The following is a 144,179-nucleotide window of genomic DNA, read 5'->3' as shown; positions in this document are numbered from 1 at the left end:
AGAGTTACAGAAATTCCTTCCCTTACTGTTAGCCCCCAGACCCCCTAAGCTAGTTCTGTTTTGTGAAACGCTGGGCCTGCTTTGCTGCAGTTGACTTTTGGAGTTCTCCTGATTACATTTCTTTGACATGTACCCCTGTACCGTATGTCCCGGTTTGCCTGAGACAGTTCAAGCTTATATCCATTGCCTCAGCATAATTATTAATAGTGCCCACTTTCACTTTCAAAAGATTCATTATTTGGATGATTAAATGTGTCTCTGTTTCTAAGTTAGATTCATTTGAATTTGAAGGCAGGGGCTAGCACCCAGCAGCCCTCCGAGGACTGGCACAGGTATCATCCACAGTCTAGAAAACCAGAGTTCCTCCAGGTCAATGTTAGCTCCTACCTTTTCTTTTGGATGGGAAGCTTCAAGCGTTTTTGCCCCCAGAAGGCAGGGGTTCCATTCCCCTGTGGCCCTGGCACAGAAATGAGTCCAAGCTGGTCCTGAGAGCTACCGTATGTCTAGTAAAATTCATCCCCAGAGGTGTTGTGGGGCTTTACAATCAGAGCCCCCGAATTTATAGCCATGACCCAGAGCAAGATGTCCAGAGCTGAAGCCCAGCTTCTTGACGTGGCTCCTGGCTCCTGGAAGTCCAGCTGCTGTGGCATTGTGACCCAAGTTAGGCCTGAGGGGCCCTGGGACAGCCTCCACCCTGGGTACACACAGGCCAGTCAGCATGGCTAAAGTGTATTGAAGGCAGCATCTCAGCACTTCTAACTATTCTAGGATTAGGCTGAGGTAGGGCACTGGTTTTCAACTAGGATGACCCACTGTCCTAGTTTGCCTTGTACTAGGAGTTAGCTGGAACACAAGACTTTCAGTTTTAAAATAAGGAAAGTCCCAGGAAGACTGGGATGAGTTAGCCACCCTATTTTTTATCCTGGCTGCCCATTAGCCTCACATAAGGAGCCTCTCATTTAAAGATTCTACTTTAATTTACCCAGATAGGGTCCAAGGTAGAAATATATTTTTTAAAGCTCCCAAGTTGACTCTAACAAACTTCCAGAGTTGTGAACCACTAGGTTATAGGCCACATAGCTATATAACCATTGAAGTTGGTGATTTTTCAGCAGAAGTAGCACAAACTTCTCTCTAAAGGATGTATGACCAAGTGTGGTGGTCTTCTCCTTATCCAAAGGGTTATCAAAATGGCAATTATTCTCATTGCTATTATCTGCCTCCACCCAAGGCCTTCCTCACCAGTGAGGACCAAGCTCTCTTTCCAAGCATGCTCTGGTTCCCCTCTTCCAAGATAATAAGTCAGTGGATTGCCTCATTTTAACTGGATGGTTCTTGATTTGCTTAGTCCCAGGTGAAGTGGGCATGAGACTTGAGGCAGAACTCCAATATTCTGTTCTGGGACACTTACCCCAATGAGTGGTGATCCAAGAGCTGGCTGAGGGAATTGTGTACACTTCAGGTTTTCCCATGGGTTGCTGGAGAAAGAGACCAGGTGCCTCTGCACTGTCTATTCTGCAGGCTGTAGGATCATGTGGTATGTCAGCACCAGGGGGATGGCCCCACGTGTCGACTTTGAGGGGGCCCTCTTCTCTGGCTATGCACCCGATGGGGGCCTCTTCATGCCTGAGAAACTTCCCCAGCTGGACAGGGAGACCCTGTGTCGGTGGAGTGTGCTTTCTTACCCCAGCCTGGTGATGGAGCTGTGCGCACTCTTCATTGGTCCTGAGCTCATTTCCAAGGATGACTTAAATGGTGAGCACCCATTCCAATGCCACCTTCCCACCCTTGCCAGCCCAGCCCCCAAGGGTTGAAAATTTATCACTTCCTCCCTAGAAGATCTTTAGCAGCATTTCCTAAATAAAATTTAGTGGGTTTTTTTTTTTTCAGATGCTAGAATTCCAGAATTGGAAATAGCCCAGAGGAGTTCATCTATTCCAGCTCCTCCCACCAGCCAAATGATCTGTGGAAAATTTTTTTTACATTTATGTATTTATGTATTTATTTTAACCCTCACCAAAGGGCATGTTTATTGATTTTAGAGAAAGAGGAAGGGAGATAGGAAGAGAGAGAGAGACATCAATGTGTGAGAGGAACATCAGTTGCCTCCCATACACGCCCCGATCCGGGATTGAACCTGCAACCTAGGTACATGCTCTGACCAGGAATCGAACCTGCAACCTTTTGGTGTACAGGATGCTGCTTCAACCAACTGAGCCACCCGGCCAGGGCTACTTCAGTTTATTTTTAAAACACCCTTTCAAGACTAGTCACTTGACGTTGGGATTTTTCTTTCCTGCATCCAAGGCACACAGCCCCTCAGATTGCTGTTTTACTTTCTTGAGTGGTGATTCCAGAAAGGATTTTGCATGTCCTGAACCTGCTAGTCTCAAACTATAATGTGCCTATAGATTCCCCTCAGGGATCTCATTAAAATTCAGACTCTGATTGGGCAGGTCTGGAGTGAGCAGGAGAATCCTGCATTCCTAGCAAGTGTCCAGTTGAGCTAGCGCTCTGTTCCAGGGACCAGATATGTGATATCCATAACATAATGGTGAGAGTTTGGGGTTGGAAAGAGAAAGGAACCACTCAAAATGTTGTCTGATGACCAGCACTGGTGGTGTTACCTGGACACTTAATAGCATTCTCAGATTCCCTCAGACCTACTGAACCAGAGTCTGCATTTTAAGATCCCAGGTGATTGGTTTGCCAATTAAAGTCTGAGCAGTATTGTTCCAGACTGTCCTGCCTTGGGTAGGGTTGTATGCAAACCAAAGGTTCTGGCATCACAGGTGTGAGATTAGTAATATGACAAACAAACAAACAGTATCCTGTCTTTAGGAAGAAAAATTAGAAGAAATGAGACATTGATTTGTTTGTCACATAACTTTAATTGAATCCTCTTTTGGAATACATGCTCACAAGAAATCCAAATGATGAAAATGGTTATAAAATAAAAAAAATGAAAGTTTTACAGTACCATTTCTGCTCTCTGAGGGATCACTGTGAGCACTCTATTAACAGTTTGGTGCATATCTTTCCAGACGTTCTTTAAGGTTATGCAATTATATTCATGTATGGTATCATTTAGGATAAAACTTTCTGCTTTTTATCTTGTAGCAGAGATAAAGTCTTCAAATTCAAAAGTGTAAAGAGACTGAGAGAGAACTGGAGGGAAGACATAATAATGCCTTTCACCTGCTGTGCCCACAGATCTGGTCCACCGAGCCTTCAGCAGATTCCGCCACAGAGAAGTGGTGCATTTATCCAGGCTGAGGAATGGGCTGAATGTGTTGGAGCTGTGGCATGGGGTCACATATGCATTTAAGGACCTGTCCCTGTGCTGCACAGCACAGCTCCTGCAATACTTCCTGGAGAAGAGAGAGAAGCACGTCACTGTGGTTGTAGGTGAGCATCATGGGAGGGAGCACAGGAGCCCCTTGGTGCCCCAACTTGCTGGTGTCCACCCACAGCATGTCCTCTGCTGAGGTATCTCAGGGAGTATGTTCCTGGCTCTTCTAGAGCAGGGTTCTTAACCTTCTCTCATGCTATGGCCCCTTTGACAGTCTGGTGGAGGCTACAGAACCTTCTCAGACTATTTTTAAATATATAAAATAAATAAGACTATGTGATTCCAAGTTCACAGATGTCCTGAATTCTATCCGTGGGCCTCTTGGTGGTTCAGGGACTCAGATTAAGCACTAGGTTCCTACCTTCCAAGTATTTGATAGTACATATTGCCTCATTTGGCAACAGTACTCCAGAGACCATATTTTTTTTCTTTTTATATCTCCCTTGTTCTAAACAGGTGGTTCTTTTTTCTTCTCATCCAGGAACTTCTGGGGACACAGGAAGTGCTGCCATTGAGAGTGTTCAAGGGGCAAAGAACGTGGATATCATCGTTCTCCTTCCCAAGGGGCACTGCACAAAGATCCAGGAGCTCCAGATGACCACAGTGCTAAAGGAGAACGTTCGTGTATTTGCCGGTGAGTGCTGGGACAGAGGCTCCAGGGATAACATGGCATGTTAGAGAAGATGGGCTGGGACAAAACTGGTTATTGGCCAGCTGACCATTCCTCCTTTTATCCCTCCCTCCCTCCCTTCCTTGAACAGTTATATTTTCAGGGTAGTAATATGCCTTGGCTTAGCTTTGGGCAGGTTCTTGGCTATACAGTCTAATAAACTATTAGAGATGACAGATGCATAAACCAATATTGACAGTACAAACTAGGAAGTGCAAGTTTAGAAACATACCCCCCAAAACACCACCTCCATGCAACTCAACCTGCCAGTGCCATGTATATTATATGCAGCAACCCAAAGCCATACCCTGAGCAAGATGACTTCGGTTTCCACCCCCACCCCCACCTAGGGCATTCAAATTTAGAGGGCAAGAATGTGTTACATAATTATTTTAAAAGAATGTGTCATTACAGGTTGACAGCTCATGTCCTCCCTTATAGTATGGAAATAACTAAGCCATGAACTTGGTTAGCAGATCTAAGTATTGAAAGCAGGAAGCTCCTCAGCAGAGTCATCACTGGTGACACCCTTCTTGGGCTACATCACAAATTGTAGCATATTGGGAAAAGCAAAAAATCATCTCTTTTAATGTTAGGCCATCTATTCCAAATGAATTAATCTTTATGGAGATTAAGAGTGGAGAAAGTTGGGGTGAATTTTTATTTTTATCTCTCATACCCTGCAAGACTCCAGGTAGCCCCAAGGTAAGGGTCTAGGTGAGGTTTTTGGTCAAGCTGTCCAGGCTATCCTGGCTTGGTTTGGTCACATATCTGTCAGGACAGCAAGTGTGGCAGAAGACTCCTTCTATAGCTGGCCTGGCCTCCTGCTGTAATCTCATAAAGGCTGTCTTTATATAACACCAAGTTGTGAAGGAGCAAAAATGCAGTGAAAACAAACTTTACCCATGGGAATAGCATGGGTATCCTTTGTCTATCCGTTCAAGACCAAGAAAAAAGCCCCCTGTGCTTTTTTTTCAGCAAGCGCATATACATTTATGGTTTAACTAATGTAGGTGTTGCAAAATCTCACATATTAGTCTTGCTATATGCCTGTATTTGGCTACATTTTCCTACAGTCATTGCAAGGTTTTAATGCACAAGATTCAGGTTCCTGAGGGTCCCTGTTTTACCCCAAGCCCCAAAATTGCTAGCTGTAGAACTAGGACCATCTTTTCCTAAAATCAAAGCAATAAGTAGTAGCTTTTTGTACCTCTGTCCTGCTACCTACTCCCCCTTACTTTGTACAGATATTGGAAGGTTTTTACCTGAGGATGTGCGTGGAAGCTTCATTCCTGACCATGAGTTGGAGAATGGTACCCACTTGCAAAAGAATGGTAGAAGAGTGGATAGTGATGAGTGCAGTTTGTCAGAAATGTATTACTTCTGGAGTCAAAGGGGCATTTCTCTTTTGTACATGTTCTGAGCTTTAAGAAAATAAACCAACAGAGTTTAAATTAGGTTTTGTTTCTAGATATCACTGTTTAAGTTCTTCCTTTTCTTTCTAGAATTTTCTTATTTGGTTTCCAGAAGGGTGTGTGTTAGTTTAGGAACAGTGAATATGTATTTTCTCTTAGACTGGTGAGCTCAGGGAGTAGGGGAGGGTCACCTGGATTGTTATGCGTTGAACACTGTTTTATAAGTCATTAATTTCCATATACATTATATGTGTGTTGTATTCTTAAGCAGAGAATAATCTGCATGTGCTAGTTATATATTATTTGAGATGGTTTTGGCTGGAAGTAACAGAAAATGCAACTCAAACCAACTTCAGAAAGAGTATTTTCAGGCTTATATAACTGGAAGTCCAGACGTGAGGTGGCCTGCTGATTGGTTCATTCAGTAAGTCAGCAGTACCTTCAAGGACCCAGGTTCTTTGCATTTTCTGTTCTGCTTTCCCCAATCCTAAAGCCTATTTCTTCTTGTGGCCTTTGATGGTTACTTGAGATAACCAAGTCTCTCTCCTCCTTTGGCTTTCTCTTAAAAGCGGTGAATCTTTTCCCTGAAACCACAGCAAACATTCCTTCTGTCGTGGTTCTAGAGTCATCCCCCAGATCTCATTGCTCTTGCACAGTGGTGGAGGTAGAATGCATAATAACCCCAATGTGGCACTTCTTCCAATAAATCTTACCCTGCTGTCCTTCAAGTTAAGATCTAGAGGAGAAATAAAGCCAGATTTCAGATACAGGGTCAATATTGGCTTGATGGCTGATTGAACTTGGTTGAAGGATGCAGCTTGCGTTAGTAGACCATTCACTCATAAATTTACCTAATTCATCCGTACATTAAACTGTCTGCATACTTACCTCTGCAAGGAGATGTCCTGCCCATGCTAGCTTACCTACTATGTAGGAGCAGAGAGCGGAACCTCCACCTTTGTGATCTAAATGAGGGAAGAAGGGCAGAGCACATGGGACAGGGACTCGTCCCCACTAACTCCCGATAGGCGACCGTGGAGTAAAGGGTAAGTCTCTCACTATCTCACCGCCTGATAAACCATTCCTTCTTCTTCCCAGAGAGTGGGGGAGGTGGGCATGGAGTAGCAATAGGAATTCTTTTCCCAATATCTCAGGAGGCTGGCATTTTATACCTTATTTTATATCTTATTTTATATAATGATAAAAACATCAGAAATATGACTGCAAGAATATGAGACATGGTTTCTATTCTTGAAGAGAATGATTTTGAGTGTAGAAAGCCAGGCCAAGGCACACCAGAGTAAAGAAACCAAGGCTGAACTTAAGTTCCATGTGGATAGGCTCAGTCTGGAGGGCCTTGTTGTGGCAAGTGCTGACTGCCTGGGATTCTTTGTGCTCCTAACAGCTGCCCTCTTCTCTCTCCCCTGACAGTGGAGGGAAACAGCGATGAACTTGACAAGCCAATCAAGGCTGTATTTGCAGATGTGGCTTTTGTTGAGAAGCACAATCTGATGAGTTTGAATTCAATCAACTGGTCCCGGGTCCTTGTGCAAATGGCTCACCACTTCTTTGCTTACTTCCGGTGTGTGTCATCCCTAGATATGCACCCGCTGCCCCCTGTGGAGGTGGTTGTGCCAACAGGGGCTGCTGGTAACCTTGCAGGTAAGGAGACCCCTGGGCAGAAATGGGCTTTCCAGAAAAACATCTGTGGCTCCAGCTCTTTCAGCTGCCCCTTGCCTACAACTGTGAGTAGAAATATTGAGTTGTAGCTCTGAAGGTGATGGGAAACTGTGCAGAAGAAACTCCCCAAAAAACTTCCCCCTAATTCCCTGGGGGGACACCTGGCCTCTTGCTGCAGGGGGAGACATCCTCTGGCCAGCTAAGCTGATGTCTTAGCTTGGCAGAGTGTAGAAAGATGAAGTCAAGGTTCAGCCACCGTGCTCGGCTGTCAGTGCTCTTTTCCAGAAATATGGACTTCACTCCCAGCATCAACCAGCTGCCTGCGATTAGGGCAGCAGCACAGTGGGCAGTGTGTTAGCACTCCTAGAAATATGACTGAGTGAGGCCTATGCAGTGGAAGAAGCTCTAGATGTCAGGTCCTGTCCGTTCCAGTCTCCACTAGTGGAACAGTGTGGGTGGCCCCTGGGACTCTGGCCCTCAGGTGTAAAAGCAGCAGGGGGTCACTTATCATAGCTCTCAGAACAGCTGTGAGGTGCAGATAAGATTATTTTGTTTGTGTATGACCTTTGTACAGCTGCATGACATTACAATCATTTTCTATAATAATAATGAACATTTATTAAGCACTAACTATACAGCAGGCATTGCTCTAAGTGCTTTTCTGTATTAACTCATTTAATTCTCACATGTCCTATGAGGACAGAACTGTTATTTCCATTTTAGAGTGAGGAAGCTGAGGCGCAGAGAAGTGAGTTGGCCTGCCCCTGTGTCCACACTAGTCAGTGGCAGAGCCTGGATTCCAGCTGGTGGGCTGCTCTAGAGCCTGTATCCTCGCCTGCTTGCTGGGCTGCCTCCTAAATGGCATTACTGTCCCTGGTGGTCTGTCAGTGGGTGCCAATTGGGTGGCTTAGGTGAGACCATGCCGGCATCTCAGTGGTCAGGAGTCTACCTGAGTCCTTCCACAGTTAAGCAAGGATGACGCTGCCTTCCTCATCACCCACGGGGTATAGCCCACCATGCTCCCCATTTGCCTCACCCTCCAGCGAATGATGCCATCTGGACTCATGCAGGCTGCACATGTCCCAGTGTCTACCACAGTGCCTGGCACAGAATAAACATTAGCAGAGCGCGTTTCTAACTCTTCCCTGAGCCATCAGGAACTAGCTGTTTGTCCTTAAGCATCTTGACCCTCCTGAGCCTCCATTTCCTCCCTTTTGTAGAAAGGTATCATGGCATTTTCATGAGGACCAAATGAAATAAGAAGGCGAAAGTGCTTTGCAAATTTAAGAGTGATATTGGGGTCATGTGGTTATCCTAACATCTTTTAACCACTCACCAGAGATAAACCATTCATGGAAGTATACAGGGTGGGCAAAAGTAAGTTTACAGGTGTAATACAAATAAATAATACAATAATTAATAAATATTAATGCAAGAATAAACTTTCACAGACTCACAACTGTAAACCTACTTTTTCTAACCCTGTTTAAAGCCTTCCTAAACGCTATTACTATTCCAGGCTCTCCACCTCTCAGGTGAGGAGCTCCTTGTTTGTCCAGTCTGAAGGTGATGTTCTAGGAGGCTGAGTCAGAGGACCAGTGCATGTTTCTGGACTTAGACCTCATTCAGAACTGCATTCTGCTACTTAGCATGCTTTGGATGGATCATTTAAACTTCCCAGAACCACTATTTTCTGTTCTGTAAATGGTAGCAGGCATGTGTGTCCGTATCTGGTGGGACGAGGACAGTATCAGGGTATGGTAACTTTCTCCTCCTCTTCCCTTCTCTGTTTTTAGTAATAGCTTATTGCTATTTGATTCACATACCATATAACTCACCAATTTAGAGTATGTAATACAATAGTTTTTAGTATATTCAAAGATTTGTATGATCATTACAACAGTCAATTTTAGAGCATTTTTATCACCCTAAGAGGAAACCCTGTTCCCATTAGCAGTCACCCCCCCATCCCCTCATTCCCCCGGCTCTAGATTTAATCTATTCTGCCTTTATAGATTTGCCTATTCTGAAAATTTTGTATAAATGGAATAATACAGTTTGTGGCCTTGTGTGTCTGGCTTCTTCCACTCAGTATAATGTTGCCAAGGTTCATCTGTGTTGTTACATCAATCAGTATTTCATTCCTTTTTATGTCTAGGTAATATTCCACTGTATGGATAGACCACAATTTATTTATCCATTTATCAGTCAATAGACATTTGGATTGTTTCCATTTTTAGCTATTATGAATAGTGCTGCTATGAACATTTGTGTATAAGTTTTTGTGTGAACCTGTTTTTAGGTATCTTGAGTCTCTATATCCAGGGGTAAATTTCTGGATCATGTGGTAACTCATGCTTAACTTTTTGAGAAACTGCCAGACTGTTTTCCAAAGTGGCTGCACCATTTTACATTCCCACCAACAGTGTATGAGGGTTCCAATTAATTCACATCTTGACTAAGATGTGGTATTATCTCTTTTTTATTCTAGCCATCCTAGTGGGTATGAAGTTGTGTCATTTGGCTGGTTTGTATTTTCCTGATGACTAATGATGTTAAGTAACTTTTCAGATGTTCATTTGCCATTTGTTTATCTTTGGAAAAATGCCTACTTCAGTCCTTTGCCTATTTTTAAATTGGGTTATTTGGATTTTTATTGTTGGATTGTAAGAACTCTTTATATATTCTGGATAAGAATCTCTTATCAGATGTATGATTGGCAAATAGTTTTTCCCATTCTGTGGATTGCTTTTCTATTTTCTTGATGGTGTCCTTTGAAGCACAAAAGCTTCAAAAACAAAGAAGTTTTTAAATTTTCATGAAGTCCTATTTATCTGTCTTTTTTTTTCTTTTTTCTGTGCTTTTGGTGTCATGCCTAAGAAACTGTTGTTCATCTTGTCTCTCATCTTAAGCTGGGTGCATTGCTCAGAAGATGGGCCTGCCCATCCACCTGGTTGCGGCAGTGAATTGCAATGATATCATCCACAGGACTGTCCAGCAAGGAGACTTCTCTCTGTCTGAGACTATCAAACCAACCTTGGCATCAGCTATGGACATTCAGGTGGGACCTGTGGGGAGGCGTACAGTGCTGGCCAGCTGTTGGTTGGGTGGGGATGGACAAAGGCTGAGATCAGAGTTCCCCCTACACTGGCTCCTGCCTTTCTGTGCAGGTGCCCTACAACATGGAGAGGATATTCTGGCTGCTCTCTGACTGTGACAGTCAGTTGACAAGAGCCCTCATGGAGCAGTTTGAAAGGACCCAAAGTGCAAGTCTACCTAAGGAACTGCAAAGCAAGGTCAGTCACCACCCACACACCACAGAGAAAGAAAGAGTGCAACTCCATGACACAACCAGACTTTGGGTTTGAAAAATCTGTTCAAGGGATGGAGACACTTGTTTCTTGAACTCCTGCCCTGAACCTGGAACTTTTGTAGTCACTTTGTTGAATGAGGAGAGGAAGTAGGGAGTACTGGCTTAGAGCCAGATGGGGCTCAATTCCAAACTAGCTGTGAGACTTTTGACCAGTTTCTTAAACTTGGTGCCTCAGTTTCCTCATCTGTAAAATGAGGATAATAAGAATGTCTGTCTCATAGCGTTGTTGAAGATTTAAGTCAAATAATACCTATTAAGTACTTTGAATACTATCAGGCAATCTGGGGCTTGATATCTTAACTATTGATAATATTATTTTAATTTTTATTGTTGTTGATTTCCAGTAGTAGCAACAACTGGAAGTCACTTTGTCCATCCAGTATGAGCAGAGACCATTGTTCTGTTAGTTTTTTTTTTCTTTTCTTTTTTCTTTTTTTTGATGGAGATGAAATTTTATCTCCTTAGAACGGTAGGAATCTAGTTGGGAGGGATTTCTTTCATTTTAATGCCACCTGGTGATGGTCACTTATGCAAAAGAAAAATAGAATTGTATATGTTGAAGTTGCATTTAATTTTTCTCTACCACAGTCCCACCAAGCGGTTATCCAGACTGTGTATATCTCCAGGGAGTAGGACCTCACTCCCTCACATCAACTCTAATCATTACACAGTTCTTTATGTTGAGTTAGAATCTGCTCCTCCAAGCTTGCGTACTAGTTCAGTTTGATTCTTACATTTGAAGAGGATCTTTGTTTACCCACTAATCCTTCCTGGTTCCTTTAACTCTGTCTTACATGACATAATTTTGAGTGGTTAGTGTCCATCTTAAAGGGTTGTTTCCAGGACTAGACACAGTTCTCTGGGCTTAGTTACCCACATAGAGCAGAGCAGACTTTCTGTCCTCTGAGATCTGTGTTGCTTTGAGGTAGCCTGTTTTAACCAGTCTAGTCTGCTATACCAAAGTACCATAGACTGTTCAGCTTATAAACAAGACAAATTCATTTCTCACAATTATGGATAGAGGCTGGAAGTCCGAGATCCAGGGTATCAGTATGGATGGGTTCTAGTGAGAGAGTTCTGCAAGGTTGCAGATGGTGGCTTCTCGTATCCCCACATAGGAGAAAAGAGATTTAGCTAGTTCTCTTTTCATAAAAATACTAATCCCATTCATGAGGGCTCCACTCTTGTGACCTTAATACCTCCCAAATGCCCCACGTGCCTCACATTGGGATAATAGTTTCAACATGGGATATTTGGGGCAACATACACATTCAGACTATAACACAAGCAAAGATCAACTAAATTGGTTAATGGTTTGTTTTGACCTCCACTTTCTTTCTCCTCATGTAAATAAAGATCTCCATGAACACAGACACAGAATCCCCCAGTTCTTTGTTCTCTCCCTGGCTGTGCTTATAAAAGGTACTTCATCTAGAACAGCCTTCATTCAATCATTCATTCATTCATTGTACAGATACTATGAGCCAGAAACTGTGCTAGGCACTGGAAGTAACAATATAAATAAAACAAATTCATTGTCCTCCTTGAGCCCTAATGGCGCAGGTAGCTATATAAACAATTTATATCACCGTCTGGTCTCTGTTGCTATTGAGTATACATAAAGGCCTGTCCAGAAGGTATCCAGCCATGTAATATGAAAGACACTTATTGAAGGTACAAGATACAAGAAACATTGTACTTAGGACAATGACACCTCAGTTCCCTTCAAAATAGGTACCTTGGTATCTCACATAGTCCTCCCAATCACCATCAACTGCCTCATCATATTTTCCTGAATCTCATCAATGGTCTGAAATTTCTTCCCTTTCAAAGGTGATTTTAGTTTTGGGAAAAGCCAAAAGTCACAGGGCACCAAATCTGCGCTGTAGTCCCCGGAGCTGAGTCACCTGGGTGATTTGATGTTTTGCCAAGAAACTCTGCACAAGACATGATGGGTGAGCATTGTCATGATAAAGCTGCCAATCACCAGTTGCCCATAGCTGTAGCCTCCTGAATCATCTGAATAGTTTCTGTGGAGGAATGTTCAAGCTCAATGCAAAACCTGATGCAGACTCAGGGAAAATCAAGATGGAGGAAGAGTGAGTGAAAGTCACACTGACCACCTCTCAGGACTAACCTGGAATTACAACTAAATTATGGAGAAATCACCTGGAACAAACAATGAACAATAGTGAGAGAGGAGCCTTATAACATCGGAGAGACAGAAGAATCAGCTTTAGCATAACCTAACTGGATGTGGTAGAGACTTGAGAAGGCAGGTGGGGTGCCCATGGGCAGCAGCATGAGAAGGGTATTGAAATGGCCAGTTGGATCCCCCTGAGAAAAGCAGGGTCTAAACTATAAGCAGGGATCTCCAGCCCACAGCACCAGAGCCCCAAAAATAAACAGATAAGAGCCAGCTGTGAAAAGCAGCAGGGTTGCTCTGTGTCAGGAATGGGAGGCTGGAGATGCAAAGAGCCATTGAAAGGGCCAAGGCATACATTTTTATTTGCAGCCACTTATCCTGGACTCTGGCAAAGGCAGGAGCAGAGTGGGCTAGAGATGCCTGAGGAGAAACTGGGGAAGGAGGATTTGGGGAGAGAGCCGAGAGAGTAGTCGGTGGGATCACAGTGCTGACTCATTCCCCATGTGGCAGCAGCCATCTTGCTCAGCAGAGACCACTCCCCTGAGTGGCAATGGCATGAGAGGACCCAAAACCCTACCCCTAGGAGGGACTCCGCCCCACCCTGTGCTGTCTAAGCTGGCCTCCTGCATGCAGAGTGACTAGTCTACAGCTGAAGGAAACGACCACAGACAGTAGATCCCTGGAAGTCTTGAACAGACTGCCTAAGGTCAGACAAGGTCAACAACTGACATCAACAGAGGCAGATCCAGAAAGTAAAAGCAGTGGTCTCCTACCATAGAGGTTCACACTACAAAGTCAGGAAATCAAGACAGGTCAATTTAAAAAGCAGAAGCATAAAAGAAGAGTCTCACAAATAACGGGAAGACAAAGAAACGCCACTCAGTAGAAGGGAAAGGAGGAATCCCCAGAAAGAGAACTAAATGAAATAGAGGCAAGTAAACTATCAGATACTGAGTTTCAAACGACAGTTATAAGGAATCTCAATGAGCTCAGTGAGCTCAGAGAGAATTACAAAAAACTACAGGGAAACTACAAAGAACTTAACTGCAAACTATATCAGCATGAAAAAGGACATAGAAACTATCCATAAGAGACAAGAGGAAATGACAAATACAATTTCTGAGTTGAAGAACACAGTAGAAGGAATCCAAAGCAGGCTAGGTGAAGCAGAGGATTGAATCAGCGAGCTAGAGGACAAGGTAGAAAAAAGCTCCCAGAAAGAAGAAGAAAATGAAAAAGACCCAAAAAGTATGAAGAGGCATCTAGGGAAATGCAGGATACCCTGAAACATAATAATATCCTTATAATAGGGATACCAGAGGAGAAGAAGAAGAGGAAGGGATAGAGAACCTGTTTGAAAAAGTAATGATGAAAACTTCCCTAATTTGAGGAGAGAAAATGTCACCCAAGTCCAGGAAACACAGAGGATCCCATTCAAGAGGATCCCAATGAGGCCTACCCCCAAGACACATCATCATTAAAATGGCAAATATCAAAGACAAACAGAGAATCCTAAAGGCAGCAAGAGAGAAACAGGTAGTAACATATAAGGGAGCCCCAATACAGCTAGCATCTGATTTCTCAACAGAAACACTCCAAGCCAGAAGGGAATGGCAAGAACTATTCCAAGTCATGAAAAACAAAGGCCTGCAACCAAAACTGCTCTACCCAGCAAAGCTCTCAATTAAAATGGAAGTTGAAAGAAGGAGTTTTCCAGACAAAAGAAGGCTAAAGGAATCCACCTCCAGCAAACCAGCACAGCAAGATATGCAAAGGAACTACTGTAAGAAGATGAAGAAAAAAAGAGTCTATGAATACCCAGTTCCTTTCACAGTCACCAATACTTGATATTACCAACATTTTTAATACTTATTAATCTGATTGTGACAATGATGTGTGATTTTAATTGTTCCTTTATTGTTGAAACTAAACCTGTTTTTGTATATTTCTTGCCTATTTCTATTATTTTAAAAAGCTTTAAATGACTTTTTATAGTCTTTATCCATTTTTGATTAAATATTTATAGAATTATGTCCCTTAAAAACAATTATTAACCCTTTTTTAGATGAGTGACAAATACTTTCCTATTCTATTGTCCTTTTACTTTTCTTCATATGTATATTACAGTATAGTCTTAAATGTTCAATATAGTCATATTGTCAATATTTTACTTTATAGCTTCTGGGCTTGAATATTTTACTTCAGGGTAAGAAAAATATTAGTTTGTGTTTTCTCCTAAAACTCCTTAGGTTTTACATATTGATCTTTAACTCACCTGAATATTTTTTGTATAATGTGTGAAATAGTGCTCTACATTTGTTTTATTTCAAGTAATAGTAGTCCATGCACCTTATTTGTTGAATAATCCTTACTTTCCCAATTGATTTGAAATATCAATTTAATCTTATATTACATTGTTAGACATATACGTTTTTTCTAGAATCCTCATTTTATTTCTCTGATCTATTTGATTATTTCTGTGCTGGTGTCATGTTGTTTTAATTGCTGAGACTTTATAATGGATTTAAATTTTTTAATATTTTATAATGGAGTTTGACATTTAAAAAATAAATAAATAAAATCTACATTGAAAAAGAAAAGAAAGAAGGAGCTCCTACCTTTTGCGACAACAGGTATGGAAGTGGTGAATATTATGCTAAGTGAAATAAGCCAGTCAGTGTAAGACAAATACCATATAATCTCAACTATAAGTGGAATCTGTTCAACAAAATCAACTAACGAACAAAATAAACCATAGGCATGGAAACATGGAGCAGACTGAAAGTGACCAGAGGGGACAGGGAAGTAGGACAATGGTGGAAAGAAGGAGAAAGGACTAAACAAAGAACATGTAGGAGTGACCCATGGACATGGACAACAGAGTGGGAATTGACTGTGGGTGAGGAAGACAGGGTGGAATGGGTGGAGGAGGGCAAAAGGTGAAAAATTGAGACAACTTTAATGGAATGAACATGATTTAAAAATTAAAAAAATAAAATGTAATACAAGGATATTGATTTGGTGGTCAAAATTTAAAAATATTACGTACTTTTAAGTACTATTTCTGCCCTGAAATGTCCATTTCAATTTAAATATTAAAGAATTTTCCTATTTAAAAAAAAAAAAACCAACTTCATACAGATCCATTGCTCTACTCAGTCATTTTGAATGAGACGGCCACACAGTACACATGCTCACTCAACTGCCCCCACTTACAAGTCTACTGCCCCTACTTACTGGTATAGTGAAATTGTCACTGTTCACACATGTGCATTCCTCTCCTTAGCTGCCAGATTACATCAATGTTGCACAAACCATTTTCATTATATTAACAATGCGTGGACTTTTCCAGGACAGACCTCATATGCAGGGTGTTTGGCATATTGTGGGCATGCAACAAATTTTCAGAGAATGATCAAAGCATTCATCTATATTGAGGGGACACAGAGAAGTGAGTTTTTCTGTCCTAGAGCAGTGAGGGAGTTTCCTAGAGGAGCTGCTGCATGAACTCAGTGTGAACTGACAGGAAGGGGTCTCACACCCACAGAAAGGGTGCACCGATGACAAAGCACTGGGAATGTTTGAATGCTCTTAACCTGTGGTTTTGAGGTTGTTGAACCAGATTCTATATTTGCTGATTCAAGAGCCAAATCCTAAACTAGGTTTATAGACCCAAGAGTCACATGCATTCTTCCCTCAAGTTGAGAGAATCAGCTTAACAACTGGGAAATACGAGTCTTGGCTGAATCTAAGCCATTCAATCTGAACAGTTTCCTTGGGTGTTATGTTGGTCTGGCTATGTTATTAATGGGTTTTGGTCACCTTTCTCCCTGCTTTCCCCCAACTTTGATTCCCACCCCTTTGGCCCTGGAACCTGTCAGCTTTCAGCAGCAGTGAAATCTCAGTCAGTGTCAGATGAGACCATCACCCAGACCATGGTCCGCTGCTGGGAAGAGAACCAGTACTTGCTGTGCCCTCACTCTGCTGTGGCCGTGAGCTACCATTACCGGAAGTTGCACAGGCAGCCACACAGGTATGGCTGTGGGCACCTGGGTCACTGGGTTGGGGGGGACTTTTTGGCTTTCAGGGGCCCTCTTCTTCTTCAAGCAGGGGAGACAGGAATGTGAACAGATGGCTTTAATGAGCTTAATAGATGCTCTGTGTAACTGTGCCACAAGAACTATGGTCCTAGAAGAAGGTGTGTGATAAATATCCCAGAGAAAGCCCCCGTGAGAGGCAGCAGCTAAGCTGGGCCACCAGCAAGAAGCAGTTTGCTCAGCAGTCAATTGTAAAGATAAGTTTAAGGTACCAAACACCTGTCTCTTTATTTCTCCTCTGTGTTCCACACTATGGCTAACCTTCCCTGTTTCTTCTCCCTCCTCCCCTTCCCATTTCTGTGCCTGTCCCTCCCATCTGTTATCTCCCACCCACTTGTTTCCACCTGCTCCACCCGACAGCCCTCCCAGGTGTTTTTTGGCCCCGGCCTCTGCAGCCAAGTTCCCAGAAGCTGTCCTGGCTGCTGGGATGACCCCAGAAATTCCCTCAGAGATCTTAGCCCTGGAGAGAAAGGAGACACGCTGTACCCCAATGAAGAAGACTGATGACTGGATGCTGATGCTTCGGGACACAATAGAAGACATAGGCCGGCAGTGGAGGGATCGCTTCCTGAATGCTCCCAAATAGCAAGACTGAAGTTGGCTTCCTTTAGACTTTAGACCCTGGGATGGGGTGGAGGTGCCCTTTATGCTACCTTGAGCACCTTCTCCCGGTTCTGTGTTGATGTAGGAGGTTCCCAGGAGGCTGCGCAGTGGGGTCTGGAGCCAGTGGCTTTGCTCAGTTCCATGGCTGCTTGCTCTGTATTCTCTCTTGATGCTGCAGTACCTAGTCACCAGGAAGGCTGGACAGGGGTGTGCATAGTCACTGAGGGACACCCCAACCACTGGACAGTGCAGGGGCATCATTGCTGCATGGGAAAGTTTCAGGACCTGCACATGAAGATCCTTGGGTACAGATTCAACCTTGGTTCCAGGGTTTAGGACCCCAGTCCCTAAAACCTTTACAGGTGGGGGCTGCACACTCCATTAGCACAGGCCTGGGGTTCACAATGTCTGAGCCTATTCATCCAGAGGCTGCCACCCTGCTGAAATTTCAGAATCCCTAGAATACAAGTGCATGTCCAGTATGATGGTGACTGCATGGCATGTGGGCCAGGGCCAGGGGCTGCTGAGGGGTGACGGTGATGATGATGTGTGTGCTACATCCACCAGTTGCTTCAGATTGGCCTGGCATTGAGAGAGGCAACAGAGAAAGCAGTGGGGAACAGGTGGGTTGACAGTTGAGATACGGGATCACCAGGTCTAGCCATGTGGGAAAGTATACTCCTCAAGGTGCAAACTGAGTCAGGTTGCCCTATTGCTCACATATCGGTTCACCTGCTCATGTATCACTTCACCAGGGCGTGTGTCAGCAAGAAGCAGTGATCCCTCTTAACTGCTTAATAAAGCCCAGATGCCTACATTTCCATAGGTACCATCAGAATCAGAATGCCCCAGAGCAATCAAATCATTCTTTTCTCTTAAAACATGACTCATGCTCTCCCTTCTCCATGCCTCCAATCTTTCATTTGCTTAGGCCAAAGACCCATTCCATAGACTACTTGAGTTTTGGTTCCTGTGTCTTGTTTGCTGTGGGCCCTCATCAGCCCAGGTGGAAATAATGATTGTTGTACTTGATTACAAGGTCTTTATTTACAAATATTTTACTTCCACAGTGCAACATTCTTTATTTTCACAAAGGCATGCTTTATTGCTCCCACTATTTTTATGCTCTAGCCCTGCATTGTCCAATTTGGTAGCCACTAGCCACATGTGACCATCGAGTACTTGTAATATGAATAGGATAACTAAGGAATTGAATTTTAAATTTTATTTAACTTTAATTACATTTAAATTTAAAAACTATTACTTGATTCAGTTATTGGATAATTTTCAAGTATGGTTGGGAAAATGCTGGTATGTAAATCTGCTTTTTCAGCTGTAAATTTTATGAAATACATAAAATATATGTATTTCCAATGAAATTATAGCACAAAATTTGATCACTGAGATATGACACAACAGTAAAATACATATTGAACTTCAAAGACTTCGAATGAGAACTGATGCATCTCAATAATTTTGTATTTATTAGTGGTAAAGATAATATTTTGATGTTTTGGGTTAAATAAAATACTAAATCAGTTTCATCAGTTTTCATTTAAAAGGACATTTAAAGATATATATGTGGCTCACCTTTGTGGCTCACATTGTATTTCTATTAACAGCAGTGATCTAGAGCTTATCCGTGGCTTCATGTAAAAAGAAATACACGGCACATTTTTGTGGGTTTGGTTATATGACTAGATTTAAATCCTATGTGAATTGAGGGGAGTTTTACACAAACACAAATATGTGAATGTCAACACAAGCCTCATTCCTGCCCTGGATTCTGGGGGCCCTTCTGGAAGGCAGGTGAGGTGGGCACTGTGTAGATGGAGATTTGGGGCCACTAGAGGCCACTGTTGCTACCACTCTGAGGGCTACTGTGGAAGCACCCAGTGGGTATTTGGCCTCCAGAGCCCCTTTCCCATGCCCTGGGGTCTGAAGGAGTTGGTCATCCAAGCTGAACTCTGTATGCCATCCTGACGGCAAACATGCCAGTCCCACATCTCTGTGGTACCCAGGGACTGAAGGGAGAGGGCAGAGGCCACCCTCTTACTGGAAAACTTGACCTTGCAGTATGAATTCAGTACAAATATGCTGGACACACAGCAGGATGGAAAGAGCATTTCTAAAGGAAAGATGATGATCCTTTCAGGCCACAGCACTTGACAGTTCCTGAGATACTTTAACAGCCACAACAAAATACATGGTAAACCCACGAGGCATAATAGGCCTGATGCTTTGGGGTCGTGATACATTTAGATACCTATAAAAGTGTTCTATTTTCTTTTAAAAGAAACATAGAAGTGCCCAGAGCCCACAGAAGTCAAAAAGTGGCAGTGATAGCACCTACTGTATTAGTTGAAAAATTAATTCTGCCAGCAAATGTAAAGCAGGTGTTAACTATTGTCTGCATTTTAGACAAGAGGAAACTGAGGAGCTGAGGTGAGGTAACTCACCAGGATGGCAAGAGTAGGGAGCAGAGAGGCTGCTACTTAACCTAGGCGTGTGACTTCAAACCCAGTGTGTAGCTGTCATCACACCATGTCGAATGCAGCTGGTCACGTTCTGCTGTGGTCTGCCACTCTCCGTCCTTCCCTAGGCTGTGGCCCTGTGTCTGGGTCTCCATCTCCCTCTCCTTCTAGGGTGGATGTGGGACCATGGCTGTGCTTCTGGAGGAAGCCCACCAGGGGCTGCTGCAGCCTGCTTTCTGGGTTTCTGCAACCAGCGCTGGCCCTGCACCCCAAGCCCTCCCTCTGTGGGCAGGCAGGACCCGAGGTTCCTTCTCTTTTGCTGCATATTTCGGAGGGCCTCAGAGGGTGGTGTTGGGGCCACAGGTCACAAAATCCCCTGTCCTCTGTATGGTTCAGAGACCAAGTAGCTCTAAGTGGCCATGACACCTGTGAAATGAGGCCCAGAATAAAACCACTGGACACAGCACAGATGTAAAACATGAACTACAGGGTATTCTGGACATAGGGGTCTCAGAGCTGAGTGCTCTGAGGACAAGAGTAAGAGGAAGTCTGAAGAGGCACCATCCCTGAAATGTACACAAGGGTGTGCATGCACACACACACACACACACTCTCTCTCTCTCTCTCTCTCTCTCTCTCTCTCTCTCAATGGAAAAAGCAAAGAGCCTCATACCCAGAGAAGTCAGAATCAGGCTGAAGTTGTCCTTTCTGAGTCACTCACTGGCGCTGTGATTACAGGCAAGCCATTTCACCTCTGTCAGACTCAGTTCCCTCATTTACTAATTACAACTCTTACTTTGCTGGTTTGTTTGGGGGGTTATATGAGATAATGTATTTCCAAGTGTTGGGTAAGTGCTAAAATGCCGTAACAAATAGTTCTTATGATTAACAGAATTATAGCCTGCACTAAGCAATTTAGTACTTTTAAACTATCTTGTATTTTTTTACTAACTGCTTTGACAATTCATTCTATCTTGCCAGCAAGATTGCCACTTCCCGGAGGACACAGTTCTGCTGTGGTCTCACAGAACTGGCACAGCTCTTGTGCAGGATTGCAGTTGCCATCACCTAGCTAGTGTGCCTAGCAGGAGGCTCTTGTGATGGTCATTTGGGGGCTGTATATCCTGGGTTAGTCAGTGGTGGCTATGCTAGCCGGTTAACAGCCTTGTTAATTTGCAGTGACGATGATGGAACAATTCCCTCTCTTGACCACTAATGATATGCTGAGCCCTTTGTAAAGCAATCTCCAGACATTGACTCCTTCAATCCTCATGAAGATTGTATGAAAAATACTACTAGGATCTCTATTTAGAGATGAGGAAATGAAGCTCTGAAAGATTAAGTAACTTGCCCAAGGCCACTCAGCCAGTAAATGGCAGAGGAGATATGTTGAGGTTGGGTGTAGGGTCTTTGAACTTAACCACTGTACTAGACCAGGAGAGGTGCTTTGGGTCAGAAGGCCTCCAAATCAGAGTCTGCAGGCTAGACAGGGAGATGGCCATGTCTGAATGTAGAGGGGAAGAGAAGAGGTCTCATCATTAGGAGAGGGACCAGATGCTCTGGGGAGGGGGAACAGAGCTGGTACACTTGTGGGGAGCTTTTCTCTGGCTCAGACTCTTAATTGGAGCTGAGTTCCTTACTGGGGATGTCTGGGAGCAGGTGTGTGCTGAGTGGAGGGGGTCTTACAGTACAGACTGGAGTTGGAGTAGTTCTTTGGGATTTCCAGCTTCTGGCAAGGAGGCTGAGTCTGATCAGCCACACTGGGAAGACTCGAGCTGCAGCTGGATGAGGCCAGGGAGACTTTACTGCATTTTCTGTGTCCCCAAATAAACAAAGGGCAAACAACACAGAGAGACTGGGCCATTAGCCTCCTGGAAAGAGAAGAGGACTGATTTATCACTGTTCTTCCTGCTGACTTTGCCCCCAAAAAGACATCTTCCCAGATCTCCTCTTTCCAGGCCATCAATTCCACAACCTGGGTGCCTCCAGGGTGCCAGGGCCTGGGCAAAAGTTGAGGACAGTGTGGTGACTTCGTACCAAGTTCTGGACACTATGTTGTGTACTAAGAGATAGATAAGAAGTAGGAAAAGACGTTGGCTGGAATTTACTTATATAGAAGGATAAAAGTCTGTAACAACACTCTGAGGCTGCCCCAAGACTTTAAGCAAATAGTTCTCGAATGTAAGTGCCCAGTAAGCCCTCATTCAGGCCCTCTTCCCCGTCCCACTTCAGGAATGACCCAATGTGTCCTAGTGATTGGTTTAGGGGTCTGCTTTCCCACTACAGAAACATTCCTTAAAGTCTGCTGATGAATACTCCTGAACCCAGGACCTAGCCAGAAAACCTAGCCTTCACTGAGTGTGGACTCTGTGGATGGTGGATTGGGACAGACGTGGCAGGAGGAGCTGCAGTGTCCAGAGGACGAAAGCTGACTGTCCCCGCCACCTGTGGGCAAATGTATCTCTTCCAAATTCTCCAAGCCCAGGATGAGCCCTGCCAATGATTTGCATGGCCAGCAGAGGGCAGCAGAGCACACTCACAGTTTCTACCCATTCCCATACCTTCCCAACTGGCTTGCTGGTCTGACTTTATTCTCTGGGAATCCGAGCCCCTGAAGGTCAGAGGCAGGGAGAGGCACCAAATATTTTTTTAGTTCACTGTTTCTCAAATTTAATATTGGAAATTCTCTTTTTTAAAAGTAGAAAATCATGGACATTTACTTCCAATGTTGTTTTAAATGGCTTTTCTGTTTTGTAGTGATACTACTCAGATATAAACAAAACTATAAGCTTCTTACACTGATAACTGCCATACAAGGATACACAGAAATTATTTTTTCTTATTTTTGTTGTTGACTCTATTGCAGATGTTCCCATTACCTCCCCCTCTACCCATTCCACCCAGCTCAGCCCCTCGACCCCTCTGGCCATCACCACACTGATGTCTGTGTCTATGAGTTATACTTGTATATTCTTTTGCTAATCCTTTCACCTCCTTTCATCCAGTTCCTCCTCTACTCTGACAGCTGTCAGTCTATTCAATGTGTCCATACCTCCGTTAATTAAAAAAAAAAAAAATCAAATGTGAACAAATAAACAAAATCAATAAAATTCAATGTTATCTCATAATATATGTGATATATTGTGTGTGGCATTCAAATCTCCTGTGCATATAACAATTCCTAAGGTATGAGTTTTGTTGTCATTGCTTATTTAGATTATTTATTTTTCATTTGTTGAATAACTATGCTCTTCCATCATTTTTTGTATTCTAACCATAAGGAAGCATCCTAAGCACAGCACACTGTGATGTCATATGGCCTTACTTGGCACCAGTTTGTCATATATGTGTCACACTGTCTGCCTCTCCTTACTGGTTTGTGGCAATTGAGATAGTATTGTTGCTTGCAATTGTAAATACCAATGCAAATGCAGACACTGAAATATATAAGACTTAATTGTAAGGTGTCCAGACAGATGATCCAGAAAACGTCTTTAAAAAAAAAAATTATCAAGATGAAACACACAGAGAGAGAAGCACACAATTCATTGAAAATTCTTAAACACCAAGAAAGCATGTCAGGAGTCCCAGCTGAAAAGTATCTCCCCCAACTCTTGATTTTTATAGATGAGCAAACACGCTCAAAGAGGAACATTGGCCTAGTCAAGGTCACACAGGTAATCTGGTCAAACAGCTTGAGAACTCTGGACTCTCACTTTGCAAGGCATTACTCCTGTCAACACAGATCTGGTGCAAGGTCTGGTGCAAGGTCTGGCACAAGGAAAGGAGTCCTGAAGATTCTCTTAGGATTTAGCCCTTGCAATTTGGGTAGACCTTTCTGCAGGTTCCAAGTAGCCATCTTAGCTTGGAATATGAAAGAGACTAGATACACACAGATACTGTCACAGATGGGAAGAACTTGTCTAAAGCCCTTCCAGACTCCAGGGTCTGAAAAGAAGGACCAGTCTGCACCATACTGTGTGTTCTCATTTTCTGATAGGTACACACACATACTTAATTAGTTCTTTCAGGTATGCAGACCTTATTGGATACTATTTTTAGGGCCTAGGGAAAATAAACCATCTCTGCCCCAAATCCAGGGGCAGGTTTTTAATTTGAGGTCTGTTAACTCTCAAAGGGCCCATGGATAGAACTGGGGTAGGGAGTGGGGTGGGGTTGAAGACTTGACTAGGAAAAACTGTGTCTTTACTTTTCCTAGCCTGTGTCTGAATATTAGCACTTCCTTAAAATATAAATGTTGGCAACAAACCAATTAATACTAGCAGCACCTGGGACTTTATCAGTAATACAAATCACAGAAATTTTCACAAGGTGTTTTGCAGTTATAGGTATACTTAAATATCATGAACGATCATCAGTATTTTGAAATAATATTAGATCTAACACTATATTGTTTACAATAAGGAACATATCTTTCTATATTACAAATATTTTTAAATATTTTGGTGACTGTCTTTTTATGTAATTGTCTTTCTTTCTTATCCTATGTATTTCATTTTATGCATTTTAAAACATTATTCCAGACTGTCAAAGTAGTTCACAGTACAAAAAAATCACCCTCCATCTGGGGACAACAAATCTTTAAAGAGTTAACATTATTTGGGCTTCAACTAGAAACTGGGCACATCCAAAATTTAGATAATGTACATTATCTAAACAATAAAGTAGACATTATTACCCCCCTTTTATATATAAAGAAACTGAGGCTCAAAAAGGTGATTAATGACATATACTCCACAAAATATAATAACCACAGAGAGGTAACATGTCACATACTCCACAAAATATAGTAAGTATAAAGAAGTACTTAATATCATATACTCCACAAAATATAATAAGTATAGAGTGGTACCTAATGTCATATACTTCACAAAATGTAGTATGTGAAGTACTACCATAGAAATGGAACAATATAAAGGGTAGCACTTTGCCTGTTTTTGTTCATGACTGTATCCACCACGTGTAGCATCTCCTAGATGCTCAGTGAGTGGTGGTTGAATGACTAGATAAGCAGCTATCAAAAAACCATGCCAATTTCCAAACTGGCTTGTCACCTGTTCCTGACCCATGAAATGCAAGGGGAAGCTCACCCAAGACTGGCTTTGCCTCTTGATATTGGTGTGGGAGGTGGAGACATGTATAGCCACTGCAGCCATCTGTTCCCATGAGGATGGTAGAGCAGACAGGGAGCAAGGCTCTTGGTCCTCAGTAATGCTGTGAACCTCAGAACTGAGCAGTCCTAGAACTTCTCATCTCTGGGCTTCTAGTTAGGGAAAAAAACAAGGTTAGTTATATTTAAATACATTTTAATTGAGTTTTCTGTACCTTGCAGGTAAAGGTGTCTTAGTGAGAGAGTATGTGCAAAAAGAAAAGCAGGGTCATATCAGGAAAGATTTCCATATGCTACTATTCTAGGGAGCTTGTGGTTTATCCCTAGAGGTAATGATATGGGTGGTGGGGTGGGAGATTATATGATTAGGAAAAGGAACTAAAATGGTGTGATTAATGCTTTAGAAAGAATACTTTGGTGGCAATGTGGAGCATGGGATAGTGCAAAATGGTTAATAAATGAAATGGTAAAATAATGCAAATACTGTATATAAGTAAATTGGGGTAGAGCCTGATTCTGTTTCCAGCTTGGTGAAAAGAGAAATGGAATGTGTAAGCATATTAAAATTGCAAATTTATTGTACAACTTTTTGGATATTAACCCCTAACATAACAGATATGTTCTCCCATTCTGTGGGTTGCCTTTTTATTTTTGTTGATAATTTCCTTTGCCGTGCAAAAACTTTTTAGTTTGATGTAGTCCCATTTGATTATTTTTTTCTTTCCTTTCCCTTGCCTGGGAAGATAAATCTAATAAAAATTTCTACAAGCAATATTCAAGATTTTGCTGCCTATGTTTTCTTTTGGATTTTTATGGTTTCAAGCCTAACATTTAAGTCTTTAATCCATTTTGAGTTTATTCTTGTGTGTGGTGTAAGAAGGTGGTCTAGTTTTTTTCCTGCACGTATCTGTCCAATATTCCCAACACCATTCATTGAATAAACTCTCTTTAGCCCATTGTATGTGCTTGCTTCCTCTGTCTAATAGTAATTGATTATAAAGGTGTGAGTTTATTTCTGGGCTCTCTATTCTGTTCCACTGATTTATGGGTCTCTTTTTATGCCAGTACTATGCTGTTTTGATTACTATGGTCTTATAATATAGTTAGACATTAAGTAGTATGGTTCCTAGAACTTTGTTCTTCTCTCAGGATTGCTGTTGCTACGTGGGGCCTTTTGTGGTTCCATATAAATTTTTGAAATATTTGTGCTAGTTCCATGAAATATGTTATTGGAATCTTGATAGGAATTGTATTGAATCTATAGATTTATTTGAGTAGTGTGGACATTTTAATGTTAGTTCTTCCTACTGATGAACACAATACGTGCTTCCACTTATTTATATATTCTTCAATGTCTTTCTTCAGTGTCTTATAATTTTCCAAGTACCCATCTTTTACACTCTTGGTTTTATTTATTCCCAGGTACTTTACTCTTTTTGAAGCAATTGTGAATAGGATTGTTTTATTACTTTCTCTTTCTCTTAGTTCATTATTGGCATATAAAAATGCAACTGATTTCTGGATATTAATTTTGTATCTTATTATATTGCTGAATTCATTGATCAGTTCTAGTAGTTTCTTGGTGGAATCCTTGGGGTTCTCTATGCACAATATCATGTTATCTGCAAATAAGTACAGTTTTACTTCTTCCTTTCCAATTTGGATGCCTTTTGTTTCTTCTTCTTGTTTGATTGCTATGGCTAGGACTTCCAGTACTACGTTGAATAAGAGAGGTGAAAGAGGACATCCCTGTCTTGTTCCCGATCTTAAGGGGAATGCTTGTAGGTTTTGCCCATTGAGTATGACGCTGGCATTGGTTTTGTCACATATGGCCTTTATTATGTTTAGGCATATTCCTTCTAATCCCGCTTTGCTACAGTTTTGATCATAGATGGGCCCTGGATTTTATCAAAAGCTTTTTCTGCATCTATTGATATGATCATGTGGTTTTTAATCATTCATTTTTTATGTGGTGAATCACATTTATTGATTTGTGAATGTTGTACTAACCTTGGATTCCTGGAATAAATCCCACTTGATCATGGTGTATGATCTTTTTTTACGCATTGCTATATTCAGTTTGCTAATATTTTGTTGAGGATTTTAGCATCTATGTTCATCAGGGATATTGGACTATAATTTTCTTTCTTTCAGGTGTTTTTATCTGGTTTTGGAATTAGGATGATGCTGGCCTCATAAAATGAGTTTGTGAGTCCTCCCTCCTCTTGAATTTTATGAAATCTTTGGAAAGGAGAGGTGTTACTTCTTCTCAGAATGTTTGGTAAAATTCACCTGAGAAGCCATCTGGTCCAGGGCATTTATTTTGGGGGAGTTTTTTTATTACTGCTTCAAATTCATTAGGTATAATCTGTCTATTCAGATTCTCTGATTCTTCCAGATTTATTTTTGGAGGATTGTATGTTTCTAGGAATTTATCCATTTCATCCAGGTTGTCTAGTTTGTTGGCATATAATTGTTCATAAAATTTTCTTATAACCCTTTGTATTTCTTTGGTGTCAGTTGTTATTTCTCCTCTCTCATTTCTGATTTTATTTATTTGGGTACTTTTTCTTTTTTTCTTGATGAATCTGGTTAATTGATGAATCTTTGTCAATTTTGTTTATCTTTTCAAAGAACCAGCTCTTGGATTCATTGATCTTTTGTATCATTTTTTAAAACTCTATTTCATTTATTTCTACTCTGATGTTTATTAATCTTTCTCTTTTTCTAAAGAGAGGGGAAGGGAGGGAGAGAAACATCAATGTGTGAGAAATACATTGATTGCCGCCCCCTGCACACTCCCAGCTAGCCAACCTGGCTCACAACCCAGGCAATGTTCTCTGTCTAGGAATCAAACCAGCCGCTTTTTGGTTAGCAGGCTGGCACTCAATCCACTGAGCCACACCACACACTGAGCCAGAGCTTTTTTCTTTTTATTGATTTTTTAAATCTTTATTATTTCCTTCCTTCTACTTATTTGGGGCTTTGTTTGTTGTTCTTTTTCAAGGTTGTTTAAATGTGAAGTTAGATTATTTATTTGAGCTTTTCCTTGTTTCTTGAGATAGGCCTGTAATGCTATGATTTTCCCTCTTAGGATTGCTTTCTCAGTGCCCCACAGGTTTTGGACTGTTGTGTCCTCATTTTCATTTGTTTCTAGATATCTTTTGATTTCTTCCTGGATCTTGTTGTTGACGCCTTCATTGTTTAATAACATGTTATTTAGCTTCCATGTTTTTGTGTGTTTTTTAGTGTTCTTCTTGTGATTGATTCCTAGTTTCATAGCATTGTGGTCAGAGAAGATGCTTAATAGGATTTCAATCTTCTTAAATTTATTGAGATTTGTTTTGTGTCCTAATATGTGGTCTATCCTAGAAAATGTTCTATGTGCACTTGAAAAATGTATATATTCTGCTACTTTTGAGGTGAAATGCTCTGAAGATCTTAATTAAATCCATTTGACCTATTGTTTCATTTAAGGCTGTTGTCTCCTTGTTGATTTTCTGCCTGGAATATCTATCTATTGAAGTTGGGGGTGTTAATATCCCCAACTATGACTGTATTTCTGACAATCTCTCCTTTCATGTCCATCAAGATTTGCTTTACATATTTAGGTGTTCCTATGTTGAGTGTTTGAAGTACTTAAAAACAGACAACTCAATTAAACAATGGGCAAAGAACTCAAATAGACACTTCTCCAAAGAGGACATACAGATGGCCAATAGACATATGAAAAGATGCTCAATGTCACTAATCATCAGAGAAATGCACATTAAAACCACCAATGCAAATTGGATACTGTCAGAATGGCTATCATCAATAATCAACAAACAAGTGATACTGAGGATGTAGAGAGAGGGGAACCCTTTTGCACTGTTGGAGGGAATGCAGACTGGTGCAGTATGGAGGTACTTCAAAAACTTTAAAATGGATCTGCCTTTTGACAGTGGTCCCACTTCTGGGAATATATCCAAAGTACCCAAAAGACTAATTTGAAAGAACATAAGCCCCTATGTTTATTGCAGTGCTATTTTTTTATAAATCCTATAATCTTTTTTTTTTTCGAGTTTTATTTATTTATTTTTAGACAAAGGGGAAGGGAGAGACCAAAAGAGGGAGAGAAACATCAATGCGTGGTTGCCTCTTACATGCCCCTTACTATGGACCTGGCCTGCAACCCAGGCATGTGCCCTGACTGGGCATCAAACTAGGGACCCTTTGGTTCATAGGGCAGCACTCAATCCATTGAGCCACACCAGCTGGGGCTATTGCAGTATTATTCACAGTCGCCAAGGTATGGAAGCAGCCCAAGTGTCCATCAATAGAAGAGTGGGTAAAACAATTATGGGACACTTACACAATGGAATTCTACTCAGCTATAAAAAAGAATAAAACTTTACCTTTTGCAGCAGTATAGCTGGACCTGGAAAATATCATGCTAAGTTAAATAAGCCAGTCAGAGAAAGACAAATACCATATGATATCACTCACATGTGGAATCCAATGAACAAACTAAACAAGCAAAACAGAGACAGACTCATAGATGGAGAGCAGATGACAACTACTGGGTAGGAGGGGTGGGTATGGGAGTGGAGCCAAAAGGAAAAAGAACTCATGGACACGGACAACAGTGTGGTGATTGCTAGGTGGAGAAAGATATAAGAGGAGTAAATAGTAATTGAAAAAATACGATAAAGATTAAAAAAAATAAGTTTATTGTATAACTCAACTTGTAGAGTCCAACCTCACCAACTTCACAGAAGACAAGCTGCTGGAGACAATGCTCAAAATGGTGACAATGAGCCCTGCCAGCACTAGCAGACCCATTGGCACCATCCCAGAAAGGATTAGTCTGCTCAATGCCATTTTATTACCAGGAATCTTTTCTTCCAATGGATAAAATTCTTTGAAAAGTGATCATCTTTCTATGGCTTAAGTGGTTACTCTTAGTGAGTCAGAATGCCCATTTTTTTCTAGATAAAAGGAAGCTCGGGTGTGTGGGTGCATGGGTCTGTGCTTTAATCAGCTGCAGGGGTTGGAGCAGATGGTTCTAGGCATCGAGGCCATTCCTGGGAACAGAGGCATGGCCTTGGGTGTCAGGAGGCTCCACTCCTGCTCCTGCTCCTGCTGCATCTAGCTGGGCACCCTCAGACATATTTCATACCTCCTCTGCTGCAGAGCCCTAGTTTGTGACTAGTAGGGTTGACCCATGTTCTTTGTGTTCTTTCCTGGTCCTCACACCCCTGGACCTGACCACTTTCTGTTGGGCTGAATTTTGTTCTTCAGAAGGAGGGGATAAGTTTCCTCAGGGTAAAGCATTTTGTTTTCAGTCTTATTTTTGGTGCCAGTACCCAGTTGAACATTTAGTATTTATATAAAGCCCTACCATGTGCTCGGTACCCTGATGATAAAGCTAGTACCCCTGCTCTCCAGTAGTTGCCAGAAGACCTGTATACACATACATGCACATATGTATGCACACACATGAATACACACATGTGTGCACCTACACAGGCATGATGTGGGAGCACTAAGTAACTTTCTGTGGTGGTTCTGAGAGGGGGGAATCCCTGGTATAGTGTTGGGCAGTTAATGAAATCTTCCTAGAGGCAGTGACTCAAGTGTATCAACTATTATGGACCAAATAGTATGCCCCTCCCTCAAAATATTCTTATGTTGAAGTCCAAAGCACTAATACCTGAGGTTGTAACTGTATTTGCATATAGGGTATTTTAAAAAGTAATTAAAATAACATGGGTTAATTAGAGTAGACCCTAACTCAATATGACTGGTGTTGTTATGAGAAGAGAAGATTAGGATACTGCCAACATACAGCCGGAAGACAATGTGATGACATGGTAAGAAGACAGTCATCTACAAGTCAAAGGGAGAAGCCTCAGAGGAAATTCCCCTGCTGACACCTTGATCTCAGACCTCTAGCTTTGAGAACTGTGAGATAATACATCTCTGTCATTTAGGCCATCCAGTATGGCAGCCCCAGGAAACTAATATATTCCTTAAAATGCCATTTTTGTCTTAGTAAATATAAATATAACATTTTTCCTTCAAGTCTTCAAATAAAAGTTGTGTCCCTAGAAGATATCCATGCTTAGTCTGTGATCCAAAACTACCTCTGTAGCCCACTCCACATACATAGAAAGACATGAATTTGGATTCATTCATTCAACAAATTTTTAAGGCGCATAGGTTATATGTCAGGTATGGCTTTAGGCCCAGAGATATAACAGATAAAGTATCTGCTTCTCTGGAACTTTCATTTCAGGAAGACAAGGAGCAGGCACCACTAAAGGTGGCCACCCCAAAAGTAGCCAAGCTCAAGAGCATTCCAGGGGTGGAAGTCACAAGCAAGAGCAGGAGCAGCGGTGGGATGTACTTGGCTGTTTTAGAACCCCAGAGAGGTAAATTTTGTTGTGGTAGGGTATACAAAGGGACAGTGAGATGAGATGAACAACCATCAAGCAGACCTTTGAGGGCCCCAAGAAAGACTTGGAACAAAATGGTTTAGCTTGCATGTTTATAAGATCAGCCTGTACCATATGATCCAGCAATTCCACTTCTAAATTTATACCCCAAACAATTAAAAACAGGGACTTAAACAGATATTTGCATACTCATGTTCATAACAGCATTATTCACAATAGCCAGAAGGTGGAAGTTACCCAAGTCTCTCTGGACAGATGAATGGATAAACAAGATGCGGTCTATACATACAGTGGAATATTAACCAGCTTTAAATGGAAGGAAAATTTGATACATGCTACAATATGAATGAGACTTGAAGATATTATGCTCAGTGAAAGAGCCAAATATTGTAAGATTCCACTTTCATGAGGTGCCTAGAATAGGCAAATTCATAGACCTAAAATGAGAGTGATGGTTGCTTGTAGGTTCAAGGGAAGGAAGAATGGGGAGTTGGTGTCTAATGGGTCAGAGTCTCAGTTTGAGATGATGGGAAATCCTGGAAATGGATAGTGGTAAGGTTGCATAATATTGTGAATGTATTTAGTGCCACTGAATCTGTATACCTGAAAGTGGTTAAATGGTAAGTTTTATGCTATGTATACCTTTCTACAATTAAAAAAAAAAAAAGACCAGTCTCATTGTATCTCAAAAACAAAGGCAAGAGCAGACTGGAAACCAGTGGGTAGTTCAGGCCACTTCCATTCTTCTATGCCCTTCCAGTCAGGCTCCAGAGTTGCCATCCAGAGAACTTTGCCAAGCCCCACTGCCATGGATATTGAACTTTCAGCAGAGACCATGACTTTGTATCCCATAAGGGAATTACATTATGGCCTGGCATAGGGCTGTCATTATGTTTCTGTGGAAAGGAAGGCTGTGGGGTGGGGGCTTGGGGCTGCCAGCTTCCCAGGCCCCTGGCAGCCTTCCCAGATGGAGCACCCTGAGGCAGCAGACAACTCTTGCAGGCTCCATTCTGCACCAGGCCCCTGGTGCTGCCTGGGCAGGCCTGTGTGGGGGAATCACCTTGCCCTGGGGTTTGGGGGGGGGGGGCGGTGGTGGTGAGAGAGGGAGAAAAGCAGCACAATTAAAATCTTAGTGTATGAATAATTACATTTTAAAAATCCCCACATTTTTTTACATCAAAAGGAAATCTGTAATCAGAGGTTTAATTTGCAGATTTAGTGGCATTTGGCAGGTTAAAAGTAGGTGCTGTGAAGTAAGTAAGCGTGGGATTTGGGGCTGGAAGGAAAGAATAGGAGAATCTGCTCTGCCAGAAATCCTGGCTTTGAGCTGCCTCTGAGTTGTTCGGTCTCACTTCCTTTGCCCACAGCCACCCTTGGACTGTGCCTTGTTTGCTCAGGGGAGAGAAGGAGGGAGAAGTAGAAGAATCAAGCCCACCAGCCCTGAGTCTTCACTTCCTCCTCCTGTTTCAAAATAACTTCATTGTTTTTTTTTTCTTCCCCTGATGATTTGCTTATTGCAGGAAAAAAAAATCCTGAAAATACATAAAAGCAAGAAAAGAAAACAAAGATAACCTATAGTGTCACTGCCAGAAGGTAGGAGTACATTTTCTCCTCTCTGAGATAATGTGGATAGAACCCCTTTGCCAACTGGACTGGACTTTCAAATGTACAGGTTGATTATTCTCATCCTCCCTACCTTTCTCTTTCCCTTTTCTTTTGGGAGTCTCTCTCTCTCTTTTCTTCCTCATGAAAAATAAAATAAACAAGACAGGAGCTTTGACATATAAAGATCAGGAAGGGAGATTTGGGCCCAAGAACCTTTCTAAAAGTGGTGCTGGCAGAGCAGCGTCATGAAATGGGCTCAGAGTAGGGAAATACTATTAGGGAGGGGTAACGAGGTGAGGAAAGTAACAAAGAAGAGTAATTCCAGGATGGCCTTTCCAGTGGAAAGGAAGGGAAAGAAGCAGGAGTGGGTAGTGTTTATCTCCGTATCAACCAGTCATTGGATGCAGTCTATCCCAGGAAGGGAACAACTTGTGTGAAGTAACTCCTCAGCTTTTCCACATAGGGTTCTGGCTCAGAGCTTCCTGCAGCAGAACTTCCAACAGTGGGTAGGAAATGTTGGGGTGGTGCGTGCCCTTCAGTCCTGAAGAGAGAGAGAGACAGAGAAACAAATGGATAAAGAGAGACTGAGTGGGGGTGGGGGGGGTGGAGATTGATTGATTGCTGGGAATCACAAAGGCAAAAACGTAAAATCAGTACAAGGCAGCTGCTTCGGGAGAAGCTTGACCAGTTGCCAGGCAGTGTGAAGGTGCATCTTTGAAGACAAATGGAGAAAAGAGACAATAGCTGGGTTGTCCTACAGCTCATGGAGATAAAACCATGGCTTTGGGACAACATGGCAGTTTGGGAAAGAGGAGAAATTAGATGAATCCAGGAAAGACTTAACAGAGGAGCTGAGGCTGCTGGCCCCATAGCATCTCCATGATCACTCCTGGACAGAATCTTTCCTCTCACAGTCTCTGCAGATAACTGGAAAATATTAATGGTTACTGTTACTTTAGCATGACCATCTATCTGCCAAGAAACTGGGGTTCTGCCCTTGTACTAATGATAGACAATGGTACTAACTAAGATGGACGCAAGGAGAGGGTGAGGAACTTGCCCCAGATGCACAGGGAGAAAAGGTTAAAGAAGATTCAAACCCAGGTGTCCTACACATCTTCACCAGCTCTTATAACCCTGTTTCTCAACTGACATCATCATGAAATACTTTTTAAAAGTATAATGGATTGAAGGGACACCAAGATAAGTAAAAGGCTTTAAGCTGCTTGAATCATACCAGAAAGCACAACATATTAAATAATTGTAGCAAGAAATTATCAAGAGAGAATCAAGGTGGCTGAGGAATGAGTGGAAGTCACACTGACCTCCTACCAGGACCAATCTGGAATTACAACTCAATTGTGAGGAAATCACCTAGAACAAACAACTGAACAATAGCGAGAGAGGAGCCTTATAACCTCAGACAGAGAGAAGAATCAGCTTTAGCACAACCTAACTGGTAAGGAGTGCAGTACAAACTAGAGAATAAGGGTGGGACGCCCAAGGGTGGCAGCACCAGAAGGATATTGAAATGGCCAGTTGAATCCCCCTGAGAAAAGCGGGGTCTAAACTATAAGCAGGGATCTCCAGCCTACAGAACCAGAGCCCCAAAAATAAACAGATGAGAGCCAGCTGCGAGAAGCAGCAGGGTTGCTCTGTGTCAGAAACGGGAAGCTGGAGATGCAAAGAGCTGTTTAAAGGGCCAAGGCATACATTTTATTTGCAGCTACTTATCCTGGTCTCTAGCAAAGGAGGGGGCAGAGTGGGCTGGAGACGCCTGAGGAGAGACTGGGGAAGGAAGCTTTCGGGAGAGGACTGAGAGATTAGCCAGCGGTATATGGACGCTGACTCATCCCCCATGTGCCAGCAGCCATCTTGCTCAGCAGAGACCACTCCCTTGAGTGGCAACAGTCTGAGAAGACCCAAAAGCCCATCCCCAAGAGGGACTCTTCCCTGCCCTGTGCTGTCTAAGCTGGCCTGCTGAGTTCAGAGTGACTAGATTAACTGCTGAAGGAGACAGCCACAGACAATAGATCCTTGGAAGTCTCTAACAGACTGCCTGAGGTCAGACAGGGTCAACAGCTGGCATAATCAGAGGCATATCCAGAAAAAAAAAAAAGCGGTCTCCTGCCATAGAAGTTCACACCACAAAGTCAAGAACTCAAGACAGATCAATTTAAGAAGCAGAAGCAAAAAAGAAGAGTCTCACAAAGAATGGGAAGACAAAGAAACACCCCTCAGTCAGAGGGAAGGGAGGAATCCCACAAAAGAGAAATAAATGAAATAGAGGCAAGTAAACTATCAGATATCACGTTCCACACAATGGTTCTAAGGGAGCTCAATGAGCTCAGTGGACTCAGAGAGAATTATAAAAACCTACAGGGAAACTATGAGGAACTTAGTGCCAACTATATCAGCATGAAAAAGGACATAGAAGCTATCAATAAGAGACAAGAGGAAATGAAGAATACAATTTCTGAATTGAAGAACACAGTAGAAGGAATCCAAAGCAGGCTAGATGAAGCAGAGGATCGAATCAGTGAGCTGGAGGATAAGGGGGAAAAACGCTCCCAGAAAGAGCAAAAAAAAAAGAAAAAAAGAAAAAAGAAAAAGACTCAAAAAGAAAGAAGAGGAATTTAGAGAAATTCAGGACAACCTGAAACATAATAATATCCATATAATAGGGATACCAGAAGGAGAAGAAAAGGGGGAAAGGTCAGAGAACCTGTTTGAAAAAGTCATGATGGAAAACTTCCCTAATATGAGGAGAGAAAATGTCACCCAAGTCCAGAAGCACAGAGGGTCCCATTCAAGAGGAACCCAATGAGGTTCACTCCAAGACACATCCTAATTAAAATGACAAATATCAAAGACAAACAGAGAATCCTAAAGGCAGCAAGGGAGAAACAGGTAGCAACATATAAGGGAGCTCCTGTACGGCTAGCAGCTGACTTCTCAACAGAAACACTCCAAGCCAGAAGGGAATGGCAAGAACTATTCCAAGTCATGAAAAACAAAGGCCTGCAACCAAGACTGCTCTACCCAGCAAGGCTCTCGATTCACATGGAAGGCGAAATAAGGAGTTTCCCAGACAGAAGAAGGCTAAAAGAATACACCTCCACCAAACCAGCACTGCAAGATATGCTAAAGGGACTGCTTTAAGAAGATGAAGAAAAAAAGTCTATGAAAGCCAGTTCCTTACACAGTCACCAATGCTTGAGATTACCAACATTTTTAATACTTATTAATCTGATTGTGACAATGATGTGTGATTTCAATTGTTCCTTTATTATTTGTTGAAACTAAACCTGTTTTTGTATATTCCTTGCCTATTTCTATTATTTTTAAAAAGCTCTAAATGACTTTTTGGTATTCTTTATCCATTTTTTGATTAAATATTTGTAGAATTTTTTCCCTATAAAACCCCAAAACTACTAACCCTTTATTAGATGAGTGACAAATATTTTCCAATTCTATTACTTGTCCTTTCACTTTTCTTTATATGTATATTACTACATAGTCTTAAATATTCAATATAGTCATATTGTCAATATTTTACTTTATAGCTTCTGGGTTTGAATATTTTACTTCAGGGTAAGAAAAATATTAGTTTATATTTTCTCCTAAAACTCCTTAGGTTTTACACATTGATCTTTAACTCACCTGAATATTTTTTGTATAATGTGTGAAATAGTGCTCTATATTTGTTTTATTTCAAGTAATAGTAGTCCATGCATCTTATTTGTTGAATAATTCTTATTTTCCCCATTGATTTGAAATATCAATTTAATCATAATACATTGGTAGATATATACATTTGTTTCTAGAATGCTCATTATATTTCATTGATCTACTTGATTATTTCTGTGCTGGTGTCATGTTGTTTTAATTGCTGAGACTTTATAATGGATTAAATTTTTAATAATTTTTAATGGATTTTGACATTTTAAAAAAATAAAATCCATCTGCATTTAAAAAAAGAAAAGGAAGAAAGGAGGAACTCCTACCTTTTGCAACATCATGGATGGAAGTGGAGAATGTTATGCTAAGTGAAATAAGCCAGTTGGTGAAAGACAAATACCATATGACCTCACCTAGAAGTGGAATTTATTCAACAAGGTAAACTAACAAACAAAATAAACCGCAGGCATGGAAACATGGAGCAGACTGAAAGTGACCAGAGGGGATGGGGAAGGAGGACAATGTTAGAAAGCAGAAGGGAGTAAAGAAAGAACATGTGTGAATTGACTGTGGGAGAGAATGGCAGGGTGGGATGGTTGGAGAAGGGCATAAGGAGAAAAAAAATGAGACAATTGTAATAGAATAAACATTATTTAAAATTAAAAGATTAAAATAATAATTTTGCAACGTGTTTTGCCTCTAACAACAATAAAGAATTCTTTTGCCTTATTTTAAGATTAATATTTCTCCCTGTATAATATTCAGCATGGAGACTGATTCACATGATCACATAGAGGTTTCACAGGCATCATTTCATTGGAGATTATTATACTGAGATATTGCTTTGGTATTTCCATTTTGAGTGAAAAAACTGAGATTTGGATATAAAAATTATATACATAAACTAACAGGTATAACATGAGTGATTTAAGATGCTGGTCTCTAACTCCAGTTTTTCCTTTTCCCTCTTTCCACCAATGACAGTTGTTTAATTTTTTAGAAATCCCAACTTGTATCTAAATTTATGCTAATATTTAGAGTCTGAAGCTTTTACCTATTCTCTCCTCTTGAGGGGCTTTGGCTTCTCAGCCCCAACCAACTCTGAGAGGCTAATTAACACTGCTTTTAATAAACGAGGTAGACTAAAAGAGAAAAAGATGACTGTTGATTGTTGCTCATTTAGAGATGTTTTTCTTGTAAAACCACATCAAAGCAGGAAAGCCCAGTGAGGACTTGGCCAGAAACCAAAGCTCACTGGCCAATCTGAGAGGCAGCAAGTCCTATCAGGCACAAAAGCATTTATCTTCTGGGCCCAGGTTCCTCACCTATAGTTGATGAAGGTAGAGTGGCCGCCTAAGGAGCAAAGCTCTCCCTGAGCCCCCAGCTGGGTTAGGGGGTCCTCATGTGAGGAGACCCACGTTGCACTGGCCTAACTGGGATGGGAGCTGAGCCTCCAAACAAACCCCACAAAAGGTCCTCATAGTGCCTACTGAGTGCCTACCAGGTGCAGGCACATGATAAATGTGAGGCTGGAGAGCAATCCCATCACATTCAGGTACTGAAGAATGGAAACATATTTTCATATTCCTGAAAGGCATTACCAAACATATGCTGATTTTTTGGGAGAGAAGTCAGAGGGGCCATTCTGTTAGACTCTGAGAGTATGTTCTGCAGGGCATTGCAATGAACACACAGTAAAAATTCCATGGACCCCACTTTCTTCTCCCTGTACAGCTCTCCAGGAGATTCAAGAATTCAGAACACAGTGAAATATCTAAGATCTTCCAGAAGGTGTCTAGGTTAGATTTGAAGGAAGCACAGGAGTTACAGGACACAGGTATAGGACAGGTGAGGGGCTGTTGTGCTGGGGAGGACATTCCAGCAAAATGTATCAAAGACACAGAGCTGCATTGCTACCATGTCTCCAGATGTAAACATGATCATAACCTTCTCCTTGGCTACAACCTGAGCTCCTTGGAAGCTGTGTCCATGACTTCTATTTGTATAGGCACCAATACACTTAGGGTGAATGAATGAATCAATGAATGAATGAATGGATTAGTCTCTGACTAATGGAGATTAGTCAATGATTTCTGAGCTGTGGAGGCAACACAATTTTATATATGTTTTAGGGATATCACCTTGACAGCGCTGTGTCAACCCTGATGGTAGGATGAGAATTTGGGCCTTAAAGCTGGACATTCTAAATCTGAGAGGCTAAGGTAAGTTACTTTAATCATTCCTCACTCCCAAGTTTGACCTCTGCTCTTGTAAATAAAGAGCTCAGTTAAGGCTTGGTGCATGAAGGAACTGAAAGACCTTGATCTCTTTGGAGATCGGATAATTTAACAAAGTGTGACAGCCACCTTCAATTCACTGTGCCTTACAGTGACCTTGGCCTTGATAAACATGTGTTGATTTATTAAATGAAAAAACTTGAAGAATTTCTTAACTATGGAAGCATGGACACTTTACAATGCATTGTGTTTAATCTCTCTTTCTGACGGGAAGAATTCCTCACTTCTAGATGAGAAGAATAGCCCATATCACACTAAAAAGGTAGTAACCCACGAAATTTCTCACTCAGGCTTTTTTACAGTCAGAACACTGACACACAGCAGAGATAGCCATCCAGAAGCCCCTACCTCCTTTGGCTTTAATGAGGTGCCAATGACACCATCCCATACCTTGTCATAAGCTTCCTGTCGAGCAAATATCACCCAGGTGGATAGGAGATCCATGAAGATATCAGTAGTGACCCCCTAGGACATTCAGCAGAATCAAGGACTCTACCCTGATGCTACAAGGCCATAGTACAAGGCAACTGTCATGCCCTGCCCCTGCACCTAAGAAATACCTTTTTAAAGGAGAAGAGAGCATATTCACTAGTCTAGCCAACTCAGGATCAGGGCCTTTGATTGACAACTCTAGACCCCTTGACTCAATACTTCATATTCTAGACAATGCTTCATTGTCAAAATCTGAGGGGTACTTAAAAGTTCTTTCCTATACTAGTTTTCCTGACCATTCTCAAGAGATAGCAATTTGAGGTTGTTTCATGCTAGCTGGGAAGTCAAAATCATAATGTAGAGGCTAAATACCTAAATACCCAGAATCAGAAAAACTAACTTTTGGCTCTAAAATCCTCCAGCTCTGTGACTGGCATGAGGCACATGGTGAGTTCATCAACATGGCTGTGATTATTACTACTATCTGGGAAGACTACATGAGGAGTCAAGATAGGAGAGGAGGAAAAGGAAGGTGACTTCATGAATTCCATCCAAGGCCCTGGCTGAGTGGAGGCAGGCAGTCGAAGGGGGCTCAACTTGTTCAGTGTGGCAATGAGAACAGCGAAAGAACCATGGTGGAAGTTAGAAGGCAACATGATTGGTCTCAATGTAAGATTTTCTAATAATAATCTGAAGATGTGTTGCAGTCACTCAGTAGATAGTAAATCTCTGGTGTGGGAGGTATTTAAGCCAAAGTTGGAGAAATGCTTGCTGAGCTATTGGAGAGAGGATTTAATTAGGCATTAGATTTGATCAAAGTTTAAACAATGAAACTTCCTTTTCAAATGAAATGTTCTGTGAACTTCAGTCAATGCTGTGATTACTCAAAAGGCATACTAAGCATATGCTCTGAACACCAGTAAAGTAGAAAGAAGGAGAGAGAAAAGTTTCATTTAATTAACATGTCTACTATTTTTCTATCTGCAAAACTAAAAATGAGCTACTTGAATGTCAGTAATTACAAGCAAGGTGTATGTAAGGATGGAAGCATCACAATCTTCTCAGTATTTAAGGCTTTTAAAGTCTTCATCTGGTCCTGAACCCATTATAACATAGTGAGGCAGAGCTGCCTTAGACACAGGAGCTTCTCCCCACAGGTCCCTCCCTGAGGCCTCTGCAGGGATGCAATGACCCTAGAGAGTTGTGAGGCCAGGCTGAAAGACCTAGAGTCCTTCTAGTCCTGGGATTACTGGAAATTCTTCCAATCAATTTGTACACACTGGCTCAAGTGAAGCTGTATTTAGAGTTTCATCTGTGATATTATTTAATTTTAAATTTTTAGCAGTTTTAACTGTTTAATGTTTTTTTTTCCCCACATCTATTATTTTAGTTTATTCTCTCAACCTTCCCTGAGGTAAGTTGAAGGACTTTTCTTTTATCCTATTTTATAGTTATGGAAGCAGGTCTAAATCACATAACTTTATTCTTTTTAAGTGAAGAATTTCTAATACATAAAAGTAGACAATAGCATATGATAACTCCTCAAGTTCCATTATCCAGTCCCAATAACCATCAGCCTATGGCCAGTTCTATCTTATCTGTACCTCATTCATGTCCTCCTCTGATTTTATTTGAAATAAATACCAGCCATCATATCATTTCATACATAAATACTTCAGAATATATTTTTAAGATGTTGGGATTCTTTTCTATCTCTCTTTTAAAAATATAAACACAATATATACAATGATCATATCCAAAAAAATTAAATATCATTATTTAATATCATCAAATATCTATTTGGCATTCACATTTCCAATTGTTCGGTGAATGTCTGAATTTTTTCCATTAAAAAATTACAATCCAAGTAAGGACCACACTTTGCAATTTTTTAAGTATTAGAATAATCTTTTAATCTATATTTGCTCTGATTTTACAGCTTACTTCTTGAGGGAATTCAGGCATTTGTAGCATGGAGTTCCCCACAGTTTGGATTTTGCTGATTGCAACCTTCTGGTGTGACTTAACATTTTCTTCTCACATGCCTCTTTGTGTTTCCTGTAAATTAGTATTTTGATCTAGAGGCTTTATCAGACGTAGGTCACATAGCTGTTTATGGAAAGTAGGAAACAGCGCTGGTGTGATTGAGTCCATGGGTCCTGTAGGAACCATGAATGACCTCCATCTCATCTCTGCCACCAGAGTTCCTTTGTTCATGATTCATGGTGAAAACTGGCTGGCTGAGGACTGAAGTGGGCTGAGTCAACTGGCTGAGTCATCCTCATCACTCAGCTGTTTGTTTCTGCTTCTGCAGCAGATGCTTCCTGATGGGCATTAATGGATCAATATAGAGTCTCATCCAAGGTGCTCACTCCCATAGATCTATCCACAGTCCTCTTCTCCAAGCCTTTTTGTCTTTGATCTTTCTATTTTGCTCCTCCCAGGCCTCTGACACATCTGCGAAGACATTCACCAAAGCCCACGATTACATGTCTCTTTCTTAGGCAACTTCTCTGCCTCTACAAAGAGGATGTCAAATATTCATTGGTAGGTCTCCTTACTGCTGCCTTTTAAAGCCACCCCTGAGAGAGGCTGTGAGGTATCAGCAGTCCACTTTGGGCTCACACTTACCAGTGAGCCAACCCATCTAGAACCATACTCTTTGCCTGCTTTGTCAGCTGGTCATAGGGAGCACACTCTTCCCTGCATAAGAGCTGAGGGCGATGTGTTAGAGCAATAATGATAAAGACTATGGGTGTCTAGACCATCCTTTTGTGTAGCTCACTTGTCCCTCAGACCTGCATGAGCCCAATTCCCAATGTATCTTCATTTTATTGTAGATTTCTATAGGTCCCCTCCCCAGACTTATAACTTGGTGACTCTAACTGTATCCAGCTCATGGCCTCATGGCCACCTTCCCTTTCATAGTCAGAGGTTAATTTTCTGTAAGGACCCAATAACATATCGGGAGCTGTTTTTGCAACAGCAGTATGTAGTTCTCTGCTGCTAATGCTTCCCTTGTTTCAGAACCCTAATGGTCATGTTCTTTCTTCCTTATTGGGGTGTGCAGAGGATTTACCTGGCAGCTTTCTCTACCACAGACAAGTGCAATGCCAGTGAGCTCCCAGGCTGTAAAGCCAAGAAGCAGGGTGCTTGTACTATAGCCTGGACCTGCCACAGAGCTTGTTTTCACTCTGGACCCCACTCAAAGCTAGAAGCTTTCTGCATCACCCAATGAATGGGTCACAGTGGGATTGTTAAGAGTGGAATATGTAAGCTTCCAAACTCAACTAAGCTTACTGAGTGTTGTTTCTTTCTCAGTAGTAGGAGTTTTAAGAAACAATAAGTTGTCCTTTACTTTTATCCTGGCCATGCTTCAGATCACTGTACCCAAACTTTATCAAGATAACAAATCCCTGAATATGGTTTTTCTCTAGAATGCATGTCTTGAGCACATGTCTTTTATTAAGGTATCCAGAATACTTACTACTTTGTTGAGCATTGGGTCAAAATAGCATGAATTTACCAACTTATTGTGGAGGCAAAGATGAAGTCTGTGTAATGTAATAGATGTTTCACACACAAAAATAATTCAAAGCTCTATTAACAATATTTTTGTTCTAAAATATTTAAACTATCTACTTAAGATAAAAATATATTGTATATTTAAGCTCTTGATTCATTTAATTATTAACAAAATAAAGACGGTTTAAGTTCTAGAATTTGTCAATTCTATTTTAAATTAAAAATATAAATATTCTTTTGGTAATTTTTTATGCTAATTTTTAAATTGGATTGTTTGGTTTTTGTTATTGAGTTGTAAGAATTATTTATTGTATTAGTTTACTTTTTACTTCTTAAAAGGCTTGTGGATTGTGACCTTGGAGCTCCCAAGCTGTGTAACCACCATCTCTGGCATCATCAACATCACTTCTGAAACCTAGAGACCAAAATGCTAAGATTTGGAAAATGTAAATATAAATTTCTTATTTTTTTCAGTGACAAAAAAAAAACACACAAGATTTTGCTTTATTCCAAAGTGTCTTTCTAATTTCTATTCTTAGAAATCTTAAAGGAAATCACTCTTGTGTTTCTATACAGTTTTAATGTGGTAAATATTTTGTTTTCATAGTTAGAATGCCTGGGGGTGGGAGGTGCTATAGGAATTATTTTTTTTGCACTTGCCCAGACACTGTCATCTTTACTTTCTTTTCTTATTCTTCCATTATTATTTATTGTTATATTATAATTTTTTTAATATTTGAATCATGTTTATTCTATTACAATTGTCTCAATTTTTCCCCTTTTTCTCTCCTCTGCGCATCCCACCTCCACCCCTTGCTGCCACAGTCAATTCCCAATCTGTTGTACATGTCCATGGGTCATTCATACATATTCTTTGTATAGTCCCTTCTCCTTCTTCCACCATTGTCCTCCTTCCCCATCCCCTCTGGTCACTTTCAGTCTGCTCCATGTTTCCATGCCTGCGGTTTATTTTGTTTGTTAGTTTACCTTGTTGAATAAATTCCACTTCTAGGTGAGGTCATATGGTATTTGTCTTTCACCAACTGGCTTATTTCACTTAGCATAACATTCTCCACTTCCATCCATGATGTTGCAAAAGGTAGGAGTTCCTCCTTTCTTCCTTTTCTTTTTTTAAATGCAGATGGATTTTATTTTTTTAAAATGTCAAAATCCATTAAAAATTATTAAAAATTTAATCCATTATAAAGTCTCAGCAATTAAAACAACATGACACCAGCACAGAAATAATCAAGTAGATCAATGAAATATAATGAGCATTCTAGAAACAAATGTATATATCTACCAATGTATTATGATTAAATTGATATTTCAAATCAATGGGGAAAATAAGAATTATTCAACAAATAAGATGCATGGACTACTATTACTTGAAATAAAACAAATATAGAGCACTATTTCACACATTATACAAAAAATATTCAGGTGAGTTAAAGATCAATGTGTAAAACCTAAGGAGTTTTAGGAGAAAATATAAACTAATATTTTTCTTACCCTGAAGTAAAATATTCAAACCCAGAAGCTATAAAGTAAAATATTGACAATATGACTATATTGAATATTTAAGACTATGTAGTAATATACATATAAAGAAAAGTGAAAGGACAAGTAATAGAATTGGAAAATATTTGTCACTCATCTAATAAAGGGTTAGTAGTTTTGGGGTTTTATAGGGAAAAAATTCTACAAATATTTAATCAAAAAATGGATAAAGAATACCAAAAAGTCATTTAGAGCTTTTTAAAAATAATAGAAATAGGCAAGGAATATACAAAAACAGGTTTAGTTTCAACAAATAATAAAGGAACAATTGAAATCACACATCATTGTCACAATCAGATTAATAAGTATTAAAAATGTTGGTAATCTCAAGCATTGGTGACTGTGTAAGGAACTGGCTTTCATAGACTTTTTTTCTTCATCTTCTTAAAGCAGTCCCTTTAGCATATCTTGCAGTGCTGGTTTGGTGGAGGTGTATTCTTTTAGCCTTCTTCTGTCTGGGAAACTCCTTATTTCGCCTTCCATGTGAATCGAGAGCCTTGCTGGGTAGAGCAGTCTTGGTTGCAGGCCTTTGTTTTTCATGACTTGGAATAGTTCTTGCCATTCCCTTCTGGCTTGGAGTGTTTCTGTTGAGAAGTCAGCTGCTAGCCGTACAGGAGCTCCCTTATATGTTGCTACCTGTTTCTCCCTTGCTGCCTTTAGGATTCTCTGTTTGTCTTTGATATTTGTCATTTTAATTAGGATGTGTCTTGGAGTGAACCTCATTGGGTTCCTCTTGAATGGGACCCTCTGTGCTTCTGGACTTGGGTGACATTTTCTCTCCTCATATTAGGGAAGTTTTCCATCATGACTTTTTCAAACAGGTTCTCTGACCTTTCCCCCTTTTCTTCTCCTTCTGGTATCCCTATTATATGGATATTATTATGTTTCAGGTTGTCCTGAATTTCTCTAAATTCCTCTTCTTTCTTTTTGAGTCTTTTTCTTTTTTCTTTTTTTCTTTTTTTTTTTGCTCTTTCTGGGAGCGTTTTTCCCCCTTATCCTCCAGCTCACTGATTCGATCCTCTGCTTCATCTAGCCTGCTTTGGATTCCTTCTACTGTGTTCTTCAATTCAGAAATTGTATTCTTCATTTCCTCTTGTCTCTTATTGATAGCTTCTATGTCCTTTTTCATGCTGATATAGTTGGCACTAAGTTCCTCATAGTTTCCCTGTAGGTTTTTATAATTCTCTCTGAGTCCACTGAGCTCATTGAGCTCCCTTAGAACCATTGTGTGGAACGTGATATCTGATAGTTTACTTGCCTCTATTTCATTTATTTCTCTTTTGTGGGATTCCTCCCTTCCCTCTGACTGAGGGGTGTTTCTTTGTCTTCCCATTCTTTGTGAGACTCTTCTTTTTTGCTTCTGCTTCTTAAATTGATCTGTCTTGAGTTCTTGACTTTGTGGTGTGAACTTCTATGGCAGGAGACCGCTTTTTTTTTTCTGGATATGCCTCTGATTATGCCAGCTGTTGACCCTGTCTGACCTCAGGCAGTCTGTTAGAGACTTCCAAGGATCTATTGTCTGTGGCTGTCTCCTTCAGCAGTTAATCTAGTCACTCTGAACTCAGCAGGCCAGCTTAGACAGCACAGGGCAGGGAAGAGTCCCTCTTGGGGATGGGCTTTTGGGTCTTCTCAGACTGTTGCCACTCAAGGGAGTGGTCTCTGCTGAGCAAGATGGCTGCTGGCACATGGGGGATGAGTCAGCGTCCATATACCGCTGGCTAATCTCTCAGTCCTCTCCCGAAAGCTTCCTTCCCCAGTCTCTCCTCAGGCGTCTCCAGCCCACTCTGCCCCCTCCTTTGCTAGAGACCAGGATAAGTAGCTGCAAATAAAAATGTATGCCTTGGCCCTTTAAACAGCTCTTTGCATCTCCAGCTTCCCGTTTCTGACACAGAGCAACCCTGCTGCTTCTCGCAGCTGGCTCTCATCTGTTTATTTTTGGGGCTCTGGTTCTGTAGGCTGGAGATCCCTGCTTATAGTTTAGACCCCGCTTTTCTCAGGGGGATTCAACTGGCCATTTCAATATCCTTCTGGTGCTGCCACCCTTGGGCGTCCCACCCTTATTCTCTAGTTTGTACTGCACTCCTTACCAGTTAGGTTGTGCTAAAGCTGATTCTTCTCTCTGTCTGAGGTTATAAGGCTCCTCTCTCGCTATTGTTCAGTTGTTTGTTCTAGGTGATTTCCTCACAATTGAGTTGTAATTCCAGATTGGTCCTGGTAGGAGGTCAGTGTGACTTCCACTCATTCCTCTGCCATATTGATTCCCCCTCAGTTTTAGAATTGTTTTTGCAAAATTATTTTTGATAAAGGCTTTAGTTGAGTTCAATATGCTTTAATATCACATGTTAATACAATATAGCCAATAGAAATAGATTTAATATTAAAATATTTTACTTCCCAATTTTTTCTAATGGTGTAGAATGGTTTTTTAACGTTTTATTTTTAAACAACTGTATATTCAGAGGAAGGTAAAAAAACAAGATGTGAGGGACATCTGTGCCTTTTCATTCAGCCTCCCTCAGTGTGAACGTCTTACAGTATACCATCAAAGCCAGGACACTGACCTTGGTATAGATTCATACCAAGGAAGAATCTTCAAATACTTTCTTTAGAGATATTTCATTGGACTCACATGGACTCCAGGAGAACTGGCTGCCCTCTTACCCAAACTACCATGCACCTGGCCCTCTCCCCTCTCTCCCAATCAGTGGCAGGAGTGGGAGGAAGAGAAGGGTCAGAGTAGAGAGGAGAGGGGAGATACTTTACCAGGCCTCAGGAAGCTCTGGGTCTGCTAGCAGAGAAAGAGACTGGAATGGGATGATGTGGGAGAAGGAAGGTGGTAGACTGAGGGGGTAAGTTCCAAACCCAGCCTTGTTGGTGGAGAGTAGTCATTTTGTCACTCTGAACTTGGATGTCCTTATCAGTGGCTTGTATGTTCTGGTCAGAAGGTGCTTTCTAGTCCCAGAACAAGTGAGTTGAGAACAAATATACATTCTTCCTGCCCAACCTATCAGAGTGGGAATGAGAAAAGAATTGAGGTTCAGAGTTTGGGATAGAGTGTCTAAACTGAACAATCTCTAAAACTCTGTAGGTGAAATAGACTTGCTTAGAGAGGGTTCCCTTTAGGCCTCTAACTCTGGAAGAATGCACACTAAGAAAATTTTATATGCAAAAATTTAATTTTTCTAACCAAAAAGTTAGAGGAGGGTTTGGAAAACTATGGCCCACAGGCTAAATCTGGTGCACTGCCTATTTTTTATGGTCTGCAAGCTAAAAATGCATTTTTACATTTTAAATAGCTGGAAAAAGCCAAAAGATGAATAGTACTTTGTGACATGTAAAAATTATATGAAACTCAAATGTTAGTGTTCATAAATAAAGTTCTCTTGGAACATGATCATTTATCTATGTACTGTCCATGGCTGATGTTGCACTACAGTGTCACAGAAGAGTGGTTGTGACAAAAACTGTTTGATCTGCAAGCCTAAAAAATGTATACTCTCCAGCCTTTTAAAGAAACTTGCTGCCCACTGTGGTAGACAGACTCTAAATGGCCCCATGATTTATGCTGGTATTATGCCTTTGTGGAAACCCTTCCCTTGAATGATGGTGGAACCTGTGACTTATTTTCTCTGTGTGCCACTGTTATAAAAGGTAGCTTTGAATAAAGCCTTGACCCAAATGCCAACAACATCAGATAAGAATTTGGACTGGAGAAAGAAGAAAGAGATAAACATTTCATTTAGGAAGAACAGCCACTATCTTTTTCCTAATTTTCAACACATACAATTTCAATGTACACAGCTGCTGTAACACTTTGCACAATTGCTATATATGGGAGCAATAACAAGATGTAAATATAATTGTATATATTTTAAATATATTTTATTAATTATGCTATTACAGTTGTCCCAATTTTTCTCCCTTTGCCCCCATCCACCTGGTACCCACCATTCCCTCTGGCAATCCCCCGCCCCTTAGTTAATGTCCATGGCTACTCCATTCCCTGTACTGTTCTTAACATCCCCCTATTGTGTACCTACCACTTTGTACTTCTTAATCCCCGCACCTTTTCCTCCATTATCCTCCTTCCCCTCTCAATGGATAACCCTCCAAATGATCTCCATATCTATGATTCTGTTGCTGTTCTGTTTGTTTACTTAGTTTGATTTTTAGATTCAACTCTTGACAGTTATGAATTTATTGCCATTTTAATGTTCATAGCTTTTTAAAAAAATTATTCAAATACATTAGTCTCCACCTTCCTGCCACCACTTTCCCCTACCTACTCTCCCCGACCTCTTTCCCTCAATCCTTTCCCACTTTGGCTTTGTCCATGAGTCTTTTATACATGTTCCTTGACTAGACCCTTCCCTTCCCTTCTCCCACCCCTCCTTCCCGCTTGATTTGGTTGGTTTCTTTTTTCTTCCAATGTTGCTAGTTATATTTTCTTTGCTTGTTTGTTTTGTTGGTTAGGTTCCACATATAGGTGAGATCATACTGTATTTGTCTTTCACCTCCTGGCTTATTTCACTTAACATAATGCTCTCCAGTTCCATCTATGCTGTTGTGAAGAGAAGTAGCTCTCTCTTTCTGCTGTGTAGTATTCCATTGTATAAATGTACCACAGTTTTTTGATCCACTCATTTGCTGATGGGCACTTAGGTTGCTTCCAGCACTTGGCTATTGTAAATTGTGTTGCTATGAACATTGGGTTGCATAGGCTCTTTTGAGTTGGTGTTTTGGGATTCTTACGGTATAGTCCCAGCAGGGGAATCACTGGATCAAAAGGCAGTTCCATTTTCAGCTTTTTGAGGAAATTCCACACTGCTTTCCACAGTGGCTGCACCAGTCTGTGTTCCCACCAACAGTGGACTAGGGTTCCCTTTTCTCCACAGCCTCACCAGCACCTGTTGTTTGTTGATCTGTTTATGATGGCCATTCTGACTGGTGTGAAGTGGTACCTCATGGTGGTTTTGATCTGCATTTCTCTGATGGCTAGTGATGTTGAGCATCCTTTCAAATGCTTCTGGGCCCTCTGTATCTCCTCCTTGGAAAAGTGTCTGCCCAGGTCCTTTGCCCATTTTTTGATTGGATTGTTTGTCTTCTTGGAGTAGAGTCAAGTGAGTTCTTTATATATCTTGGAGATCAAACCTCTATCTGATGTATCATTAGCAAATATATATTCCCACAGGGTTGATTCCCTTTTCATTTTGCTGATGTTTTATTTAGCCGTGCAGAAGCTTCTTAATTTGATGAGGTCCCACTTGTTTATTCTTTCCTTTATGTCCCTTGCTTTAGGAGACATATCAGTGAAAAAATTGCTGCGTGGGATATCTGAGAGTTTCCTGCCAATGTTCTCCTCTACGACTTTTATGGTGTTGTGACTTATATTTAAGTATTTCATCCATCTTGAGTTTATTTTTGTGTATGGTGTCAGCTGATGATCCAATTTCAATTTTTTGCATGGAGCCGTCCAGCTCTCCCAACACTAATTGTTGAGGAGGCTATTATTGCTCCATTTTATGCTTCTGCCCTCTTTGTCAAATATTAGATGCCCATAGAGACATGGGCTTATTTCTGGGCTTTCTATTCTGTTCTACTGGTCTATGGGTCTGTTCTTGTGCCAGTACCAGTTTGTTTGGAGTATAGTGGCTTAGTAGTAGAGTTTGATGCCTGGTATTGTGATCCCTCTAACTTTATTTTTCTTTCTCAAAATTGCTCAGGCTATTCAGGGTCATTTATGGTTCCATATAAATTTTTGAAATATCTGTTCTATTTCTGTGAAATATGTCATTGGTATCTTAATAAGGATTGCGTTGAATCTATATATTGCTTTGGGTAGTATGGACATTTTGATGATATTAATTCTTCCAATCCATGAGCACAGTATAAGCTTCCATTTATTTGTTTCTTCCTTAATTTCTTTTTTCAATGTTGTATAGTTTTCTGCATACAGGTCTTTTACGTCTTCAGTTAAATTTATGCCTGGGTACTTTATTTTTCTTCTTGCTATATTGAATGGTATTTTTTTTTCTGATTTCTTCTTCTATTGCATTGCTGGTGTAGAAAAATGCCTTTCATTTCTGAATATTGACTTTGTATCCTGCTGTTTTGCCAAATTCACTTATTAGGTTGAGGAGTTTTCTGGTAGAGTCTACAGGGGTCTCTATGTACACTATCATGTCATCTGCAAACAATGATAGCTTTACTTCCTCCTTTCCTATTTGGATGCCTCTTATCTCTTTCTCTTGTCTGACCGCTGTGGCTAGGACTTCCAATACGATGTTGAAAAGAAGCGGTGAAAGCGGACATCCTGGTCGTGTTCCCGATCTTACTGGGAAAGCTTTCAGTTTTTGCCCGTTGAGTAGGATATTGGCTGTAGGTTTTTCATATATGGCCTTTATTATGTGAGGAATGCCCCATTTATTCCTAGTTTGCTCAGTGTTTTGATCATAAATGGGTGCTGTACCTTATCGAATGCTTTTTCTGCATCTAACGAGATGATCATGTGGTTTTTGTCTTTCCTTTTATTTATGTGATGTATCATATTTACTGATTTGCGTATATTGAGCCATCCCGGCAAGCCTGAGATGAATCCCACTTGATCGTGGTGGATAATCTTTTGAATGTATTGCTGGATGCGGTTTGTCAATATTTTGTGGAGGATTTTAGCATCTACATTCATCAGTGAAATTGGCCTGCAATTTTCTTTCTTTGTAGGGTCTTTATCTGGTTTTGGGATCAGGGTGATGCCGGCCTCATAAAAAGAGTCTGGGAGTCTTCCCTCCTCTTGGATTTTTTGGAATAGTCTGAGAAGGACAGGGGTTAGCTCTTCCTTAAATGTTTTGTAAAATTCTCCTGTGAAACCGTCCGGCCCTGGGCTTTTGTGTGCTTGGAGTTTCTTGATTACTGCTTCAATTTCCCCAGCTGTTATCGGTCTGTTCAAGCTTTCTGTTTCTTCCTCCTTCAGTGTTGGAAGATTATACTTTTCTAAAAATTTGTCCCTTTCATCAAGGTCTTCAAATTTCTTGGAATATAATTGTTCATAGTAGTTTCTGACGATCCTTTGTATTTCTGTGGTTTCAGTTGTTATTTCTCCTCTTTCATTTCTGATATTATTAATTTGGGTCCTGTCCCTTTTTTTCTTCATGAGTCTGCTTAAAGGCTTGTCAATTTTATTTATCTTTTCAAAGAACCAGCTTCTGGTATGGTTGATTCCCCAAAAATTGTTCTTTTTTGTCTCTATGTTATTCAGTTCTGCTCTAATCTTGACTATTTCCTTCCTTCTACTTGCTCTGGGATTTATTTCTGGTTGTTTCTCCAGTTCTTGAAGTTGTAGTGTTAGGTCTTTTATTTGAAATGTTTCTATCATTTTTAGGTAAGCCTGTATTGCTATGAACTTCTCTCTCAGGACCGCCTTTGCTGTGTCCCATAGGTTTTGGACAGTTGTCTGTTCATTTTCATTTGTTTCCAGAAATTTTTTGATTTCTTCTCTTATCTCAATATTGACTCATTCATTGTTTAATAGTCTACTGTTCAGTCTCCATGAGTTTGCAAGTTTTTGAACTTCTCTTTGAGGTTGATTTCGATTTTCAAGGCCTTGTGGTCCAAGAAAAAGTTTGGTATTATTTCAATTTTCCTGAATTTGCTGAGGCTTGCTTTGTGTCCTATCATGTGGTCTATCTTTGAAAAACTGCCATGAGCGTTTGAAAAGAATGTGTATTTTTCTTCTTTGGGATGTAAGGTTCTATATATGTCAGTTAAGTCTCTTTGATTCAGTGTGTCATTCAGCGCCACAATATGTTTATTAATGTGTTATTTGGAAGATCTGTCCATTTTTCACAGTGGGGTGTTGATATCCCCTACTATCAGTGTATTGCTGTCTATATCTTTTTTCAAGTCATCCAACAATTTCCTTATCAACTTGGGGGCTCTTATTGGGAGCATATAAGTTTACAATGTTGATGTCTTCTTGATAGATTCTTCCTTTTAGTATTATAAAGTGCCCCTCTGGGTCTCTTTTTATGGCCTTTGTTTTGAAATCTACTTCGTCTGATACAAGTATGGCAACCCCGGCCTTTTTCTCTTACCCATTTGCTTCGAATATTTTTTTCCATCCCTTTACTTTCAATCTGTGTAGGTCTCTTGCTCTGATGTGGGTCTCTTGTAGGCAGCATATGTGTGGGTCATGTTTTCTTTTCCATTCTGCTACCCTGTGTCTCTTGATTGGGGCATTTAGTCCATTTACATTGAGAATTATTACTGATAGAAAGTGATTCATTTTTTCTCTTTGTACCTTTGTTTTTCTCTTTCTCACTCTTTTCCTTCATCTTCTTAAACCAGTCCCTTTAGCATATCTTGGAATGCTGGTGTGGTAGAGATGTATTCTTTTAGCCTTCTCTTGTCTGGGAAACTCCCTATTTCCCCTTGTATTTTAATTGAGAGCCTTGCTGGGTAGAGCAGCTTTGGCTGTAGGCCCTTGCTTTTCATGGCTTGGAATATTTGTTGCCATTCTCTTCTGGCTTGTAGTGTTTCTGTTGAGAAGTCAGCTCCTAGGCATATTGGGGCCCCCTTGTATGTTACTTTCTCCTTCTCCCTTGCTGCCTTGAGGATTCTCTCTTTGTCTTTATAGTTGCCATTTTAATGATGATGTGTCTTGGCATGGACCTCTTTGAGTCCCTCTTGAGTGGGGTCCTCTGTGCCTCCTGGATCCATGAGAGCCTTTCTCTCCTCAAATTAGGGATATTTTCCATTACTTTTTCGAGGATGTTCTCTATCCCTTGCTCCTCTTCTTCTCCTGGTATCCCTATTATACAGATATTATTGCGTTTCAAGTTGTCCTGCATTTCCCTAAATGCCTCTTCATTCTTTTTGAGTCTTTTTCCATTTCTTGTTCTTTCTGGGATCTTTTTTCTACCTTATCCTCCATCTTACTGATTCGATCCTTGGCTTCATCCAGCCTGCTTTGGATTCCTTCTACTGTGTTCTTCAATTCAGAAATGGTATTCTTCATATCCTCTTGTGTCTTCTTGAGAGTTTCTATGACCTTCTCCAGGCTGATATGGGTTGCTTTAAGATCCTGATAGTTTCTCTGCAGTTTCTCATAGTTAAGTTTGAGCTGGCTGAGCTCATTGAGCTTCCTTAGAACCAATGTTTTGATTTAAATATCTGATAGTTCCCTTGCCTCTCTTCCATTTAGCTCTCTCTGTGGGGAGTCCCCTTTTCCACTCATTTGGGGGGAACTTCTTTTTCTTCCCATTTTTGTGAGAGTCTGTTAAGTATTTTTGTCCTTTACTTTTCTTTCTGGGCCTGCCTCTGATGATGTCAGTTGTTGACCCTATATGACTTTGGGTTGTTTGTTTGAGCCTTCCAGGAGCCTAATGTCTGTGTCTGACTCCTGCTTGGAGCAGCTCTGTGACCCCTTCGGTCAGGGCTGGGCTATTTTTTGGGATCTCTCTGCACGCTCATGCGGGCTCCTTGAGTGTGCTCCTGGCGCGGCGGGATCCCCCGCCTGCCTGGCCTCGCATGTGCTTGCCCCAGACCAGGGGGCTTATTCGAAACCTCACATACTCATTTAGCCCCCCTGGCCGGTGAGCCCCCCGGCACTGGTCAGTTTAGGGTCTTCTATTGTGTGTTTTCCCCGCTTTTGGCTCTTTGGGTGCGTTGCTTGCCCTCGCTAAATGGGAACTACGGAAATGGGAGGAAGTCAGCTCCAGGACTCTCCGGTTAATCCTGTCTCCGGTCTCTCCTCCAGGGACTCTGGACAGCTCTGTGACCCCTTCAGCCGGGGATCTACTAATTTTGTGGGCCGCTCAGCGATTGCAGGCGGGCGGGTCAATTTACGCCTGCCCTTGCCACTCTGTGCGCTCCCTCTCAGGCCCCATAGGTTCCAATCTGTGGGAGGCCTTGCTGGCGGGTGCAAGCTTTCGCCAACCCTCGCCGGTCACTCGCCGCAAGTGTGCACGCCTGCACTGGGTGGTTTTGGGGTGTCTATATGTGCTTTTCAGCTTTTGAATCTTTGAGGTTGTGGCCTCTTCCCATGCAATGGAGACTATGGCAAGGAGAAGGAGTCGGGACTCCCCGGTTCCTCCTCCCATGCTTTCCCCAACAGCTCCGTTTCTAGTCTCTCCTCATGGGTCTCTGGGCAGTTCTGTGACCCCTTTGGCCAAGGCTCCACCACCTGTGTGGACTGTGTTTCAATCGCAGGCAGTCTGGTTCCTGTGCACCCCTCTTCTGCCTCTTTGGGGGCGCATGTTTCCAGCCCACAATGGAGACTACGGAAAGGGGAGGGTGTCAGGGCTCCCTGGTTCCTCCTCCTGTTCTTTCCCCAATGCCTCCATCTTCAGTCTCTCCTCTAGGCTCTCCCAGCCAGTCTGCACTCAGTCCCCCAGCTCACATGCACAAGCTGTGCGCAGAGTGCACAAAAGGCTGGTTAGTTGATTCCCTTATGCCTGAGTGAGATGGTAGCTGCAGAGTGGGAGGCGTGCCATCACTGGGGCTCCTCCAGCCGCCGTGTCAGTTCTCTTCACAAGGTTTTCCTCACCAGTCTTTTCCCAGGCACCAGCCTACCCTGCTGCCGCCTCTACCCATAGATCAAGGAGGGTGGCTGCCACTGCAACTTTTGCGTTGGCCCTTTAAATGTCTCTTTGCATCCCCAGCCACCTGTCTCTGGCAGAGAGCGCCCCTAAGCTTTTCGGGGTTGCGTTTTGTCTGTATTTTCTTGGTTTTAGCTGCTGTAGTGTAGGGGTCCCTGTTTATGATTCAGACCCCGTTCTTCTCGGGGGGAGCTAACTGGCCATTTCAATGTCCCTCTGGTGCTAGTGCCTGTGGGCACCCAGCCCACCCTCTCGAGCCTCCACCGCACTTCTCACCCATTGGGATGTGTGAGAGTCGAATCCACTGTCCGCGGCTCCAAGGCTCCTCTCCCACTATCGTTTCATTGTTTTCCAGGTGATTACTCCACTATTTAGTTGCCATTCCAGTTTGGTCTTGGGAGGAGGTCAGCGTGACTGCTATTCTCTCCTCCGCCATCTTCTCTCCTCTGATGTTTTCTTTAGCCATTCAGAAGCTTCTTATTTTGATGAGGTCCCACTTGTTTATTACTTCCTTTAGAGCCCTTGCTTTAGGGGGCATATCGGTGAAAATATTGTTTCATGGGATATCTGAGAGTTTCCTGCCTCTCTTCTCCTCTAGGACTTTTATGGTGTTTCAACTTATATTTAAGTCTTTTATCCGTCTTGAGTTTATTTTTGTGTATGGTGTCAGTTGGTGGTCGAATTTCAATTTTTGGCATGTAGGTGTCCAGCTCTCACAACACCATTTGTTTAAGAGGCTATTTTTACTCCAATTTATGCTTCTGCCCCTGTTGTCAAATATTAATTGAACATAGAGGCATGGGTTTATTTCTGGGCTCTCTACTCTGTTCCACTTATCTATGTGTCAATTCTTGTGCCAGTACCAGGCTGTTTGGATTACAGTGACATTGCAATATAGCTTTATTTCCAGTATTATGATCCCTCCTACTTTGTTATTCTTTCTCAAAATTGCTGTGTCTATTCAGGGTCATTTATGGTTCCATATAAATTTTTGAAATGTCTGTTCTATGTCTGTGAAATATGTCATTGGTATTTTAACAGGGATTGTGTTGAATCTATAAATTACTTTGGGTAGCATGGGCATTTTGATGATGTTAATTCTTCCAATCCATGAACACAGTATATACTTCCATTTATTTGTGTCTTCCTTAATTTCTTTCTTCAATGTTGTATACATTTCTCTGTAAAGGTCTTTTACCTCCTTGGTTAAAGTTATTCCTAACTACTTTATTTTTCTTGTTGATATAACAAGTGTGATTTTTTCCCCTGATTTCTGCTTCTGATATTTCATTGTTGGTGTACAAAAATGCCTTTGATTTCTGAATGTTGACTTTGTATCCTGCTGTTTTGCCAAATACACTTATTAGGTTTAGGAGTTTTTTTGCTGGAGTCTATAGTGTTTTCTAGGTACACTATCATGTCATCTGCAAACAATGATATTTTTACTTCCTCCTTTCCTATTTTGATGTCTTTTATTTCTTTTTATTGTCTGATTTTTGTGGCTAGGACTTCCAATACTATCTTGAATAGAAGTGGTGAAAACAGATATCCTTGTCTTATTCCCAATCTTAGTGGGAAAGCTTTTAGTTTTTGCCCATTGAATATGATGTTGGCTGTGGGTTTTTCATATATGGCTCTTATTATGTTGAGGTATGCCCCTTTCATTCCCATTTTGCTGAGTGTTTTTATTATAAATGGGTACTGTACCTTATCAAATGCTTTTTCCATATCTATTGAGATGATCGTGCAGTTTTTGTCTTTCCTTTTGTTTATGTGATGTATTATGTTTATTGACTTGAGAATATTGAACCATCCTTGCATCCCTGGGATGAATCCCACTTGATCATGATGGATGATCCTTTTAAGGTATTGCTGGATGCGGTTTACCAATATTTTGTTGAGGATTTTAACATCTATGTTCATCAGATATTAGCCTGTAGGTTTCGTTCCTTCTTGAATCTTTCTCTTCTTTTGGGATTAGGATGATGAAAAGAGTTTAGGAGTCTTCCCTCTTCTTGGATTGTTTGGATAATCTGAAAAGGACAGGGGTTAGCTCTTCCTTAAAAATTTTGGAAAATTCTCCTCTGAAATTGTCTGGTCCATGGATTTTGTGTGCCGGGGAGTTTTATCATTACTGCTTCAATTTCACCAGTTGTTCTCAGTCTGTTCAGGCTTTCTGCTTCTTCTTCATTCAGTGTTGGAAGGCTATACTTTCTAGCAATTTGTCCATTTCATCGAGGTTTTCAAATTTCTTGGCATATAATTGCTCATAGTAATTTCTTACAATCCTTTGTATTTCTGTGATATCAGTTGTTATTTCTCCTCTTTCATTTCCGATATTATTTATTTGGGTCTCTCCCTTTTTTTCTTGATGAGTCTGATATTTTTTCTGATATAAGTATTGATACCCCTGCTTTCTTTTTCTTGTCCATTTCCTTGGAAAATATTTTTCCATCCCTTTGCTTTCAGTCTGTGTAGGTCCTTTGTTCTTAGGTGGGTCTCTTGTAGGTAGCATATGTGTGGGTCATGTTTTCTTATCCATTCAGCTATCCTGTGTCTTTTGATTGAGGCATTTAGTCCATTTATATTTAAAGTTATTATCGATAGATACTTATTCATTTTTTCCCTTTGTATCTGTGTTCTTCTCTTTCTCTCTCTTTTTCTTCATCTTCTTAAACCAGTCCCTTTAGCATATTTTGTAGTGCTGGTTTGGTGGAGATGTATTCTTTTTGCTCTCTTTTGTCTGGGAAACTCCTTTTTTGGCCTTCCATTTGAATTGAGAGCCTTACTGTGTAGAGCAGTCTTGGTTTCTGGCCTTTGTTTTTCATGACTTGGAATATCTCTTGCCATTCCCTTCTGTCTTGGAGTGTTTCTGTTGAGAAGGCAGAGGCTAGCAACATCTGGGTTCCCTTGTATGTTACAACCTGTTTCTCTCTTGCTGCCTTTAGGATTCTTTCTTTGTCCTTGGTATTTGCTACTTTAATGATGATGTGTCTTTGAGTGGGCCTCATTGGGTTCCACTTGAATGGGGCTCTCTGTGTTTCCTGACCTTGCGTGACTTTTTATTTCCTCCAATTAGGGAAGTTTTCCATCATTACTTTTTCAAACAGCTTCTCTATCCCCTGCTCCTCTTCTTTTCCTTCTGGCATCCCTATTATATGGATATTATCACTTTTCATGTTGTCCTGCATTTCCCTAAATGCCTCTTCATTCTTTTTGAGTCTTGTTTGATTTTCTTGCTCTTTCTGGGAGCTTTTTTCTACCTTGTCCTTCAGCTCACCAATTCCATCCTCTGCTTCATCCAGCTGGCTTTTGATTCCTTCTCCTGTGTTCTTCAATTCAGAAATTGTATTCTTCATTTCCTCTTGTCTCTTATTGATAGCTTCTATGTCCTTTTTCATGCTGATATAATTTGTAGTAAGTTCCTCATAGTTTCCCTCTAGTTTTTCATAATTCTCTTTGATCTCACTGAGTTCGTTGAGCTTCCTTAGAACCATTGTTTTGAATTCAATATCTGAGTTTACTTGCCTCTATTTCATCTAATTCTCTCTGTGGGGATACCTTCTTTCCCCTCAATTAGGGGGTGTTTCCTTGTCTTCCTATTATTTGTGAGACTCTTCTTTTTTGCTTCTGCTTCTTAAATTGATCTGTCTTGAGTTCTTGGCTTTGTGGTGTGAACTTCTATGATTGTAGATAGCTCTTTTTTTTTTTCTTTCTTTCTGGATCTGCCTCTCATGATGTCAGATGTTGACCCTGTGTGATCTTCGGTGGTCTGTTTGAGACTTCCAGGAATCTACTGTCTGTGTCTATCTCCTGCAATTATTAATCTAGTCACTCTGCCCTCAACCATCAGGCTTAGGCTCCGCAGAGTGGGGCAGTTCCCCCTGAGGGTGGGGCTATTTTGTCCTTACAGGATGCTGCCACTCAGGAAAGTGGTCTGTCTGAGCAACATGGAAGATGAGGAGTTGGGGAGAGGTCAATACCAGGATCCCCCTGGCTACTCCCTGAGTTCTTTTCCCAATGCTTCCATCTCCAGTCTCCCCTCAAGCATCTCTAGACCACTCTGTGTCCACTCTAGCCAGGGATCTTCTATCTGCAACTGCTGCTTGGTACGGAATACCCAGGCCTAATGTTCATAATTTTGATCTTGTTCTTTTTCTTAAATAATTCCTTTTAACATTTCATATATTAATGGCTTGATGATAATGTACTCCTTCAGTCTTACCTTGTCTGGAAAGCACTTTATCTGCCCTTCCATCCTAAAGGATAGCTTTGCTGGACAGAGTAGTCTAGGTTGTAGGTCCTTGCTTTTCACCACTTTGAATACTTCTTGCCAGTCCCTTCTAGCCTGCAAAGCTTGTTTTGAGAAATCAGCCCACAGTCTTATGGGAATGCCCTTTTAGGTAACTAACTGCTTTTCTCTTGCTGCTTTTAAGATCCTCTCTTTATTTTTAACCTTTGGCATTTTAATTATGATGTCTTCTGACTGGTGTTGTCTTCTTTGTGTCAATCTTGTTTGGGACTCTCTGTGCTTCCTGAACTTGTATGTCTATTTCCTTCACCAAATTAGGGAAGTTTTCTTTCATTATTTTTTCTGATAAGTTTTCAATTTCTTGTTCTTCCTCTTCTCCTTCCAGCACCCCTATAATTCAAGTGTTGGTACATTTGAAGGTCTCCCAGAGGCCCCTTAGCCTGTCCTTGTTTGTTTTTTTTTCAATTCTTTTTCTCTCTTGCTGTTCTGATTGAATGGTTTTTTCTTCCTTATGCTCCAAATCATTGATTTGATTCTCAGCTTCATCCACTCCAGCTTGGTTCCCTGTAAATTATTCTTTATTTCATTTAAAGTAAACTTCATTTCTGCCTGTTTTTTTTTTTTTTTTTTTTCAGTGCTGTTCAAGTAACAAATGAGTTCCTTGGGCATCCCGATAACCATTGTTTTGGACTCTGCATCTGATAGATTGCTTATCTTCATTTTGTTTAGTTCTTTTTTTTGGAGTTTTGTTCTGTTATTTCATAGACCATATTTCTTTACCTCCTCATGTTGGCAGCCTCCCTATGTTTGTTTCTATGTGTTAGTTAGTGCTGTTTTGACTCCCTGTATTAGTAACTTGGCCTATTGTAGAAAAGTGCACACATAAGATGAATGGGACAGAGCCTTAGGTAATTGCCAGGACAGGACAGACCATGTGAACCAGGATGATGAAATCTCTGATACAGTGTCACCACTCTGTGGCTCTGTGTCAAGGAGGGCTCAGAAAAGGGATAATGTCACTGCTTGGCCTCTGGAGTTTTGTCTGAAAGGAAGCTCTCCCCCAGCACTCAGGATCAAATGTGTCCAGATGCCAGACACTTCAGTTTCTCCTCATATGCCTCTGGTGCCCATCCAGCTGCTGCCCCAGTGCTGAAGCCCAGAAGGAAAGAGTCTGCAAAAGTCCTAAGTCTGTTGTAAGTGCTTTAAGAGGAGACTCTTGAGAATTCCACAGATTCTTCTGCTGCCCCAACCCCCACTGGTTTTTACAACCAGATGTTATGAGTTTATCTTCCAAGCACTAGAACCCTGGGCTGGGTGGTCTGGTGTGGGCCTGGGATCCCTCTCTCCCTATCCCTCTTGATTTTTATCTACCACACATGGGTGTGGAACCATGTGACTTCTTCAATTTATTGGTTATCAGTTTTCCACACAGCTCAATTTTCTGATGATCCTGGGTGATATTTATTTTGTAGTCTAGTTGTAATTTTTGCTGTGATTGTGCAAGGAGGCAAGCTGTGTTTACCTACACCTCCATCTTGATAAAACTATAAATACAATTATATTTTTAAACACTGGGTTAAAGTTTTACATAAGAACACCATCCTACTTTTTGTCCTAAGTTTTTAAACTATCAGGGCTGCAGCCATTCAGGAATTCTTAGAAAACTTTTATGCATGATCTTAATTCCTCATCCCTGACTCTTTGGGCTCAGTGACAAAAGGTCAAAACCGTCAAAAAGGATGTTTCACTTTAAGTCAGATTAGAGACCCTGGCTCAGTCTGGTAGGAAGAAAGCAATGCTACATCAGCTGGCTCCATGCAGGAGGGGCCTGGCAAGGATCTCATCAACCACTCACCTAGACAGCCCAGGTGACAGACTGCATGCACATGCATGCCAAGATCAAAACGTGTCCCCATAGACAGAGTTCTCCATGCAGAGCACACACCCTGGATCTTTTCTTCTGATCCGTCTCTTCTAGGTTCACAAACTCCTCTAGGTAGATGTTGTACAGGGCCATTCTGTGAGGTATCCTCATTTGATCCTCTTTAATCAGCTGAGTTGTTAGGTGGTTCTGGCTAGGTACTGAATCATAGACAAAAACTGGAACTTGCTCTGGATATGGTGGCAGCAGCTCCTCATTAGGCACCATTCCCTTGCCAAAACTAGCCCAGCAGTGGGACTGGGACTTGTGAAGCAGGAAGGTGTCATCCAAAGTGGGGCTCTGAGGACGTTCCCCACCTTCTCTGGCTGGGGTATGTCATTTGTGCACTATCTCAGTTTTCTTCCTGTGGCTTACTTTGAGCCAATAGAAACAGCAAAGACTGCCACTCCCATGATTATTTTTTCATAGGATTTTCACTTTCATCTTGCTAGCAGATTCCCTTTGCAACTTTAACAAAACTAGTTGTTGTGTTATGAGCTGTCCTACAGAGAGGTCCATGTGACAAGAAACTGGGAGTGGTCTCTTGACAATGGCCAGAAAGAAACCGAGGCCCTCAGTCAGGCAACCTGCCAGGAAATGAACCCTGTGAACCACCATCTAAGCTTAAAAATGGACCTTCCCTCACTGGAGCCTCAGAGCCTCAGCTTTCGCTGACATTTTACTTGTAGCCCAGTGAAAGACCCCCAAGGAGATAGCCCAGCTAAGCCATGCTTAAGCTCCTCACTGTCAGAAACTGAGGTAATAATTTTGTGTTCTATTAATTGCTAAGTTTGTGGTACTATTTATTGTTTTTCAGCAATAGATAATGTTGACCTTAAGCAAACAGTAAGAGTTTCTGAAGCAAAATAGGTTGAATCAGAAACAATGAAGAACTGTAATTTGGGATGTGGTTTAATGGAGAACTACACACAAGTCCAGAGAACAAAGGAGAGGATGTCCTTTTATTGAGGAAAAAAAAGGAGTTCAGAGAGGCTGTTATAAACAGAGTTCACTGGAGGAAACAGATAATTGGAAGTGTAGTAGCTTCTCATAGGCTGTTTTAACAGTTTTTCATTGTTTGAGTCTTTGCCAGGCAAGGAGAACATGCTCCTCCTTCCTGCTGGGGTAATAGAGTAGAAAAATTGCCTTTTGTTGGAGATGAAAGCATGTCTTCCTATTTGGGCTAATTGACAATGAGGGGTAGAGAATGAGAGCTCTCCTTACAGACCCTCCCAACACCAGTTTAAATATGGGTTCTGTTTATTAATCTTCACAAGAATTAGGAAATGGGTATTCAGGTTTCCTCAAATGTGGAGAATTCAGTGGGATTCTTTTCACACAGACAGGATTCCTACACAGCTCCTCATGAGCAAAGCAGAGAAGTGAGGCAAGGTTATGGCAGCACTGGGTATTGTTGGAGGACCAAGTAAATGAAGATTCTTCACTGAAGATTGTGTTCATCAGATCCTAAGATAGTTAGAGGAGATTCCTGAAGGCCGCCACACTGAAATGGATTATTAAAAAGCTCAGTTCTAAGAATGTTACTACGTGGGCAGGACTGAACCAATGTGAATTCCCTAGATGTGCTTGGGGTCCTGGGGGTCTGTGGCCCAGAGGCACACTGGCTGCTTGGATCTGAACTGTTCAATGTCAAAGCCCTGGTGATTTGGGTGGGATTCTCCCGACATCTGAAGACTCCTGTGATCTGTTACTTACGTCTTAGGCTGGAGTAAGGATTATGCAGTCTATACTATGGCTCCTCTCACCTATTCCCCAGTGGTCATCCCCTAACCTGAAAGAAACCCCTCCCCATACTACCCTGGGTCAGATAATACCACTACCTCAGAAAACAGAGCCTAGAGAAATTAAGAGAACAAGAAATGGAGAACTCTGGCCTCTACCTAAAAGTTAAAGAACATCTAGATACAAACATCTAGATACAAAGAATGATTTGATTATGAAATTTAAGACAATGAAATTAAAAATTCAGTAGATATATTTAAAGAAAAAGTTCAAAACCTTTCTCAGTATTCAAATTCGTAAATGTCACCATGAGATTTTGGGAAAGAGTTGTCATGGGGCCAAGCTGTACAGGATGTTGGGTGGGTTGCTAGGTTCACCACTCAGCAGTGACTGCCAATGGGCTTCCCCTTCGAGACTGTCCTCAAGGCTCTGCCATTCACCCTCCACCTGCAGAGGAGAAGGAGGCTCTGACCCATGTAAGCAGAATCAGGACTGGTTTGCCAGGATTTTTTGATAACTAAAGAAAATCATGAAAGTTAATTTTTAGAAAATTGTGTCCTTTTGTTCTAAAACTCCTAAAGTAGGATCACTTGGGCAAACCATCTTTATGCTAAATGTCAGTCAGAATCTAAATAGCTTTCACTCATTCTTTCAACAGATATTTACCAAAAACATTCATTGAGCATCTACTATGTTCCAGGCACTGCTTTAAATTCTGGGGATATAGAAGTAGACAAGATGGACTTGCTTCCTGCACTAGCTGAGGCAGCCTCAGGGAGTTTCAAATTACACAATGCCAATAATAATAGTTTTGTTATATTATATCATTATATTATAACTGATAGTGTTGATCCTTAATAACTATTTTTTGTCTTGTCCTTAAAATTCAAACAACTGTTAGAGTTTTCCATGAGCCCCTTTAACCATCAAGCCTAATGAGTTTCCACTTGCCCTGTAATAAGATTATTTATGGATATAAGAAAGTCTTCTCTATAGACTATAAAGTGCTATACCTGAGGATCAGATAGATACCTCAATGAAGACCAAGTTATCATACACTCAACTGGAACTCTAAAATTTTCTTACTTCAAAATTAAATAAAACAATTTTCTGGCAATGCTATGGAGAATATATTTTATTTTCAAATAAAAATGTATTTGTTGCAAAACAAAAATCTGTAATGTAAAGAATAAAAGACTTCTGTGGTCTTTTTAAGCTTTCTGCATTCATTGTTAGAAAATTAAAAACATTAGAGAGATAGAAAGAGTAAACCTCCCCTTTCCTCAATAAGCACTCACCTTCTCCCTCCCCACCCACAAAACATAGCCATTTGATATCTGTGTGGATCCTTTCAACTTCTAAGCATTTTTTATTTCTGAAATAAAAGTGGAACATTTTATCCACTTAAACAATGCATTTCTCCCCCACTCAATGCTACATGGCTCCGCCGAATGCATTCACATCACTCTCATAAGTACACGTGGATTCACCTACTGTATTTTGAAAGCTATGTAGAATTCCATTACTGGCTGCTCACAGTTTTTAACCAATTCTCCACTGATGGACAATCAGATTACAGACAATCATTTTCCAACAATGTTATAGTGGTCACTCTTATACACAAATGTGTGCATTCTTTTATGAATATTCCTGTGAGATAAATTCTTAGAAGTAGATTGTTTTGTAAACCAGCATTAGTTCTGATAATGAGTTGTAGTAGAAGGGGCACTAATCATGGACTTAGGGGTCCCCAGTGTAATGGCACTGCCAACACTTGCTCTTGGACAAGTCAATTGACCTCTCTGAGCCTGAGTTTCCTCATCCATGAAATGAAGATACTGGTCCCTGTTGGTCTATTGCTGTGGAGATAATTGAAATAACAAATATAAGAGTGCTTTGAAGGAAATGAAGAGCTACCCAGATAGGGGGATAGGTGGTGGTATTTTCATTAGTCCTCAGATGTATAAGCTTGGGAGAGGTTATGAAATTACCTATATGAATTTAATTAACTTTAATTTTTAAACTATACCAGAATATCCTGGGAGTAAAGTGGTAGATTATAGGGACCAGAGTGGTGGACTCCAAAAAAGTGTGAGATTTTGATGACAAAGACTCCAGAGCTTACCTACAAATATCCAGAGAACTCTTGGTCCAGACTTACACTCAGAGGCCAGAGGCTGGTTCTGATGTGCCCTACAGAAAAGTTTAATAATAATCAGTCATTCAACCTGCAAGAATTTATCCAAAGAGGGGAGCTTTCATCACTGGAAGCCTTTAAGGACAGGCAAATGAACCTCTGTAGGTTTCACATAGAAGTTTTTTGTAGGAAAACTTGCCACTGGAAGTACTTCGGTGGACCCACTTCTTATCTGAGAGGCCATCAGTCTTCATCCAAAGGTGGCTGAGGGTTCTGGCTCGCACCTGTGCACTTGAAGTTCTTTTGTTATTTATCCCACATTCTGTGGCTCTATTCCTCAAAGATTTTCCCTACTACCAAATAAACCATTTTTATTATGAAACAGTGGCCCTGGCTGGTGTGGCTCAGTGGATTGAGCGCCAGACTGTGAATCAAAGGGCCGCTGGTTTGATTCCCAGTCAAGGCACATGCCTGGGTTGCAGGCCGGGTCCTCAGTAGGGGGCATGTGAGAGGCAACCACACAATGATGTTTATCTCCCTCTCTTTCTCCCTCCCGTCCCCTTTCTCTAAAAATAAATAAAATCTTTAAAAAAAGAAAAAGAAACAGTGAAGCTCCATTCATTTTTATTTATCAAATCAGAGCCAATGAGAGCTTCTTGTTCTTCTTATAAAAAAGCTAGGTTTCCATTTTCAACCTATGTGGTTACAGCCTCAAACAACAACCCCTAATTGGAGAAGTTGGCTGATTTCTCGAAGGATGCGCAGCTGGAAAGTTGCACAGACAAGACTGGAACCTAGGCCCTCTGCAAATGCAGCCTCCTTCCTGAGACAGAGTGCTGGTCCCTCTAGGAGGCCCCTTGTGAGGGCCCAGTGACCTCATGCCCTGCCTTTTAGAACTCTGGCTCTAAAGTAAAACACACTGGACTTGTAGTTAGAAGATGGGGTTGGAGTGGGAGGTTCAAATCCCAGTCTTGCTGCTTTCTAGCTGTACCAACTTCTGGAAGATGGAAACAATGACACTGTGCCCTCAGAACAGCTTTCAGGAGCAAATAAGACCAGAAGGACTCCATTAGTACATAAAGGGGAGGTGTTCATTCTGTGATTGAATATGTCAGGAAATAACAATATGAGGCCTAGAAACACTCTCACACTTTCACTGTTAGTATTGCTGTCTTCCCCAGTGCTCAGAACTGCTAAGTGTGAGGCAGAGGTCCAGCTCCTCACCCCGAAATGGATTTCTCCAAGAGGACATGATCAAGAGCTTTCTGCTTTCTGCTGCCTCCTTGAGGAGCCTCAGGAGCAAAACTGCTGGGCAAGGAGAGCCAACTGATCCAGGGCCAAGAACACCTCCTCAGTTGGGAAACACATTTTAATCAACCTCTGTATCCGAAATGTTCTAGTAGGTAAGGACACTTGGTGGTGTCTTTCTATGATGTCATCCAGCCCCTGGAATTATATGTTTGCATCAGCATGCAAGACAGCCCATGCTGAATCTCCCTGCACAGAGCCCAGGAGTCCTCAAACCAAGAGGGTAGATGCTGAACACATCTCTGGCCCATTCTCTTTCTTTCTAGGCCACTGAGGCCCAAAGAAGGCAAATAATAAGTCCAGTGTCACAGAGCTAGACTAGGCACGAGCAGAGCCTTGAGCAGAGCCTTGAGCAGAGCCCGCTGCAGGACATTATTCCTTCCATAGTTATGACTTCAGGCCTCAGACAACTGGAGAGGTTCAGCCTCTTCATTCTCCTTTCAGAGCACCAGCTACACAGTAACATTCACCAGCTGTTGTAGGCACAGGACTGAGCTCATGGCACTCAAACCTAGGAGGTGGAGGCATAGTCATCTCATTTTACAGGTAAAGATCATAAAGCTCTCACCAGGGGTGTACTTGGCTGATGTCACACAGGTAGGAAATGGTGGAGTGAGGATTTGAACCTAGTGCTTGTCAGAAAATGTCAGGAAAAAAAGAGGGCAATGATGTGTATCATCCTTGTGAATAACTGATGGTAGAGAGGTATTTGGTGAATGAAAGGGGTAATGGCATGCTGGTCAGTACCCTGTTATAGGGCCTACACTCAGACCTGTCAAGCTGGAAGCCTCCACATGCATAGCCAAGAAACCCAAGGTCAGATAAGAGAGCCACAGCCCTTTGGACCGCTGGTTCTCAAACCTGAGCATGCCTCAGAACCACCAGCAGGACTCTAATGCGGGAATGCCTGGGTCTCATTTCCAGATTGTTTGATTTAGGAATTCTGAAGCAGGCCTGAAAATCTGAATTTCTAGCAAAGTCCCATGTGATGCTGAAGCTGCCAATTGGACTACTGCACTATGTCATATTTTTGCCCCTACTCACAGTGCAGCCCCATCTGGGCTAAGAGAGGTGGATTTAAACAAGCAGCAGCCTCAAGGAGTGAGATGAGAAAGGACTTTGAAGTCAGACAAACTGGTTTGATTTTTCCTGTTAAAAAATCATATGACCTTCCTTAATTCATCTACCTTCTGCAAGCCTCTAAGAATTCTCTAGAAAATGCAGATGCTAAAACCTACTTCATAGAGTGGCTGATATTATAACCATAAATCCCCCTCGTGCATAGTAGGAACTTGATTAATAGCAATCAGACTATGTCTGGCACATAGTAGTTTCTCTTTGATTTCTGCTTCTCCGCCAGGCCTCTGGACTGCTGGGCCTGGATGCTCAAAACCCTGGGGCTGACTGTGTTCTTTAAAAAATAATCCTAAAAGCAGCATTAGCCTGATTAAGAGGGTTGCCTCCAGCAACTGCCCCAATCCCAGAGAGGCAGCAGAGAAAAAAGCTAGAGGAGGAGGAAAATTGCCTGTAGTTTAACCCCTAAGTAACCTCTTAGGGTGCAGAGGAGCACCCTAATCCCTGACAGCTGGGGGCTCCTGACTTTGTCACATGGGAGGAAGCAGCTGGCTCCCAGGGCCTCTCCCCACCTAGCAGGGACAGGCCACCTGGTGCACAGGTGCTGGAGCCGCAGGATTGATGGTGCACAGGCCTGGCAGCTGGCCGGAGTGGGATGGGAACCAGCATCTGCTTTACAGACTGCATGTTTGCCTGCTTCCATTACTTACTTCACCTCTGCCACATGCCCTCTGTCCTGGGGGCTCCTGGAGGGTCCCCCATGCAGACTTGCTGCCTTCTGCCCTGGTTCTGAGAGAGATGCATCAGGCACATTGTCAACATGCCACATACTTGGCCAGTGCATGTCCTCTAACACAGTTCAGAGTTTCAGTCCTACTGGGGCCGCTCCATAGACTTATGCAAGAACCTGCCTTCCTGGATCAGTCAGGCCTCAGTCAGAGATGTAGAACCCTGGGATTTGTTACAGGGGTTGACTGTATGCAATTGTGAGAGCTGCTTCAGCAGTCTCTTGAAGGCTTGTCTTCTCCAATGCTGGAGCCTGAAGTCCACAGGGCAGGCAGTTTGAAAAAGAGGATGGATGCAAAGTGGGGCACACCTAGGACAGACTGAACACCATGTGCAAAGCTGAAAGACAGGTCAGGCCCTGTATAGTTTGCTAGGGCTGACCTAATAGGATACCACAAACCAGATGACTTAACAACAGAAATTTATCTTCTCACAGCTCTGGATGCTAAAAATCTAAGATTAAGGTATTGGTAGTTCTGGTTTCTCATGAGGCCTTTTCTTAGCTTGCAGATTACTACCCTCCCCTGGCTGTGTCCTCACATAACCTTACTTCTGTGCACATGTGTCTGTGCTGTCTCTTCTTCATCTTTTAAGGACATCAGTAATAGAGGATTAGGGCCCCAGTCTTCTTACCTCATCTAATCTTAATTTAAAGGCCCTATCTCCAAACACAGTCATATATGAATTTGTGATTATGGGGGGAGGACACATTTTAGTCCACAAGAAGCCCTTCTTCCCTTCCACAACCACAATGTGCATGTCCTGCTGGAGAAGCCTTTGTCATGAAACTGAGCATGATCTACTCTAGAGCTAGAGAAGCCAGAGAAGGAGGGAGGGAAGCCAGAGAGGAGCCAGAGCTCGAGCAGCTGCAGGTCAGGCTGAGGGCCCACACCAAGTGAGCCAGCAGAGAGGTGACCACATGTGTCAGTTATAACAATGTCTGGTGCCCTTGCCACTCATGCACATCATGACTGCTGCTTCATTCCAGCCCTTCAAAACTCATGCAAAATCTTTCCTGTGATCTACCCTAATCAAATACTTAGGAAAGGGAATTTTGGGAACATACTCATCCTAGCCAAGTTGACACATTACAAAGCCACTGTAGTCCATCTCTTGTTGATTTAGCACTTACACACATCTCTTTAAACTGCACTTAACAAGCAGCAATAGCAGAGTCACACTTTCTTCTATCACAACACAGCTATTCCACACAGAACTGGTCACATGCTAAGTTGTTTCTCCAGAGGAGGACACAGGGTCCCTTCTCCTTCTTTAGATGATATTCATTCTTCTAGCTCATCTATATGCCCTCTTTGATATCCTGGAAATTAAATACTGAGATATGAGGTTTATTACTATTAACGCATCTTATGATAGATAGTAGGAGAGTAGGAGAGGGGTACAAAAATTAGTTAATATATGGACAAGCATATTCATATCAAAAAAGGAAGAAAAAGAAGCATTACATTTCTTGTTTCTGAAACAGGTCTTATGATAGCTGATAATTATAATTCTCTCTTGCAACTGCCCATCCCATATTCTATGTGCCCTCAACACACACCTTGGCTGGCCCACGTTCCTTGCCTGGTGGGTGACCTGAACCTTTCTTACTGAAGGGCCTTGGCCATTAGCAAACCTGGTTGGGCCATTGTAGCTTTCCACTGAATTTTATCATAGCATATGGGAGTCCTGAGATACTCCCAGGAAGGCCTTGCATTCCAGACATATTCGTCCTGACCCCTGCTGTGTGCTTGCAGCTCGATTTTTCTCCTGAGAGGCAGACTCAGTCACCTCAAACAGTACAGTGACAGTTTTGCCTGGTGATTCACTGGAGAGAGGAGCCAATGGTGCCAGGTGGCAGTTCCAACTTCTACTTCAGTGGAGCCCTGCTCTGCTCCATGTGGAAGTGTTCCTGCTTGGGGACTAAGACCTCTTGACCAACAGGGCCCAAAGCTGTGGGGGTGGGAAGCAAAATGCTGACCAGTGATCCAGGGACAACAGTGAGAGGAACTACCCTCACGTCCTTTCCTTTGTCCACGGCCTGTGAAATCCTGGCCAAGGGAGACACAGCAGAATATGGGTCACTGATTAGGGCACACACCACACCCTGGAGGACACTGCCATTGCCACAGAATTTGAAACCAGCCCCTTCTCTGCCTTTCATCTCAGGGAGATCTCTCCCTCTGTTGGTCTGTCTGTCTCCCCCTCTCTCTCTGGGAAGACATGCTCTTCAATCAGACACTGGGTAAGTCTCCAGGTGCACAGTAGTACCCCCTCACTCTTGAACACTATCTTCCAGCCTCAGTCCATCCTCACTGGTCACCCTGTGTTGGACAGAGGGAAGGAAATTCATTCCCATTTTTCTTTTAGTTTTGTTTTAATTTGTTTGTTGTTTTGTTTTATAAATAAAAGAATAATCAAAACAACAGTTTTCCTGATGTGCCTGAGCCACCTAAACAGCTTTGGAGGAATTTTGCCCTCAGGGTTTCTGATTCTGATTGGTGGTAACTTTCTAGTCAGCAATAAATTGTTCTGCTTCTAGAACTTTCACCAACAATAATGGCAATGTTTGCTGGGGACCAACTGAGTGTTGGACCCCAACTGCCTCTGGTCACTAACAACTTTGCACTAACAGACACCTCCTGTTCCTCCCTCAGCCTGGTGAAGTCAGCCTGTGGTACAGCAGGAGGAATTGGACTTGGAACAGGAACCCGCCACTTAACTGTGGGGGAACATTTGGAAATCTTTCAACTCTATGATATTGGAATTTTTTTATATAAAAATGGCAGTGATTGTGCTGTCTGAATTAAAGGGATCTGGAAAAAATTAATGGATATAGTATATGATGGAGTTTTTTAAAATTCTAAATTTTGTTGTCAACATGACCATTTATCAGCAACATTAAGTGCTTGCATTGTCAGGTACTGAAGTCTTTGCCATGCACTGTGTGTGTGAGTTGCAAAAGGGAGTCATGTTGGTTGGTAGCCTCCTGGAAAGGGGCCTCCTTGGTGAGGTGATAAACAAGTTGTATGGGGCCAATGGGTTCCTAGTTCAGCTGTGCTGCCAATGATGGGAGATAAGGAGCAGGGGAAGTATTCATGGAACACCAGCATTGTACCAGGCTCTTTTTTCTGTGGTTTCTAACATTTTTCTTGTAACACCTCCTATTCAGACACTTCTTCAACAAAACATGGTTTTGTCTGGCACCTGTTCAATGTGGCAGTCAGTGACAGTTCACACATATGACAGATGCTGGAAATAAAGTGACAGTATTTCAAATCCAAGCAGTGAATATTTTCATGAGAAAGATAGACATTACACACTGGAGCATGGCTGACTCTGTCTTTCATTCAGGGCTCAGCCATTCTTGCTGCCTTCCAGAGGCCTTGGGTGGCCACCCATTGTAAGGGCACCTAAGTCTTCTCCCATTCCTCTCCACTCTCCAGGACTGGTTCTTCTGTTGACCATTATTTTCTTCCATTGATTTATCATCATCAGAAATGTTTTTATTTATTTGCTTAATGTGTTTAGAGACTCTAGTTTGTTTCCCTGAACCTCCTGGAATGCAAGATCCCTGAAGGTGAAAATGTTGTTTGTCTTGTTTGATGATGCATTCTTTGGGCCTAGAACAATGCTTGCCCAGTAACAGGTGTTCAAAAACTAGTTTTTGAGTGAATGAATAAATGAATGAATGAATGAATCAGTGAATGGCAGAAGAGAGGAAGGTGTGTCCCTGTTTCAGTGAAACTCTGCTCTGTGCTCTATGAAAGTACCCCTTTGGCCAGTGGAGGAGAGAGGTAGGTGAGTGTTGGAGGAGGCAGGCACTGATGGCCTGGGCACACTGGGCAGGGTGGTGCAAGGGAGAGCACCCATTGTGAAGGAGGTGTTTTAGTTTTCTAGGGCTGTTGTAGCAAAATACCACAAACTTGAGTGGCTTAAAACAAGAAAACTGCATTCTCTCCCAGTTAGGGAGGCTAGAAGCCTGAAATCAAGATGTCAGCTGGGCCATGCTCCTTCTGAGACTCTGGATAAAGTCCCTCTTGGCTTCTTCCAGTTTCTGGTGGCTACCAGCAATCCTCGTTGGCCCATGATTGGCAGCTGCTGTCACATGGCCTTCTCCCTGTGTCTCTATAGTCACATGGCATTTTCTTCTTCTTATAAATACACTGGTGAATTAGGGCCCACCCTAATGATCTCATTTTAACTTGATTACTTCTGCAAAGACCCTGTTTTCAAATAAGGTCACATTCACAGGTACTGTGGGTTAGAACTTCAACATATCTTTTCAGAAGACATCATTCAACCGCTAAGAGGAGGTACGCTTAGATAGAGGATGCAGTAGAGCAGCCATGCCATCCAAGAGACAGGGAGACCTGTTACGAAGCCACTGCAGAAACCAGGGTAAGAAGCAAAGCACTGAGTGTGGGGAGTGGGAAGCAGGTGAAGTGGGTAGAATTATGTTTATTTACAGGGGAGGAAACTGAATCAGTGCAGTTATGTTACCTTGTCCGAGGTTCTACTAGGCACAGATGTGAGCCTGGATCTGTGATTCTCTGTTTGCCCATATCACACGTTACTTTTCCTAAGCTAGCTGGGGATCCCTGTCCTCAGAAATGGTGAATGACCACTTGACTGAGGTCTTACCACTGGAGAAGAGGTACAGGGTAGTTGCTGGGAAGTATCTTTCCCACTTCCACCCCCTGTGCTTCTATTTTGAACAACCTAGTTCTCCAGGCCCAGCACAGCCCTTACTTGGCCAGCCACATGTCCATGTATTCAGTTAGTCAAGAGGCCTGCTGAGAGATGTGACAACTTCTCACAAACCCTTTCTCCCACTGGCCCTGGTGTTCACTGTCACAGTCAATGCATTGGGCCTAGCAGGAGGCTGATTTTAGAAAGAAACCCTTCTGAATGCTGACTGTTTGGAAGGTAGGAGGTTCATTCTGCCAGAGCAAGGCCTATCCCCTTGCTTGTGTGAGCTTGAGAATGCAACTGAGGAGCAGTAGAGCAAACTGCAGCAGGAAGACGAAAGACTCAGCATCTGAGTGTCTGCAGTACATGGTCTTTTTTGGGGTTTTCAGAATCTCAGTAGCTTTATCTGAAAATGTGGATCCTATTGCCTACTTCCCATGGTTAGAGATTAAACAGTTATGCAACAATAATACTCGGTCTAGAACCTGAGCTGGAGTAGAAAGTTGCTCAGTGTGCCCCAATTTCTACCTCTTTGAAGCACTCAAGCCTGTGCTTCAGTATCAAACCTGTGTTTTAATTTGAGCCCTGTGGGCAGTTGAGCTTTGTATTTCTATGGGTGAACCCCTTACTCCCAGTGCCTTCATTTCCTCTTATAGTAAGCAACTGTGGACAGGTGGTTAACAGCTGTTATTCCATAGAATGTTGCTAGTTGTACAGGATGAATAATACTACTATTTCATAGGATTGTTGTGGGATTAAATCAGAAATGCAGGCAACGCATTTAGAATACTTCTTGGCATATGCTCAGGGAGCATCTATTCTCTACCCTAGACTACCCCCTAGTGAACCCTTTTGTCTTTTTTTTCTACCTCTCTGTCAGTTTGAATGAGGACACATGGCAGAGATGGTGACTTTGAGAGCAGCAATGTGCACATTGGCCTCTGTCACAGCTGACAGGATCAGAAGCCTCTTTCTTTGCCTTTCATGAAGAAAGTGGATTGTCCTTCCCCCAGAGAGATAGCCCAGGAATTAGCCTGAAGTCACTTCCTAACTCTGAGTTACTCTCCTCCAACTCTGTCTCTGACCAAGAGACAAAATGAGAAATGGAAGAATGGAAAGGAAACAGAAGTCATAAGAACAGTGCTGGGAGAGGGCTGGACTACCCCAGAGACTGTTGGCCTGGGTAATTTAAATAACCATCTTACATAATTATAGATAGAAAGTACACTGGGCTCTACCAGTGTCAACTCTTTCCTCCCTACTCTTTATTCCCAGGAAAAACAAGAACAAGAGAACTGAAACCACCCAAGTTCAAAGAGACCTCTCCCATACACATTTCTGTTAAAATGGTCACTAGCCTGAAAAGTTTATCTCCCTGACTTGATGACTCCAGAGCCTGATGGTGAAACCTCAGCATCAGAAAGAATCTTAATTATAATAACACAAGGAATACTTCTAAGATGGGACATACACCCACATGAGATGCTGCAGCTACTGAGGTGGGGCATATGAAGATGCAAAAATGAATGAGCATTCAGTTTAGTACAAGATTTGTGGAAAATGTCGAGGTTCCTTTCTCATGCATTGTTTTTTTCTTTTATGCTTCAGTTTTGGCAATTTATATTGACCTGCTTTTGAATTTCTGATTCTATAGCTGTAGTTTACTGATTTCATAACTGTTTTAGGGAAAAAAAGAGACTGTGAAGCTAAAATAATGCACTTATGAGGTGACAACAATGAAGGGCTTGGAAGACAAATTTAAATATGAAGTTAAGTCATTCTTTGCCTGAAAAAATAGACATCAGCATCTTGGAAATTTCACTGGCCACTCCAAAATTTATAGTAAGTGGTCTGGGAAAGTGTAGATTTACAAAATGATCACTGTTATAACTGGTGAGAAAATTACAACACTCCTCTCATTCCACACATCTGGAAAATAGTAAAAATAACATTTTCTGCTATATTACTAGGATTTTTGAGAGCAGATTATAACCAATAATTATTATGTGTATGCCAGGCATTGGGTTAGGCACTAAGTGCTCTCATCTTTTTAAAAAAATGGGTTCAAGTCACTGTGGTGGAGATTCAATGACATTAAAAATGATATCATCTGTGTGAAAGCGCTTTATAATGTGAAACACTGTTAGAGATTGTAAAAGCTAAAAGACTGGGGAGAGATGTTTGGATCCTAGTTCTTACTCCATTTACACATAAGAAAGCTCAGAAAGGTGACAACACAATAAATAGTTAAGCTGAAATCATTCATTCATTTTTTTCCTACAAATGTTTATTGAGTACATACTATGTGCTAGAACTGAGTTTGGTGCTAGTATCAATGTTCTCAGATTCTCCCTCTGGTCACTTACATTGCTGGTGTAACACTGTGAACTTGGCAGTTGGTTCTATTAAGGGCTTAGCCTCAGGTTTAGTTTAGTACACCTTTAATACACTTGGCATTAGTTATGGACAGCCTGACTGACTTCTGAGCTCTATGCTTTTTAAAAATAATTTGTGCATTCTCCCAGAGTTTCAGTACCAAGGCTCAGTACCGAGGTTCTCAACCAATTGATTGGAGTATCACCTTCTTGTTTTCTTATAGCTGTAGAAATAATCATTTAAAAGCAAAATAATCATTAAAAGTTAACAGTTACAAAATGTTTGAATTCTTGTATATTCTTTATTTATGGACTTCTATTATGCAGGGAGCCAAGCTCCAAAAGATTGATGTTCACTAATATCTAGGATCATAGAATTCATCTTGATGAATTAGTCTATAAATGTCAACTAAATCTCATGGATTGCTGTTTTTGGTTCAGGAGTTCTATCACCTGTTGGGAAAGGAGTGCTAGTGTCTCAACTATAATTATGGGTTTGTCTATTTCTCTTTTTGGCTCTACCAGTTTTTGCCTTATATGTGTGAAAGCACTGTTGCTCAATGCATACACATTTAGGATTGCTATGTCTTCTTGGTGGATTGACCCTTTAATTAGTATGTTATATTCCCATTGTCTCTGTAATTTTATTTATTCCAAAGCTTACTTTACCTGTATGAATATAGCCACCCTTGTTTCCCTCATTTTCTTTAGACTGTTTGCTTGGTATTTTTTGTATCTTCTTACATGCAACCTATTTATATTGTATTTGAATTGAGTTCTTGTAAACAGCATATAGTTGTGTCCTACTATTTTATGCATTGGACTAATCTCTGTCTTTTAACTAGTGTTTCAGACCATTTATATTTAATGTAATTATTGATACATTAGGGTTTATATATGCCATTTTAATTTGATTTTTTGTCTAGTTATTTTGTTTTCCATTCTTCTGTTTCCTTTATCTTGCCTCCCCATGGATTACAGACCATTTTTTAGAATTTCATTTTGATATATCAAGAGTGTTATGGGGTGTATCTTTTGTACTGTTTTTAAAATCATTGCTCTAAGTATTACATATATATATATATATATATATATATATATAACATCACATAATGCTACTGTAAACAATTTATGACTTTGTGTGAGATGTAGAAGTCTTATCTTCATTTAGGTCTCTTTATTTTCCTACATTTATAATTATCTTAAATATTTACTGTACATACTTTGTACAAACAATTTAGAGAACTCAAGAGGATAAGGAAAGCCTATTGTATTTACCTACATTTTACTTTTTCCATAATTTTTATTCTTTCTTGATGTTGTAAGATTCCTTCTTTTATAATTTTCTCTTTTGTTTAGAGAACTTACTTCAGCCATTCTCATAGGGCAGGTCAGCGGATGACAAATTCTGGATTGACAGTCCTTTCAGAACTTGAAAACTATTGTGCTATATCCTTCTGGTTTCCATGGTTTTGGGTGAGTAATCTTCTATCTTTGATTTTTTTTCCCCTTATAGGTAATGTGTTATTTCTCTCTTGTCACTTTCAAAATTTTATTTTGTTTTTGGCTTTCAGAAATTTGACTATGATATATCTTGACACAGATTTCTTTGGGTTTATTCTATTTGGGATTTAGTCAATTTCTTGTATCTGTTTATGTCTTTTGCCACATTTGGCAAAACACATTTTAGCAATTAATTCATAGAATATTTTTTATCCCCACACTCTCCCTTCTCCTGGTGGGACTCCAAATAAATGTTATTGTCCCACACATTCTTGAAAATCTGTTCTTTTTTAGTCTATTTTGTCTCTGTGTTCAGACTGGGTAACTTATTTTGAATTATCTTAAATATTACTGTTTTTTATTCCTCTGTAATTGCCATTCTAGACTGAGTCTATAAAAGGTGTTTTTCTAGTGTATACCAGATATATTGGATATTATGTTATGAAACTCTGGATATTATTTCAATATTTCATTCTAGCAGCAGGTTTAAGCTGACACCAACAGGGGAACGAAGGGTGTCACCTTAATACCTCTATGTAATATAGAAGTCCAGGTTTCCCATTTAATCTCTGCTGACACTGCAGGTAGAAGAAGGATGATAAAAGAGGAACCGTATTTCCCATGGGTAGGAATGAAAGCCTAGACTTTCACTTGATCTTAGTTAGTGACAGGTGCCTTGTTGCTCCCCTGGTGTTTGGTTGAGTAGAGTAAGTATTTTCAAAAGGATTTTGATCTGCTAGGCTGACATTTTTCTAATCTTTGTCTAGAGATTTTCTTTTTAAAATATATTTTATTGATTATGTTATTACAGCTGTCCAATTTCCCCCTTTTCTCCCATCCACCTGGTAACCCCCATTCCCTCCAACAATCCCGCCCCTTAGTTAATCTCCATGAGTCATGCATGTAGGTTCCTTGGTTACTCCATTCCCTATACTGTTAACATCCCCTTATTGTGTATCTACCAATTTGTACTTCTTAATCCCTGCACCTTTTCCCCCATTCTCCCCCTTCCTCTCCCAATGGATAACCCTCCAAATTATCTCCATATCTATAATTGTGTTCCTGTTCTATTTGTTTGCTTAGTTTGATTTTTAGGTTCAGCTCTTGACAGTTATGAATTTATTGCCATTTAACATTCATAGTTTTGATATTCTTCTTTTTCTTAAGAAGAAAATTTTATTCTTGTCACTTTCAAAATTTTAACATTTAGTCCTTTTCCCTTTAACATTTCATATATTAATGGCTTGATGATAATGTACTCCTTCAGTCTTACCTTGTCTGGAAAGCACTTTATCTGCCCTTCCATCCTAAAGGATAGCTTTGCTGGACAGAGTAGTCTAGGTTGTAGGTCCTTGCTTTTCACCACTTTGAATACTTCTTGCCAGTCCCTTCTAGCCTGCAAAGCTTGTTTTGAGAAATCAGCCCACAGTCTTATGGGAATGCCCTTTTAGGTAACTAACTGCTTTTCTCTTGCTGCTTTTAAGATTCTCTCTTTATTTTTAACCTTTGGCATTTTAATTATGATGTTGTTTTCTGACTGGTGTTGTCTTCTTTGGGTCAATCTTGTTTGGGACTCTCTATGCTTCCTGAACTTGTTTGTCTATTTCCTTCACCAAATTAGGGAAGTTTTCTTTCATTATTTTTTCTGATATGTTTTCAATCTCTTGTTCTTCTTTTTTTTCTCCCTCTGGCACCCCATTGATTCAGATGTTTATATGTTTGAAGTTGTCCCAGAGGCTCCTTAGCCTATCCTTGTTTTTTTAAATTCTTTTTCTTTCATGCTATTCTCATTGAATGTTTTTTTTCCTTATGTTCCAAAACATTGATTTGATTCTTGGCTTCATCCACTCCCGTGTTGGTTCCCTGTAGATAAAACTTTCTTTATTTCAGCTAATGTAACCTTCATTTCTGCCTGGGGTTTTTTATGCTGTTGAAGTAACAAATGAGTTCCTTGAGCATCCTGATAACCAGTGTTTTTGAACTCTGCATCTCATAAATTGCTTATCTCCATCTTGTTTAGTTCTTTCTCTGGAGCTTTGTTATGTTCTTTCATTTGGGCACTATTTATTTACAGGTGCACTCTTTTACAATAAGCCATGCTACTAAGACAGGGGGTCAAAGCAGCTCTATCTAACATACAGAAACAAACACAGGGAAGCTGCCAAAATGAGGAGACAAAGGCATTTACTTGGAGATTGTTTTATATGCAACTTCTGGTGTTTCCAGACTGAGTGAAGCCATAATAAATATCATAAGAGAAAATAAGAAAATCTTGGAATTCATAGCCATGTCATTCCTCAAATCTTGAGGTTCCTACCCAGTTATCTTATTCTTTACTTTGCAGTTTCTTATATTTGTTTAATTTATTATGTCCAAAATTTTTAGCTGTAAAATCTTTATTTGTTAATATCAAAGAATTGTTAGTTTTTTTTCCATTTTATTGAGATATAATTGAATTCATTAGTTTTTCTTAAGTATAATAATGAGGCTATGTTTTTAAAATTAGTCTTTTTAGAGGTAAGTGCTGAAATATTTACATATGAAATAATAGTACATCTGTAATTTATTGCAAAATAATTCAATTGGGGTGGAGGTTGGTAGTGGTATAAATGAAATGTGAGAGCTCAGAAGTTGGTAATTGTTGAAGCCGTGATTAATTCAAAGTGGGGATTCACTATTATCTATCAGCTTGACTCAGAAATACATGGGTCAACAATGAGACCAGGAAATTAAAAGATACCTTGACACAAATGAAGATGATAACAAAACAACCCAAAATCTGTGGGGTACTGGGAAAGCAGTCCTAAGAGGGAAAATCATGGCACTACAGTCTTATCTTGAGAAACAAGAAAAAGCTCAAGTAAACAATCTAACTTCACACTGAAATGAATTTGAAAAAGAACAACAAATAAAACCTAAAAGGAGTAGACAGAAGGAAATAATAAAGATCAGAGCAAAACTGAACAAAATAGAGTCTAAGAAAATAATACAAAAGATCAATGAAAAAAAGATCTTGTTCTTGAAAGAGATAAACAAATTTGACAAACCTTTAACCAGATTCATCAAAGAAAAAAAAAAAAAAGAGAGAGGACCCAAATAAAATTAGAAATGAAAGAGAAGAGAGAATCAAGATGGTGGAGGAGTGAGTAGAAGTCACACTGACCTCCTCCCAGGACCAACCTGGAATTACAACTAAATTGTGGAGAAATCACCTGGAACAAACAACTGAACAACAGCAAGAGAGAAGCCTTCTAACCTTGGAGACAGAAGAATTGGCTTTAGTGCAATCTAATTGGTAAGGAGTGTGGTACAGACATGAGAAGCTGGGTGGGGCACCAACGGGTGACAGCACCAGAAGGATATTGAAACGGCCAGCTGGATTCCCCTGAAAAGAGCATGGTCTAAACCAAAAGTGAGGATCTCTAGCCCACAGCACCAGAGCCCAAAATGTACATAGAAAACAGCCAGCTGCGAAAAGCAGTAGGGTTGCTCTCTGTCAGAGACAGGTGGTGAGAGGCGCAAACAGCCTTCTATAGGGCCAAAGCAAAAATTTTATTTACAGCCACTTACCCTGGTCTCCAGCAAAGAGGGGGCAGAGTGGACTAGAGATGCCTGAGGAGAGACTAGGGGGGGAGGCTTTGGGAAGAGAACTGAGAGAGTAGTGGCGGGATCTTGGTGCTGATTCATCCCCCATGCAGTGGCAGCCATTTTGCTCAGGAAGAGACCACTCCCCCTGAGTGACACTAGTGTCAAAGGACCCAATGGCCCCACCCCCAGGTGGGATTGCACCCCGCCCTGTGCTCAGATGCCTGCTGAATGCAGAGTGGCAGCCACAGACAGTAGATCCCTGGCTAAAGGGGCCACATAGAGGTCTGGAGACACTTGAGGAGAAAATGGGGATGGAGGCTTTGGGTAGAGAATGGAGAGGGTAGCTGGAAGAATGCCAGTGCGGACTGCTCTCCCATACGGCAGCAGCAGGAGAGGACCCAATAACCCTGCCCCCACGAGGGACTCCACTCTGCCCTGAGCTGTCTAAAGCACCCTGCTGAGTGCACAGTGAATAGATTAACAGCTGAAGGAGACAGCCGCAAATAGATTACTGGAAGTCTCAAACAGACTGCCTAAGATCAGACAGAGAGGACATCTGACATCATCAGAGGCAGACCCAGAAAGTAAAAACACTGGTCTCTTGCCATAGAAGTTCATACCACAAAGTCAGGAAATTAAGACAGATCAACTTAAGGATGAGAAGCAAAAGAGAAGAGACTCACATATAATGGGAAGACAAATAAATACGCCCCACTCGAAGGGAAAGGATGAATCCCCAGAAAGAGAACTAAATGAAATAGAGGCAAGTAAACTATCAGATACTGAGTTCCAAACAACGGTTCTAAGGAAGCTCAATGAGCTCAGTAAGCTCAATGAGCTCAGTGAGCTCAGAGAGAATTAGAAAAAACTACAGGGAAACTACAAGGAACTTAACTGCAAACTATATCACCATGAAAAAGGACATAGGAACTATCAATAAGATGCAAGAGGAAATGAAGAATACAATTTCTGAATTGAAGAACACAGTAGAAGGAATCCAAAGCAGGCTAGATGAAGCTGAGGAACGAATCAGCGAGATGAAGGACAAAGTAGAAAAAAGTTCCCAGAAAGAGCAAGAAAATGAAAAAAGTCTCAAAAAGAATGAAGGGGCATTTAGGGAAATGCAGAACAACCTGAAATGTAATAATATCCATATAATAGGGATACCAGAAAGAGAAGAGGATGAGGAAGGGATAGAGAAGCTGTTTGAAAACATAATGATGGAAAACTTCCCTAATTAGAAGAGAGAAAAAGCCACACAAGTCCAGGAAGCACAGAGGGTCCCACTCAAGGGGAACCCAATGAAGCCCACTCCAAGACACATCATCATTAAAATGGCAAATATCAAAGACAAACCGAGAATCCTAAAGCAAGCACGGGAGAAACAGGTAGTACCATATAAGGGAGCCCCAGCACAGCTAGCAGCTGACTTCTCAACAGAAACACTCCAAGCCAGAAGGGAATGGCAAGAACTATTCCAAGTCATGAAAAGCAAAGGCCAGAAACCAAGACTGCTCTACCCAGCAAAGCTCTTAATTAAAATGGAAGGCAAAATAAGGAGTTTCCCAGACAAAAGAAGACTAAAAGAATACACCTCCACCAAACCAGCACTGTAAAATATGCTAAAGGGACTGCTTTAAGAGAAAGAAAAAGTTTCTAATTCCTTTCAGAGTTGACAATACTTGATAATACCAACATTTTTAATACTCATTAATCTGATTGTGACAATGATGTGTTATTTTAATTGTTCTTTTACCATTTGTTGAAACTAAACCTGTTTTAGTATATTTCTTGCCTATTTCTATTTTTAAAAAAAGCTTTAAATGACTATTTGGTATTCTTTACCCATTTATTGATTAAAGATTTGTAGAACGTTTTTCTCTAAAGAAAAAACCCAAGAAACAAAAAACCTATTAACCATGTTTTAGATGTGTTGCAAACACTTTTCTATTCTATTCTTTGTCCTTTAACTTTTTTTATATGTATATTACTACATAGTTAAATGTTTAATATAGTCATATTGTCAATATTTACTTTATAGCTTCTGGGGTTGAATATTTTACTTCAAAAATAATTTGAAGAAAAATATTAATTTTCCTAAAACTCCTTAGATTCTACATATTGATTTTTAACTCACCTGAATATTTCTTGTATAATGTGTGAAATAGGGCTCTATATTTGTTTTATTTCAAGTAATAGTGGTCCATGCACCTTATTTGTTGAATAAGCCTTATTTTACCCATTGATTTGAAGCATCAACTTAATCATGTATTATATTGTTAGACAGATACATACATTTGTCTCTAGAATGCTCCTTATACTTCATTGATGTACTTGATTATTTCTGTGCTGGTGTCATGTTGGTTTAATTGCTGAGACTTTATAATGGTTTTAAATTTTTAAAAAATATTTTATAATTAACTTTGACATTTAAAAAATAAATAAAATCAATCTACATTTAAGAAAGAAATAAACAGAGAGAGATGGAACTCCAACCTCTTGCAACAACATGGATGGAAGTGGAGAATATTAAGCTAAGTGAAATAAGCCAATTGATGAAAGACAATTACCATATGATCTCACCCTTAAGTGGACTCTATTCAACAAAATAAACTAATGAACAAAATAAACCACAGGCACAGAAACATGGAGCAAACTGAAAGTGACCAGAGGGGAGGGGGAAAGAGGGCAATGGTGGAAAGAAAAGAAAAGGTCTAGACAAAGAACATGTATGAATGACCTGTGGACATGGACAACAGAGTGGGCATTGACTGTGGGAGCCAGGAGTGGGGGTGGGAAGGGTGGAGGTGTCTAAAGGAGGGGAAAATTGAGACAACTGTAATAGAATAAACATGATTTATAAATATAAAAAAAGAAAGAGAAGAAATAACTGACACCAGAAAAATACAAAAGATTGTAAAAAATATTGCAAACAATTATGTGCTAAAAAATGGACAACCTGGATAAATTCCTAGAAACTTACAATCCTCCAAAACTATATCAGGAATAATCAGAGAATCTGAATGGACAGATTATACATAGTGAAATTGAAGCAGTAATTTAAAAAAAAAGAAAAAGAAACTCCCAACAACAACAAAAAAAGCTCTGAACCAGATAGCTTCACAGATGACTTTTACCAAACATTCTGGGAGAACCAACACCTCTTCTTCTCAAACTATTCCAAAAAATTCAAAAAAGAATCAAGATGGTGGAGGAGGGAATAGAAGTCACACTGAGCTCCTCCCAAGACAAACCTATAATTACAACTAAGTTTGGAGATATCACCTGGAACAAACAACTGAACAATAATGAGAGAGGAGCCTTGTAACCACTGATGGATAGAAGAATCAGCTTCAGCACAACCTACCTCATAAGGAGTGTGTTAGAGACTCAAGAAGGTGGGGATGGCACCCACGGGTGACAGCACCAGGAGGATATTGAAATAACCAGTTGGATCCACCTGAGAAAAGCGGGGTCTAAACCAAGAACAGGGATCTCCAGCCCACAGCACCAGAGCCCAAAAAGTACACAGATAATAGCCAGCTGTGAAAAATAGCAGGGTTGTTCTCTGCCAGAGACAGGAGGCAGGAGGAGAAAAGAGCCGTTTAAAGGGCCACTGCATAAATTTTTATTTGCAGCCACTTACCCTGGGCTGCAGCAAAGGTTGGGGCAGAGTGGGCTGGAGATGCCTGAGGAGAGACTGGAGACATACTTGGGAGAGATAACAGAGAGAGTAGCGAGTGGGATCCCAGTGCTGACTCATTCCACATGAGGAGGCAGCCATATTGCTGAGGAAGACACCTCCCCTGAATGGGAACAGCGTGAGAGGACACAATAGCCCTGAATCAGGAAGGACTCATCCCTGCTGAGTACAGAGTGGAAGCCACAGATAGTAGATCCCTGGCTAAAAAGGGGAAAGACTGGCCTAGAGACTCTTGAGGAGAGAATGGAGAGAATAGGTAGCAGAATCCCAATGATGACTCTCTCTCCATATGGCAGCAGCCATCGAGCTCATGCAGACCACTCCCCTGAGAGGCAACAGCATGACAGGTCCCAATAGCACCACCACCAAGAGGGAGTCCGCCTGGCCCTGTTCTATCTCTAAGCCAGCCAGCTGAGTGCAGAGAGACTGGATTAACAGCTGAAGGAGACAGCCACAGACAATAGATTCCTGGAAGTCTTTTCTTTTTTCTTTTTAAGCTCAAATAACTTTATTTCCCCCTATAAGGATGTTGGCTAACTTTTTTTTTTCTTTTTATTTTGGCACTATTTTTAAAAATTTATTTATTTTTTTCAAATACATTCGTCCCTGCCTACCCTCCACAACTTTCCCCTGCCCCCAACCTCCCTCTCCCTCTTTCAATCCTTCCCCACTTTAGCTTTGTCCATGAGTCCTTGCTATATATTCCTTGACTTGTACCTTCCCTTCCACTTCCCCTGACCTCCCCTCCCTCCTTACCTCTTGTCTCTGTTGGTTTCTTTTTCTTTCAGTGTTGCCAGTCTTATTTTTCTTGTACCTTTGTTTTGTTGGTTGGGTTCTGCTTATAGGTGAAATCATATGGTACTCGTCTTTTGCCTCCTGGCTTATTTCGCTTAGCATAATGCTCTCGAGTTCCAACCATGCTTTCATGAAGGGTAGTAGTTCTTTTTTTTTTTCTTTCTGCTGCATATTACTCCATTGTGTAAATGTACCAGTTTTTTGATCCAATCATCCACTGATGGGCATTCAGGCTGCTTCCAACACTTGCCTATTGTAAATTGTGCTGCTATGAACATTGCGGTGCATAGGTTCTTTTGATTTGGCATTTTGGGATTCTTAGGGAATAGTTCCAGCAGGGGAATCACTGGATCAAAAGGCAGTTCCATTTTCAGCTTTTTGAGGAAATTCCACACTACTTTCCACAGTGGCTGCACCAGTCTGCATTCCCACCAACAGTGCACTAGGGTTGCCTTTTCTCCACAGCCTCATCAGCACCTGTTGTTTGTTGATCTGTTTATGATGCCCATTCTGACCAGTGTGAGGTGGTATTTCATTGCGGTTTGAATCTGCATTTCTCTGATGGCTAGTAATGCTGAGCATCCTTTCAAATGTCTCTGGGCCCTCTGTATCTCTTCCTTGGAAAAGCATCTGCCCAGGTTCTTTGCCCACTTTTTGATTGAATCATTTGTCTTCATGGAGTGGAGTCATGTGAGTTCTTTATATATTTTGGAGATTAAACCTCTATCTGATATATCATGAGCAAATATATTTTCCCATACAGTTGGCTCCCTTTTCATTTTGCTGATGTTATCTTTTGCCATGCAGAAGCTTCTTATTTTGATGAGGTCCCACTTGTTTATTCTTTCCTTTACGTCCTTTCCTTTAGGAGACATATCTATGAAAAAATTGCTGCGTGGGATATCTGAGAGTTTCCTGCCAATGTTCTCCTCTAGGACTTTGATGGTGTTGCGACTTATATTTAAGTCTCTTATCCATCTTGAGTTTATTTTTGTGTATAGTGTCAGCTGATGATGCAATTTAAATTTTTTGCATGTAGCCATCCAGCTCTCCCAACACCATTTGTTGAAGAGGCTATTTTTACTCCACTTTATGCTTCTGCCCCCCTTTGTCAAATATTAGATGCCCCTAGAGACCTGGGCTTATTTCTGGGCTTTTTATTCTGTTCCCCTGGTCTATGGGTCTGTTCTTGTGCCAGTACCAGATTGTTTGGAGTATAGTGGCATTGTAATATAGTTTGATGTCCGGTATTGTGATCCCTCCTACTTTGTTTTTCTTTCTCAAAATTGCTGCAGCTATTTAGGGTCATTTATCGTTCCATATAAAGTTTTGAAATGTCTGTTCTGTTTCTGTGAAATACGTCATTGGTATCTTAACAGGGATTCTGTTGAATCTATAAATTGCTTTGGGTAGTATGGACATTTTGATGATATTAATTCTTCCAATCCATGAGCATGGTATATGCTTCTATTTATTTGTGTCTTCCTTAATTTCTTTTTTCAATGTTGTATAGTTTTCTGCGTACAGGTCTTTTACATCTTTGGTTAAATTTATGCCTGGGTACTTTAGTTTTCTTCTTGCTATATTGAATGGTATTTTTATTCTGATTTCTTCTTCTTCTATTCGATTGCTAGTACACAAAAATGCCTTTGATTTCTGAATATTGACTTTGTATCCTGCTGTTTTGCCAAATTCACTTGTTAGGTTGAGGAGTTTTTTGGTAGAGTCTACAGGGTTCTCTATGTACACTATCATGTCATCTGCAAACAATGATAACTTTACTTCCTCCTTTCCTATTTGGATGCCTTTTATTTCTTTTTCTTGTCTGACCGTTGTGGCTAGGACTTCCAATACCATGTTGAAAAGAAGCAGTGAAAGTGGACATCCTTGTCATGTTCCCGATCTGGGTGGGAAAGCTTTCAGTTTTTGCCCTTTGAGTATGATGTTGGCTGTAGGTTTTTCATATATGGCCTTTATTATGTTGAGGAATGTCCCATTTATTCCCATTTTGCTGAGTGTTTTGATCATAAATGGGTGCTGTACCTTATCAAATGCTTTTTCTGCATCTATCATGATGATCATGTGGTTTTTGTCTTTCCTTTTGTTTATGCGATGTATTACGTTTATTGACTTGCATATATTGAACCATCCCTGCATTCGTGTGATGGATCCCACTAGATCATGGTGGATAATCATTTTAATTTATTGCTAAGTGCAGTTTTCCAATATTTTGTTGAGAATTTTAGCGTCTATGTTCATCAGCGAAATTGGCCTGTAGTTTTCTTTCTTTGTAGGGTCTTTATCTGGTTTTGGGATTAGGGTGATGCAGGCCTCATAAAAAGACTCTAGGAGTCTTCCCTCCTCTTAGAATGTTTGAAATAGTCTGAGAAGGACAGGGGTTAGCTCTTCTTTAAATGTTTTGTAAAATTCTCCTTTGAAACCGTCCAGCCCAGGGCCTTTCTGTGCCGGAAGTTTCTTGATTACTGCCTCAATTTCCCCAGCTGTTATTGGCCTGTTGCTTTCTGCTTCTTCCTTCTTCAATGTTGAAAGATTATTCTTTTCTAGAAATGTGTCCATTTCATCGAGGTTATCAAATTTCTTGGCATATAATTGTTCATAATAGTTTCTTACAACCTTTGTATTTCTGTTGTTATTTCTCCTTTTTTCATTTCTGATGTTATTAATTTGAGTCCTCTCCCTTTTTTTCTTGATGAGTCTGCTTAAAGGCTTCTTGATTTTATTTATCTTTTCAAAGAACCAGCTCCTGGATTGGTTGATCCTCTGAATTGTTCTTTTTGTCTCTATGTCATTCAGTTCTGCTCTATTCTTGACTATTTCCTTCCTTCTACTTGCTCTGGGATTTATTTCTGGTTATTTCTCCAGTTCTTGAAGTTGTAGTGTTAGGACTTTTATTTGAAATGTTTCTATCTTTTTTAGATAGTCCTGTATTGCTATGAACTTCCCTCTCAGGACTGCCTTTGCTGTGTCCCATAGGTTTCAGATTATTGTCTGTTCATTTTCATTTCTTTCCAGAAACTTTTGATTTCTTCTTTTATCTCATTATTGACCCATTCATTGTTTAATAGTGTACTATTCAGTCTCCATGAGTTTGCAAGTTTTTGAGGTTTCTCTTTGAGTTTGATTTCCAGTTTCAAGCCATTGTGTCCCTAGAAAAAGTTTGGTATTATTTCAATTTTCCTGAATTTTCTGAGGCTTGCTTTGTATTCTATCATGTGGTCTATCTTTGAAAAAGTTCCATGCACATTTGAAAAGAATGTGTATTTTGCTTCTTTGGGATGTAAGGTTCTATATATGTCAATTAAGTCCATTTGATTCAGTGCTTCATTCAGCTCCGTGATATCCTTTTTGATGTTTTGTTTGAAAGATCGGTCTGTTTTTGACAATGGGTGTTAAAATCCCCTACTGTCAATGTGTTGCTGTCTATATCTTTTATGAAGTCATGAATGATTTTCCTTATATATTTGGGTGCTCCTATGTTGGGTGCATATAAGTTTACAAGGTTTATGTCTTCCTGATGGATTCTTCCTTTAAGTATTATAAAGTGTCCCTCTGGGTCTCTTTTTATAGACTTTGTTTTGAAATCTATTTTTTCTCATATAAGTATTGCAACCCCTGTTTTCTTCTCTTGCCCATTTGCTTGGATTTTTTTTTTGACCCTTTACTTTCAATCTGTGTAAGTCTTTTGTTCTGAGGTGGGTCTCTTGTAGGCAGCATATGTGTGGGTCATGTTTCCTTATCCATTGAGCTATCCTCTGTCTTTTGATTGGGGCATTTAATCAAGTTACATTTAAAGTTATTATCATTAGGTACTTACTCATTTTTTCCCTTTGTACCTGTGTTCTTCTCTTTCTCACTCTTTTCCTTCATCTTCTTTTTTTTTTTTTTTTTTTTTTTTTATTAATTTATTTACTTTTTAAATACATTTGTCTCTGCCTTCCCCCCCCCCCTTTCCCTTGCCCCCTCCCACCTTCCCTCCCTCAGCTCTTCCCCTTTGGTTTTGTCCATGAGTCCTTGCTATATGTTCCTTGACTTTCCCCTTCCCTTCCCTTTCCCTGCCCCCCCCTTCCCTCTTGTCTCTGTTGATTTCTTTTCCTTTCAGTGTTGCTGGCCATATTTGCCTTGCTTCTTTGCATTGTTGGTTAGGTTCCGCTTATAGGTGAGATCATATGGTATTTGTCTTTCGCCCCCTGGCTTATTTCGCTTAGCATGATGCTCTCCAGTTCCATCCATACTGTTGCGAAGTTTAGTACTTCTTTTTTCTTTCTGCTACGTAGTATTCCATTGTGTATATGTACCATAATTTTTTGATCCAATCATCTACTGATGGGCATTTAGGTTGCTTCCAACACTTGGCTATTGTAAATTGTGCTGCTATGAACATTGGGGTGCATAGGTTCTTTTGTATTGGCGTTTTGGTGTTCTCAGGGTATAGTCCCAGCAGGGGAATCGCTGGATCAAAAGGCAGTTCCATTTTCAGCTTTCTGAGGAAATTCCACACTGCTTTCCATAGTGGCTGCACCAGTCTGCATTCCCACCAACAGTGGACTAGAGTTCCCTTTTCTCCACAGCCTCGCCAGCACCTGTTGTTTGTGGATCTGTTTATGATGGCCATTCTGACCGGTGTGAGGTGGTACCTCATGGTGGTTTTGATCTGCATTTCTCTAATGGCTAGTGATGCAGAGCATCCTTTCAAATGCCTCTGGGCCCTCTGTATCTCCTCCTTAGAAAAGCATCTGCCCAGATCCTTTGCCCATTTTTTGATTGGATCGTTTGTCTTCTTGGAGTAAAGTCGAGTGAGTTCTTTGTATATCTTGGAGATCAAACCTCTATCTGATGTATCATTAGCAAATATATTTTCCCAAATGGTTGGCTCCCTTTTCATTTTGCTGATGTTTTCTTTAGCCGTGCAGAAGCTTCTTATTTTCATGAGGTCCCACTTGTTTATTCTTTCCTTTATGTCCCTTGCTTTAGGAGACATATCAGTGAAAAAATTGCTGCGTGGGATATCTGAGAGTTTCCTGCCAATGTTCTCCTCTAGGACTTTGATGGTGTTGCGACTTATATTTAAGTCTTTTATCCATCTTGAGTTTATTTTTGTGTATGGTGTCAGCTGATGATCCAATTTCAATTTTTTGCATGTAGCCATCCAGCTCTCCCAACACCATTTGTTGAAGAGGCTGTTATTGCTCCATTTTATGCTTCTGCCCCCTTTGTCAAATATTAGATGTCCATAGAGACCTGGGCTTATTTCTGGGCTTTCTATTCTGTTCCACTGGTCCATGGGTCTGTTCTTGTGCCAGTACCAGATTGTTTTGAGTATAGTGGCTTTGTAGTAGAGTTTGATGTCCGGTATTGTGATCCCTCCTACTTTGTGTTTCTTTCTCAAAATTGCTGCGGCTATTCGAGGTCGTTTATGGTTCCATATAAATTTTTGAAATGTCTGTTCTATTTCTGTGAAATACGTCATTGGTATCTTAATAGGGATTGCGTTGAATCTATAAATTGCTTTTGGTAGTATGGACATTTTAAGGATATTAATTCTTCCAATCCATGAGCACGGTATATGCTTCCATTTATTTGTGTCTTCCTTAATTTCTTTTTTCAATGTTGTATAGTTTTCTGCATACAGGTCTTTTGTGTCTTTGGTTAAATTTATCCCTAGGTACTTTATCTTTTTTCGTGCTATATCGAATGGTATATTTTTTCTGATTTCTTCTTCTTCTATTGCATTGCTGGTGTACAAAAACGCCTTTGATTTCTGAATGTTGACTTTGTATCCTGCTGTTTTGCCAAATTCACTTATTAGGTTGAGGAGTTTTTTGGTAGAGTCTACAGGGTTCTCTATGTACACTATCATGTCATCTGCAAACAATGATAGTTTTACTTCCTCCTTTCCTATTTGGATGCCTTTTATCTCTTTCTCTTGTCTGACCGCTGTGGCTAGGACTTCCAATACGATGTTGAAAAGAAGCGGTGAGAGCGGACATCCTTGGCGTGTTCCCGATCTTAGTGGGAAAGCTTTCAGTTTTTGCCCGTTGAGTATGATATTGGCTGTAGGTTTTTCATATATGGCCTTTATTACGTTGAGGAATGCCCCATTGATTCCCATTTTGCTGAGTGTTTTGATCATAAATGGGTGCTGTACCTTGTCAAATGCTTTTTCTGCATCTATCGAGATGATCATGTGGTTTTTGTCTTTTCTTTGATTTATGTGGTGTATCACGTTTACTGATTTGCGTATATTGAACCATCCCTGCATCCCTGGGATGAATCCCACTTGATCGTGATGGATAATCTTTTGAATGTATTGCTGGATGCGGTTTGCCAATATTTTGTTGAGGATTTTAGCATCTATGTTCATCAGCGAAATTGGCCTGTAGTTTTCTTTCTTTGTAGGGTCTTTATCTGGTTTGGGGATCAGGGTGATGCTGGCCTCATAGAAGGAGTCTGGCAGTCTTCCCTCCTCTTGGATTTTTTGGAATAGTCTGAGAAGGACAGGGGTTAGCTCTTCCTTAAATGTTTTGTAAAATTCTCCTGGGAAACCGTCTGGCCCTGGACTTTTGTGTGCTGGGAGTTTCTTGATGACTGCTTCAATTTCCCCAACTGTTATCGGTCTGTTCAAGCTTTCTGTTTCTTCCTCCTTCAGTGTTGGAAGATTATACTTTTCTAAAAATTTGTCCATTTCATCCAGATTTTCAAAATTCTTGGCATATAATTGTTCATAATAGTTTCTGATGATCATTTGTATTTCTGTGGTATCAGTTGTTATTTCTCCTCTTTCATTTCTGATATTATTAATTTGGGTCCTCTCCCTTTTATTCTTGATGAGTCTGCTTAAAGGTTTGTCCACTTTATGAATCTTTTCAAAGAACCAGCTTCTGGATTGGTTGATCCTCTGAATTGTTCTTTTTGTCTCTATGTCATTCAGTTCTGCTCTAATCTTGACTATTTCCTTCCTTCTACTTGCTCTGGGATTTATTTGTTGTTGTTTCTCCAGTTCTTCAAGTTGTAGTGTTAGGTCTTTTATTTGAAATGTTTCTATCTTTTTAAGGTAAGCCTGTATTGCTATGAACTTCCCTCTCAGGACCGCCTTTGCTGTGTCCCATAGGTTTTGGACAGTTGTCTGTTCATTTTCATTTGTTTCCAGAAATTTTTTGATTTCTTCTCTTATCTCATTATTGACCCATTCATTGTTTAAAAGTGTACTGTTCAGTCTCCATGAGTTTCCAAGTTTTTGAAGTTTCTCTTTGAGTTTGATTTCGAGTTTCAAGGCCTTGTGGTCTGAGAAAAAGTTTGGTATTATTTCAATTTTCCTGAATTTACTGAGGCTTGCTTTGTGTCCTATCATGTGGTCTATCTTTGAAAAACTGCCATGAGCATTTGAAAAGAATGTGTATTTTTCTTCTTTGGGATGTAAGATTCTATATATGTCAGTTAAGTCTCTTTGATTCAGTGTTTCATTCAGCTCCACGATATGTTTATTAATGTTTTGTTTGGAAGATCTGTCCATTTTGGACAGTGGGGTGTTGAAATCCCCTACTATCAGTGTGTTGCTATCTATATCTTTTTTGAAGTCATCCAACAATTTCCTTATAAACTTGGGGGCTCCTATATTGGGAGCATATAAGTTTACAATATTGATGTCTTCTTGATAGATTCTTCCTTTAAGTATGATAAAGTGCCCCTCTGGGTCTCTCTTTATGGCCTTTGCTTTGAAATCGACTTTGTCTGATACAAGTATGGCAATGCCAGCCTTTTTCTCATGTCCATTTGCTTGGAATATTATTTTCCATCCCTTTACTTTCAATCTGTGTAGGTCTTTTGCTCTGAGGTGGGTCTCTTGTAGGCAGCATATGTGTGGGTCATGTTTTCTTATCCACTCAGCTACCCTGTGTCTTTTGATTGGGGCATTTAGTCCATTCACATTGAGAGATATTACTGATAGAAACTTACTCATCTTTTCTCTTTGTACTTGTGTTCCTCTCCGTCTCATTCTTTTCCTTCATCTGCTTAAACCAGTCCCCTTAGCATATCTTGGAGTGCTGGTTTGGTAGAGATGTATTCTTTTAGCTTTCTTTTGTCTGGGAAACTCCGTATTTCTCCTTCTATTTTAATGGAGAGCCTAGCTGGGTAGAGCAGCCTTGGCTGTAGGCCCTTGCTTTTCATGGCTTGGAATATTTGTTGCCATTCCCTTCTGGCTTGGAGTGTTTCTGTTGAGAAGTCAGCTCCTAGGCGTATCGGGGGCCCCTTGTATGTTACTTTCTCCTTCTCCCTTGCTGCCTTGAGGATTCTCTCTTTGTCTTTGACATTTGCCATTTTAATGATGATGTGTCTTGGAGTGGACCTCCTTGGGTCCTTCTTCAGTGGGGTCCTCTGTGCCTCCTGGATCCATGAGAGCCTTTCTCTCCTCAAATTAGGGAAATTTTCCATCATTACTTTTTCGAGGAGGTTCTCTATCCCTTGCTCCTCTTCTTCTCCTTCTGGTATCCCTATTATACGGATATTATTGCGTTTCAGGTTGTCCTGCATTTCCCTAAATGCTTCTTCATTCTTTTTGAGCCGTTTTTCCATTTCTTGCTCTTTCTGGGAGCTTTTTTCTACCTTATCCTCCATCTCACTGATTCGATCCTCAGCTTCATCCAGCCTGCTTTGGATTCCTTCTACTGTGTTCTTCAATTCAGAAATGGTATTCTTCATATCCTCTTGTGTCTTCTTGATAGTTTCTATGTCCTTTTCCAGGCTGATATAGTTTGCTGTAAGATCCTGATAGTTTCTCTGCAGTTTCTCATAGTTCTCTTTGAGCTGGCTGAGCTCATTGAGCTTCCTTAGAACCATTGTTTTAAATTCCATATCTGATAGTTCCCTTGCCTCTATTTCATTGAGCTCTCTCTGTGGGGAGTCCCCTTTTCCACTCATTTGGGGGGAACTTCTTTTTCTTCCCATTTTTGTGAGAGTCTGTTAAGTATTTTTGTCCTTTACTTTTCTTTCTGGGCCTGCCTCTGATGATGTCAGTTGTTGACCCTATAGGGCCTTGGGTTGTTTGTTTGAGCCTTTCAGGAGTCTAATGCCTGTGTCTGACTCCTGCTTGGAACAGCTCTGTGACCCCTTCGGTCAGGGCTGGGCTATTTTTTGGGATCTCTCTGCGCTCTCACGAGAGCTCCTTGAGCGCGTTCCCAGCGCGGCAGGGTCCCCCACCTGCCTGGGCTCGCATGTGTTTGCCCCAGACCAGAGGGCTTATTCGCGACCTCCCGTGCTCATCTGACCTCCCTGGCACGCGAGCTTCGCGGCACTGGTCAGTTTAGAGTCTTCTATTGTGTGTTTTCCCCCTTTTGGCTCTTTGGGTGCGTTGCTTGCCCTCGCCAAATGGGGACTATGGAAATGGGAGGAAATCAGCTCTCCGGTTAATCCTGTTTCTGGTCTCTCCTCCAGGGACTCTGGGCAGCTCTACTTATTTTGTGGGCCGCTCTGCAATCGCGGCGGGCGGGTCAATTTACGCCTGCCCTTGCCCCTCTGTGCAATCCCTCGCAGGCCGTATGGGTGCCAGTCTGTGTGAGGCCTTGCCGGCAGGTGCAAGCGTTTGCCAGCCCGGGTGGGTCACACACACGCTCGCCAACCCTCGCCAGTCACTCGGCGTAAGTGTGCGCGCCTGCTCTGGGTGTTTTGGGGGTGTCTATGTTTGCTTTTCGGCTTTTGGCTCTTTGGGGGTGTGGCCTCTTCCCGCGCAATGGGGACTTCGGCAAGGAGAAGGAGTCAGGACTCCCCGGTTCCTCCTCCCGTTCTTTCCCCAATGCCTCCGTTTCTAGTCTCCCCTCAGGGGCCTCTGGGCAGTTCTGTGACCCCTTCGGCTGAGGATCCAACCCCTGTGCGGACTGCGTTTCAATCGCAGGCAGTCTGGTTCATGCGCGCCCCGCTTCTGCCTCTTTGGGGTCGCGCCTTTCCAGCCCACAATGGAGACTACCGAACAGGGAGGGAGTCGGGACTCCCCGGTTCCTCCTCCCGTTCTTTCCCCAACGCCACTGTCTCCAGTCTCTCCTCAAGGCTCTCCCAGACAGTCTGCACTCAGCCCCGCAGGTCACAGGCGCACAAGCTGTGTGCGGAGCGCACAAAAGGCAGGTTAATTGATTCCCTTATGCCTGAGCGAGATGGTAGCTGCAGAGTGGGAAGTGCGTTATCACCCGGGCTCCACCGGCCGCAGAGTCAGTTCTCTTCACAAAGTTTTCCTCACCAGTCTTTTCCCAGGCACCAGCCCACCCTGCTGCCGCCTGTACCCAGCGATCAAGGAGGGTGGCTGCCGCTGCAACTTTTGCGTTGGCCCTTTAAATGTCTTTTTGCATCCCCAGCCACTTGTCTCTGGCAGAGAGTGCCCCTAAGCTTTTTGGGGTTGCGTTTTGTCTGTATTTTCTCGGCTTTAGCGGCTGTAGTTTAGGGGTTCCTGTTTATGATTCAGACCCCGTTCTTCCCGGGGGGACGCTAACTGGCTGTTTCAATGTCCCTCTGGTGCCAGTGCCCGTGCGCACCCAGCCCACCCTCTCGAGCCTCCACCGCAATTCTCACCCATTGGGATGTGTGAGAGTCGAATCCGCTGTCCGCGGCACCAAGGCTCCTCTCCCACTATCGCTCCACTGCTTTCCAGGTGATTACTCCATTATTTAGTTGCAATTCCAGTTTGGTTTTGAGAGGAGGTCAGTGTGACTCCCTTTCACTCCTCCGCCATCTTTTTTTCTCCTTCATCTTCTTAAACCAATCCCTTTAGCATATCTTGAAGTGACAGTTTGGTGGAGATGTATTCTTTTAGCCTTCTTTTGTCTAGGAAACTCCTTATTTTTCCTTCCATGTGAATCAAGAGCCTTGCTGGGTAGAGCAGTCTTGATTGCAGGCCTTTGTTTTTCATGATTTGAAATAGTTCTTGCCATTCCCTTTTGGCTTGGAGTGTTTCTGTTGAGAAGTCAGCTCCTAGCGGTATTGGGGCTCCCTTGTAAGTTACTACCCGTTTCTCTCTTGCTGCCTTTAGGATTCTTTCTTTTTCTTTAGTATTTCCCATTTTAATGATGATGTGTCTTGGAGTGGGTGTCATTGGGTTTCTCTTGAATGGGGACCTCTGTGCTTCCTGGACCCATGAGACCTTTTCTCTCCTCAAATTGGGGAAGATTCCCATCATTAATTTTTCAAAGAGGTTCTCTATTCCTTGCTTTTCTTCTTCCCCTTCTGATATCCCTATTATGCTGATATTATTGCATTTCATGTTGTCCTGCATTACCCTAAGTGCCTCTTCTTTCTTTTTGAGTCTTTTTTCCATTTCTTGTTCTTTCTGGGAGCTTTGTTCTACCTTATCCTCCAGCTTGCTGATTTGACCCTCTGCTTCATCTAGCCTGCTTTTGATCCCTTCTACTGTGTTCTTCAATTTAGAAGTGGTATTCTTCATATCCTCTTGAGTGTTCTTTATAGTTTCTATGTCCTTTTCCTGGTTTATATAGTTTTCCATAAGTTCCTGATAGTTTCTCAGCAGTGTTTCATAGTTATCGTTGAGCTGGCTAAGCTCATTGAGCTTCCTTATAGCCATTGTTTTGAATTCAATATCTGATAGTTCCCTTGCCTCTCTTTCATTTTGCTCTCTCTGTGGGGATTCTTCCTTTCCTGTCATTTGGGAGGAACTTTTCTTCCAATTTTTTTGAAAGTCTTTTTTTTTTTTTTTTTTTTGCATCTTCAATTGATCCGTCTTGATTTCCTGACGTTGTAGATTAAACTTCTATGGTAGTAGGTGGGTCTTTTTATTTATTTGTTTTTTCTTTACTTTTCTTTCTGGGTCTGCCTCTGATAATGTCATTTGCTGACCCTATCTGACCTTGGGTCATTTGTTTGAGCCTTCCAGGAATCTACTCTCTGTGTCTGTATCCTATGATTGTCAGTCTGGTCATTCTGTCCTCCTCTGTCAAGCTTAGGCACCACAGGGAGGAGCAGTGCCTATCATGCCTTTATAGGCTGCTGTCACTCAGGGGAGTTGTCTGCCTGAGCAAGATGGAGATCATGGACTGGGGAAGAGTCAGCACCAGGACTCCCCAATGCCTCTGTCTCCAGTCTCTCCTCTAGGGTCTCTGGGCAGCTCTGAGACCCCTTCAACCAGAGAGCCACTATTTCTGCGGACCGTGTTGTAATCGCAAGCATTTGGCTCGTGCGCCTGCTTCTGCCTCTTTGGGAGCATGGCCTGCCTGTGCACAATGGAGACTAGAGAATGGGCAGGGAGTCAGGACTTCCCGGTTCCTTCTCCCATTCTTTCCCCAATGCCTCCATCTCCAGTCTCTCCTCAAGGGTCTCTATGTAGCTGTGTGTCCCCTTTGGCCAGGGATCCTCCTCTATTTCTTCCAGCCAGTCTGTACTCAGCCCCCAGCTCACACAGGCACAGGCTGCATGCGGAGGATGCAAAAGTCAGGTTTATTAATTTACTTATTTCTCAGCGAGATGGTAGCTGCAGAGTGGGAGCTGAGTTATCACGGGGTCCGCAGGCCACCATCTTAGTTCTCTTCACAAAGTTTTCCTCACCAATCTTTCCTGAGGCACCAGCCCACTCTCCTGCCGCCTCTACCCAGAGATCAAGGAAGGCGGCTGCCATGGCAAATTTTTGCGTTGGCCCTTTAAATGCCTCTTTGCATCTCCAGCCACCTGTCTCTAGCAGAGAGCGCCCCTAAGCTTTTGGGTTTGTTTTTTCTGTGTATTTTCCTGTTTTCAGCTGCTGTAGTGTAGGGGTCTCTGTTTATGATTCAGACCCTATTCTCCTCAGAGGGATCCAACTGGCCGTTTCAATGTCCCTCCGGTGCTGGTGCCCATGGGTGCCTAGCTCACCCTCTGGAGCCTCCACCACACTTCTCACCCATTTGAATGTGTGGAAGTTGATTCCACTGTCTGTCCGCAGCTCCAAGGCTCCTCTCCCTTTATCGTTCCATTGTTTTCCAGGTGATTTCTACACTATTTAGTCAAAATTCCAGTTTGGTCTTTGGAGGAGGTCAGCATGGCTTCCATTCACTCCTCTGCCATCTTTTCTCTCCAGATTCCTGAATGTCTTGAACAGATGGCCTAAGGTCACACAGGGTCAACATCTGACATCATCAGATACAGAAAGAAAAAAAACAATGACCTCCTACCATAGAAGTTCACACCACAAAGTCAAGAACTCAAGACAGATCAATTAAAGAAGCACAAGGAAAAAGGTCTCACAATGGGAAGACTTTTCCCACAAAGAAACACGCTCCAGTCAAAGGGAAAGGAGCAATACACAGAAAGGGAAATAAATGAAATAGAGTCAAGTAAACTATCAGGTATTGAGTTCCCAAACACAATTCTAAGGAAACTCAAATGAGCTTCCTGAACTCAGAACTACAAAAAACTACTGCAAAACTACAAGGAACTTACTGCAAATTATATCGGCATGAAAAAGGACATGGAACTATCAATAAGAGACAAGAGGAAATGAAGAATACAGTTTCTGAATTGTAGAACACAGTAGAAGGAGTCAAAAGCAGGCTAGATGAAACAGATGATCAAATCAGCAAGCTGGAGAATAAGGTAGAAAAAAGTTCCCAGAAAGAGCAAGAAAATGAAAAAAAAAAAAGACTCAAAAAGAAGGAAGAGGCATTTAGGTAAATGCAGGACAACCTGAAACATAATAATATCTATATAATAGGAATACCAGGAAAAGAAGAGGAGCAAGGAATAGAGAACCTGTTTGAAAAATTAATGATGGAAAACTTCCCTAATATGAGGAGAGAAAATGTCACACAAATCCAGCAAGCACAGAGGGTCCCATTCAAGAGGAACCCAATGAAGTTCACTCCAAGACACATCCTAATTAAAATGACAAATATCAAAGACAAACAGAGAATCCTAAAGGCAGCAAGGGAGAAACAGGTAGCAACATATAAGGGAGCTCCTGTACGGCTAGCAGCTGACTTCTCAACAGAAACACTCCAAGCCAGAAGGGAATGGCAAGAACTATTCCAAGTCATGAAAAACAAAGGCCTGCAACCAAGACTGCTCTACCCAGCAAGGCTCTCGATTCACATGGAAGGCGAAATAAGGAGTTTCCCAGACAGAAGAAGGCTAAAAGAATACACCTCCACCAAACCAGCACTGCAAGATATGCTAAAGGGACTGCTTTAAGAAGATGAAGAAAAAATGTCTATGAAAGCCAGTTCCTTACACAGTCACCAATGCTTGAGATTACCAACATTTTTAATACTTATTAATCTGAATGTGACAATGATGTGTGATTTCAATTGTTCCTTTATTATTTGTTGAAACTAAACCTGTTTTTGTATATTCCTTGCCTATTTCTGTTATTTTTAAAAAGCTCTAAATGACTTTTTGGTATTCTTTATCCATTTTTTGATTAAATATTTGTAGAATTTTTTCCCTATAAAACCCCAAAACTATTAACCCTTTTTTAGATGAGTGACAAATATTTTCCAATTCTATTACTTGTCCTTTCACTTTTCTTTATATGTATATTACTACATAGTCTTAAATATTCAATATAGTCATATTGTCAATATTTTACTTTATAGCTTCTGGGTTTGAATATTTTACTTCAGGGTAAGAAAAATATTAGTTTATATTTTCTCCTAAAACTCCTTAGGTTTTACATATTGATCTTTAACTCACCTGAATATTTTTTGTATAATGTGTGAAATAGTGCTCTATATTTGTTTTATTTCAAGTAATAGTGTCCATGTACTTTATTAGTTGACTAATCCTTATTTCCCCCATTGATTTGAAATATCAATTTTATGGTATATTACATTGGTAGATATATACATTTGTTTCTAGAATGCTCATTATATTTCATTGATCTACTTATTATTTCTGTGCTGGTGTCATGTTTTAATTGCTGAGACAAATAATGGATTTAAATTTTTTAATATTTTATAATGGATTTTGGCATTTAAAAAATAAATAAAATCAATCTGCATTTAAAACAAAGAAAGAAGCTACACCTACCTTTGAGACAACGTGGATAGAACTGGAAAATATTGTGCTAAGTGAAATAAGCCTGTTGGTGAAAGACAAATACCATAAGTTCTCACATATAAGTGAAATTTATTCAACAAAATAAACTAACGAACAACATAAACCACAGGCAAGGAAGCATGGAGCAGACTGAAAGTGACCAGAGGGGATGGGGAAGGAAGACAATGGTGGAAAGAAGAAGGAACTAAACAAAGAATATGTATGGAGGAGGGAGAGAAGATGGCAGAGGAGTGAATGGGAGTCACGCTGACCTCCTCCCAAGACCAAACTGGAATGGCAACTAAATAGTGGAGTAATCACCTGGAAAACAATGAAACGATAGTGGGAGAGGAGCCTTGGAGCCGCGGACAGTGGATTCGACTCTCACACATCCCAATGGGTGAGAAGTGTGGTGGAGGCTTGAGGGGGTGGGCTGGGTGCCCACAGGCACTAGCACCAGAGGGACATTGAAATGGCCAGTTAGCTCCCCCCGAGAAGAATGGGGTCTGAATCATAAACAGGGACCCCTACACTACAGCAGCTAAAACCAAGAAAATACAGACAAAACGCAACCCCGAAAAGCTTAGGGGCGCTCTCTGCCAGAGACAGGTGGCTGGGGATGCAAAGAGACATTTAAAGGGCCAACGCAAAAGTTGCAGTGGCAGCCACCCTCCTTGATCTATGGGTAGAGGCGGCAGCAGGGTAGGCTGGTGCCTGGGAAAAGACTGGTGAGGAAAACCTTGTGAAGAGAATTGACACGGCGGCTGGAGGAGCCCCAGTGATGGCACGCCTCCCACTCTGCAGCTACCATCTCACTCAGGCATAAGGGAATCAACTAACCAGCCTTTTGTGCACTCTGCGCACAGCTTGTGCATGTGAGCTGGGGGACTGAGTGCAGACTGGCTGGGAGAGCCTAGAGGAGAGACTGAAGATGGAGGCATTGGGGAAAGAACAGGAGGAGGAACCAGGGAGCCCTGACACCCTCCCCTTTCCGTAGTCTCCATTGTGGGCTGGAAACATGCGCCCCCAAAGAGGCAGAAGAGGGGTGCACAGGAACCAGACTGCCTGCGATTGAAACACAGTCCACACAGGTGGTGGAGCCTTGGCCAAAGGGGTCACAGAACTGCACAGAGACCCATGAGGAGAGACTAGAAACGGAGCTGTTGGGGAAAGCATGGGAGGAGGAACCGGGGAGTCCCGACTCCTTCTCCTTGCCATAGTCTCCATTGCATGGGAAGAGGCCACAACCTCAAAGATTCAAAAGCTGAAAAGCACATATAGACACCCCAAAACCACCCAGTGCAGGCGTGCACACTTGCGGCGAGTGACCGGCGAGGGTTGGCGAAAGCTTGCACCCGCCAGCAAGGCCTCCCACAGATTGGAACCTATGGGGCCTGAGAGGGAGCGCACAGAGCGGCAAGGGCAGGCGTAAATTGACCCGCCCGCCTGCAATCGCTGAGCGGCCCACAAAATTAGTAGATCCCCGGCTGAAGGGGTCACAGAGCTGTCCAGAGTCCCTGGAGGAGAGACCGGAGACAGGATTAACCGGAGAGTCCTGGAGCTGACTTCCTCCCATTTCCGTAGTCCCCATTTGGCGAGTGCAAGCAATGCACCCAAGAGCCAAAAGCGGGAAAAACGCACAATAGAAGACCCTATGCTGACCATTGCAGGGGAGCTCACCGGCCAGAGGGGCTAGATGAGTACGTGAGGTTTCGAATAAGCCCCCTGGTCTGGGGCAGGCACATGCGAGGCCAGGCAGGCGGGGGATCCGCCCGCGCCGGGAGCACGCTCAAGGAGCCAGCATGAGCGTGCAGAGAGATCCCAAAAAATAGCCCAGCCCTGACCGAAGGGGTCACAGAGCTGCTCCAAGCAGGAGTCAGACACAGACATTAGGCTCCTGGAAGTCTCAAACAAACAACCCAAGGTCCTATAGGGTCAACAACTGACATCATCAGAGGCAGGCCCAGAAAGAAAAGTAAAGGACAAAAATACTTAACAGACTCTCACAAAAATGGGAAGAAAAAGAAGTTCCCCCAAATGAGTGGAAAAGGGGACTCCCCACAGAGAGAGCTAAAAGAAATAGAAGCAAGGGAACTATCAGATACTGAATTCAAAACAATGGTTCTAAGGAAGCTCAATGAGCTCAGCCAGCTCAAGCTTAACTATGAGAAACTGCAGAGAAACTATCAGGATCTTAGAGCAATCTATATCAGCCTGGAGAAGGACATAGAAACCCTCAAGAAGACACAAGAGGATATGAAGAATACCATTTCTGAATTGAAGAACACAGTAGAAGGAATCCAAAGCAGGCTGGATGAAGCCGAGGATTGAATCAGTGAGATGGAGGATAAGGTAGAAAGAAGCTCCCAGAAAGAACAAGAAATGGAGAAAAGACTCAAAAAGAATGAAGAGGCATTTAGGGAAATGCAGGACAACTTGAAACGCAATAATATCCATATAATAGGGATACCAGAAGGAGAAGAGGAACAAGGGATAGAGAACCTCCTCAAAAAGTAATGATGGAAATTTCCCTAATTTGAGGAGAGAAAGGCTCTCATGGATCCAGGAGGCACAGAGGACCCCACTCAAGAGGGACTCAAAGAGGTCCATGCCAAGACACATCATCATTAAAATGGCAACTATAAAGACAAAGAGAGAATCCTCAAGGCAGCAAGGGAGAAGGAGAAAGTAACATACAAGGGGGCCCCCACATGCCTAGGAGCTGACTTCTCAACAGAAACACTACAAGTCAGAAGGGAATGGCAACAAATATTCCAAGCCATGAAAAGCAAGGGCCTACAGCCAAAGCTGCTCTACCCAGCAAGGCTCTCAATTAAAATACAAGGGGAAATAGGGAGTTTCCCAGACAAGAGAAGGCTAAAAGAATACATCTCTACCAAACCAGCACTCCAAGATATGCTAAGGGGACTGGTTTAAGCAGATGAAGGAAAAGAGTGAGAGAGAGAGAGGAACACAGGTACAAAGAGAAAAAATGAATCACTTTCTATCAGTAATAACTCTCAATGGGAATGGACTAAATGCCCCAATCAAAAGACACAGGGTAGCTGAATGGATAAGAAAGCATGACCCACACATATGCTGCCTACAAGAGACCCACCTCAAAGCAAGAGACCTACACAGATTGAAAGTAAAGGGATGGAAAAAAATATTCCTAGCAAATGGGCATGAGAAAAAGGCCGGGGTTGCCATACTAGTATCAGAAGAAGTAGATTTCAGAACAAAGGCCATAAAGAGAGACCCAGAAGGGCACTTTATAATACTTAATGGAAGAATCTATCAAGAAGACATCAACATTGTAAACTTATATGCACTCAACATAGGAGCACCTAAATATATAAGGAAAATCATTGATGACTTCAAAAAAGATATAGACAGGAACACACTGATAGTAGGGGATTTCAACACCCCACTGTCAAAAATGGACAGATCTTCCAAACAACACATTAATAAACATATTGTGGCGCTGAATGACACACTGAATCAAAGAGACTTAACTGACATATATAGAACCTTACATCCCAAAGAAGAAAAATACACATTCTTTTCAAATGCTCATGGCAGTTTTTCAAAGATAGACCACATGACAGAATACAAAGCAAGCCTCAGGAAATTCAGGAAAATTGAAATAATACCAAACTTTTTCTCAGACCACAAGGCCTTGAAACTCGAAATCAACCTCAAAGAGAAACTTCAAAAACTTGCCAACTCATGGAGACTAAACAGTAGACTATTAAACAATGAATAGGTCAATAATGAGATAAGAGAAGAAATCAAAAAATTTCTGGAAACAAATGAAAATAAAGAGAGATCAGTCCAAAACCTATGGGACACAGCAAAGGTGGTCCTGAGAGGGAAGTTCATAGCAATACAGGCTTACCTAAAAATGATAGAAACATTTCAAATAAAAGACCTAACACTACAACTTCAAGAACTGGAGAAACAACCAGAAATAAATCCCAGAGCAAGTAGAAGGAAGGAAATAGTCAAGATTAGAGCAGAACTGAATGACATAGAGATGAAAAAGAACAATTCAGAGGATCAACCAATCCAGAAGCTGGTTCTTTGAAGAGAGAAATAAAATTGACAAGCCATTAAGCAGACTCATCAAGAAAAAAAGGGAGAGGACCCAAATTAATAATATCAGAAATGAAAGAGGAGAAATAACAACTGAAACCACAGAAATACAAAGGATCGTCAGAAACTACTATGAACAATTATATTCCAAGAAATTTGAAGACCTTGATGAAATGGACAAATTTTTAGAAAAGTATAATCTCCCAACACTGAAAGAGGAAGAAACAGAAATATTGAACAGACCGATATTAGCTGGGGAAATTGAAGCAGTAATCAAGAAACTCCGAGCACACAAAAGCCCAGGGCTGGATGTTTTCATAGGAGAATTTTACAAAACATTTAAGGAAGAGCTAACCCCTGTCCTTCTCAGACTATTCCAAAAAATCCAAGAGGAGGGAAGATTCCCAGACTCTTTCTATGAGGCAAGCATCACCTTGATCCCAAAACCAGATAAAGACCCTACAAAGAAACCAAACTACAGGCCAATTTCGATGATGAACATAGATGCTAAAATCCTACACAAAATATTGGCAAACCACATCCAGCAATACATTCAAAAGATTATCCACCACGATCAAGTGGGATTTATCCCAGGGATGCAGGGATGGTTCAATATACGCAAATCAGTAAATGTGATACATCACATAAATAAAAGGAAAGACAAAAATCACATGATCATCATGATAGATGCAGAAAAAGCATTTGATAAGGTACAGCACCCATTTATGATCAAAACACTCAGCAAAGTAGGAATAAATGGGGCATTCCTCAACATAATAAAGGCCATATATGAAAAACTTACAGCCAATATCATACTCAACGGGCAAAAACTGAAAGCTTTCCCAGTAAGATCAGGAACACGACCAGGATGTCCGCTTTCACCGCTTCTTTTCAACATGGTATTGGAAGTCCTAGCCACAACGGTCAGACAAGAAAAAGAAATAAAAGGCATCCAAATAGGAAAGGAGGAAGTAAAGTTATCATTGTTTGCAGATGACATGATAGTGTACATAGAGAACCCTGTAGACTCTACCAAAAAACTCCTCAACCTAACAAGTGAATTTGGCAAAACAGCAGGATACAAAGTCAATATTCAGAAATCAAAGGCATTTTTGTACAACAGCCATGCAATAGAAGAAGAAGAAATCAGAAAAAAAAAATACCATTCAATATAGCAAGAAGAAAACTAAAGTACCCAGGCATAAATTTAACCATAGATGTAAAAGACCTGTACGCAGAAAACTATACAACATTGAAAAAAGAAATTAAGGAAGACACAAATAAATGGAAGCATATACCATGCTCATGGATTGGAAGAATTAATATCATCAAAATGTCCATACTACCCAAAGCAATTTATAGATTCAATGCAATCCCTATTAAGATACCAATGACGTATTTCACAGAAATAGAACAGACATTTCAAAACTTTATATGGAACCACAAGTGACCCCGAACAGCCACAGCAATTTTGAGAAAGAAACACAGAGGAGGAGGGATCACAATACGGGACATCAAACTCTACTACAAAGCCAGCATACTCCAAACAATCTGGTACTGGCACAAGAACAGACCCATAGACCAGGGGAACAGAATAAAAAGCCCAGAAATAAGCCCAGGTCTCTAGGGGCATCTAATATTTGACAAAGGGGGGCAGAAGCATAAAGTGGAGTAAAAATAGCCTCTTCAACAAATGGTGTTGGGAGAGCTGGACGGCTACATGCAAAAAATTTAAATTGCATCATCAGCTCACACCATATTCAAAAATAAGCTCAAGATGGATAAGAGACTTAAATATAAGTCGCAACACCATAAAAGTCCTAGAGGAGAACATTGGCAGGAAACTCTCAGATATCCCACGCAGCAATTTTTTCACTGATATGTCTCCTAAAGCAAGGAATGTAAAGGAAAGAATAAACAAGTGGGACCTCATCAAAATAAGAAGCTTCTACACGGCAAAAAGATAACATCAGCAAAATGAAAAGGGAGCCAACCATATGGGAAAATATTTTCACTAATGATACATCAGATAGAGGTTTGGTCTCCTACATATATAAAGAACTCACTCAACTCCACTCCAAGAAGACAAACAATCCAATCAAAAAATGGGCAAAGGACCTGGGCAGATGCTTTTCCAAGGAGGAGATACAGAGGGCCCAGAAGCATTTGAAAGGATGCTCAGCATCACTAGCCATCAGAGAAATGCAGATCAAAACCACCATGAGGTACCACCTCACACCGGTGAGAATGGCCATCATGAACAGATCAACAAACAACAGGTGCTGATGAGGCTGTGGAGAAAAGGGAACCCTAGTACACTGTTGGTGGGAATGCAGACTGGTGCAGCCACTGTGGAAAGCAGTGTGGAATTTCCTCAAAAAGCTGAAAATGGAACTGCCTTTTGATCCAGTGATTCTCCTGCTGGGACTATACCCTAAGAACACTAAAACGCCAATTCAAAGAAACTATGCACCCCAATGTTCATAGCAGCACCATTTACAATAGCCAAGTGTTGGAAGCAACCTAAATGCCCATCAGTAGATGATTGGATTGAAAAATTATGGTACATATGCACAATGGAATACTACGCAGCAGAGAAAAAAAAGAACTACTAAACTTCGCGACCGCATGGATGGAACTGGAGAGCAATCTGCTAAGCGAAATAAGCCAGGGGTTGAAAGACAAATACCATATGATCTCTCCTATAAGTGGAATCTAACCAACAATACAAACATGCAAGGAAAATAAGACCAGCAACACTGAAAGGAAATCAACAGAGACAAGAGGGAAGGCGGGAGGGGGGGCGGGGAAAAGGAAGGGAAGGGGAAAGTCAAGGAACATATAGCAAGGACTCATGGACAAAACCAAAGGGGAAGAGCTGAGGGAGGAAAGCAGGGAGGGGGTATGGGAAAGTGGTGGTGGGGAGGCAGAGACAAATGTATTTGAAAAAATAAATTAAAATTTAAAAAAAAAGAAGCTTCTGCACAGCTAAAGAAAACATCATCAAAATGAAAAGAGAACCAACCCTGTGGAAAAATATATTTGTCAATGATACCTCGGACAAGGGTTTGATCTCCAAAACATAAAAAGAACTCACTCGACTCCACACTAGGAAGACAAACAATCCAATTAAAAAAAAAGGGGAAAGGACCTGAACAGACACTTCTCCTAGGAGGTCTTACAGATGACCCAGAGACATACGAAAGGATGCTCAACATCACCAACCATCAGAAAGATGCAAATTAAAACTATAATGAGATACCATTTCATACCAGTCAGAATGGCCATCACAACCAAATAAAAAAGCATCGAGTCCTGGCAAGGTTGTGGAGAAAAGGGAACCCTAGTACACTGTTGGTGGGAATGCAGGCTAGTGCAGCCACTGTGGAAAACAGTTTAGAATTTCCTCAGCAAGCTAAAAATGGAGCTGCCTCTTGACTCAACAATTCTACTGCTGGGATTATACCCTAAGAATTCTGAAACATCAATTTAGAAGAACCTATACATCCCAATGTTTGTAGCAGCACAATTTATAATAGCCAAGTGTTGGAATGCCCATTACTAAATACCCATCAGTAAATGAGTGGATAAAAAATCTATGATACATTTACACAATGGAATACTATGCAGCAGGAAGAAGGAGCTCCTACCCTTTTCAACAGCATGGATGGATCTAGAGAGCATTATGCTAAGTTAAATACAGTTGGTGAAAGACAAATACCATATGATTTCACCTATAAGTGTAACATAATCAACAGAACAAACAAGCAAGCAAAATATAACCAGAGACATGGAAATAAAGAACAAACTGAAGGTAACCAGAAGAGAGGGGGGAGGGGATAACAGGGGAAAAAGTGGAAGGGTAATCAAGGAATGTATAAGGACACATGGACAGATCCAAAAGGGGTAGGATCAAGGGTGGGAGGTAGGGATGCGAGGGGCAGGGGGAATGGTGTGAGGAAAATGGAGAAAACTGTACTTGAACAACAATAAAAGAAATTAAATTTAAAAAAAAGAATATGTATGAATGACCCATAGGCATGGACAACAGAGTCAGAATTGACTGTGGGTAAGGAGGGCAGGGTGGGATGGGTGGAAGAGGGCAAAGAGGGGAAAACTGAGACAACTGTAATAGAATAAACATGATTTTAAAATATAAATAAATAAATAATTCAAGAGGAGGAGTGACTCCCAAGCTTATGAGACCAGCATTATCGTAATTCCAAAATCAGATAAAGACACTACTGAAAAAGAAAATTATAGGCCAATATCCCTGATGAACACAGAAGCTTAATAAAATCCTCAAAAAATATTAGCATCGCAAACAGCTATACGTCACAGAGATCATACACAATGCAAGGGTGGTACAACATTTAAAGAGCAATAAATGTGATACACCACATAAACAAAATAAAAACTAAAATCCACATGATCATACCAACAGATGCATAAAAATATTTATAAAATCCAGCATCCATTTATGAATAAAAATCTAAGCAAAGTGGGAATAATTGAAACATACCTAAATATGATAAAGGCCATATGACAAAACCTTGGCCACAATCATCCTCAACAAACAGAAACTATAAGCATTCCCCTAAGATTGGGAACAAACCAGGGATATCCACTTTCACCTCTCTTATTCAATATATTGGAAGTCCTAGCCACAACAATCAGACAAGAAGAAAAAATAAAAAACATCCAAATTGAAAAGAAGAATTAAAACTGTCTTTCTTTGCAGATGACATGGTATTGTACATAGAGAACCCCAAATATTTCACCAAGAAATTACTAGAGCTGATAAATGAATTAAGCAAAGTAGCAAGATACAAAATTATTATCCAGATCAGCTGAGTTTTTATATGCCAATAATGAATAATCAGGAAGGGAAATTAAGAGAACAATTCCATTTATAATTGCTTCAAAAAGAATAAAATATAGGAATAGATCTAATGAAGGATGGAAAAGACCTGCACATGGAAAATTATTAGACATTAATAAAAAAAACTGAGGAAGATACAAATAAGTGGAAACTCATACCATGTTTATGGATAGGAAGAAGTAATATCATTAAAATGTCCATACTATCCAAAGTGATCTATATATTTAACACAATTCCTATCAAGATCCCAATGGCTTATTTTAGGGAATTAGAACAAATATTTCAAAATGTATATTTACATTTATATTAAGGGTGACAAAAGGCACTTTATAACAACATGATGTTGAGAAAGAACAACAAATTTGGAGGAATGATGCTACCTAGTATCAAACTATAGTATAAAGCCATAGTAACCAAAACAGCAGGGAACTGATATCAAAACAGACACATAGATCAATGGAACAGAATAAAGAGTCCAAAAATAAACCCACATCTTTATAGTCAATTATTGTTTGACTAAAGAAGTAAGCACACACAATGGGCTAAAGATAGTTTTTTCAATAAATGGTGTTGGAAAATTGGACATATACATGCATAAAAATGAAACTAGACCACACAGAAGAATGAATAGAAAATGGACCAAAGACTTAAATGTTAGACCCACAAGCATAAAAATCCTAGAATAAAACATAGATAGCAAAATCCCGCCATTGCTCATAACAATATTTTATAAGATATATCTCCCCAGGCAAGGGAAACAAAGAAAAAATAAACAACTTGGACTTCAACAAAATAAAAAGTTTTTGTACAGCAAAAAGAATCATCAATAAAATAAAAAGGCAACCCACAGAATGGGATAACATATTCACTGATACATCTGATAAGAAGTTAATATCCATTTATAAAGAACTTATAAAACGCAACACCAAAAAAGAATCCAATTTAAAAATGGGCAAAGGACCTGAATAAACACTTCTCCAAAGTGGGCTTACGGATGACCAATATGTTACAGAATGGACCCATTTAGCAGCCAAGATACTGTTACTGAAACAAGCCCCTCCCAATTTAAAACACTCACTAACACACACAATGCCTTCCCTCTTTTTCCCAGTCAGACCAGTCAGGGGTACCATATCTCAGGAAAAGAAATAGAAGTTTGTAGCTCAGTTAGACTCCCAGTTCCTCCCAGCTTGGCTGGGCAGACCTCCTGCTGTCCCCAGCACCATCAACTGTGTGGTTGCAATCTCCAGTTCTTAATCTAAACAATGTGGCACCTCCTCGTGGCCCACCTGCAAGTATCCTTTCACCCCTTTTCTTCCCACATGGTCTTGCATTGTCCTCCCCCACAACCCCATGCCCATTCCTTGTGGCCTCCCATCTTTAGTTTAAATCTTAGCCTGGAACCTCCTCCATGACCATATTTACGACTCCTCCCACAATTGACTACACCTCCTAACACTCCTATATTCTCTGCCTTTCTTGGCTGCCATAATTATTCCAGGCAGGTGTGGCCCCATGGCATGGAGCAAATCATCTCCAAACTCCCTTGCAGGCACTGTAAGCGGGATTGAGGCGGGAGGCAGGAGCTGCCTGCCATTTACATCATGGGTTAAAGTTATGCATAGTCTTCTGGCCCCACTCAGGCTGTGAGACTGATGTGCTATTATTTATATGCAAAATAACTACTTATGCATATAGTTATGAAGTTAGCCGGCTATTGATATGCAAAGTAACTCTCAATGGCCCTGCTCTGTGTCTCCCATCTCCCAGCTGACATCCATTACAGATAGACATGTGAAAAGATACTCAACATCGCTATCATCAGAGAAATGCAAATTAAAGCCACACTGAGAATGGCTATCATCAGTAAGTCAACAAACAAGTGCTGGTGAGGATGCAGAGAAAGGGGAACACTTTTCCACTGTTGGTGGGAATGTAGACTAGTGCGGCCATTGTGGAAAGCAGTATTGAGATACCTAGAAAAATTAAAAATGGATCTTTCTTATGACCCAGTGATTCTACTTCTGGGAATATATCCAAAGAATTAGTTTTGAAACACTAATTCAAAAGAATATAAGCAACTCTATGTTAATTGAAGTTTTACATACAATTGCCAAGAATTGGAAGCAGCCCATGTGTCCATCAGTAGATGAATGGATAAAACAACTATGGTACATTTGTACTATGGATTACTATTTGGCCATAAAAAAAGATTTTACCTTTTGCAGTAACATGCATGGACCTGGAGAACATTATGCTAAGTGAAATAAGCCAGTCAGAGAAAGATAATTGCCATATGATTTCACTCATATATGGAATCTAATGAACAAACTGAACTAACAAGGAAAATAGAGACAGACTCATAGAGAGAGAGCATGCTGACAGCTCTTGGTTGGGGGGTTAGGGGGTAGAAGAATTGAGCAAAAAAAGGGCTCATGGATGTGGACAACAGTGTGATGTTCATGGGGTGGAGGAGGAGTGTGGGTGATGGGGAAATGGGTAGAGGGGAATATATGGCAACAGAAAAAAATACAATAAAAAACAATTTTTAATACCTTGCTGCCTCATTGTAGATCCAAATTCATTGCATCCTTTAGTAAGTACAACTAGAGGAAAGGATGAGTAATCTTCTTTAACCTTTACAGAAAGGCTCCTTCCATTTAGCTTTTCCTCAGGCTCACCGAACACCCAAATAATTGGAATCCCAGACTTCAGCTTTCCTCTTTTTTATCATATCTGCCTTAAAAGCTGAATGAGGACATACATGAAATTTTTAAAGAGTCTTTATGAGTCATTTTTGTTATCGAACCCAACCAGTAAGGGGTTTTCTACTGCTCACTAACTACCAGACCAATCTCCAAAGATGGAGTTTGGTGGAAAGGAAAGGAATCTTATTTAATGGCAACTTTCTGCCTAAAATATCTAGGTAACAAAAGTAAGGGGAATGGGAAAGTCAGAGTATTACATCAAAAATACCAATTTAAATATTTGTCATTACAACTACTACATAGATTCAGAAACTGAAAAAAACACAAGAAAAAAAGTCTGTTCACAGTGCTGACTATTATCACCAAAGTCTTTGGAAACAACAGTAAGTTTCTGCCTCAAAGCCTGTATCATCTACAACACCCAAAGAAAAATAGCCCTGTCAGCCTCTGCCAGCTCAGTTTAAGGTTGCGCCAGGACTTTTGCCACCCAAAAGTTTCATAAATGTAGGTGGCTTAGCTGGTCTCCAGTCTCTGTCCACCTCCAGGCAGTTTTTGGAGTTTGTGCCCCAGGCCTTCACTCATAGGCCTGCACTGGCTACCATTGACATGCCCCCCACCCAAGGGTAGGGGAAGGAACCAATTGCCTCTTTGCTTCCCTGAGCACTCTGTTTCAAAAGTCCTCTCTCAGAATCCCATACATGCCAAAACCAGTGGGAGTGTCCAGCCTTCTAAACAATGAGGGCCAGTGTCAGCCAAATTTGCCTTTGCTCCTCTTCCAGCCACTGTGTGTAGCAACGCGGCAAAGTCTCCAGTCATGATATTTCCTTTTGTTCCCCCAAACTCTTTTATTAATCTAGTGAACAAACATTTATTAATATTTATTTTGTTGCCACTCTCTGTGATAAAAACACAGTAAATGCTATGGTTATGCTCCTTCCTTCATGGAAAAGACAGACAGTAAACAAGAATCAGGTACACTAGGGTCAGTGCTATGAAGATGACAGATGTGATAGTCTGGGTGAGGCAGGTGGAAATGGGTGGATCAAGGAAGCCCTCTCTAAGCAGATGATATTTGAACTGAGACCTGGAATGTAAGAATAAGTCTGATTTTTCATTTTTATTCATTTATTTATTTTTTTGCATCTTACAGATTTTCATTTATAATAAACATCAATCTTTGATATCCTACATTAAAAAAAGTTTTTTGGAGGTCCTTTTATTTATTTTTTTTCCAGAGTAAAACTGTCATGAGACCAGAGAGAAAACCATTCTAGTTTTATCCCTAGCTGTGACTGATTTATTTCTTGCTCTGACCTCATAAAACACCATTGTGATGGAATTACAAAACACTCCTATATTGGGTCCTCGCTGGACTGAGGTGTCTATTATAGCCCAGGATGCTGATTTGTGGTGACCTGTTGGATTCAGACAAGTTCACTTGCTTTCTCATTTTCTTTTTTTTTTAATTTTGATTTTTTCTTTTTAAAAAATTTTTGGGTTTCTTTTTGTATTTTTATTTGTATTCTTTAATTTTTATTTTGCTATTTTTATTCTATTTTTATCAGTTTTTAAATTTTTTCTCAATCTTTGTTTTTATTTTTATTTTTTTGTAATTTTTATTTTTTCTCATTTTTTTGTTTTTTATTTTTTTCAGTTTTAATTTTCTTTTCTCAACTTTTTTGTTTTTATTTATTTTGTTTCTACATTTTTAAATTTTTTTTTGTTTTTACTTTAAAATCACCATATGTAATGAATTTGCAGCCATCTCTGCCAACATGTAGTGCCATATTGGCAATTGCATACTGTTGAACACCATTGGCAAGGTCCTTTGCCGAGATGAGCCTGGCCCACATGTTTTGACAGGCACAGAGGTACCTCTGAAAGCCATCAGTCAGCAGGGCTTCTCTGAAGTTTTTCAAGGAGTTCATTGTCTTAAGAGCTTAAATCACCCCAACATCACCCAGTTATTTGAGGTGATTGTCACCCAGGAACAATATTTTCTCTTCATGGAACATGTGAGTAGACAGCACTTATTAACTATCTTAAGAACTGTGGCTGCTGGACCAAGGAGGAAACCAGAGCCATATTCCAGCAACTGATATCAGCAGTATGGCATGGCCACCAGAGGAGAATCATGTACCAAGACCTGAAGCCAGAGAACATACTTCTAGAAGGTGAGCTAAATATCAAACTAACAGACTTTGACTTCAGTATGGAATTTTCAGACCATAAGCTATATGCCTTCTATGGCACCATTTCCTATATGGCCCCAGAGATCTTGCAACTCCATCCATTTGATAGCCTGAAGGTTGATGTTTGGAGCCTGGAGGGTAATTCTCTACAGGATAGTGACTGAAAAACTGCCATTTGTGAGGAAGAACTTTGGGAAACTGAAGCAGCATACATCGAATGGGCAGTTCCAGGTACCATACTTTATGTCTCTAGAATGTCCAAAATGGTTAAGAAAATTAATGACTATTGACCCCCGCCAAAAAACAACCCTGGAAGATATAATGAAAGATCCATGGATCGCTATTGGCCAGGGGGAGAAACTGAAGCTGTACAGCGAGCTGCCCTGGAGTAACATTAACAATCAGGTAACAGAAATAATGAAGAACCTTGGATTTAAGCAGCATGAGATACAGGAGCTAGTAACAGAGAGAATATAAAACATACGCACATATCAGATCCTACACACCACAGAAAACAAGATGAAAGTCAGCACCATCAAGGTAAGACCCTGCCCCTAACTCCAATAAGCAGTCTTTCCACGACCCAAGATATTCAGATATCAGGGCAGAAAACCAATAAATCTTCCAGTCCCCCAGCCAACCTGAAGTCAAAGATGCCCAGTCCTCCACCCAGCATGGAAGCAAGGATGACCATTCCCCCAAACAGCACGGAAGTCAGTGTTAGAAATGTGTGAGAGAGAGAAATGTGTGAGAGATAGAGACAGGAGCCAGATAATCTGATCCAAGTGCTTTTATTTGATGCTGTGCTTACAGGTGGGCTGAGTCTAGACTGACTGCAGCTCAAGAGGGGAGGTAGGAATGGAGTTGTTAAAAGAAAAAGCTTGGGGTTTGTTGGGGGATGAGGGGTTAGTCTCTTGTTTTTCTGGACAGTTGCCTCAGGGTTTCAGGATGTGATTTGGGATAATGGGTTAGGTAAAGGACTGGGCTGTTCCCAGGTACAGAAGGGTCAGTCTGACCACTAGCAATTCTGACTGGCATCAGATGCCTATTGTGCAAGGTGGGAGAGAGTTTAGGTTAAGCCATGGGCTACCAAGAGAGTCAGGATAACTGAGTCATGGGCAGTCCAGCAGGTTGGAAAACTGGCCTGGCTGGGTCATGAGCAGTCTGGTGGGTTGGGAAACTAGACTGATCCTTTCAGTGAGGAAGACCATTCCCCAAGCCAGGATGGAAGTGAAGATGACCATTTCCCTACACAGCCTGAAGTCAATGATGACCACTCCCCTACTGGCTGGAGTCTAGCACTGCCACCCTCAGCCCAGCCCTTCAGCATAGCCCTGGGGCTCCTCCACCACCCACAGCAGCAGCACTAGCACCAGCAGCTGTGGTGGAGCCCTAGAAGGAAGCACCAATGAAAACTCTGTTTCTCTATCTATCTATTATCTATCTATCTATCTATCTATCTATCTATCTATCTATCTATCTATCTATCTATCATCTATCCATCCACATACACAAATACTTTATTCTGCTTCTCTGAAGAACCCTAATACAGGGGTCAAAACACCTTATATTCAGACATTAACCCAACCAAGGTCATTATGTGAGACAATGGGGATACAGAGCTGGGTGGAGCAGTGCCTGCTCTCTTAGAGCTCACAGTAGATGGAGGGAGACAGACACAGAGAGAGCCTCTTGTAAAGCATGATTATATTTGCCCAGAGAGTTAAGCTCACAGTGAAGTGGTAGGGAGGGAGAAGTTCACATTACTTATGAAAAGTGGCTGCATTCACCTGGTGGTAAATGGTGAACCAGGGCTTGTGAAGAAGAGGAAACAACCTGAACAAGGCCTGGGAGTACCTTCTGCATTTGGACATACTGTGTGGCTCTGAGTAGTTAAGGTCTCAGGCATACAGTTGGTGTGTGGCTGGAAGGGGAGCTGGCATGGTCAGCAGGCCAGGTGTGTCTGATGGTCATCCCTGTTGACCATAAGCAGGGGAAGGGAGCAGTAGAGTGGCACCTGGAAGCCCCTTAGAACTTATCAACATTGGTCTTGGTTAGTGGTGCTGGGCTCAGTAAGCAGGCTGGAGAGAACATTCTGGGCCAGATTCTCCGAGGGAATGACATTGCAGTGCTGGCTCCAATCCTTTCCTCCCCTACAAATTCAATCCTTATTTAGTTCATCTACCTCCCAATACTGCTTTTGCCTTTTGGCTCTAATTTCCTAAATTCCAACCAATAGATCCATCTACCAAATTAGCCGTTCCTGGGGTGTGGCTGCCCCAGCTGGTATAGCACTGAGAGATGGGTTAGATGTTTTCAGGTATAGCTAGATTCTTACAGCTCTGAGTGGACCCTGTAAGTGGTGAGCCCCTGACCCTGGCCAAAGGCTTCCACTTATCCTGTATAACCAGAATGGCTCAGTTGTAACTGAAAAAATAAAAGCAAAACTAGTCATTCAAACCAATGGCTACAGGGGAAAGAACCTATGCCCGTTTTATAGATATGGTAACTAAGTCTTACCTAGGTAGAAAGTGGTACAGCTGAGACTTAAACTGAGTTCCTTGCTTTCAATGCTCCTCCCACTGGACAAAATGGCAAAACCCTCATTTGGTGGCCCTTATTTCCTGCCTTCTTTAATGCTCATCCTTGAAAGACTATTCTATAGTTAATATCCAAACAGGGACACTTTTGATGATGACAAATGGTAAACCAGATTGGGTGTCAAAATGGCTGATGTAAACCTGACTTTTCCAGTCAAACTGGGCTACATAGTCACTCTATTTATAGTGGGCATAGTTTGATACACAAGAGGAAGAGATGTATGCATTTCAATTACCTAGAGAAACAAAACTCTAGATTTGTCTTAAGAACAACATAGGGACAGAGTATAGTATATAGATGAGCTCCCCTGGGAAGGACCTACTGCATCCTATCCTGCTTCCAACCAAGTACTTTGAGATCATCCCTGGAAGGCTCTGACCTGGCTGCTAAGCTTCCCCACCAGGAAGCACCTCCCCCCAAAAAATTTATTTTTCTCCTTGCTATAATCTCCATTAATATTCTGGTCTGAAATGTGTCCTATAAGGAGGCAGCAGGAAGTTCTGCCTGGATTAGCCAGGCAGAGTGAGACTCTCAGGGGACAAAAAACATGCAGATTGTGCAGGTGTGGGCAAATCTCAAGTCTGCTTGGCAAGAGGAGAGCCTCCAAGGTGTCCAGGATATGTACATTCTCTCTCCTTCTCCCTCTTTCCCTCACGGTCTCAGGCACACGCACCTGCACTTACACACACAAATACATGCTCACACACACTCACACATAAAACCTTCCTCTTAAGTCTAAGAAATCACCAGCACAACAACATAATGGAGAAAACGCAAATCTCACTGAAAAACACTTGGAGATTCATACCTCATTTCATGTGTAACCTGTGGCAGCTGGGTGATATGTTTGCTAAAAACAGTAATGCCATCAAAGAAACCTTCCTAAGATATGGCATAAAAAGGCCTAAGTCTTTGATGCTTCTAGCTGTGTTAGCCTGAGAAGTCACTTCAGTTCTCTGAGATTCAGTTTCATCATCTGTAAAATAATGATAATATCCAGTTCATCAAGTCATTGAAGAATCCATTGGCCACACCTATGAAAATACATGATAAATTCTAGTATTAACCAAATGCATGATGTAAGCATGAGGATGATAATGATACAAGATGATGATGTTGATAAAGATGATGGTGAGGAGGCTGTTGGTGATGATGATAACACAGTCATGCATGGTATAAGGACATTTTGGTCAGGTACAGACTGCATATATAATGGTGGTCTCATAAGATTATAATGGAGCTTAAAAATTCCTATTGCCTAGTGATGCTATAGCCACTGTAACATTGTAGCACAATGTATTACTCACACGTTGTGGTCATTTTGGGGTACAGTGTTTATAAAGTCTACCATAGTGTACTGGATGCCCTACACCTTCACATCCACTCACCACTTACTCAGTGACTTACCCAGAGCAACTTCCAGTCCTGCAAGCTCCTTTCATGATGAGTGTCCTCTATAGTTGTATTATTTTATACATATATTTTTTATATTGTACCTTTTCTATGTTTAAATCTGTGTAGATACAAATATTCACCATCATGTTACATTTCCCTACAATGTTCAGTGTTCAGTATAGTAACATGCTATACAAGCTTGTAACCTAGGTGTGTAGTTGGCTAGACCACAAAGGTTTGTATAAGTGCCTCTATTTGTTCACACAATGACAAAATTGCCTAATGACTCATTTCTCAGAACATATTCCCATCATTAAGCAATACATGACTATAAAAGATGACATTGTTGATGAGGATGTTGATGATGATGATGATGATGAAGGTGATGATGAGGAGGAATATGATGGGGGCTGCTTCAGACAGTTGAAGAGCTGACAGAGGCACACAGAGTAGGTATAGTAACCTCAGAGTAGGCGAGTTCCAGATTAACACAAGGGAGGAAAACCCCATATTTCTTGAGTAACTGTGATGCTCCAGGGCCACCAAGAGTTTTCACAGCCTTACCCTGCTTCATCCTCACAGTGCCTCTGCAAAGTTCCCCCATCAGTCTTAGCAAGGCAAAGTGTTTTTCCCAAAGTCATATGTGCTAAAAAAAAAAAAAAAAAAAAAAAAAAAAAAAAGAAGTGGCAGAGCCAAAACTGGGCTTTTCTGGTATTTTAAACCCTTAATCTTTATACCCATCACTTCCCTATACAAGGAAGACTGTTTCCATGCCAACAAAATGGACATCCTCAAAAAGAGTAAGGAAAACATCACTGGACTGTCCTGAAGCTATTCAAACATATGCTCATGAGAGTTATCATCTGGAAGATCAAGCCAGATGACCTCCTGACCCTGTCAGCTCCATGATTTCAGGACATAGACATACATACATGTCCTACTGACACTCTACTCCCTGGAATGACCAATTGGTTTCATCTCTTTTACACTTAACCAATATAAAACGTTGGTTCAAATCAGAGACTCTGAAGTCACCCAGACTTGGGTACAGGTCCAATTCCACATTTTATAGACAGGCACAGGAAGACACAGAGAGGACTTGCCCAAGAACATGTGGTGAGTTAGGCAGCAGCACCAGAAGCTAGGTGTCCCGATTCATTGTATTTTTCCCTGAGAGACCAAGCCCTCCTTCACACAGACTCTCAAGTGGCACTCAACTCTTCTGTATTTACCCAACTGGTAAATGCTGGTAAATACTGGTAATACTGGCTGGCTGTCACATGGGTGCCCAGAGGCTGTTACTGCTTTCACCTGCTTTAAATAGTTCATTGTTGTCTTGGCTCCTTTCTCCAAATCAACTGGAATCCTGGGAAACTGACAAGGGCACTCCTCTGAAGGCTGACGGTGGTGTGTTTGTTGCTGTGACTGTAATGGCAATTGGTATACCTAGGTGATCTTATTGATACCTCAGCCACAGCTCAGTGAAGCAGGCAGAGCAGGGGTGATAATCTATTGTTGACAGATGAAGTAACTGAGGGTCAGTGGAGTTATATGCCAATCAGTCCCCTCTGAGGGCCTCAGTTTCTTCACCACAGCATGAAGTCTTTTTCAGGTCTAATACTCTATGCCTCTATAATTTGTCCAAGTTCACACAACTAGTTAGAAACAAAGCCAAAACTAGGACAGAAGTCTTGGGGTTCCTGTATCAATGATCTTTTTAATGCTAATTTTAACAGTTTCCTAGGGGTGCTGTAATAAATTGCAAATAGGATGGCTTAAACAAGAGAAATTTATTTTCTCACAGGCTAAAGTCTAGAAGTTTGAAATCACAGTGTTATTGGGGCCATGCTCCATCGGCAACCACTAGGGATTATTTTGCCTCTTCCAGCTTCTTGTAGCTCCAGGTCTTTTGCTTTTGGCAGCATCACCCCCATCTCTGTCTCCATTTTCATAGAGCCATCTTTTGTCCCACCACAATGATCTCATTTTAGCTTGATTATATTTACAAAGATCCTATTTCCAGATAAGGTCACATTCACAGGTACTAGGGTTAGGACTTCAACATATCTTTTTGGAGTACTCAATTCAATCCTCAAAACTAATAATTTCTAACCTCAAAAAAAAAAGACTTTTCTTTATTTCTGGGTCTTTTATATAGATTATCTTACTTGACATGCACATAAAATAAGCACTATTATTATCTCGCTTTCACATGTGAGAAGACAAAGCAGAGAAGCTGGGCAACTTGTTCAAGGTGAAACAGGTACTACTGGGCAGAGCTGGGGTCTGACTTAGCCTCAGCTGACTGCAGAGTCTGTACCCTTAGCCACCAGGCAGCAGAACACATTCTTTGTTGTGTGTGGCCCTGTGGTCCCTGTGCTTATGGTTTCATGTTGGGGGAACTGTGAAGAAGGCTGTGTTTGTGTGGTACAGAGGACAAAATATGCTGGCCTGGTGTTTTCTCAGCTGAAACACCAACGCCCAGTGAGTCCAAATTGAATTTGGCATCTTCCCCATGATTGCTTAAGTGGCTATGGTTTCCCTGAGCAGCCGTGGCCCAGAGTGAAGTCACCTAGAGGGAGTGGTCATGATATGAGTCCTAAGGAGGCAGAGACATTAGGAACTTCACCTCAACATGGGCCCTGGGTGCTATAGTGCAACATGCATGCACAGCTGAGCAACCCACAGAGGCCTAGTATGGGTGGTTTGGGCAGAGTGGGTATGAACAGGGCCTGTGGATTCAGACAGCTCTCAAATGAGATCCCTGATATTGCCCATCAGCTATGCAACTTTGGACAACTTACCTAAATTTTCTGTGTCTGAGTTTCCTCAGCTTTTAGATGCAGATAATAACAACCCCTACTTCATAGGGTTATTGTGAAGCCACACAAGAATAATATATCACCAGAGCTTAGCCCAGAGCCTGGCACAGAGGAAATACAGCAAACATGGATTCTGGGTGTGTCAGAAAGTGGGAAAGAAAATGAAACATTGATCCCTCCGAGAAATTTACAGGCAAGTGGTTGCACAAGAAAGTAGCCTTAGTGCATTTGAGCAAATGCAGATTGAATTAAAGCTGATTTGGTGCTAACAGGGAGTAAAAAGAGAGGTTTCATAGTGAAATGGAATCTTGAGAAGAAATTTGAAGGAAGGCAAAAAGGGAGACTGGAACAGGTAAGGCACATAGAGCCAAATAGCCTCGAGGGCTCTAGAGTCTTCTGCCATGAGGGGCCCTACGCGATGCTCATTTTCCTCTGGGTACCTTGTCTTCTAAGTTAGCCAAGCTCCTCCTTCCCCTTCTTCCTTCCTTCAAATCACATAATGCACAACCTCTAACACACACACATGTACACACACATGCACATACACACACATGTGCACATACCCTTCCAGGCCACTTTTTGTTTGAAGAGCCACCATGCTTGAGTTTTCCCTGGGAAAAGGCTGTCAGTCAAGAAGTACGTTACCCAGAGCTGATGAGTAACTCAAGAGAGATCAAAAGATAGAAGTGATGCTTTTATTAAGCTCACAGATTTATTATAAGTGAGTCGGCAGGACCACACAGGTCTCCTGTCCCAATGCAAGCAAACACAGTGTGTGTGTGGTCTGCAGCAGTAGAAAGGCAGTGAGACTGGGTGTGAGCCTAATAAAGACTACAATTGGCACCTTTTTCCTGCAAAACCAAGCGATCACCTTCTCCCAATGCCAGGCACTCTCCTTGTGGGGAGAGGCGTAAACAGGGGAGCCTGGCCCAAGGGAGGAGTCTGGGGGCCAGTGGGGGAGGGGAGGGGAACTTTGGCATGAGAGCTATGGCTCTGAATGCCAGGACAGCAGGAGAGTGAGCACTTCTTCATAGGAGACCATCCAATAATTTATCAGGAGGTGTGCTTTTGAAGACTACCCTGACCAAGCTGGTCAGAGGAATTTAATTCCATGCTTTCTCTTAGGACAGAGGACAGGCATTTGCACAAACTGGTGTCTGGTTCACTATTAGTATTAATATTTAATTATGATAAATACTGTAAACATTTGTTGCAATAACAGCAAAGTTTTTTAAAACGCTGTGGCAGTGGACTTCAACTTCTACAACCCTAAATCTCAAAAGAAGACAGTGTCAGGACAAGTCTGTGTAACGGACTGGGGGCAGGGGGCTAGAGGGTGGCCCTCTCTGCCTAGTGCTGACAGACAAGTAACAGGCATTGCTTTGGGACTTTTACAAGATAAGTTCAGCACTTTCTAGACACTTACTTTGGCCAAAAACTGGGACACTGGACTGCTCTTCTCTGAATGACCCCTAGAAAGCCAGCCATATACAAGGAGGATCTTCCTTTATAACATGTAATTCCTTGGGCAAGTCAGAGCATGACTGGGCCTCAGTTTTGTCATCTGTGCAATGAGAGGGGAGGACACCTGATGTGCAGACCTTTTCTAGCTCTGACATTCTGAATCTGGCCTTAGAGCAAGGCCCATCTATGATGGAGCACACAGTTCCTGGTCATAGTGACCCTCCACTCCCCATCACTCCGCCAGCCCATATTTGCCACTGTACCTCCAGGCATCCCCTGCATCTCGCCCCAGGCTCCTGCCTTGCTTCCAGCCGTCTCCCCATCTGCACGGCGCCCATACAGCCTGGCTAATTCTACTTTGGCAAATCCACAAACTTGATAATTCCCCCAACATTCCTTGGCAGGCTCTCCTCCTCCTCGGCAGAGACTTAAGAGCAAGAGAGGCCTTGAGCTTAAGTTCTGCTAGCCTCTATTACTTCTAGAAATCTAGCTTCATTTACTAATGTGCTATTAATTATTACTGCAAGTAATTGAATCTATGCAAGCTGAATATTCTGAGATAGCTTAAAAAAAAACTTTAGTCCAGGAGGTTTACTTTGAGTGTTTTTTTTAAATTACTTGCTATGCCCTAAGATTTTACTCTTACAGCAAAAAATGCAAAGTTGTTACTGATACTAAACAACGGTGCTCAAAATAAGTTATGATAGATTGATAGGGGATTGGATGAGACTCCTGAGGTGAAAAGACTAAGAACATTACATAAACTAGGCACTTCATTTAAACATCAGAACAACTGAACTTTATCATTTCCATCTCACAATAAAGGGACTGAAGCTTTAAGAAGAGAAGCCCTGCAACCAGTGGCAGACCTGGGTTTGGACCCAGGCCTGTCTCCCTCCAAACGCTGTGTTTTCCTATGATGCTCATGACCTTTCACTCAGGCAGGAGTTTCTGCAAATGTGATTTCAAAGACCTCAGCCCACAATAAGTATGTGTAGTAAGTCCTTTCCTTTATTGGGAGCTCTGCTGCCCGATCATGTGTTTTATCCAAAAGTACAGACTGCTGAATATTTTTGAGTGTCAGAGAAAATCACTGTAACATTTTGAGTAGGTAAAAAAAATTAAAAATAAAGCACAAACATTATAGTTAGTAAGAAAAAATTGTTAATTCATAATACAGCAATAGAAAAAGAAATTGGGTGGGCCTATACTTTACGGAGCTTTTAACAGTCACTTCCTCCCATACAGTTCCTGACACCTCCACCTCTCCTACTTCTTAAGAACCTTTCTCTATAGAAAGCTCTGGAGGTACCTTAATCCTTCTGGTACAGAAACATAAATGTGTGGTTAAGGGCCATTTCTTGAAGGCTAATACAAATGTAAGTGTAGGTTAGTGAACAGAATGGTAGGAGCTAAGAGGGAAAGTATAAATGTTTGTTACAGAATAAAGTTTGAACATCATGGAGTGACAGGTGGGGTGGGGAGACAAGGAGAAGGCAAGAGGGAAGAGAAGCTTAGAGGCTTACTTTAGATCAGGGGTCAGCAAATTTCAAGACATGTGCAAATCTCGCCTACCACCTGTTTTGATGTAGAATATGAGCTAAGAATGGTCTCAAAATTTTTTAATAGCTGAAAAACCCTCAGCCATATAATGTATAACAAGAAGAGGGAATCTCGATATAAAGAATGGACTTGGGGTGATACGATGTGCCAGTGTAGCTTCATTAATTGTACAAACGTACCACTTGGGTGGGAATGTCGATAATGGGGGAGGTTGTGCATGTGTGGGGGCAGGGAAATATGGGAAATCTCTGTATCTCCCTTTCAATTTTGCTGTCAACCTTAAACTACTCCAAACAAACATCTTCTTTTTAAAAATCAAAAGAATATTTTGTAACATACAAAAATTATACAAAATTCAAATTTCAGTGTTCCTCAATAAAGTTTTATTGAGGTACAGCCATGCTCATTTGTTTGTGTACTGCCTATGGCTGCTTTCATGTTACTACTTTGCTTTCATGCAGAGCTGACCACTTGCAACATAGACTATGTAGCCATAAAGTCCAAATACATAATACCTGGCACTTAATAGAAAAAGTTTGCTGATGTTTGCTTTAGATAATTCCCACTGCCAACTGTGCTACCCTCCTTCTCTTTCCTTTTTGTTCCTTATTCCATGTCCCTACCATCCCCTTTACCATCAAATGAAAGAAGGAAGGTATCTATGTAGAGCCACTGGTTGTATTCAAAGTGAAAGTGCTGTGTGTGTATTCAGTTTGATAATGCTTTATTTCTTTTTTACTTTTTGTTGATCAAGGAGCAAATTTTAGTCACCTGGAAATGTCTTCTGTGACTCAAACACATACTTAGACTCTGTGTTAATCAGGTCCACATTTATTTCTCTTTCAGTAATGCCAGACAGATGAAGTTTTAAGGAACACATAAGATTTCAGGCTCAGTTAGATGTATGAGCTAGGGTATGAACAAAAAGGATAGGTAAAGTAATTGTCAGAATACTTTGGGCCTTGCCTACTTCAGCTCTTTAAAGAGAAGAGGAGGCAGCGTCCCATGTGATCCACAGAGATGCATTCAGTGGGTGGCTGCAAGCATCATTTCATGGCCCACATGGGGTTTTCACAGCCTTTTCTGGGGGACAGTGATAGATGTTGCAGTTAGAATCTTTGTTGGGGAAGAATTCCTTTCCAAGCACACATCACTGTGATTGGCACTGCCTTTAAAGTAATACACTACTATTGTTGGTCTCATGGCCATGCCAACAAGTGGGGCTTCAGGAAGGGGTATAAGGAGAGGGTGTCCCATTCTGGTCCATTAGCTTCGGTAGGAGGAGTTATTTGTGTGCCATTCTCAGGGTCCCACATTCTGAGTGCTTTTCTGTAGCCTGGCTTGGTCTGCACCATGTCCTTTGGCTTGGCTGACACTCTGAGATTCCCACCTCTTGTCATCTCACAAGGATTTGAAATTACTTCTGAGGGCCAAATGACCTTGACATTTTAGTCTTTCTCTTTCCCCACCTGCAGACCTCATCCGCTGAGCCTTCTTTTTCCCCAACCTCCATAGAGACAGAGTAGATCCTCAGGTTTTATCTTTACTCTCATATATTTCTCCTGGAAGACCACATTCTCCCAGGAATTCAAATATCCTTTCTATACTGATGACTCCAAAGGCTATATACTTAGTCCTGGCCTTTCTCTAGAACAATCAATGATTATTTTTAATGCATTTGCCTGTTCACTCATTAATTACTCACTGAGACCTTGCCCTGCTCCAGCACTATGTCGAGCACTGTGGTACAATGGTGCCCAAGCAGATAGGAGGTCTGTCCTCAGGCAGAAGTGAGACAGAGGCAACCGAATGATTACACAAGACAGAAATGCCCACTGCGATAAATGCCCAGAGAGAGATACACAATGCCCTAAAAGTGCATAAGAGAGAGACTAGCTATAATTTGGAGGGGGTTAGGGAAATTTGCCAAGGAATGGGATTTTGAGTTAAAGTCTGGAAAACTAAAAAGAATTAACAAGATAAAGTAGGGAGAGTTCTGACTAATGGGAATAAATAAGTAAAAACCCTAGACAGAGGTGATCAACTTAGTAAGGAATATAAATGTCTAATAACTCTGTTGTACACCTGAAACTATATAATATTGTATGTCAATTGTAATTGAAAAATAAATTAATTTTTAAAAATTGGTAAAAACTCAGGTGTAAAAAGCATGGTGTGCCTGAGGGGTTAGAAGAAGCGCTGTGGCTTGAGCAGTTTTAGAGCAAGGAAAAAGTTTGTGCAGATACCGCTAGAGAGGCAGTGTGCTTTTGGCTGCAAGTAACAGAAACCTATATTAAGTTGGCCTATGAGATAAGAAAATGTATTGTTTTATATAACTGAAAGCCTTCAGCAAGAGCAGACTTGAGAAATGACTTAATCTGATGACTGTGTTAGCTAACAATTGCAACATAACAAATTACCACAAAATTTAGCAACTGAAAGAAACATTTATCATCTCAAAGTTTTCCTCTGGGCCAAGGCTCTAAGAACAGCTTAGTTGGGTGGCTGTTGCCCAAGCTCTCAGGGGACTACAGCCAAAGGTTGTGGTCACTGCAAGACTTGACTAGGGCTGAGGGATCTGCTTCCAAAATTAGTCGAGTGGTTTCTGGCAGACTTCAGTTCCTTGTGAGTGATTAGACTAAGAACTTCAGTTCTTTAGCATGTGGGCCCCTCCACAGGGCTGCTCACAGCATGGAAGCTTGCTTCCCCAAGTACAAGGGAGCAGAGAGGGAGCACCCACAGTGGAAGCTGCAATATTTTCATAACCTACTCTTAGAAATGACATGCCACCACTTCTGACCTAATCTATTAGAAGAGAGTCCCTAGGTTCCACCCACACTCAAGGGGAGGAGACTGCATAATTGCATGGATATCAGGAGACAAGGACCATGGTGGGGGGTACCTCAGAGGCTGCTGAATGCAGGGCCCATCTCTGCTGCTCTGATTTTACTGGGCTCTGCCTTCCTCTGTGCATCACTATATGTCAGGCTGAAAACAAGACAGCTATGGGATCAAAGAGCTTTACTCCTATGCAAGACTATATCCTGGAGCAAGACAACTTTCAAGTGCTCTCCTAGAAAAGTAAAGGAAGAACTTCCCTGAAGTCCTCTCAAACCTTCCTCCACATGCCATTGGCCCACTTGATGAGTCATTCTGGGCTTAAGTCAGTCATAGTCATGCATTTCTTCTTTGCTACATTTTCACTTTTCCAGGCTCTTTTATTTTTTTAAGTGACAATTGCTTGTCTTTTTTCTTTTTGTTAAGATTTTATTTATTTTCTTTTTAGAGAAGGGAAAGGGGTAGAAAGAGAAGGAGAGAGACATCAATGTGTGACTGCCTTTCAAGCACCCCCTACTGGGGAGCTGGCCTGCAACCCAGGCATGCGCCCTGACTGGGAATCAAACCAGTGACCCTTTGGTTTGCAGGCGGGCGCTCAATCCACTGAGCCACACCAGCCAGAGCTCCAGGCTCTTCTGTAGTTAGACAAGCCATATAACACAGTATGGTCCATGAGATGAAATAACTCTGCTGGAAGGCTTCTGGGGAATATTTTGTTGTTGTTGTTGTTTACAAAAGGAGACTACCACTGAGTAATATCCTTTAACCACTTACCACCTTTCCCAGGCTTCCTGCCTTCAATGGAGTTGTGATACCTGGTGCTGCAGGATCCATCCTGTGCTTATGAGGTGACAGACATGAGGGCCAACAGCCAATATGCTGAAGATGACAAAGTGGAAAACTCACAGGCCTTTGACAACATTGTGAAGCAGCTACACTAAACATGGAACATTTGTAGCTGAGATGATTAAAGGTCTTTATTGCTTAAGCCACTGGGAGTCAGATGCTCTGTTGCTTGGACCTCCACACTCCCTAGCTGATAGCATTTCTCACAGGAGAGAAGAGGGCAGTGGTTGCTGCTAAGCAACCAAGAATACCCTTTACAAGCCATGCTAAGAATTTGGGTCTTTATTCTAAGCCAGATTTGTGCTTTTTAAAAATTACTGTGGCTACAATATGGAAAATAGATTGGAAAAGGGTAATAGTGCATGTGGAGAGAAAAGGTAAGAGGTTATTAAGTCTCCAGGAGAGAGAGAGAGAGAGAGAGAGAGAAACAGTGGCTTGCCTAGGGTTGGGGGCAGCAGAGGGTAGGAGGTAGGGCTGGGAAAGTGGTGGGTGTCGGGGGTGGCATGGTAAACAACTGGGGTGAGGAGCAGTGGGAAGGGGTAAAGCAAAGACATGGGAACAATTTAGGGAAGGGTTCCTAACCATGTTAAAATGATTCAGTGTTTCTTGTCCCTGAAAATGTTTGAGCTGGGTAGAAACATCTATGCTCTATAACCCTTTGATTTGGGGAAGTTCTGTTTAGAAGCTTTCAAATACTTTAACTCATTTTGTTTCCATAGGTGTCCTCAAGAGGTTTCCCCATAAATGCCTGAGTGAATGAACTGGAAAGATGAAATTGAGGCTGATTTCTTCCTTATCATTTGATTTGTACCAATGTTTTCATATGTATATAATAAATTATCATTTAAAAATAAAACACATAAAATGTTTTAAAAGATACTCTTGATTTTAAAAGTACTTGTATGGTATTAGGTGCTAACTTCTAAATGGGATGATAAATTTTAACCTTCCAGAAGCTCTAACTCTTGAATAACTGCTTAGATTCTTAGGGAAAAGCAGTTACCCTGTAAGGGACTCCAGCTGTCAAGTTTGCCTTGTATAGAACAGCACTGGAGGGACTGAATCTGCTTGCCTGCTTAGTTCTTAAAGTGGAAGTAGAAGCAGGTTATCTCAATGGTGGAGGCCACAGGTTTTGGAATTAGCCAGTCTTGGTTTCCAATTCTGACTCTGATAGTTACCAGATGCATGACTTTGAGTAAGCTAGTTAACATTGCTGAAACTCAGAGAGGTTTCCTCACCATAGCATTGGTGGTAATGGTGTGTGCATGTGTGTCTCAGGGTGGGAGGTCCTTACAGGAATTTCGGGGAGAAGAGTGCATGGCAAGATGCCTGGAGCCCAGTGGCTGATATGATATAGGCGCTCAATATGCGGTAGCTGATTATTAAGGTTTCTAATAAAATCACCATAGGAACATCCCCTTATTAAGTCTCATCTGCTTCAGGCTAAACAGGTTAAACATTTCATGTGGATAATTCAAAGAGCCCACCATGTTTATACTAGGTTTTCTTTGACTTCAGAGCAGAAATGAGTTTGGCAATTCTTCCCTCTCCTTGTGGGAGACTCAATGCCTTTTTTGCTCATGCTCGGCCTGTGGGCACAGCGCTGGCAGGGCTCCCTCTGGCTGAGGTGGGCCAACCATAGGCCTATCTCAGGTTTTGTCACTGACCTCACTGGCTCGCTTACCCCACCAAGCACCTGGGAGGAGTCCTGTGGCCTCAGGCAGGCACTCTGTAGGGCCTCTAAGGGGCAAGGCTAGAGCTAGAGGGGGGTTCTAACAGTAGAGACCCGCCCAGACCTGCTCCAGGATGGCCCTTCCTATCTGTCTTTGCTCGTTTAACCCCCACCCCAGCCAGCTCCAGACCTCCACCCAGTCTTTTTCTTCCCCTTCTTCCACTTGTTGCTTCTGCTAAGTTTTCTCTCCTATTCAACTGCAGAAGAAATGGCAGCGGGCCTTAGAGGAGGGTCCGATGCCCTGAAGCAAAACCCCAGGGCTTTGACAGTTTCTGAGGCTTGTTTTAGCTACTTAAAAGTTGATGTTTGTGGGGAGAGGGTTTAAAGCTTCAGGTCTACCAGTTTCTCTTCCTTTCCCTCCCACTCTGCCTCCACTATGAAGCAATGAGTGAGAGATTCTCTTGAGGGGAAAAAAAAGATATGCGCATCTCCCAAGATCTTTCAGCCAGGAGCTGGGAAAGGAACTTAGGAGTGAAAACAGGAAGAGTATCTCCAAAGGTGGGAAATGAGAAGTGCATGTGGATATTGTCAGTGGGGTCACCTTGGCAGTGAAGTGGCCATGAGAGAAGGCTGGAGAACTATCCTAAAGACTACTTTGCCTCCTCCCTCTCTTTCTTCAAGTCACCTTGAGACCTTTACAGCGCTCAGTCTAGCAGTGACAGCCTGAGAGAAGAGGGAGAGGTTGCACTGCAGTGGGGTCTGCAGTTATAAGCAAGAAGAGAGGGAAATGCAACAGTAAAATCAATGCCACAACAAGCAGTCACTTAAAAGTCAACTTTTCTACAAATTCTTCCCCAACCTTAAAATGGCACCCTCTCCTACCTCCTGATCTCCTTTTCTTCTTAATTGTTTCCCCATAGTTCTCATCAGTGCACAGTTTGCTGCTTTGTCTCTCTCCCCTAACTAGAACTTAAACCTCTTGAGGATAGGGACATTGTTTTATTCTCTAACACAGCACCAGCTCTAAAACTATGTCTGACTTACAGTAGGGTTCCAATAAGTATTTTTCAAAAAAAGAAAAAAAAAGAGAAGGGGAGAACAGAGAAGAGGGAAAGAGAGAAGAGGAAGAAAAGGAGAGGAGACAGAAGGTGGAAAAGGAGGGAGGAAGTGAAGGGGAGAGGAAGGAAGGAAGATAAATAAATAAAGAATATGGACCAAGCCCAGTAGTTTTCTGACTCACTGCTGACTACATTTTATGAGTTCCTTCCCAGAATTCTGCATTGAGGAAAGCCCAGGTTATCTGCAAAAAAGCATGAAGGACCCTGGGGACTGGGCTTGGGCTGACACAGAGCTCCCTGGAGGTAGCTCGTGAAAGTGAGTTTTGCTAATATTGGTGATGAAGCCTCCTCAGTGGCCCTAGAGGAAAGGCTTTCCAACCTCTTAGGACAGGCTAGTAGCTAGCAGTGAACACTTCCTATGGTAAAGTGGCATATTCATTACTGAATTTAAGGCTCACAGCATCACTATGAGAAGGGTTCTATTAATATTTCAGTGTTACAGAAAATTAGGGTAGATAGATCTCAGGTGCCCTCTTTGTCCTAAGTTAGTGGGACCACTGAAACTAGACCCAGGTTTGTTGGATCCCAAGACTTCCCAATTCCTACCACACCCTCCCAGCTCTGCAGGCACCCTAACCTGACCTCCTGTAGAGCAGCCCGTTCTGTGAACCTTTGCCTCTTCCCTTCCAAATCTAAAATACCCTGTCCCCCAGTTTCTGGTAAATTCGTTCCCACAATTAGCAGCTGGATGCTGATAATGGCTGAGTTTTTAACCTCAGAGAATGCTGTAAGGCTCTAGCTGAACTGCTCAAAGCACAAAATTGATAGATGTTAATAATTACAGTACAGAACCTAGTGTATAGTAGTAGGAGTGCAATATGTTTTAGAGGCTGTTGTTATTTCTAAGGGGGGCAGGAAACTAAGATCCATATTCTTCATCTCTCTCTTTTTTTCAAAAAAAGTTCTCTAATGCACAGCCTGTGAAGTGGCCCAAAAGCTCCATTTTTCAGATTTAAAAAACAGGCTCCCAGGACAGTGCAATTTCTACCATTTATCCCAGCCCTCACTTTCTTTCTCCCCTCCTTTTTTTATCAGTTCAAGAGCTTCACTTGTTGGGAGACAGAGAAAAGGAACAATGATATTTGTCTTCTGTCTCATTTTCTTCTCTGATTTGGCTGCTGGGTGTGGTTTTCAGGTCCAGTAGGACAGGAATTGCATTGTCTGCACAAAACAAGAAAATCTCTGCCAAGCTAGCCTGGGAAGTTTCTGGGAAGTCTCTGATGACATTGAAAGATGTAATAGTTTTCCAGCACTGTGTCTGAGGGCTTGGATTGAAGTCCCATTTCTTCCAGAAAACCCTTTCAAGTGAGGAGGTGGGTATGGGAGCAGAGGGCCAGAGATAGGTGTTAGCTTGACTTGAGGCTTTACTCTTGATTTCTGTACTGTTTGAATTTGACTCACTTTTTATTTTATGACATGATTGGTCATGGACCAAGATGCACATCTGTTAGTATGCAGTGATTTATGGACTGCAGAGCTGACAGAGAAATAGATGTTTTATGCAACTGCTCATGGTTCATATGCCATGGTAACTGAAAGGTGAACTGTGGGGTTAGGGAATCAGTGTTATTAAATATATGGAGCAAATGAAAAATGTGTGTGTGGAACTATGCAAAGCAAAGATGGCCTGTATTCAACTGACTGCTAAATTGCTCTACCAAGAAATTCAATGAGCATCTAAAACTTGTCCTCTCCACCAAAACTTTCTCCCCTTTCTGATTCTTGTTATACCCTCTACCTGCAAATCATTTTATCTCCTGATCCTCCTCACTCCACATTTAAGCAATTACCAAGCCCTGTAATTCCAACTCCTAAATATTTTACAAATTTAACCTCCCTCTCCCACCCCAGTTCAGGCCCCTATCTTGCCCACAAGTATACAGTAATATTCTTGTCTCAGGTAGTGCAGGTGCCCTTGCAATCAGTCTTTTGCATAACTGCCATTAACTAGAACATGAAGCTGATGCTATGATGTCCTTGCTCAAAGGCTTTCAATGTTATCCCCTAACTCCAACACTTTGCCGTGACAGACAGGGCCTTCCATAAGCTCATCCCTGTACCCATCTGTTCTCCCATCACTCCCCATCAATAGTCAACACCTTGGAACCACAGAACTAGGCTGCAGTTGGTTTACAATATCTGTTTACCAGGAATGTTCCCCTCCCTGCCACTCTCTTCACCCAACCACTTTCAATACAGCATTTAAGACTCAACCCAAGTGTCCCATCCTCCTCCATACCCTGGACTGAGCGAGATGCCCCCTCGACTCTCCCAATGTTCTATTGAATGGCAATGGCACTTCACCACACATTACATAATCAGGTGCTTGTGTATATCTTTTCTAAGGCAGAGGTCAGATCTTATTCACATTTGTATTCCAAATGACTGGTATACAGTAGGTGCTCAATAAATGTCTTTATGTAATGAATAAAAGGTTTCGAGTGGTGTAGAGGCTCTGTAGTGAGACAATTTATGTGGGATGGGGCAGTATACAAAATGATTTTACTTATTTCCCTTCACTTAACCACTGCACAGAGAGCAGAGGAGAAGACCATGTGATTTCCTTTAGAGACGGGAAGAGCAAGCTCCAGGGAACCTAAGTGATTTACCTAATTACCACATGTCATTTACATGGCAGAGTTCTCTCTCAAACCTTGATCTTTTGACTTGAAGTCCAGGCCTCTTTGGTGGATTTTAGACCTGACTTTTGCGTGTTGGCTAAGTGTTGGGATGCACTTTATGGAAAGTAGGTGTTTTTTTCCTTTGGTCCACTGTTCTTTCTAGTGCCTAGTACCCATGGCAGATACTGAATACATATTTGTTAAATTGATTAATCAGGAGTTAGTGAATGTTGGCATGAGGTCAAGTTGTGCTGTTTGGAGTGGAGAAGCCAGGTGTTTGGGAATTCAGTAAGCATGTATAAAAAACATATCAAAGTACCCCTCAGTTCTAGAGTCAGCAGGTAGAAAGAGGATCACTTTCTCTCTTAAACCCAGATAATAGAATGTCTGTTGGGTCCCCCAGGGCTGAAGTCCCCAGCACACCAGCCTCCCTGAGCAGGTGAAAGGAAGCTTCAGCAGGCAGCTGGCTCCTACCACCCTAGAAGTGGGGCTCTCGGAAAGGTATTATCACTCCGGGCTGTCAGGACAGGGCTGGAGCTCATCAGCTTCCAAGAATGTGACTGATGGCAAATTTGAGTTCAAAAGAAGATTGGATTTCAAGGCAACTGGAAGCTATTCAGTCAAAGCCAAGTTTTACAGGGAGAGTTTCCTCCTGTTTCCCCTCCTCTCCTCTCCCTCCTTCCAGGGCAGCCCAGGGCTTGTTGAGACCTGAAAAAAGAACTGACAGTGCTTGACTGTTTCCCTAATTGAGAAGAAGAGAAACAGAAAACCAGGCTCTGGACTCATTCACAAACCCAGGGAGGACCCAAGAAACTCATCTCCCTGGGCACCCTGGTGAGACACTACTCGGTGTCCAACACAGTGGCTGTTGGAGGTCTGGACTGGGCCTGAGCATCTATGTCCAGCCCTGAGCATCCTCTCTCAGGAAAAGAGATCTTTACCATGTTCTCTGATGACTATAATGAGAAAGAAGGGGCGCTGATAACAAATTGAAACCTTACGTTTGTACAGAACTTTCCAGTTAACTATCACAACAGCATAATGAGGCAGCTATGCAGGTGCCGTTAATATTTGCAGATAAGAAATCTGCGACTACAAGAGGTTAAAAGACTTGATCATGGTTACTTAACCCACAGGTTACGGCACAGACTTAACACCAGGCTTGTGATAGAAGATGCCACCAGTGACAGAGCACACTTCCAGGAATTTTCACATATGAAGCACTTAATCCTCACGGCAACCCATGAAGTAGATGCTATTATTGTTCCCATTTTATATATGAGGAAACAGAAGTTCAGAAAAATTGAGTAACTTGCTTAAGATCATACAACCATTAACAGTGGAGCCAGAATTTGTTTGGTGAGCACAGGCAGTCAGGCTGCAGGGTCACTTGTGCAACCACTACTTAACTGTAAATTTCCTTGCTCAAAAGAAAATCTCATGCACAGTTTGGGGTCTCCACATGTAAACTTGAAAGATGCAGTGACAGCCATGGCCCTCTAGATCCTCATCAGATCCTCACTGAACACTTTTCCATGGCAGGCTGAGGGCTCTGAGGGAGAACCCAAATCGGAAAGCACCAAGTACACAAATTCAAGAGCCAGCACAACAGTGATCAGAGGGTATGTTGACAAATGAGAATTCAGAGGAACATAGTGATAGGAGGGGAAACCTGAAAAGGACATCAGAGCCATGTGGATGCTCAACCACCCAGAAGGAAATCAGAAAGGACAAAAGAAAGGGGTTCTTTAAGGGTAGCACAGAATCAATTGTCTTGTTGATTTCAGATGAACTTTATTAAGTGTTTATTTTGTGAATCATCCTATCATCCAACCTTATTTAAATCTCTCTTAAATGTTATGAAGAAACTGAGTTCTGAGAGGTTGAGTTACCACCTGCTAGACCTACTATAGTGTTAACAAAGACATCCCAATTGTCAGCATAAGAAGATCATTATAACTTCCCAAGATTTCTTCCTTTCCTGGTCCCCATGGGTCCAATCAGTGAAAAATCCATAGTTATTTAGCCTTCAAGGCTGTATGCAGGGAATTAAAGGAACTGGCAAATTCATTGGGAAAAGGCTTTTCCCAAATTCATTTACATTTAACTATCCACAGTGGGTGGACTGGTACTTTGAATAGCAAAATAAAGTGTTTTAGGCATGGAAAACTAGATATAAAGCACTGAAAACAAAACAAAATGTAAACAAACAGATAGAAATAACTTTTCTTCATTAGTACTAACTTTAAAATATCTATTAATAGTAATAAAACAAGTTAACTTAAAATATACCCTTCATTATGAAACAAGGAAAAACATACTCTGTTCAAAAGCCTAGTGCAGAAGAGTGGTGACCTGCTTTCGCATAAGAGTGACACGCTGCTCTAACCACTTAGTCAATTAAACTTAACTTTATTAGGGATCTCTCCTGGCCTTTCCCTTGTTTTGGGTTCTCTTCCCATCTAAACTCACCCAGTTCTCTCTGATCCACCTGCTGGGCAGTTTTTCTCTGCTCTCAAAGCTCCTTTAGGTCTTCTGGAGAAAAATTTCTCTATTCTTCTGAATCCCAGCCCAAAGGAAAACCACATAAACATGCAAACCAAGCCCAGCTTTCTTCCCAAGCATACATGCAGGAGCTAAAACAAGAATTCATATAATGAATGCCATATGTCAAGTGCATGTTCTAGACCTGAGGTTCCCAAACTTTCTCTGTTCTCAAAACCTTTAGTACCTCAGTAATTTTTTTCATGGTGCCCCTTAGGCAAGAAACAAAACAAAAAAATCCTGACAGTTCATTTACTAAGTAATTAAATAATTAGATCCAAATAACTTAATAAGTATTAATGGCTTAACAACTTAGTAGCCAATTGAAAAAGTAATATTCAAAAGATTAAAAGAAAAATATTTGTATTTCATTATTTAATAATTAAAATCATTTATTTATGGGCACTGGACAGCTTCTCAGACCTTGGAACCATGTTGAATACAGCAACATGACCCTCATTTCCTGTTCTGCATTGATTTTCACAATGAACTTTCCTTCAAAATCACAGCAACTGCAAAACTACACCATCAAAAATGTGGCACAATCTTATGAGTAAACTGTCACTACCTTGACCCAGTAGTTTTGCATGGTGTCTGACAGATTTTTTTTGGAAAATCTGAAATATTCCATAGCAGCTTGTGAACCTGCTGCAGTACCCTAGGCAACTCAGCACTCTGCTTGGGAATCACAGTTCTATACAGTGAGTGCGGTGAGCAGTCAAAGGAGGAACCAAGACCTCACAAAAGTGGTTCCCAGAAGATTGCATGGAGGAGGAGAAACTGGACCTGGCTTGCTGGCTCAGCTGGGTGAAGAGGAACAACTGCGAGCCTGGCAGAATAGAAGACAGGATTGTATACAGAGTGTAGATAAAGCCAGCAGACACCTGCATGAGCTGCAGACACAGGAGAAAGTAGACCACAGGGTATCCGCGAGACTCCTAGCCATCAGCCTAGTTGGGCATGTCACTCTTCCTGTAGACCATCCCCCTCCACTTACTAAATTCTTACTAGTTTCTCTGCTCATTTAGATTTACAGCTCAGAGGGCAGAGACTGTCTTTCTTCATAACGTTTTTTATCTTCCATACAAGGAGTACAGAGCTTTGTGCAGAGAGCTCTTTCAAAAAGTATTGACCTACTGACACACGCAACCATACTGAAATGCTAATATCTGGCCTTTGCAGACCAGTGGCATGGCCAAAGTGGGGAAGGATTCCGGCACCAGGCCAGGCTACCGGGTAAGGTCTTTCATTCCTGCTGCACATTCATTTGCTTACAGCTAATACGGGGGAAATGATAGATGAGGGAACTCAGTCCCTGTGTGGTTTTCAAGAACAGTCATATGGAGAACGCGATAATGCTCATTTCCAGATCTCTTACCTGTCACATCTCCAAAGTCTAACTAGCAGGACAGATCTTAGGGATAGTACAGCCACACCTCCCCAACAAGCCTCTGTTCCCACAGGCAGCCAAGAAGTGACAGTAGCCATCAGAAGGATGTTTGTGTCTTCTTATTTACAGTGTAAACAGCATTGGGCTGCAGCTTTGGAAGGCCTCCCTCTATTTGTTCATGTAAATCCACAGCTCTGTATGTGGTTTCTGTGCAAGATCTCAGGCCATGAAGGCACAGGAGGTTTGTGCAGTAGCTCCTGGATTCCTGGTGCCCCTGTCCCTCCTTCCTGCACACACCACTACTTTAAATAACAAATCTCTTTGTAACATCACTGTATAGCAGTTAATTTAATTAAAAGCAAAGTCAACAATAACAAATGAAGTCTTCTAACCAAGGTCTGTACAGCAGTCTGCATTTGCAGTTATGCAACCAAAATATAAATATATATTTTGAAAAATAGACGTATCATTGGAATTTACTGGCCTCAGTACAAACATCAGTACATTAGTGACTGGTGGCATCTTTTACTTTGAGGAAGAGCTGAATTCTAGCAAAATGAATATGTAATAGATTCTGTTTCAAGAGAAACATATTGTTTTCCTGTTAATTCCCTTCATAAAATTGAAAATGCTTTCTCCTTTTCTCACAATCTCTTACAGATCTGGGTTTACGAGTACGAAGTAGCAATCAAGAGACATTTCTTTTCCTCCTGGGTATTTTGTCCAGAATTATAGAAAATGACCAACAGTGGGATAGTAATGTTTCATCATTCAACTACCCAAGCTTCTCATGGGGTTCTTGCCTTCAGAGAAATATTTGCATACTTTCCCTTTAAGTGCACCTTTAAAAGTAACATCTGTAACATTGGTTTTAACCACTAAGCTACAGTCCTAAAGATGAAATAGTAAGAAAAGTAAGCCTAGGTAAAACGTGGAAGTTCTCTCCGAATTCTTTTTGTTTCTAATCAATGCTGAAGAGAATTCTGACTTTGTATCCTCCCAGAGTGGATTAAGGGTCTCTAAACTCACCCTTGATGTTAACAATTCTCAAGTCAAAGCCTCTCCTGAAATTGCTGGGGATGATTTACATCTTCATCCAAGCTGGGCATTAAAAGCAAAAACAAGCAATCAAACTTCTGGCTTTTGTTCTGTTCTCCAATTATCTGCTTCCCTGACTCCTCCCACCAGAACTCCAGCTTCCTGCAATCAGCAGGGATTTCACCTGTGTCTTTTCCTCACTGGTTTACCCCAAGTGCCATAAAGGAGGACCTGGCACACAGTCGGTGCTCAGTATTTTCTTAGAAGAGGAACGAAGGAAGCAGCAATGGAGAGCAGTGTTGCAAGGCTTAAGAGGCAGGAGGTACCAGCGGTGCTTGTCTCAGACCAGCACTCAACCAACTTCATTGTCTTTTCCTCCCTTCTCTGGCAGCCTCTTGAATTGTTAAAGACCGCAGTCCTATTTCCCAGATCACTCATTATTCTGTTCACCACATCTTTGCTTAAATACACAGTGACAGAACTAATATCCCATAGCAAGTGACCACAGACTGGGTGGCTTAGAACAACAGAGGTTTCCTCTGTCACAGTTCTGGAGGCAAAAGTCTGAAACTGAGGTGTTGCCAGAACTGCGCCCCCAGTTCTGGTGGTCCCTGACAATTTGTAGGTTTCCCTGGCTTGTAGCTGCTTTTTCCCTGACTTCAGCCTCGGCTTTTGTCTTCATTTTGTCTCCCCCTCTTCTTATACAGACAGCTGTCATTGGATTTAGGACTCACTCTAAAACCAGAATGATCTTACTTAATTTGCCAACCCTTAATTTACAGACTCTCATCCCAAATAGTCACATTCACAGTTCTGAGAGGACCTGTCTTGCAGGGGACACAATTCAGCCCACCACAGTGAGAATCAATGAGAATCCTCCAATGTGGTCTTAGGGGTGCTAAGTAAAATGAGACCATTATTTAGGATGACCTGATTCTTAACAAATGCTAAGTTTTTTTTAACGTTTCAGTTGCTAAGAACATTACTTTGTTTTCAAGTGCACTGGAGGTTCTTAACTCCAAATTAAGACGCAGTTGAGAGTGCACACACAATAGAAAGCTCAGAGAGCCATCAATGAATATTTCTTAGACAGCTTGGAGAATTAAACTAAAAGCACATGCTGTTTATTTATTCACAAAAATTTCATTATAAAAACTACTTGCCAAAGGCCTTGCTGAATGTCAAAATACATTCCATCCACCAATTTGCCAATTAAATAACCAGTCTTATCAGGGAGAGGCTTTTGTTTAATAGAGTTTATTCTCATGAACCTAAACTAGTTCCTGGTGATCACTATTGAAAGACTGATTTTAAAATGTTGGCGTTGACAGAAAGCAAATGTGCCAATCTGTACTGCAATGACACTTTTAAAAAAGATATTTGCTTACATCCTGTCAACTGACACTTCTTTACTTCCCAGGGATTCTGATAACTGACAGCAGCTTTTCTTATAAGGAATTAACTCACCTGTGCAAAATAAAAAATTCTATGTACAGTGAATCCTGAGCAGATATGTGTGTATGTAACTTGCTTTTGTCTGATCAATTCTCACAACAACCCTGTAAGATAGGAACTGCTGTTAAGTCTGCTTTACAGATGAGGAAAACAGTGTAAGCAAAATGCGTGACAAGAAATCTCACTTCATGAAAGCTAGACATTTGAAAGGAAGCACTCTTTTTGTGAAGATGAAGTTTCTGGTGACAGAGACTGTCCCTTCGATCTGGAACCCAGGCTTCCACAGTGCTGCCTTTGTGGTGCATATAGCTGGTGACATCTGAAGGGGGATGAACCCAGATGAATGAGAATCTTGTGGTTGCTGAAAGTCATAAATGTTAAAGTCAGGACACCGTGCCAATTCATGCCACATTCATATCAGCTCATGTCTCCATCTTAGAACAATTCCTTCTTGTTTAACCCTCTGAAATACAAACTGAAAATGCTTTTAACCAATTAATTCAGGTCAATGATTCATATTAAAATCATGAGAGAGAACTTTAAACAACAACAACAATAAAACAATACCTAGGCCCTTCTCCAGACCAATTTTAAAAGGTTCTGTAGGAGTAAGGTAGAGAGTCAGCATTTACAAAAGTTTCCCAGGTGATTCTAATGTGCGGTATGGGGTTTGAACCACTGATAGAAGATTATCTCACTTAATGTGATGGGATCAGTTTCTCAAACTTAACTGTACATAAAAACAACTTAGAAGTTTGTTAGAAATGCAGGTGCCCAGGTTCTTCCACTAGAGATTCTGACTGTGTGTTGAGAGTGGGGACTAAGAATTTGTATTTGTAACCAGCATCTCAGGTGACTTTAATGTATTTATATCACTGGACCATTTAAGAAACAATAGGAAAGATGTCCTCTTTTGGCCCATCTTGAACTGATACTATTTTTTTTGTCTTCTGTGTTTCCCATTCCAATGTGAAGATCAGCTTTATTTCTAAAAAATATTTAAATAGACTAGTAGTCATATCATCTCTAATGTAGGAACAAACAAAGTCCCACATGTTAGGGGATTCATACAAAGTTTATTTCTGGTTACTCCACATGACTTTCACACTGGGGGCTCTGTTGCCATGATCCCTGGAGACCCAAACTGATGGAGATGCCCCCATCTCATAATGTTACCACCTCAACAGGATAAGTGGCAGAGGACAGAGAAGAGTATGCAAAACCCACAATGACTTCCCTCAGACACAAAGGGACACTAGCATTGCGACTAACAGTCCACTACCAGAGCTATAGCCATGTGACCCTCAAGATGGAGGCAAGAGAACGAGGGGAAGCTTGGACAGCAAACGTAAACACAGTCCTCTCCTCCATCGGATTACAACAATTGTGCCTGACGTCTGACTTCTTTTATCTATTGACTAAGTGTTTGTAATCTTTCTCAATCAAGCAAGCATTTACTAAGCTCCAACTCCAAGATCAGCACTCCGCCAAAAAATAATGGAAGACAAGCTCCAAAAGAAATAAAAGAGAGCCCTTCTAGTCCTCAAGATCCTTTGAGGAGGTAACACTCACAAATCAGGAGTTAATACACAATAGACAATATTGCATGACTGAGGGCCAAATTATGTGGGGAGCTCTATGCAGCAGATGGTCAGGAAACGTGTCATCAAGAGATCTGGGATGGTCAGGGAGGGCTTGAAACTCAACTTGAAGACTTGAAGGAGGTCTAGGTAACTTCTTAGAGAGAAGGCACAGGTAACAGCTTAGAGAAAAGTACAGGAAGAGTTGAGTATATATCCTCAGAGAAGATGAAGGTGTTAGGCATCCAGGGAGCCCCAAGTGGTGCATGTGCTACTCCCCAGTTTATTTTGGTTTTAAATAAAGCCCACAATTAACTGAACTCGGACTGTCAGTGAAAATCAATTGTAGGCAAAGTTCAAGCTCTATTAAACGCTGGCTTGTATATCAACTAACTTCTACCTTTTCCCTATTTAAGAGGAGAAATGCCTTGATACAGTCTTCAGATGAGGAAAAGCTGTAGAGACTGCCTGGGACAGCCACTCTGATATCCCCAAACAGTGACATTCCTCTTTGAGGACCACAGGCCGAGCATTCCCCAAGAGGGACCTGAGTGCTTGGGGTGTGTAGTCGTGTGTGATGTGGGGTGTCTCCTAAGGCTCAGAGGCCTCATGTTTGGCCACCCCACTGCTGCCACCACCACCATCTCTCAGGTTTCAAAAACAGTGGTATCAGCAAGCTCCCAAGACCTTTCTCCAAAGGTAGAGCTCTGCCAGCCCAATAAATCAGCAGAAAAATAATAAATAGATGCTCTCACTGCCCCTCCAGAGGAGGCTTGTGAAATTCCCTCCACCCCTTGCTGCTGTCACCACTCCTGCCTGAGACCTGAAAAACTCACAGGGTACTGCCGTCCCCAGAGACAATGAGTCAAGTCTCTGGAGGGGCAATCGAGGTGCTGCAGGCAGCGCCCGCGGATGGGGAGGGCCCAGAAAGATTGGGATCTGCTTGGCTGTTTCGAAACTGACTCTAGTGCTGGGCCTGGAGGAACAATGCCTCTGCAGATAAGCAAGCTGGGCTGGTAGTCTGGGTCAGGATGAAGCTCACCTCTGAGAACAGCCTGTTTGGAAGTACTTTGAGAATCATGGTTTGGACATGCCTGCTTGCTTGTGGCTTTGGTCCCCACAGCACGGAGGGGGGTAAAAGGGAAGAAAAATGTTGAAATATCAACGGGAGGCAGAAGCAGATTTCATGGGTCATTGTATCAGGGTGGCAATTAGGGAAGGAAGGGAGGACTTGAACTTGGGATCTGGGAGAAGCTTTATATCAGGGTCTGCTAAGGGAGTGGTCCCTGCATCCGCACCAGGAAATCTTAAATCACAGGTTGGAACATGTCTTCCAATTCTCATACCTTATAAGTGTGCACAGTGAGGCCCAAAGGGAAGCTGACCGACCCAAAATCACACAGCTAATGGAGGCAGTCAGGACTGCTATCTCCTGGCTCACAGTACAAGTCACTTTCCTCCATGCTACCTGTCAGGGCAAAATACATACATATACACATGCACATCCACACATACACAGAAATTCAGAAAACAGGGCATGAGTTAACGCAGAGTTGGAAAGCTTCTGCAATGTGGAAATTGGCCCCAATGAACCTTCATGTTACCTGCTCAGCAGCTCCTGCTTCCCTTGTGGCTGCATTACCAATCAGTGGAAGCATGCTTTCTTCTGACAGAAGGTCCTTAAACATAGCATAGATGACCTTCTCATTTTTAGTTAAGATTCCATTTGGTCATTCAAGAGGTAACCCACTGGCATAGCTTTGATGTGACTGCAAAGAAATCTGACACATTTGAACCCACTCCAGAACCTCTCGGCCCTGGAGCAGTCTTCCTGGAATTACTTAAGGGGAGTAAGTGGAAGGAATTCTGCTCACTGTAGGTTTTAAGTATCATCCCAAATAGATACACATTGTCATTTCATGACTCTTAAGAAAAGTTATGTGTGGGGCATCACTCCCTTGAAGGAGTTGAGAAGTCACCGTGGGGAGAAGCTGAAGGGCGGGCTGGACTGGGAGAGAGGCCTGACACCCGCAGCACAGTCAGGCGGCAGAGGCACAGACACATCCTCTAGAAAAAAATGCCAAGTTCCCCCTGACCCTACCCTGCCTTCATCACAGGTCCCTCCCATGCCTCCCTGCATAGATGTCCAAGGCACTCTTCAGGCTCTGATACAGAGGACATGAGCCTAGTGCTCAGAAACAAACTGAACCAGGCTGCTCAGTATGTTGCCCAGCTCCACCACTCAGCCGTGTGATCTTGAGCACACTATTTAACCTTTATGCATCAGTCTCCATATCTGTAACATGGGACTAATAAGAGTTACATCATAGGGTAGTTATTGGAGATTATATTAATTATATAAGTACTTAATATAGCAGCATCGTGTTACTTTATTATAGTCAGTGTTTCCCCTCTAAGCATAAATCTAATTTTCTGTTTTGTGAAGTGAGGCCAACACAAGAGAGAGAATATGAGTTAAATTAATAACAGCCTCCCAACCTCATTCATGTATCATGGCTGTGTTTTTCCTTTTCTTTTTCTTTCTTTCTTTCTTTTTTTTTCTTTTTCCTTAAGTAAAACAGCCGCAGATAAGACAACTATTCATATATAGCTGCAGGCAAAGCTTAGCTTCCCCTTGTTTTTCCTGGATCTCCAGCTGTTCACAAACCTATAATTGTCCCAGCTGCTTTCTGAACACATGAGCCCAGCCTCTCCCAGGTGAGTATGGCAGCAACCTGGCAGGCTGGGTCCCACCTGGGCACCCAGCAGAAACATTTATTTGCATATTTTCTAGGCTCTTCTTTTGAAATTTCACACCAATAATTAAGGATTTCTAATTCTCTAGTAATTGAGTGCCATGTGGGACAGAGTTAAGCAGATACTATCTAAATAATTATCTATGAATGCATTTCTTTCCTCTGTGTGGGCTATGGATGGCTTGTTAAAAGTCAACATAAAATATTTTTCCCACCTGGCTTTTGTTAGGTCTGATATAGTCCCTCTCCTCTTTCCTCTACTGGTTCTCCCTCTTTCTACCCTTTCTCTGCTCTTGTTTCTCTGTCCCTCTCTCCTTCCTTTGTCATATTTTGCCAGTGCCATACAACTCAATCATGTGAGTTATTTGATGAGAAAAATCAACCTCCACTGTTTGCTCTGTGGAATTCCAAACCAACTAATTAGTAGGACATTTTTTTTAATGGTAGAATTGACTGACTGGTCAGGCAGTTTAATTTGTTATATCTAATTTAATTAAACCAACAACAATCTAGCATAGTATATATAACTATATTTCACCAATTAAGAAATGGAAGCAGAGAAAGGTTAAGTAACTTGCCCATGTATGGTATATGTATATCATACTTTTAATGTGTGATAATATATATC

At 41.5% G+C, this 144,179-nt stretch overlaps 1 protein-coding gene and 1 pseudogene across 2 annotated transcripts in view; one reads left to right on the top strand and one right to left on the bottom strand.

Moving 5' to 3' along the window:
* THNSL2 (threonine synthase like 2) overlaps positions 1–19,151 on the top strand; it is a 20,624-nt gene extending 1,473 nt beyond the window's left edge. The window contains exons 2-9 of one of the 2 annotated variants that reach the window (XM_054592007.1): positions 1,522–1,755; positions 3,214–3,408; positions 3,834–3,986; positions 6,869–7,019; positions 10,106–10,178; positions 10,288–10,413; positions 16,518–16,669; positions 17,094–19,151. In XM_054592007.1, coding sequence (XP_054447982.1) covers positions 1,533–1,755; positions 3,214–3,408; positions 3,834–3,986; positions 6,869–7,019; positions 10,106–10,178; positions 10,288–10,413; positions 16,518–16,669; positions 17,094–17,319 — 1,299 coding nt within the window. In that variant the 5' untranslated portion in view covers positions 1,522–1,532 and the 3' untranslated portion in view covers positions 17,320–19,151. Of the gene's footprint in view, positions 1–1,521; positions 1,756–3,213; positions 3,409–3,833; positions 3,987–6,868; positions 7,100–10,029; positions 10,179–10,287; positions 10,414–16,517; positions 16,670–17,093 lie in introns of both variants that reach the window. The other variant, XM_054592006.1, reaches the window with a different exon arrangement.
* A 41,931-nt stretch (positions 19,152–61,082) lies between these two features.
* LOC129085594 (RING finger protein 11-like) lies at positions 61,083–113,584 on the bottom strand (annotated as a pseudogene).
* Positions 113,585–144,179: the final 30,595 nt, after the last annotated feature.

This window comes from Pteronotus mesoamericanus, unplaced genomic scaffold (genome assembly GCF_021234165.1).
Source record: "Pteronotus mesoamericanus isolate MK-2021 breed Mesoamerican mustached bat unplaced genomic scaffold, CSHL_Meso_final scaffold_31, whole genome shotgun sequence".
Taxonomy (NCBI): domain Eukaryota; kingdom Metazoa; phylum Chordata; class Mammalia; order Chiroptera; family Mormoopidae; genus Pteronotus; species Pteronotus mesoamericanus.
The sequence above is the reverse complement of the archived record's forward strand: the minus strand, read 5'-3'. Positions and strand labels throughout refer to the sequence as shown.